Here is a 141,467-nt window from a genome sequence, read left to right as displayed (position 1 = left end):
CTTGCCTAGGAAAATCCTGTATAGCCAATACATTCCATACCTGTAGGTAATCAAGCTTGCGAAGAATCTCCACAACGATTTGGTCAAGTCCGATCGTCCCCCGGTGCTCGCCAGGAACGTAGATCCGCACCGTGTCCTCAAGTCCACGCGCCTTCTCGCTCATTTTTGCAGGTAAAACCCACGATCGCAGCTCAGCAACAATCCAGGGCCCCCCGTAAAGAGGGCCCCGATCACCACTCCTTTCAACCCAAACCACGCACAGAAATCCACACGTGATCTTAGCCAAAAGGCCGAGAAGCGATAACCGTGAAAGGGGCGGGCCCAACAAGGTCCCCTTCATGGGCACTATCACTGCTTGCTGTCAGGGAGGCTGCCAGACAATTTTCCATGCACACTCTGGGCTGGGGGGCAGTCAACCACCAGTACACACAGCAGAACCTAAACCCATACCATTATTGCTAAGCAGCAAGACAGGGGCCCATTGCACTCCCACGGGGCCTTTTTAAATGCAATCCATAACCCGGATTTGCCAGGAACCCTTCTTACTCCTCCTACTTGCATGTGACACTGGGCTTAGGATCTGCATAGGAAACACACACACAAGCACACACCTACCTTTGTTGCCTGCAGATGCCTCCTTGGCTGTCCCCAAACGGTATCAAACCAACACCCACGGGAAGCTGTAAGCATAGAGGACATGCCTGCACCCCATTGGACTTACCTGTGTGGGTTAAATCCGGGTTATTTGACAACCTATGGCGGTGATGGTTCTGCTCAGGCAGAGCAGTGCTGATGCTCCTCATAAAGCTGTCGCTGCTGTGAAGGTTCTAGGTGACATCACAATCCCTATGGTTACATACACAACAAAGCTGGGTTGTTGTTGTTTACACTCTGCAAGGCCTGTGGAAGTGAGTGACATCATAGCACTGTAGTTCTGAGGGTTCTAGATGGATGCAACAATCTCCTGTTGCTTCTATGAAGGCCATAATAGACGACATCACCAAACAGCTCCATAGTCACATACACAGCAAAGGAGAGATGTTGTTTACACCTAGTGATGTCAGTGGTATTGAGTGACATCACAGCACAGTGCTAAGGCTCCTGGGCCTGGACACAGCAGCGGCTGCAATATCTCAACGGAGAATACGTTTATATATATGTGTGTGTGTGCGCGTATATATATATATATATATATATATATATATATATATATATATATATATATATATATATATATATATATATATTTCTCCGCCGAAATCACTTTTAAACCCATTTCCACCTTTTTTTCCCTTCTCTTCCTCTTACTTTTTTTTCACGTTTTTTTACGTTTTTCTCCTTTTCGCCTCTTTTCTGGGCGTATTATTCTTCTTTTTCTTCTTTTTTTTCGTCTAATGCATACCCCATCAGTGCAGCAATGCTTATTCAATACCGCCAGCAGATGGAGACACTGGGGGATAATTTTCTAAGGATTTATACTGATTTTTCCTGTCTGAATTTGTCGCACAGAAAGTTGCAGGCCAAATATGTGTGACATTTCTGCGACTTTAGCTTCTAGAGCATTTTTACAACATTATACATAGGTGCTGAATACATAAAAAGCGACTGTTCAGCGACAGACAAGTCGCATCGGCTGAAAGTAGGCCAGAATGTCAGTCCATGTTGGAGCAGGTTTAGATACAGTCTAAAGCATAGATCTCAAAGTCTGTGCACAGAATTTAGCAAGGGCCTCGCACCTTCTGATGCATCAGGTAGGTGCACTATAGCATAGCCTAACCCTCTGTACTTTGGTCTATATTGATGCGGGACATAGACAGCCAGCTGATGACCAATCCATTAGTGCAATGGATGGCTGGAAGCATTTGTCTTTGCCTTTGCAATACCACAGAAGCAATGCATGGTCAATGTACAGCAATGACACACCTGTGTGAACAGCCAGGAGACCCCCCCCATGTTATGTTACATAGTTACATAGTTAGTACGGTCGAAAAAAGACATATGTCCATCAAGTTCAACCAGGGAATTAAGGGGTAGGGGTGTGGCGCGATATTGGGGAAGGGATGAGATTTTATATTTCTTCATAAGCATTAATCTTATTTTGTCAATTAGGAACATTCAGCACCCACCCGCTATCAAGGCAGCTGCCTATCATGTCATGCCCTACCTGCACAGGTGTGCTGGCTACTCAAATGATCCAATTAAGGAGGCCATTTAGTCAGCAGCAGCAGAAGTCCTGTGCCTGGACGCTCCAACAGCGGCCAGACACAAGCAGAAGCAGCAGAAGCAGCAGCAGCAGCACCACCTTTTGTTTTTTGGCTGCAGCAGCAGCAGCAGCAGCAGCAAGGCCCACAGGGCTGGCTAGCTGGCTAGCCAGCAAGCAGGTAGCAATGAAAGTAGGAATCTTTCTTTTTAACCCTGTAAGGGGGTGGTGCACTGTACCCGAAGATACTGCCATATCGGGTCAATGCATAGGGCGACGGAAGCAAGCTTCGAAATCGGCCCCCGTTCTCAAAAATCCATTTAATATATGGTCCCCAGATAGGGGACGTATCAGATATTAAACTGATAAGAACAGATACTACACTTGATCTTAGCCAAAAGGCCGAGAAGCGATAACCGTGAAAGGGGCGGGCCCAACAAGGTCCCCTTCATGGGCACTATCACTGCTTGCTGTCAGGGAGGCTGCCAGACAATTTTCCATGCACACTCTGGGCTGGGGGGCAGTCAACCACCAGTACACACAGCAGAACCTAAACCCATACCATTATTGCTAAGCAGCAAGACAGGGGCCCATTGCACTCCCACGGGGCCTTTTTAAATGCAATCCATAACCCGGATTTGCCAGGAACCCTTCTTACTCCTCCTACTTGCATGTGACACTGGGCTTAGGATCTGCATAGGAAACACACACACAAGCACACACCTACCTTTGTTGCCTGCAGATGCCTCCTTGGCTGTCCCCAAACGGTATCAAACCAACACCCACGGGAAGCTGTAAGCATAGAGGACATGCCTGCACCCCATTGGACTTACCTGTGTGGGTTAAATCCGGGTTATTTGACAACCTATGGCGGTGATGGTTCTGCTCAGGCAGAGCAGTGCTGATGCTCCTCATAAAGCTGTCGCTGCTGTGAAGGTTCTAGGTGACATCACAATCCCTATGGTTACATACACAACAAAGCTGGGTTGTTGTTGTTTACACTCTGCAAGGCCTGTGGAAGTGAGTGACATCATAGCACTGTAGTTCTGAGGGTTCTAGATGGATGCAACAATCTCCTGTTGCTTCTATGAAGGCCATAATAGACGACATCACCAAACAGCTCCATAGTCACATACACAGCAAAGGAGAGATGTTGTTTACACCTAGTGATGTCAGTGGTATTGAGTGACATCACAGCACAGTGCTAAGGCTCCTGGGCCTGGACACAGCAGCGGCTGCAATATCTCAACGGAGAATACGTTTATATATATGTGTGTGTGTGCGCGTATATATATATATATATATATATATATATATATATTTCTCCGCCGAAATCACTTTTAAACCCATTTCCACCTTTTTTTCCCTTCTCTTCCTCTTACTTTTTTTTCACGTTTTTTTACGTTTTTCTCCTTTTCGCCTCTTTTCTGGGCGTATTATTCTTCTTTTTCTTCTTTTTTTTCGTCTAATGCATACCCCATCAGTGCAGCAATGCTTATTCAATACCGCCAGCAGATGGAGACACTGGGGGATAATTTTCTAAGGATTTATACTGATTTTTCCTGTCTGAATTTGTCGCACAGAAAGTTGCAGGCCAAATATGTGTGACATTTCTGCGACTTTAGCTTCTAGAGCATTTTTACAACATTATACATAGGTGCTGAATACATAAAAAGCGACTGTTCAGCGACAGACAAGTCGCATCGGCTGAAAGTAGGCCAGAATGTCAGTCCATGTTGGAGCAGGTTTAGATACAGTCTAAAGCATAGATCTCAAAGTCTGTGCACAGAATTTAGCAAGGGCCTCGCACCTTCTGATGCATCAGGTAGGTGCACTATAGCATAGCCTAACCCTCTGTACTTTGGTCTATATTGATGCGGGACATAGACAGCCAGCTGATGACCAATCCATTAGTGCAATGGATGGCTGGAAGCATTTGTCTTTGCCTTTGCAATACCACAGAAGCAATGCATGGTCAATGTACAGCAATGACACACCTGTGTGAACAGCCAGGAGACCCCCCCATGTTATGTTACATAGTTACATAGTTAGTACGGTCGAAAAAAGACATATGTCCATCAAGTTCAACCAGGGAATTAAGGGGTAGGGGTGTGGCGCGATATTGGGGAAGGGATGAGATTTTATATTTCTTCATAAGCATTAATCTTATTTTGTCAATTAGGAACATTCAGCACCCACCCGCTATCAAGGCAGCTGCCTATCATGTCATGCCCTACCTGCACAGGTGTGCTGGCTACTCAAATGATCCAATTAAGGAGGCCATTTAGTCAGCAGCAGCAGAAGTCCTGTGCCTGGACGCTCCAACAGCGGCCAGACACAAGCAGAAGCAGCAGAAGCAGCAGCAGCAGCACCACCTTTTGTTTTTTGGCTGCAGCAGCAGCAGCAGCAGCAGCAAGGCCCACAGGGCTGGCTAGCTGGCTAGCCAGCAAGCAGGTAGCAATGAAAGTAAGAATCTTTCTTTTTAACCCTGTAAGGGGGTGGTGCACTGTACCCGAAGATACTGCCATATCGGGTCAATGCATAGGGCGACGGAAGCAAGCTTCGAAATCGGCCCCCGTTCTCAAAAATCCATTTAATATATGGTCCCCAGATAGGGGACGTATCAGATATTAAACTGATAAGAACAGATACTACACTTGATCTTAGCCAAAAGGCCGAGAAGCGATAACCGTGAAAGGGGCGGGCCCAACAAGGTCCCCTTCATGGGCACTATCACTGCTTGCTGTCAGGGAGGCTGCCAGACAATTTTCCATGCACACTCTGGGCTGGGGGGCAGTCAACCACCAGTACACACAGCAGAACCTAAACCCATACCATTATTGCTAAGCAGCAAGACAGGGGCCCATTGCACTCCCACGGGGCCTTTTTAAATGCAATCCATAACCCGGATTTGCCAGGAACCCTTCTTACTCCTCCTACTTGCATGTGACACTGGGCTTAGGATCTGCATAGGAAACACACACACAAGCACACACCTACCTTTGTTGCCTGCAGATGCCTCCTTGGCTGTCCCCAAACGGTATCAAACCAACACCCACGGGAAGCTGTAAGCATAGAGGACATGCCTGCACCCCATTGGACTTACCTGTGTGGGTTAAATCCGGGTTATTTGACAACCTATGGCGGTGATGGTTCTGCTCAGGCAGAGCAGTGCTGATGCTCCTCATAAAGCTGTCGCTGCTGTGAAGGTTCTAGGTGACATCACAATCCCTATGGTTACATACACAACAAAGCTGGGTTGTTGTTGTTTACACTCTGCAAGGCCTGTGGAAGTGAGTGACATCATAGCACTGTAGTTCTGAGGGTTCTAGATGGATGCAACAATCTCCTGTTGCTTCTATGAAGGCCATAATAGACGACATCACCAAACAGCTCCATAGTCACATACACAGCAAAGGAGAGATGTTGTTTACACCTAGTGATGTCAGTGGTATTGAGTGACATCACAGCACAGTGCTAAGGCTCCTGGGCCTGGACACAGCAGCGGCTGCAATATCTCAACGGAGAATACGTTTATATATATGTGTGTGTGTGCGCGTATATATATATATATATATATATATATATATATATATATATATATTTCTCCGCCGAAATCACTTTTAAACCCATTTCCACCTTTTTTTCCCTTCTCTTCCTCTTACTTTTTTTTCACGTTTTTTTACGTTTTTCTCCTTTTCGCCTCTTTTCTGGGCGTATTATTCTTCTTTTTCTTCTTTTTTTTCGTCTAATGCATACCCCATCAGTGCAGCAATGCTTATTCAATACCGCCAGCAGATGGAGACACTGGGGGATAATTTTCTAAGGATTTATACTGATTTTTCCTGTCTGAATTTGTCGCACAGAAAGTTGCAGGCCAAATATGTGTGACATTTCTGCGACTTTAGCTTCTAGAGCATTTTTACAACATTATACATAGGTGCTGAATACATAAAAAGCGACTGTTCAGCGACAGACAAGTCGCATCGGCTGAAAGTAGGCCAGAATGTCAGTCCATGTTGGAGCAGGTTTAGATACAGTCTAAAGCATAGATCTCAAAGTCTGTGCACAGAATTTAGCAAGGGCCTCGCACCTTCTGATGCATCAGGTAGGTGCACTATAGCATAGCCTAACCCTCTGTACTTTGGTCTATATTGATGCGGGACATAGACAGCCAGCTGATGACCAATCCATTAGTGCAATGGATGGCTGGAAGCATTTGTCTTTGCCTTTGCAATACCACAGAAGCAATGCATGGTCAATGTACAGCAATGACACACCTGTGTGAACAGCCAGGAGACCCCCCCATGTTATGTTACATAGTTACATAGTTAGTACGGTCGAAAAAAGACATATGTCCATCAAGTTCAACCAGGGAATTAAGGGGTAGGGGTGTGGCGCGATATTGGGGAAGGGATGAGATTTTATATTTCTTCATAAGCATTAATCTTATTTTGTCAATTAGGAACATTCAGCACCCACCCGCTATCAAGGCAGCTGCCTATCATGTCATGCCCTACCTGCACAGGTGTGCTGGCTACTCAAATGATCCAATTAAGGAGGCCATTTAGTCAGCAGCAGCAGAAGTCCTGTGCCTGGACGCTCCAACAGCGGCCAGACACAAGCAGAAGCAGCAGAAGCAGCACCACCTTTTGTTTTTTGGCTGCAGCAGCAGCAGCAGCAGCAGCAAGGCCCACAGGGCTGGCTAGCTGGCTAGCCAGCAAGCAGGTAGCAATGAAAGTAGGAATCTTTCTTTTTAACCCTGTAAGGGGGTGGTGCACTGTACCCGAAGATACTGCCATATCGGGTCAATGCATAGGGCGACGGAAGCAAGCTTCGAAATCGGCCCCCGTTCTCAAAAATCCATTTAATATATGGTCCCCAGATAGGGGACGTATCAGATATTAAACTGATAAGAACAGATACTACACTTGATGTTAGCCAAAAGGCCGAGAAGCGATAACCGTGAAAGGGGCGGGCCCAACAAGGTCCCCTTCATGGGCACTATCACTGCTTGCTGTCAGGGAGGCTGCCAGACAATTTTCCATGCACACTCTGGGCTGGGGGGCAGTCAACCACCAGTACACACAGCAGAACCTAAACCCATACCATTATTGCTAAGCAGCAAGACAGGGGCCCATTGCACTCCCACGGGGCCTTTTTAAATGCAATCCATAACCCGGATTTGCCAGGAACCCTTCTTACTCCTCCTACTTGCATGTGACACTGGGCTTAGGATCTGCATAGGAAACACACACACAAGCACACACCTACCTTTGTTGCCTGCAGATGCCTCCTTGGCTGTCCCCAAACGGTATCAAACCAACACCCACGGGAAGCTGTAAGCATAGAGGACATGCCTGCACCCCATTGGACTTACCTGTGTGGGTTAAATCCGGGTTATTTGACAACCTATGGCGGTGATGGTTCTGCTCAGGCAGAGCAGTGCTGATGCTCCTCATAAAGCTGTCGCTGCTGTGAAGGTTCTAGGTGACATCACAATCCCTATGGTTACATACACAACAAAGCTGGGTTGTTGTTGTTTACACTCTGCAAGGCCTGTGGAAGTGAGTGACATCATAGCACTGTAGTTCTGAGGGTTCTAGATGGATGCAACAATCTCCTGTTGCTTCTATGAAGGCCATAATAGACGACATCACCAAACAGCTCCATAGTCACATACACAGCAAAGGAGAGATGTTGTTTACACCTAGTGATGTCAGTGGTATTGAGTGACATCACAGCACAGTGCTAAGGCTCCTGGGCCTGGACACAGCAGCGGCTGCAATATCTCAACGGAGAATACGTTTATATATATGTGTGTGTGTGCGCGTATATATATATATATATATATATATATATATATATATATATATATATATATATATTTCTCCGCCGAAATCACTTTTAAACCCATTTCCACCTTTTTTTCCCTTCTCTTCCTCTTACTTTTTTTTCACGTTTTTTTACGTTTTTCTCCTTTTCGCCTCTTTTCTGGGCGTATTATTCTTCTTTTTCTTCTTTTTTTTCGTCTAATGCATACCCCATCAGTGCAGCAATGCTTATTCAATACTGCCAGCAGATGGAGACACTGGGGGATAATTTTCTAAGGATTTATACTGATTTTTCCTGTCTGAATTTGTCGCACAGAAAGTTGCAGGCCAAATATGTGTGACATTTCTGCGACTTTAGCTTCTAGAGCATTTTTACAACATTATACATAGGTGCTGAATACATAAAAAGCGACTGTTTAGCGACAGACAAGTCGCATCGGCTGAAAGTAGGCCAGAATGTCAGTCCATGTTGGAGCAGGTTTAGATACAGTCTAAAGCATAGATCTCAAAGTCTGTGCACAGAATTTAGCAAGGGCCTCGCACCTTCTGATGCATCAGGTAGGTGCACTATAGCATAGCCTAACCCTCTGTACTTTGGTCTATATTGATGCGGGACATAGACAGCCAGCTGATGACCAATCCATTAGTGCAATGGATGGCTGGAAGCATTTGTCTTTGCCTTTGCAATACCACAGAAGCAATGCATGGTCAATGTACAGCAATGACACACCTGTGTGAACAGCCAGGAGACCCCCCCATGTTATGTTACATAGTTACATAGTTAGTACGGTCGAAAAAAGACATATGTCCATCAAGTTCAACCAGGGAATTAAGGGGTAGGGGTGTGGCGCGATATTGGGGAAGGGATGAGATTTTATATTTCTTCATAAGCATTAATCTTATTTTGTCAATTAGGAACATTCAGCACCCACCCGCTATCAAGGCAGCTGCCTATCATGTCATGCCCTACCTGCACAGGTGTGCTGGCTACTCAAATGATCCAATTAAGGAGGCCATTTAGTCAGCAGCAGCAGAAGTCCTGTGCCTGGACGCTCCAACAGCGGCCAGACACAAGCAGAAGCAGCAGAAGCAGCAGCAGCAGCACCACCTTTTGTTTTTTGGCTGCAGCAGCAGCAGCAGCAGCAGCAAGGCCCACAGGGCTGGCTAGCTGGCTAGCCAGCAAGCAGGTAGCAATGAAAGTAGGAATCTTTCTTTTTAACCCTGTAAGGGGGTGGTGCACTGTACCCGAAGATACTGCCATATCGGGTCAATGCATAGGGCGACGGAAGCAAGCTTCGAAATCGGCCCCCGTTCTCAAAAATCCATTTAATATATGGTCCCCAGATAGGGGACGTATCAGATATTAAACTGATAAGAACAGATACTACACTTGATCTTAGCCAAAAGGCCGAGAAGCGATAACCGTGAAAGGGGCGGGCCCAACAAGGTCCCCTTCATGGGCACTATCACTGCTTGCTGTCAGGGACGCTGCCAGACAATTTTCCATGCACACTCTGGGCTGGGGGGCAGTCAACCACCAGTACACACAGCAGAACCTAAACCCATACCATTATTGCTAAGCAGCAAGACAGGGGCCCATTGCACTCCCACGGGGCCTTTTTAAATGCAATCCATAACCCGGATTTGCCAGGAACCCTTCTTACTCCTCCTACTTGCATGTGACACTGGGCTTAGGATCTGCATAGGAAACACACACACAAGCACACACCTACCTTTGTTGCCTGCAGATGCCTCCTTGGCTGTCCCCAAACGGTATCAAACCAACACCCACGGGAAGCTGTAAGCATAGAGGACATGCCTGCACCCCATTGGACTTACCTGTGTGGGTTAAATCCGGGTTATTTGACAACCTATGGCGGTGATGGTTCTGCTCAGGCAGAGCAGTGCTGATGCTCCTCATAAAGCTGTCGCTGCTGTGAAGGTTCTAGGTGACATCACAATCCCTATGGTTACATACACAACAAAGCTGGGTTGTTGTTGTTTACACTCTGCAAGGCCTGTGGAAGTGAGTGACATCATAGCACTGTAGTTCTGAGGGTTCTAGATGGATGCAACAATCTCCTGTTGCTTCTATGAAGGCCATAATAGACGACATCACCAAACAGCTCCATAGTCACATACACAGCAAAGGAGAGATGTTGTTTACACCTAGTGATGTCAGTGGTATTGAGTGACATCACAGCACAGTGCTAAGGCTCCTGGGCCTGGACACAGCAGCGGCTGCAATATCTCAACGGAGAATACGTTTATATATATGTGTGTGTGTGCGCGTATATATATATATATATATATATATATATATATATATATATATATATATATATTTCTCCGCCGAAATCACTTTTAAACCCATTTCCACCTTTTTTTCCCTTCTCTTCCTCTTACTTTTTTTTCACGTTTTTTTACGTTTTTCTCCTTTTCGCCTCTTTTCTGGGCGTATTATTCTTCTTTTTCTTCTTTTTTTTCGTCTAATGCATACCCCATCAGTGCAGCAATGCTTATTCAATACCGCCAGCAGATGGAGACACTGGGGGATAATTTTCTAAGGATTTATACTGATTTTTCCTGTCTGAATTTGTCGCACAGAAAGTTGCAGGCCAAATATGTGTGACATTTCTGCGACTTTAGCTTCTAGAGCATTTTTACAACATTATACATAGGTGCTGAATACATAAAAAGCGACTGTTCAGCGACAGACAAGTCGCATCGGCTGAAAGTAGGCCAGAATGTCAGTCCATGTTGGAGCAGGTTTAGATACAGTCTAAAGCATAGATCTCAAAGTCTGTGCACAGAATTTAGCAAGGGCCTCGCACCTTCTGATGCATCAGGTAGGTGCACTATAGCATAGCCTAACCCTCTGTACTTTGGTCTATATTGATGCGGGACATAGACAGCCAGCTGATGACCAATCCATTAGTGCAATGGATGGCTGGAAGCATTTGTCTTTGCCTTTGCAATACCACAGAAGCAATGCATGGTCAATGTACAGCAATGACACACCTGTGTGAACAGCCAGGAGACCCCCCCATGTTATGTTACATAGTTACATAGTTAGTACGGTTGAAAAAAGACATATGTCCATCAAGTTCAACCAGGGAATTAAGGGGTAGGGGTGTGGCGCGATATTGGGGAAGGGATGAGATTTTATATTTCTTCATAAGCATTAATCTTATTTTGTCAATTAGGAACATTCAGCACCCACCCGCTATCAAGGCAGCTGCCTATCATGTCATGCCCTACCTGCACAGGTGTGCTGGCTACTCAAATGATCCAATTAAGGAGGCCATTTAGTCAGCAGCAGCAGAAGTCCTGTGCCTGGACGCTCCAACAGCGGCCAGACACAAGCAGAAGCAGCAGAAGCAGCAGCAGCAGCACCACCTTTTGTTTTTTGGCTGCAGCAGCAGCAGCAGCAGCAGCAAGGCCCACAGGGCTGGCTAGCTGGCTAGCCAGCAAGCAGGTAGCAATGAAAGTAGGAATCTTTCTTTTTAACCCTGTAAGGGGGTGGTGCACTGTACCCGAAGATACTGCCATATCGGGTCAATGCATAGGGCGACGGAAGCAAGCTTCGAAATCGGCCCCCGTTCTCAAAAATCCATTTAATATATGGTCCCCAGATAGGGGACGTATCAGATATTAAACTGATAAGAACAGATACTACACTTGATCTTAGCCAAAAGGCCGAGAAGCGATAACCGTGAAAGGGGCGGGCCCAACAAGGTCCCCTTCATGGGCACTATCACTGCTTGCTGTCAGGGAGGCTGCCAGACAATTTTCCATGCACACTCTGGGCTGGGGGGCAGTCAACCACCAGTACACACAGCAGAACCTAAACCCATACCATTATTGCTAAGCAGCAAGACAGGGGCCCATTGCACTCCCACGGGGCCTTTTTAAATGCAATCCATAACCCGGATTTGCCAGGAACCCTTCTTACTCCTCCTACTTGCATGTGACACTGGGCTTAGGATCTGCATAGGAAACACACACACAAGCACACACCTACCTTTGTTGCCTGCAGATGCCTCCTTGGCTGTCCCCAAACGGTATCAAACCAACACCCACGGGAAGCTGTAAGCATAGAGGACATGCCTGCACCCCATTGGACTTACCTGTGTGGGTTAAATCCGGGTTATTTGACAACCTATGGCGGTGATGGTTCTGCTCAGGCAGAGCAGTGCTGATGCTCCTCATAAAGCTGTCGCTGCTGTGAAGGTTCTAGGTGACATCACAATCCCTATGGTTACATACACAACAAAGCTGGGTTGTTGTTGTTTACACTCTGCAAGGCCTGTGGAAGTGAGTGACATCATAGCACTGTAGTTCTGAGGGTTCTAGATGGATGCAACAATCTCCTGTTGCTTCTATGAAGGCCATAATAGACGACATCACCAAACAGCTCCATAGTCACATACACAGCAAAGGAGAGATGTTGTTTACACCTAGTGATGTCAGTGGTATTGAGTGACATCACAGCACAGTGCTAAGGCTCCTGGGCCTGGACACAGCAGCGGCTGCAATATCTCAACGGAGAATACGTTTATATATATGTGTGTGTGTGCGCGTATATATATATATATATATATATATATATATATATATATTTCTCCGCCGAAATCACTTTTAAACCCATTTCCACCTTTTTTTCCCTTCTCTTCCTCTTACTTTTTTTTCACGTTTTTTTACGTTTTTCTCCTTTTCGCCTCTTTTCTGGGCGTATTATTCTTCTTTTTCTTCTTTTTTTTCGTCTAATGCATACCCCATCAGTGCAGCAATGCTTATTCAATACCGCCAGCAGATGGAGACACTGGGGGATAATTTTCTAAGGATTTATACTGATTTTTCCTGTCTGAATTTGTCGCACAGAAAGTTGCAGGCCAAATATGTGTGACATTTCTGCGACTTTAGCTTCTAGAGCATTTTTACAACATTATACATAGGTGCTGAATACATAAAAAGCGACTGTTCAGCGACAGACAAGTCGCATCGGCTGAAAGTAGGCCAGAATGTCAGTCCATGTTGGAGCAGGTTTAGATACAGTCTAAAGCATAGATCTCAAAGTCTGTGCACAGAATTTAGCAAGGGCCTCGCACCTTCTGATGCATCAGGTAGGTGCACTATAGCATAGCCTAACCCTCTGTACTTTGGTCTATATTGATGCGGGACATAGACAGCCAGCTGATGACCAATCCATTAGTGCAATGGATGGCTGGAAGCATTTGTCTTTGCCTTTGCAATACCACAGAAGCAATGCATGGTCAATGTACAGCAATGACACACCTGTGTGAACAGCCAGGAGACCCCCCCATGTTATGTTACATAGTTACATAGTTAGTACGGTCGAAAAAAGACATATGTCCATCAAGTTCAACCAGGGAATTAAGGGGTAGGGGTGTGGCGCGATATTGGGGAAGGGATGAGATTTTATATTTCTTCATAAGCATTAATCTTATTTTGTCAATTAGGAACATTCAGCACCCACCCGCTATCAAGGCAGCTGCCTATCATGTCATGCCCTACCTGCACAGGTGTGCTGGCTACTCAAATGATCCAATTAAGGAGGCCATTTAGTCAGCAGCAGCAGAAGTCCTGTGCCTGGACGCTCCAACAGCGGCCAGACACAAGCAGAAGCAGCAGCAGCAGCACCACCTTTTGTTTTTTGGCTGCAGCAGCAGCAGCAGCAGCAGCAAGGCCCACAGGGCTGGCTAGCTGGCTAGCCAGCAAGCAGGTAGCAATGAAAGTAGGAATCTTTCTTTTTAACCCTGTAAGGGGGTGGTGCACTGTACCCGAAGATACTGCCATATCGGGTCAATGCATAGGGCGACGGAAGCAAGCTTCGAAATCGGCCCCCGTTCTCAAAAATCCATTTAATATATGGTCCCCAGATAGGGGACGTATCAGATATTAAACTGATAAGAACAGATTTTTTTTTTTTTTTTTTTTATCTAAAGCCGAGGAACGTGCTTTCGATTCACCCAAAGTGCAAGAAAAAGTGCAAACGTGTTACACTAAAAAAACGTGCACAAAGGATGCGGTCTATCGCAAGCCCTTCTCCGATAGGAGAGAGGCCCCCCAACAAACCTTACCCTTCGCCTCCGGACCAAAAGGTACCTGCGAGGTTCCAGGTTCGATGTCCCTTTTCGCCGAAGCTACTAGGGGACCACAAATGCTCCCGGCATCCCCCTTGGCGTTGGCCAAGGTATCTGCCCGCAGAGCCGATTACGGTAGGTACCCTGCCAAAGCAGGAGTACCCGGGGTGTTTGCAGGGAGGTGCGGAACCTAATGGCCACACACACCTCCCCTAGACCGCCAGGAGGGACACCCAGAAGGGCTACCGCATCCTGACAAATCCTGTGAACACACAACACGCAAAAGGTGACACAGTGAGACAAAAAGGAAATAAATAAGTGAATGTGTGCAGATATACTGCCCGGACATCCGGCCGGATCTATAAAAATTTCTCTGATCCTAGCCAGAAGGCCGGGAATCAAGAGGTGAGTGCCACAAGGTGAAGAGATTATGGTGCCCGTGCTTCAACTCAGTGAGCCTATTCTCCCAGTGAGTTTCGGCACCTCGGGGTCACCACTCCCCGAGGCACAAAAGTACCTCGGCTCTAGACCCTCTCAGCCTCATGGCGAGACCCGGAGGGAACAGGTCACATCGGGGCAGCCGTCGAGCTGATTCCTCAGAACCAGCCCCGGAAAGCCCTGGTACACCTGCATCCTCCATGCAGCACCCATCCCCACCAGCATGAAAACTGATAAGAACAGATACTACACTTGATCTTAGCCAAAAGGCCGAGAAGCGATAACCGTGAAAGGGGCGGGCCCAACAAGGTCCCCTTCATGGGCACTATCACTGCTTGCTGTCAGGGAGGCTGCCAGACAATTTTCCATGCACACTCTGGGCTGGGGGGCAGTCAACCACCAGTACACACAGCAGAACCTAAACCCATACCATTATTGCTAAGCAGCAAGACAGGGGCCCATTGCACTCCCACGGGGCCTTTTTAAATGCAATCCATAACCCGGATTTGCCAGGAACCCTTCTTACTCCTCCTACTTGCATGTGACACTGGGCTTAGGATCTGCATAGGAAACACACACACAAGCACACACCTACCTTTGTTGCCTGCAGATGCCTCCTTGGCTGTCCCCAAACGGTATCAAACCAACACCCACGGGAAGCTGTAAGCATAGAGGACATGCCTGCACCCCATTGGACTTACCTGTGTGGGTTAAATCCGGGTTATTTGACAACCTATGGCGGTGATGGTTCTGCTCAGGCAGAGCAGTGCTGATGCTCCTCATAAAGCTGTCGCTGCTGTGAAGGTTCTAGGTGACATCACAATCCCTATGGTTACATACACAACAAAGCTGGGTTGTTGTTGTTTACACTCTGCAAGGCCTGTGGAAGTGAGTGACATCATAGCACTGTAGTTCTGAGGGTTCTAGATGGATGCAACAATCTCCTGTTGCTTCTATGAAGGCCATAATAGACGACATCACCAAACAGCTCCATAGTCACATACACAGCAAAGGAGAGATGTTGTTTACACCTAGTGATGTCAGTGGTATTGAGTGACATCACAGCACAGTGCTAAGGCTCCTGGGCCTGGACACAGCAGCGGCTGCAATATCTCAACGGAGAATACGTTTATATATATGTGTGTGTGTGCGCGTATATATATATATATATATATATATATATATATATATATATATATATATTTCTCCGCCGAAATCACTTTTAAACCCATTTCCACCTTTTTTTCCCTTCTCTTCCTCTTACTTTTTTTTCACGTTTTTTTACGTTTTTCTCCTTTTCGCCTCTTTTCTGGGCGTATTATTCTTCTTTTTCTTCTTTTTTTTCGTCTAATGCATACCCCATCAGTGCAGCAATGCTTATTCAATACCGCCAGCAGATGGAGACACTGGGGGATAATTTTCTAAGGATTTATACTGATTTTTCCTGTCTGAATTTGTCGCACAGAAAGTTGCAGGCCAAATATGTGTGACATTTCTGCGACTTTAGCTTCTAGAGCATTTTTACAACATTATACATAGGTGCTGAATACATAAAAAGCGACTGTTCAGCGACAGACAAGTCGCATCGGCTGAAAGTAGGCCAGAATGTCAGTCCATGTTGGAGCAGGTTTAGATACAGTCTAAAGCATAGATCTCAAAGTCTGTGCACAGAATTTAGCAAGGGCCTCGCACCTTCTGATGCATCAGGCAGGTGCACTATAGCATAGCCTAACCCTCTGTACTTTGGTCTATATTGATGCGGGACATAGACAGCCAGCTGATGACCAATCCATTAGTGCAATGGATGGCTGGAAGCATTTGTCTTTGCCTTTGCAATACCACAGAAGCAATGCATGGTCAATGTACAGCAATGACACACCTGTGTGAACAGCCAGGAGACCCCCCCATGTTATGTTACATAGTTACATAGTTAGTACGGTCGAAAAAAGACATATGTCCATCAAGTTCAACCAGGGAATTAAGGGGTAGGGGTGTGGCGCGATATTGGGGAAGGGATGAGATTTTATATTTCTTCATAAGCATTAATCTTATTTTGTCAATTAGGAACATTCAGCACCCACCCGCTATCAAGGCAGCTGCCTATCATGTCATGCCCTACCTGCACAGGTGTGCTGGCTACTCAAATGATCCAATTAAGGAGGCCATTTAGTCAGCAGCAGCAGAAGTCCTGTGCCTGGACGCTCCAACAGCGGCCAGACACAAGCAGAAGCAGCAGAAGCAGCAGCAGCAGCACCACCTTTTGTTTTTTGGCTGCAGCAGCAGCAGCAGCAGCAAGGCCCACAGGGCTGGCTAGCTGGCTAGCCAGCAAGCAGGTAGCAATGAAAGTAGGAATCTTTCTTTTTAACCCTGTAAGGGGGTGGTGCACTGTACCCGAAGATACTGCCATATCGGGTCAATGCATAGGGCGACGGAAGCAAGCTTCGAAATCGGCCCCCGTTCTCAAAAATCCATTTAATATATGGTCCCCAGATAGGGGACGTATCAGATATTAAACTGATAAGAACAGATACTACACTTGATCTTAGCCAAAAGGCCGAGAAGCGATAACCGTGAAAGGGGCGGGCCCAACAAGGTCCCCTTCATGGGCACTATCACTGCTTGCTGTCAGGGAGGCTGCCAGACAATTTTCCATGCACACTCTGGGCTGGGGGGCAGTCAACCACCAGTACACACAGCAGAACCTAAACCCATACCATTATTGCTAAGCAGCAAGACAGGGGCCCATTGCACTCCCACGGGGCCTTTTTAAATGCAATCCATAACCCGGATTTGCCAGGAACCCTTCTTACTCCTCCTACTTGCATGTGACACTGGGCTTAGGATCTGCATAGGAAACACACACACAAGCACACACCTACCTTTGTTGCCTGCAGATGCCTCCTTGGCTGTCCCCAAACGGTATCAAACCAACACCCACGGGAAGCTGTAAGCATAGAGGACATGCCTGCACCCCATTGGACTTACCTGTGTGGGTTAAATCCGGGTTATTTGACAACCTATGGCGGTGATGGTTCTGCTCAGGCAGAGCAGTGCTGATGCTCCTCATAAAGCTGTCGCTGCTGTGAAGGTTCTAGGTGACATCACAATCCCTATGGTTACATACACAACAAAGCTGGGTTGTTGTTGTTTACACTCTGCAAGGCCTGTGGAAGTGAGTGACATCATAGCACTGTAGTTCTGAGGGTTCTAGATGGATGCAACAATCTCCTGTTGCTTCTATGAAGGCCATAATAGACGACATCACCAAACAGCTCCATAGTCACATACACAGCAAAGGAGAGATGTTGTTTACACCTAGTGATGTCAGTGGTATTGAGTGACATCACAGCACAGTGCTAAGGCTCCTGGGCCTGGACACAGCAGCGGCTGCAATATCTCAACGGAGAATACGTTTATATATATGTGTGTGTGTGCGCGTATATATATATATATATATATATATATATATATATATATATTTCTCCGCCGAAATCACTTTTAAACCCATTTCCACCTTTTTTTCCCTTCTCTTCCTCTTACTTTTTTTTCACGTTTTTTTACGTTTTTCTCCTTTTCGCCTCTTTTCTGGGCGTATTATTCTTCTTTTTCTTCTTTTTTTTCGTCTAATGCATACCCCATCAGTGCAGCAATGCTTATTCAATACCGCCAGCAGATGGAGACACTGGGGGATAATTTTCTAAGGATTTATACTGATTTTTCCTGTCTGAATTTGTCGCACAGAAAGTTGCAGGCCAAATATGTGTGACATTTCTGCGACTTTAGCTTCTAGAGCATTTTTACAACATTATACATAGGTGCTGAATACATAAAAAGCGACTGTTCAGCGACAGACAAGTCGCATCGGCTGAAAGTAGGCCAGAATGTCAGTCCATGTTGGAGCAGGTTTAGATACAGTCTAAAGCATAGATCTCAAAGTCTGTGCACAGAATTTAGCAAGGGCCTCGCACCTTCTGATGCATCAGGTAGGTGCACTATAGCATAGCCTAACCCTCTGTACTTTGGTCTATATTGATGCGGGACATAGACAGCCAGCTGATGACCAATCCATTAGTGCAATGGATGGCTGGAAGCATTTGTCTTTGCCTTTGCAATACCACAGAAGCAATGCATGGTCAATGTACAGCAATGACACACCTGTGTGAACAGCCAGGAGACCCCCCCATGTTATGTTACATAGTTACATAGTTAGTACGGTCGAAAAAAGACATATGTCCATCAAGTTCAACCAGGGAATTAAGGGGTAGGGGTGTGGCGCGATATTGGGGAAGGGATGAGATTTTATATTTCTTCATAAGCATTAATCTTATTTTGTCAATTAGGAACATTCAGCACCCACCCGCTATCAAGGCAGCTGCCTATCATGTCATGCCCTACCTGCACAGGTGTGCTGGCTACTCAAATGATCCAATTAAGGAGGCCATTTAGTCAGCAGCAGCAGAAGTCCTGTGCCTGGACGCTCCAACAGCGGCCAGACACAAGCAGAAGCAGCAGAAGCAGCAGCAGCAGCACCACCTTTTGTTTTTTGGCTGCAGCAGCAGCAGCAGCAGCAGCAAGGCCCACAGGGCTGGCTAGCTGGCTAGCCAGCAAGCAGGTAGCAATGAAAGTAGGAATCTTTCTTTTTAACCCTGTAAGGGGGTGGTGCACTGTACCCGAAGATACTGCCATATCGGGTCAATGCATAGGGCGACGGAAGCAAGCTTCGAAATCGGCCCCCGTTCTCAAAAATCCATTTAATATATGGTCCCCAGATAGGGGACGTATCAGATATTAAACTGATAAGAACAGATACTACACTTGATCTTAGCCAAAAGGCCGAGAAGCGATAACCGTGAAAGGGGCGGGCCCAACAAGGTCCCCTTCATGGGCACTATCACTGCTTGCTGTCAGGGAGGCTGCCAGACAATTTTCCATGCACACTCTGGGCTGGGGGGCAGTCAACCACCAGTACACACAGCAGAACCTAAACCCATACCATTATTGCTAAGCAGCAAGACAGGGGCCCATTGCACTCCCACGGGGCCTTTTTAAATGCAATCCATAACCCGGATTTGCCAGGAACCCTTCTTACTCCTCCTACTTGCATGTGACACTGGGCTTAGGATCTGCATAGGAAACACACACACAAGCACACACCTACCTTTGTTGCCTGCAGATGCCTCCTTGGCTGTCCCCAAACGGTATCAAACCAACACCCACGGGAAGCTGTAAGCATAGAGGACATGCCTGCACCCCATTGGACTTACCTGTGTGGGTTAAATCCGGGTTATTTGACAACCTATGGCGGTGATGGTTCTGCTCAGGCAGAGCAGTGCTGATGCTCCTCATAAAGCTGTCGCTGCTGTGAAGGTTCTAGGTGACATCACAATCCCTATGGTTACATACACAACAAAGCTGGGTTGTTGTTGTTTACACTCTGCAAGGCCTGTGGAAGTGAGTGACATCATAGCACTGTAGTTCTGAGGGTTCTAGATGGATGCAACAATCTCCTGTTGCTTCTATGAAGGCCATAATAGACGACATCACCAAACAGCTCCATAGTCACATACACAGCAAAGGAGAGATGTTGTTTACACCTAGTGATGTCAGTGGTATTGAGTGACATCACAGCACAGTGCTAAGGCTCCTGGGCCTGGACACAGCAGCGGCTGCAATATCTCAACGGAGAATACGTTTATATATATGTGTGTGTGCGCGTATATATATATATATATATATATATATATATTTCTCCGCCGAAATCACTTTTAAACCCATTTCCACCTTTTTTTCCCTTCTCTTCCTCTTACTTTTTTTTCACGTTTTTTTACGTTTTTCTCCTTTTCGCCTCTTTTCTGGGCGTATTATTCTTCTTTTTCTTCTTTTTTTTCGTCTAATGCATACCCCATCAGTGCAGCAATGCTTATTCAATACCGCCAGCAGATGGAGACACTGGGGGATAATTTTCTAAGGATTTATACTGATTTTTCCTGTCTGAATTTGTCGCACAGAAAGTTGCAGGCCAAATATGTGTGACATTTCTGCGACTTTAGCTTCTAGAGCATTTTTACAACATTATACATAGGTGCTGAATACATAAAAAGCGACTGTTCAGCGACAGACAAGTCGCATCGGCTGAAAGTAGGCCAGAATGTCAGTCCATGTTGGAGCAGGTTTAGATACAGTCTAAAGCATAGATCTCAAAGTCTGTGCACAGAATTTAGCAAGGGCCTCGCACCTTCTGATGCATCAGGTAGGTGCACTATAGCATAGCCTAACCCTCTGTACTTTGGTCTATATTGATGCGGGACATAGACAGCCAGCTGATGACCAATCCATTAGTGCAATGGATGGCTGGAAGCATTTGTCTTTGCCTTTGCAATACCACAGAAGCAATGCATGGTCAATGTACAGCAATGACACACCTGTGTGAACAGCCAGGAGACCCCCCCATGTTATGTTACATAGTTACATAGTTAGTACGGTCGAAAAAAGACATATGTCCATCAAGTTCAACCAGGGAATTAAGGGGTAGGGGTGTGGCGCGATATTGGGGAAGGGATGAGATTTTATATTTCTTCATAAGCATTAATCTTATTTTGTCAATTAGGAACATTCAGCACCCACCCGCTATCAAGGCAGCTGCCTATCATGTCATGCCCTACCTGCACAGGTGTGCTGGCTACTCAAATGATCCAATTAAGGAGGCCATTTAGTCAGCAGCAGCAGAAGTCCTGTGCCTGGACGCTCCAACAGCGGCCAGACACAAGCAGAAGCAGCAGAAGCAGCAGCAGCAGCACCACCTTTTGTTTTTTGGCTGCAGCAGCAGCAGCAGCAGCAGCAAGGCCCACAGGGCTGGCTAGCTGGCTAGCCAGCAAGCAGGTAGCAATGAAAGTAGGAATCTTTCTTTTTAACCCTGTAAGGGGGTGGTGCACTGTACCCGAAGATACTGCCATATCGGGTCAATGCATAGGGCGACGGAAGCAAGCTTCGAAATCGGCCCCCGTTCTCAAAAATCCATTTAATATATGGTCCCCAGATAGGGGACGTATCAGATATTAAACTGATAAGAACAGATTTTTTTTTTTTTTTTTTTTTTTTTTTTTAAACCCTCAGATAAGGGATGAAAGTACTCAAAACAATACTTTCAAAACTGGCATTACAAACTTTCTGTAACACACAACCCTCTCATCATCGGGAACTTTATTTATAATCAAAAACAGACAAAATTACAAGTACATGAAAAACATCAAGATAAATCAACAGAATGAATCCATTTTTTCGTTTTCCAAATACCCTCCGCATCAATCCCACCCCTCCTAGCATCCCACAAATAACACAAATAAAGCTTTCCTAACACCATCCTCACACTATTATTTACACTTATTTCCTTTCTCAAAAACAAATAAACATTCCGAACATCCCATAAGACTTCTTTAATACACGACAACAATAACCACAACACTCTTTCATTCTGACCACCACTCACACATAATCCAAACATCATCATTTCATAATACAAAAATTCCACACCTGTTAATTCCTTGCACAAAGGCCCAAGTTTTCTCACAACCTCACGAGCATACTTACAATTCCAAAAAAGATGAATAACACTTTCAAAACCATTACAATTCTCCCTAGGACACACATCACATCTCACCAAACCCCTTGCTTTCTGAAACTCTCTCACTGGCAACACCCCATGCAAACTTTGCCATACAATCTCCTTTTGCTTATTAGACATACCATCCATCCTCACTTTCTTCCAAACTTTTTCCACATCCGCTCCTCTCACAGAATTAATATTACATACAACCTCTTTACTCTCAATCATTTTCATCACCAAACGTTTATTCTTCAAAACACTCACCTCTTCTTCTATCAACTCAAATTTCTCCAAAAACCTCACAACCCACTCATACCATTTAGGAACCTCAAAAGCAATAGGCCTATTCAAATCCCTCTCACACCACTTCAACCTGACAAAAAATCTACCAGCCAGAAATCTTGTCATACAGGACACCTTTCTATCACTCCCAATAATAGCTAAAATAAAAACTAAAATATTCACTCCAAAGTACACCTCCAAATTTGGAAAACTCATACCACCCTTCTTCCAATTTTTCACCACTATTTCTCTCCTCAACCTCTCAACTTTAGAACCCCAAAAAAAGACAAACAGAACCCTGTTCAAGCTCCTCAAACCCATATAATGGGGAGGAAAAATCATAGCAACATACAGAAAAATTGGTAACACAACACTTTTAATAACTACAATCTTCCCAATGAAGGAAAGACTTCTCAAACTCCAATAATTTAGACGCAACTCCACCTTCTTTTTCGCCTCCTCCCAACTCTCTTTCCCATCCAAATCGTCACTAAACTTAATCCCCAACACTTTAATAGACCCCTCCACAACATTCACCCCAACATCTCTACTTAATCTACTCTCACCAAAACACTTACATTCACTCTTTAACCAATTAACCTTAAAAGCAGATGCACCACAAAAAATAGACACTAAAAGTTTCACCCTCCTCACAGCGGACTCAGAATCACACAGGACACATACATCATCCATATAAGCATTAACTTTAAACTCCCTTCCATCACTACCAGGAATGCGTACACCTCTCACTATCTTATCCCTCCTAATCATACATACCAGAGGCTCAATAGCACATATAAATGCCACTGGTGATAAAGGACACCCCTGCCTAACCCCTGAGAACACATTCACTCTTCTCCCCACACATCCATTAACAAGCATCCTACTATATATTTTATCATACAAACTCCTAACTCTCCACACAAAGTCACTCGGAAAACCCATACGCAACAACACCCTGAACAAGAAACTATGAGACAGCCTATCATACGCTTTTTCAAAATCTAATGACAACAAACACACATCTTGCTTCCTACTCTTACAATCCCACAAACAATCTCTCAACAAACACAAACTCTCCTGTATACGACGTCCAGGCACAGCACAAAACTGATCATCACCCACCACGCTTTCAACAACATCTCTCATCCGATTGGCAATAATTTTCGCATAGATCTTATAATCACAATTAAGTAATGTAATTGGACGCCAATTCTTTAAACTTTTTAAATCCCCTTTTTTCGGAATCAGCACAACCACACCCCCACGCATACTCTCCGCAACCTCCATATTCTCCCACATAAACTGACACACTTCAACTACATCCTTCCCCACCACATTCCATAACAACCGATAAAATTCCACAGGCAAACCATCCTCACCTGGAGTCTTATTTGCTGACATTTTCTGCACTACATCCCAAACTTCCTCACTTGATATACCACGCATAACAAAAGCCTGCTCAGCCTCTCCAAGTTTCCTTTCCAACACACTCAATACCTCATTCTCCAAATTCTCATCCCTCCACTTCTCTCCATACAATTCTTCATAAAAAACTGCAACTTCCTCACTCACACCATCACCAGACACAACACTACCATCCTCTTTCACAATCACATCAATAACCGGCTTTTTTGAAAAAACTTTTTTGAAAAAATAACGTGAACATTTTTCATCATGTTCCCTCTTATCTAATTTAGCTCTATACATAATACTCCTCCCTTTCTCCAACACAAACTCATTAATGTCCCTTTTAACACTCACAATTTCATTCTGAACATCCACACCACAGTCTCTCAATCTATACAAAAAGGATAGACGGGCATTTAACTTAACATATTGTTCCCTCTTAATAGCAGCAATTTTATAACCAAAAGACCTAAAAAAGGATTTTGTTTTCTTTTTAACCCATTCCCACCACAAAATAATGTTATCAAACTCACTTTTCCTTTCACGCCATTTTTTATATATGCATTCATACTGGTCTCTCACATCCACACTATCTAAATGTTTAATATTCATCTTCCACAAACCTCTCCCATACACAGCATTCTGACCCACATCAATCTCACACAGCAAAGACTCATGGTCCGAATAACAAACAGACCTCTGTCTGTAACTTAATGCATTAACATTCTCAGACAAAAAACAATAATCTAACTTAGAGTGAACATTCCCCCTATCTGCATGATAAGTGCATAAATTAGGACTAACTTTGCATAAATCCTGAATATCTTTAAACCTAAAATCTGAAACTAACTCAAATAATTTTCTTCCTGATATATCAAATGCTTTCTTACATAAGTCCACATTCATATCTCCAACTAAAATAATAGGTATTTTACCTTGAACATAAAATTTTAATTTCTCAAACAAATTTTTTCTTTCATTTTTGCATGCAGAAGCATACACATTTATAACACGAAACATAATACCTTTATAACATAAATTAACAGAAATACACCTACCAGGCTCAATAACTAAATAACTTTCAACAGAAATTTCAGGTGATTTAATTAAAACACCCACACCATCATTCTTATTCACTGAACTCCCAGACCACACACACCGACCATACACCCATTCATCCTGACTTACTGCGAACTCAATACCACATTCCTGCAAACAGAAAATTGAAGCATTCTCTTGTGCTAAAAAACTTAAAATAGCAGCTCTCCTAGCCTTATTTTTAAATACTCTCACATTTTGAGAACAAATAATAATGCTCATAACTATATACAAACACAAAGCAGGTATAACATAACCATTAGAAAATAGGTGATTCACTACCTGATATCATTTGCATATCAAGTCCCGGCAAACCTATTGAGAACACATAGTAAAACACAAAGCAGGTATAACAAAGTCATTAGAAAACAGGTGCTTCACCACCTGATAACATTTCATATCAAGTCCCGGCATATCTATTCACCACTTTCAGCAGTCTCCATAATGTCCGTTTCCAGCACTTCAAATGTGTTCCTGGTTTCTGGCGCCAAATTCGTACTCTCCTCACCACGTCTTTTTTTGGCGGACTTCCCACCATGCACCAGCTTGAAGCCATCATTATTTTCATCCTGGACATTATGTTTCCCACCACCCTCCCTGTTACACAAACTAGTCTCTCCAGAGGACTGAAACTCCTCTATGTTAGCAGGATCAGAGGGATGAACAGATTCAGCTGTGTGAACAGGGCTCTGCACTCCCTCAATCACCTCCTCCAGCTTCCTAAAGGCATCAGCCACAGCAACTTGTACATCCACAGGTTTCTGAGGAATAACTTTCAGTTTTTGAGGGGCCAACTTCCTCACAATTTCCGCCCCTCTTGCAGCACTTGCATAGCTTGGTCTTTTTGTACCAGGACAGTCTTTATAAACATGCCCTTCCTCACGGCACAGGTCACATTTTTTTGTGTTGGGGCAACTCCCCGCATGGTGACCAGTACCATTACAGTTCCGGCACACCTGTCCCTTAAGGCAGCTCTCTTTCACGTGGCCAAAAGAAAAACAATTGCGGCAATAATAAGGCTGTCCAGCATAGGATAAATATCCCCTATGTCCAGCAACTGAAAAACTAGCTGGGGGATGTTTAAAGCCACCAACACAACTGGGATCCACTTTCAGTTTCACAACAAATTTATATTTGCAATTAAAGATTCCCAGTACATTGGTCTGTTTTTCACCTCCACGCACAGAGTCACAATATTGGCGCAGAAAACTTTCAATTATAGCCACATCCGTGAAAGGGTTATAAACATGCACAAGGACAGTTTTTTCTTGAAACCCAAACAAAGGAGTAATCTTCACTCCCTCCATCATGGGGTCCTTGCTGAAATTTCTCAAACGTTCATAAACATCAAGGCACCTACCTTCCTGCTCAAAGGTGACCTCATAAGAACCCTTGCGAGGAGCCTCATTAACGCTGAATATTTCTGACTTGTCCACTCCAAGCTTCAGCATGATGATGTCCCGAACCAGGTAAACAACATTGTTCTTCACAGCACTTCCGGGATCCACCTCCAAACGAATGGTATTCTTCAGACCAGCCATCTCTCCAGGCAGAACTGTCGGCACGAAACCACAGAAAGAGAATCCCTTCCAGCAAACTGGGTAAACCCAGAGATCGCACCCTCAGGCGAGACCAAGGCAACTGCACTTGATCTTAGCCAAAAGGCAGAGAAGCGATAACCGTGAAAGGGGCGGGCCCAACAAGGTCCCCTTCATGGGCACTATCACTGCTTGCTGTCAGGGAGGCTGCCAGACAATTTTCCATGCACACTCTGGGCTGGGGGGCAGTCAACCACCAGTACACACAGCAGAACCTAAACCCATACCATTATTGCTAAGCAGCAAGACAGGGGCCCATTGCACTCCCACGGGGCCTTTTTAAATGCAATCCATAACCCGGATTTGCCAGGAACCCTTCTTACTCCTCCTACTTGCATGTGACACTGGGCTTAGGATCTGCATAGGAAACACACACACAAGCACACACCTACCTTTGTTGCCTGCAGATGCCTCCTTGGCTGTCCCCAAACGGTATCAAACCAACACCCACGGGAAGCTGTAAGCATAGAGGACATGCCTGCACCCCATTGGACTTACCTGTGTGGGTTAAATCCGGGTTATTTGACAACCTATGGCGGTGATGGTTCTGCTCAGGCAGAGCAGTGCTGATGCTCCTCATAAAGCTGTCGCTGCTGTGAAGGTTCTAGGTGACATCACAATCCCTATGGTTACATACACAACAAAGCTGGGTTGTTGTTGTTTACACTCTGCAAGGCCTGTGGAAGTGAGTGACATCATAGCACTGTAGTTCTGAGGGTTCTAGATGGATGCAACAATCTCCTGTTGCTTCTATGAAGGCCATAATAGACGACATCACCAAACAGCTCCATAGTCACATACACAGCAAAGGAGAGATGTTGTTTACACCTAGTGATGTCAGTGGTATTGAGTGACATCACAGCACAGTGCTAAGGCTCCTGGGCCTGGACACAGCAGCGGCTGCAATATCTCAACGGAGAATACGTTTATATATATGTGTGTGTGTGCGCGTATATATATATATATATATATATATATATATATATATATATTTCTCCGCCGAAATCACTTTTAAACCCATTTCCACCTTTTTTTCCCTTCTCTTCCTCTTACTTTTTTTTCACGTTTTTTTACGTTTTTCTCCTTTTCGCCTCTTTTCTGGGCGTATTATTCTTCTTTTTCTTCTTTTTTTTCGTCTAATGCATACCCCATCAGTGCAGCAATGCTTATTCAATACCGCCAGCAGATGGAGACACTGGGGGATAATTTTCTAAGGATTTATACTGATTTTTCCTGTCTGAATTTGTCGCACAGAAAGTTGCAGGCCAAATATGTGTGACATTTCTGCGACTTTAGCTTCTAGAGCATTTTTACAACATTATACATAGGTGCTGAATACATAAAAAGCGACTGTTCAGCGACAGACAAGTCGCATCGGCTGAAAGTAGGCCAGAATGTCAGTCCATGTTGGAGCAGGTTTAGATACAGTCTAAAGCATAGATCTCAAAGTCTGTGCACAGAATTTAGCAAGGGCCTCGCACCTTCTGATGCATCAGGTAGGTGCACTATAGCATAGCCTAACCCTCTGTACTTTGGTCTATATTGATGCGGGACATAGACAGCCAGCTGATGACCAATCCATTAGTGCAATGGATGGCTGGAAGCATTTGTCTTTGCCTTTGCAATACCACAGAAGCAATGCATGGTCAATGTACAGCAATGACACACCTGTGTGAACAGCCAGGAGACCCCCCCATGTTATGTTACATAGTTACATAGTTAGTACGGTCGAAAAAAGACATATGTCCATCAAGTTCAACCAGGGAATTAAGGGGTAGGGGTGTGGCGCGATATTGGGGAAGGGATGAGATTTTATATTTCTTCATAAGCATTAATCTTATTTTGTCAATTAGGAACATTCAGCACCCACCCGCTATCAAGGCAGCTGCCTATCATGTCATGCCCTACCTGCACAGGTGTGCTGGCTACTCAAATGATCCAATTAAGGAGGCCATTTAGTCAGCAGCAGCAGAAGTCCTGTGCCTGGACGCTCCAACAGCGGCCAGACACAAGCAGAAGCAGCAGAAGCAGCAGCAGCACCACCTTTTGTTTTTTGGCTGCAGCAGCAGCAGCAGCAGCAGCAAGGCCCACAGGGCTGGCTAGCTGGCTAGCCAGCAAGCAGGTAGCAATGAAAGTAGGAATCTTTCTTTTTAACCCTGTAAGGGGGTGGTGCACTGTACCCGAAGATACTGCCATATCGGGTCAATGCATAGGGCGACGGAAGCAAGCTTCGAAATCGGCCCCCGTTCTCAAAAATCCATTTAATATATGGTCCCCAGATAGGGGACGTATCAGATATTAAACTGATAAGAACAGATTTTTTTTTTTTTTTTTTTTTTTTTTCCTCAGTTACAGACTATTGTTCAAGCGATCATCAGGTCACCTACCAAAACTCATCACTTCTAAACAAAAGTCTGAAAAAACATCATGCGGAAAAATATCTCAATAAGAAAACTATAAGAGAAGCACAAATTCAAAACCTTGATCAGGATACTTACAACTTTCTCCATTCCTTGTATCTCCAAATCTTTTCAGCCTCTTCCTCTCCCATTCTCTTCTTGTCAAATAGAAAAATAATAAACAACCTTCCAAAAAAAAGTCTCTTCAACTCCCTTGGAGAAATACACACATTTTTAAAAACAAGCAGGTTTCTAGAATCCCATAAAACTTCTTTAAAAACAGAAAATACAATCCAGCTTTCACGTGTGTCCTCTCTCCTGCTAAAATCCTGACCAATAAAAATCTTCTCAAAATTAAAATCAACATATCCCGTGATTGCAGAAAAAAACCTCTGTAGAAGCATAAAAAATTCTCTTGCATAAAAACAGTTCCAAAATAAGTGCACTGTATCCTCCCTGCCTCCACAACCCTCTCTTGGACATTTCTCGCTCACTCTTATTCCTCGTCCATTCAGGAAAGCTCTGGTTGGGAGGCAGCCATGAAAAGTCATCCAGTTTACATCTCTCTGTCTATTCGATAATCCTCTAACATTAAAAAGATTCCAGATCTTCACAGACTGAGCAGTAGTGCAGAATGGTACTTCATATAATCTCTCATTTTTTCTTATTTCATTTTCAATTTTCTTTTTCTCAGGTTTTCCCAGGGAACTTAAACCAAATTGATCACTGAAAGACCTGAGAACCACATAGAAGGTAGGTATAACTTGCGCTATTGGTCTCCTCAGATCCTTCTCACACCAGCCCCATTTGGAAAACAACCATCCTGCCAAATACCTGCTCATGTCTGCCACCCAATTATTGCACTGAGACACTTTATAAATTAAAAGAAAGTAATGAGTCTTTAAAAACAGATTAATATCCGGGAAATTATATCCGCCTTTCTTCACGCTCTTCATCACTTCCTCCCTCTTCATCTTTTCCATCTTTGAACCCCAGAAAAAAATAAACAACTTCCTTGTCATCCTTCTGGTCCATAATTTGCCGGGTGGGAAAACCATTGCAGTATATAATAGTAGTGGCAAAATTACTGCCTTTAAAATCAGAACTTTACCTTTAAGGGACAAGTTTCTCAATTTCCAAAAAGATAATTTCTTCTCTATCTTCTCCTCCAACTTCTCATAACTTTTCCCTCCTTTTAGATTTTTTTCAAAAACAACCCCTAACACTTCAATATCTTCCTTCTCATTCACGCCATCCACCACCACTTTTCCTTGCTTTCCAAAATTACTCAATTGGCACTTCCCCCAATTGACTTTCATACCAGCAATACAACAAAAAATCTTTACATGCAAATTCACTCTATTAAGATCAGCTTGGGAAGTGCAAGTAAAAACCACATCATCCATGTAACTTAAAACCTTCAAATTCCTTCCATTACTTCCCGGGATAAAAACACCACTCACACATTTGTCCTTCTGTACATTTTTGAGCAAGGGCTCAATGACACAAATGAATAAAATTGGGGAGAGTGGGCATCCCTGTCGTACTCCTGATAAAATATTAAAACCCGGCCCCACATGTCCATTGACTAAAATCTGACTTGTTGCCCCATAATAAAAACTTTTAATCACAAACAGTAGCTTCTCAGGAATACCCATATGCTTTAAAACCATAAACATAAAATCATGAGCAACTCTGTCATAAGCTTTTTCAAAATCAATGGATTCCACAAAAAGTGCATTCTTATTAAAATTACTATAATAAATAGAGTCTCTTAAAACTAATAAATTATCAGTTATTCTCCTATTTGGCACTGCACAAACTTGGTATTCTCCAACAAGGTGCTCAACTATGTCACTCATCCTGTTCGCCACAATCTTTGCAATGATCTTATAATCTGTATTCAATAATGTGATCGGCCTCCAGTTTTTCAAATCTCTTTCATCACCTTTCTTATGTATCAAGGTAATAACTCCTTTCTTCATAGACTCCGCTAAAATACCTGAGTTAAAAACATATTGCACCACCCGTGTAAAATCTTGCTTTAAAATATGCCAAAAAACTGAATAAAACTCAAAGGGGAGGCCATCACAGCCCGGTGTCTTCCCTTTCGCTGTCTTGTCCAGAGCCTGCTTGATCTCCCCTTCACAAACTTCCTCAATTAAAAATGCACTTTTTCCTTCAGGGACATTATTCTCTAAAATATTACAATAATCATTCATCTCCGTCTCACTGGCTCTGCTCTTATTACTAAAAAGTGTTTCATAAAATCTGCCAATCTCCTTCACCATCTCATCACCAACAACTTCCCCTGTAGGAGTTAAAACAGACTTAAAAACACCCCTAGCATTAAAACATTTTTTAAAGAAATATCTTGTACATTGTTCATTTTCCTCCAAATGTTGAACTTTGGATTTAAAAACAATATTTCTACCTCTTTCCAACAACCTGTTCTTCATCTCAATTTTCACCTTCTCAATTTCCTCCTCCACCTCCACACCAACATGTTTAAACTTAAAGAGAGTTTCTAAACGTGAGATAAGCCTTTCATAACCCCTCCTCTTTTCTTGTGCCCTCCTTATGCAAATGAACTTAAAATACTTAGCAAACTCACTTTTTGCCCAATCTCACCAAGCTAAAACATTACTAAAAACAGATTGTTTAGAAGTACAAGATAAAAAAAAATCTTTAAAACCGGACATTACTTCTTCATCTTCTAATAGACTTACATTTAATTTCCAGAGCCCTCTACCAAAATGAAAGGACTCTGCAATACTTATTTCTGCCGACACCATCTTATGATCTGAGAAAGTTGACATCATTTGATTGCACCGGACCACCTTAATCCCCTCAGAGACAAGAATGTAATCAATCCGGGATTTACAGCGGCCACTATCTGATATATAGGTGTATCTTTCATCAGTGCTAACCATCAGTCCCACATCAGAATAATGTAAGTCTTGTATAATTTGGTTTAAAACATTTGAAGTAATATCAGTTCTAACCTTAGCAGAGCTCTCACGATCATTGACGGATCTAATGCAGTTAAAATCACCAACAATAATAGTACCATCACGACCAGGAATAAAAAGTTTAAGAGACTCTAAAAATAACACACGTGCCTGTTTTTCTGCTGGCGCATATACATTAAAAACTCTCATTCTCTGGCCTAAAAACTCAAAATTTAAAACCATACAACGACCTGGTACTAAAACTTGGCAATTTAAAACTTTAATGTCCCTGTTACACAATAAAATCCCCACACCTTCATTTTTATTCTCTGTGCATGTAGACCAAAAAGACTGCCCTCTCTTCCATTCATCTACATAAGGTGCAGACTTAATTGCACACTCCTGTAAACAAAATATATCTCCCTTCACATTCTCCAAAAAATCAAAAACTGCTGCTCTTCTGATGGTTGTTCCTATACTCCGAACATTAAGAGTAGCCACAACCAATGCCATTAAAAAGGAAAGAAGGCAATCCATTTTCTTAACATCCATTTTAACTAGAAGTTAGTATTCTGACCTTCAACCTTCCTTAGCAGCATCCCATAGCAATCAGGCGACCCCACTTGAGAGTCCCTGTCCATCATTTTCTCACCTCCATACACAGGATCCGTCTGATCCCCTGACCAACTCCCTTTCTTACACCTTTTACTTTTACCTTGAAAGCCTCCATTTGCATCTTCATCTTCATCTTCCCCCTCCTCCTCCTCCTTCTCCTCCTCTTCAGATGTTACATTCTCCTCCCCACTAATCACCCTCTGCCCAGGTGTTAGGGATCTCTCACTCTCATTCTCCTGAAACTCCATCCCCTCCTCCTCCCCCACCACTGGGTTTGGGCATTCAAAATCCTCAATTGTTTCTTCACATGGGGGAACCTCCCTACACACAGTCTCCACACTCTCCACCACTTTCTCTTTTTTCCCTTTACGTGCTTTCTTCTTACTGACCTCAGTAAACTCTTCACCAACACCAGTCTCCTCACAATGCACACCAGTGGAGTCACCCTCCTCCCCTTTTCCAGATTTTTCCTGAGTATTCATGTGCTGCACTGTCACACCTGCTGCACTCCCTTTTACAGAGTTCTCGTCAATCACCTGAGTCACCTCAGCATTCACACCAAAAACACGTGGAAATGGCCTTTCACCTCTTTCCTCTCTTCTATTTCCTGCTGCGTCAGCATAGCTCATTTTCTTTCTATACCATAAGCTGCATCCTCTAGCCAAATGCTCCTCACTACCACAGATATCACACGTTTTCTTCTCAGTACATTCACCCGAGTTGTGACCTGATTTCCCACAATTCCTGCAGCATACTCCTTGCTCAGGGCAAGACTCCTGTACATGTCCATAAGCGTGACAACGTCTACAGTACTGCAACTGTCCTTCATAAAAACAAAAACCTCTTTCTCCTCCAATAGAAAATACCTGTGGTATACTCTTCCTTCCCTCTTCCATTCCTTCGTCCTTTTTAAATTTTACAACAAATTTCCTTTTACAATTAAAGTACCCATGTCTGTTCTTGAGTCTTCCAAGAAATTTAACTTCATCACAATATCGGTACAAAAAATTGGTCACCATCTCATCCGAAACCTTCGGGTTGTACATATGGACTATAACAACCTTAGACATATTCATGAATAATGGCTCCACTTTCACCTTACTCATTATAGCTGGCTCATTCCTCCTCTTCATCACTTCTAAGTCCATGTAGACCCTCTGGCAAACCTCAGAATCATAAAAGGTTATATCGTAAATCCCTTGCCTAGGGAAGTCTTGCATAGCGATTACATGCCATACCTGAAGGTACTGGAGCTTGCGAAGAATCTCCAGCACAACTTGATCCAATCCAATCGTCCCCCGGTGTTCGCCAGGAACGTAAATCCGCACCGTATCCTCGAGTCCTCGATCCGCTCATTTTTGCAGGTTAAGATACCCACTATCGCAACCCAGTAACAATCCAGGGCCCCCCGCAAAAGAGGGCCCCGATCACCACCCCTTCCGACTCCTACCCTGCCCGGTAAACCGCACAGGATCGAAGCCAAAAGGCCGAGAAGCGATAACCGTGAAAGGGGCGGGCCCAACAAGGTCCCCTTCATGGGCACTATCACTGCTTGCTGTCAGGGAGGCTGCCAGACAATTTTCCATGCACACTCTGGGCTGGGGGGCAGTCAACCACCAGTACACACAGCAGAACCTAAACCCATACCATTATTGCTAAGCAGCAAGACAGGGGCCCATTGCACTCCCACGGGGCCTTTTTAAATGCAATCCATAACCCGGATTTGCCAGGAACCCTTCTTACTCCTCCTACTTGCATGTGACACTGGGCTTAGGATCTGCATAGGAAACACACACACAAGCACACACCTACCTTTGTTGCCTGCAGATGCCTCCTTGGCTGTCCCCAAACGGTATCAAACCAACACCCACGGGAAGCTGTAAGCATAGAGGACATGCCTGCACCCCATTGGACTTACCTGTGTGGGTTAAATCCGGGTTATTTGACAACCTATGGCGGTGATGGTTCTGCTCAGGCAGAGCAGTGCTGATGCTCCTCATAAAGCTGTCGCTGCTGTGAAGGTTCTAGGTGACATCACAATCCCTATGGTTACATACACAACAAAGCTGGGTTGTTGTTGTTTACACTCTGCAAGGCCTGTGGAAGTGAGTGACATCATAGCACTGTAGTTCTGAGGGTTCTAGATGGATGCAACAATCTCCTGTTGCTTCTATGAAGGCCATAATAGACGACATCACCAAACAGCTCCATAGTCACATACACAGCAAAGGAGAGATGTTGTTTACACCTAGTGATGTCAGTGGTATTGAGTGACATCACAGCACAGTGCTAAGGCTCCTGGGCCTGGACACAGCAGCGGCTGCAATATCTCAACGGAGAATACGTTTATATATATGTGTGTGTGTGCGCGTATATATATATATATATATATATATATATATATATATATATATATATTTCTCCGCCGAAATCACTTTTAAACCCATTTCCACCTTTTTTTCCCTTCTCTTCCTCTTACTTTTTTTTCACGTTTTTTTACGTTTTTCTCCTTTTCGCCTCTTTTCTGGGCGTATTATTCTTCTTTTTCTTCTTTTTTTTCGTCTAATGCATACCCCATCAGTGCAGCAATGCTTATTCAATACCGCCAGCAGATGGAGACACTGGGGGATAATTTTCTAAGGATTTATACTGATTTTTCCTGTCTGAATTTGTTGCACAGAAAGTTGCAGGCCAAATATGTGTGACATTTCTGCGACTTTAGCTTCTAGAGCATTTTTACAACATTATACATAGGTGCTGAATACATAAAAAGCGACTGTTCAGCGACAGACAAGTCGCATCGGCTGAAAGTAGGCCAGAATGTCAGTCCATGTTGGAGCAGGTTTAGATACAGTCTAAAGCATAGATCTCAAAGTCTGTGCACAGAATTTAGCAAGGGCCTCGCACCTTCTGATGCATCAGGTAGGTGCACTATAGCATAGCCTAACCCTCTGTACTTTGGTCTATATTGATGCGGGACATAGACAGCCAGCTGATGACCAATCCATTAGTGCAATGGATGGCTGGAAGCATTTGTCTTTGCCTTTGCAATACCACAGAAGCAATGCATGGTCAATGTACAGCAATGACACACCTGTGTGAACAGCCAGGAGACCCCCCCATGTTATGTTACATAGTTACATAGTTAGTACGGTCGAAAAAAGACATATGTCCATCAAGTTCAACCAGGGAATTAAGGGGTAGGGGTGTGGCGCGATATTGGGGAAGGGATGAGATTTTATATTTCTTCATAAGCATTAATCTTATTTTGTCAATTAGGAACATTCAGCACCCACCCGCTATCAAGGCAGCTGCCTATCATGTCATGCCCTACCTGCACAGGTGTGCTGGCTACTCAAATGATCCAATTAAGGAGGCCATTTAGTCAGCAGCAGCAGAAGTCCTGTGCCTGGACGCTCCAACAGCGGCCAGACACAAGCAGAAGCAGCAGAAGCAGCAGCAGCAGCACCACCTTTTGTTTTTTGGCTGCAGCAGCAGCAGCAGCAGCAGCAGCAGCAGCAAGGCCCACAGGGCTGGCTAGCTGGCTAGCCAGCAAGCAGGTAGCAATGAAAGTAGGAATCTTTCTTTTTAACCCTGTAAGGGGGTGGTGCACTGTACCCGAAGATACTGCCATATCGGGTCAATGCATAGGGCGACGGAAGCAAGCTTCGAAATCGGCCCCCGTTCTCAAAAATCCATTTAATATATGGTCCCCAGATAGGGGACGTATCAGATATTAAACTGATAAGAACAGATTTTTTTTTTTTTTTTTTTTTTCCTCAGTTACAGACTATTGTTTGAACGATCATCAGGTCTCCTACCAGGACTCGTCACTTAAAACAATGTCTGAAAAAACATCATGCGGAAAGACAAAAAAAAGGGAACCGAGGGTCAAGAACTTAAAACCAAAAGGTAAAAGCTGAAGGAAAACAAAAACATTTAAAAAACAAAACATAAACTGGTCAGACTTACAGTTTCCACCATTGGGTATATTTCCAGATCTTTTCAGCATTGTCTTCTCCCATTCTCTTCTTATCTAATAAATATGCAATAAAAAGTCTTCCGAGCAACAACCTCCTACATTCACTTGGAGAAATGGAAACATTTTTAAAAACAAGCAAATTCCTGGAGTCCCATAAAACTTCTTTAAAAACAGAAAAAATTATCCAAGTAACACGTGCATCATTCTTCATGTTAAAGTCCTGACCGATAAAAATTTTCTCAAAAGTAAAATCATTAAAACCCATAAGTGCAATAAAAAATCTTGTTAAAAGCCTAAAAACTTCCTTGGCATAAAAACAGTCCCACCACAAATGTACAATATCTTCTTTACCTCCACAACCCTCTCTTGGACACTGTTCACTCACTCTTATTCCTCTTCCTCTTAAAAACACTCGAGTTGGGAGGCAACCATGGTAAGACATCCATACCACATCTTTTTGTCTATTTGATAAACCAAAGGAATTAAAAAGGCTCCAAATATTAACTGACTGTGCAATATTACAGAATGGTACTTCATTAAATTTTTCACTCTTTCTCAACTCATATTCTATTTTCTTCTTTTCAGGTTTCCCCAAGGAGCTCAAATTAAACTGATCATTGAAAGACCGAAGAACCACATAAAAGGTAGGTATAATCAGCGCCATTGGTTTCCTCAGATCCCTCTCACACCAGCCCCACTTAGAAAACAACCATCCTGCTAAATATTTACACATATCAGCTGTTTTACTATTGCACTGGATCGTCTTGAAAATTAAAAGAAAATAGTGTAACTTTAAAAACAAATCAATATTTGGAAAGTCATATCCACCATTCTTTACAGTACTCATTACCTTCTCTCTTTTCATTTTTCCCATTTTGGATCCCCAAAAGAAAACAAAAAGTCTTCTTGTTGTCTTCCTCATCCAAAGCTTACCAGGTGGAAAAACCATCGCAGTATATAAAAGTAAAGGTAAAATCACAGTCTTAATAACAAGTACTTTCCCTTTAAGGGATAAACTCCTCAATTTCCAAAAATTCAATTTCTTTTCAATTTTACTGTCCAGCTTGTTGTAAGTCTCTCTCCCTTTAAGATTCTTTTCAAAAATGACCCCTAAAACTTCCACATTCTCCTTTATCTCTACTCCATCCACCAACACATCTTCGCATTTCCCAAAATTCACCAAATGACATTTGCCCCAGTTTACACACATTCCGGCCACACAGCAAAAAATTTGAATATGCAAATTCACTCTATTCAAATCTGCTTTTGAAGTACATGTAAACACAACATCATCCATGTAGCTTAAAACCTTAAGATCACTCCCACCACTGCCAGGTATAAAAACTCCTTTAACACATTTGTCTTTCTGAACATTCTTTAACAAGGCCTCTATTACACAGATGAAAAGGATTGGGGAGAGTGGGCAACCCTGCCGAACCCCTGATAAAATCTTAAAAGCAGGACCAACATGGCCATTCATTAAAACTTGTCCAGTAACACCATTATATAACCCTTTAATAACATGTAATAACTTCATTGGGATCCCCATATGTTTTAGGGCCGTAAACATAAATTTGTGTGCGACTTTATCATAGGCCTTCTCGAAATCCACTGACTCGACAAAAAGAGGCACCTTATTAAAATTACAATAATAAATAATATCCCTTAAAATCAATAAATTATCAGTAATTCTTCTCCCGGGTACAGCACATACTTGGTAATTATCTACCATATGGCCAATAATATTCCTAAGCCTGTTTGCAACAATTTTAGCAATAATTTTATAGTCACTGTTTAACAATGAAATTGGTCTCCAATTTTTTATATCACGTTCGTCACCTTTCTTATGTATTAGTGTGATAATTCCCTTCTTCATTGAATCAGCTAAAATCCCAAACTTAAAAACATATTGCACAACCCGAGTAAAAACATCTTTTAAAAGAGGCCAAAATACAACATAAAACTCAGCTGGAAGGCCGTCACTACCAGGGGTTTTACCTTTTGCCATTCCATTCAGCGCCATTCTAATTTCATTTTCACTAACATCTTCCACCAAAAAAACTTTCTCCTCATCTGGAATTTGATCCTCTAAAATGTTACAGTAGTCTTCCATTTCATTAATAGCAGCTTTACTTTCATTACTAAAAAGTGTTTCATAAAATTTACAAACCTCCTCCTCCATCTCCCTACCAACCACCTCACCACTTGAGGTTAAAACTGACTTAAAGACCCCCTTTGGCTTAAAACACTTTTTAAAAAAATATCGACTACATTGTTCATTCTCCTCCAAATGTTGCACCTTAGCCCTGTAAACAATATTCCTTCCTCTTTCCTTCAACCTTGTCTTCATCTCTTCCTTAATTTCACAAATTTCAGCATCCACCTCTAGACCAGCGTTCTTAAACTTAAAGAGAGTCTCCAACTGTGAAACTAAAGTCTCATCTCTCCGCCTCTTCTCCTGTGCTCTCTTAATGCAAACAGACTTAAAATAACCAGCAAAGTTCACTTTAGCCCAATCCCACCAGTCTAAAATATTTTTAAAACAGTCTTGTTTAGCAGCACAGGATAAAAATATATTTTTAAAACCTGCCATTACCTCCTCTTCTTCAAGTAAACTCACATTCAACTTCCAGAGTCCCCTACCAAAGGCAATGGACTCTGAGATGCTTATTTCAGCAGATAAAATTTTATGATCTGAGAAAATCGACATCATCTGATTACACCGGGCCACCTTCATCCCTTCAGACACAAAAATATAATCTATTCGGGATTTACAGTGACCACTATCCGATACATATGTATATCTATCATCAGTGTCAATCATCAGTCCAGCATCTATATAGTGTAAGTCTTGTACTAATTGATTTAAAGCATTAGAGGTAATGTCAGTTCGGACTTCAGCAGCACTCTCACGGTCATTAACAGTACGGATACAGTTAAAATCACCAGCCACTATAGTACTTTCCCGACCAGGGATAAAAAACTTCAAGGACTCTAAAAAAACCAACCGCTCTTTCTTCTCTGCTGGGGCATATACGTTAAAAACTCTAATCCTCTGGTCTAAAAACTCAAAGTTTAAAACCATGCAACGGCCTGGTATTAAAATCTGGCAATTTAAAACTTTGATATTGTTATTTTTGATTAAAAAACCAACTCCTTCATTTTTGTTATCCGTACTAGTTGACCAAAAAGATTGTCCCATCCTCCACTCATCAGCATAAGGTGCAGATTTAATTGCACACTCCTGTAAACATATTATATCAGCTCTCACATTCTCCAACACCTCAAAAATAGCAGCTCTTCTTACTTCTGATCCAATACTCCTGACATTAAGGGTTGTTAAGATAAGAGTCATAATAACTAAAATGAATAAAATCAAAACTTTAATATCCATCATAGTTAAAAATTACTGCTCTGACTCTCAACTTTCCTTAAAACATTTTCATAACAATCAGGCGACCCTGGATCAGAGTCCCTGTCCATTTCAACTCCTCTTCCAACCACTGGGTCCTCTTGATCCCCAGTCCAACTTCCTTTTTTACTTCTTTTACTTTCCACCCCCACCTCATCCTCCTCATCACTGCTGACAAATCTCTGAGCAGGTGTAAGGGACTTCTCAGATGACTGCACATTTTCTTGGAATTCCATTCCCTCCTCCTCCCCCACAACAGGGTCTGGACATTCCACATCACCACTCATGCTTCCACAAGGAAACACATCTCCATACACAGTTTCAATCTTCTTGACCTCCACCCCCTTTGCACATGTTACTTCACTTGTGGAGACCACTTTCTTATACTCCTGTTCAACCACCACACTTGTCTCCACAAAAGCCTCTTTAATCACATCCACCTGAGCAACAACATTTTTAACAATCGTACCACCTGCGCTCCTCCCGACTTCACATTCCCCCTCCACATTAGATTTTTCACCTCCATCCACACCTCCATCCACACCTCCATCCACACCTGTGGCTTCTGAAAAAGACCTCCTTCCCATTCCCTGTTCATTGCTCTGTCCACCTTTACTTCCAGCCGCATCAGCATAACTCCTTCTCTTGTACCATAAGTGACATCCTCTTGCCAAATGGGAATTACTCCCACAAATATCACAAGTCTTTTCCTCAACGCAAAAACTTGTTTCATGCCCAGTCTTGCCACAGTTCCTACAAACAACACCCTTCACAGGACATGCGTCCTGCACGTGGCCATATGCTTGACATTTGCGGCAAAACTGAAGCTGCCCCTCATAAAAACAAAAACCACGCTCTCCTCCAATGGAAAAAACTTGAGGAATACTCTTAATTCCCTCCTCCATAGACTCATCCTTCTTGAACTTCACAACATATTTCCTTTTACAGTTAAAAAAACCATGTCTGTTCTTTAGTTTTCCAAAAAACTTCACTTCTTCACAATAACGATAAAGAAAATTTGTTACCATTGAGTCTGTAACTTTGGGATTGTACATATGTACGATGACCACTTTCTCTGTACTCAGAAACAAAGGCTCTACTTTAACTTTCCTCATAATATCCGGCTCATTCTTTCTCTTCATTCCTTCCAGGTCCTTGTAGACCCTCTGACAAATCTCGGAATTAACAAATGTAACATCATAAATAACCTGTCTAGGGAAATCTTGCATTGCAAATACATCTGTTACCTTTAGGTACTGGAGCCTGCGTAGAATCTCCAGCACAATCTGGTCCAGGCCAACCGTTCCCCGATGTTCCGTTGGGACGAAAATCCTGACCGTGTCTTCCATTCCGCGAATCCTCTCTCCTCCACTCATTTTTGCAGGTGATGAAACCCACTATCGCAACTCCGAAATAACCCAGGGCCCCCCGCAAAGAGGGCCCCGATCACCACCCCCTTCAACTCCTAACCCGCCCGGTAAACCGCACGGGATCGAAGCCAAAAGGCCGAGAAGCGATAACCGTGAAAGGGGCGGGCCCAACAAGGTCCCCTTCATGGGCACTATCACTGCTTGCTGTCAGGGAGGCTGCCAGACAATTTTCCATGCACACTCTGGGCTGGGGGGCAGTCAACCACCAGTACACACAGCAGAACCTAAACCCATACCATTATTGCTAAGCAGCAAGACAGGGGCCCATTGCACTCCCACGGGGCCTTTTTAAATGCAATCCATAACCCGGATTTGCCAGGAACCCTTCTTACTCCTCCTACTTGCATGTGACACTGGGCTTAGGATCTGCATAGGAAACACACACACAAGCACACACCTACCTTTGTTGCCTGCAGATGCCTCCTTGGCTGTCCCCAAACGGTATCAAACCAACACCCACGGGAAGCTGTAAGCATAGAGGACATGCCTGCACCCCATTGGACTTACCTGTGTGGGTTAAATCCGGGTTATTTGACAACCTATGGCGGTGATGGTTCTGCTCAGGCAGAGCAGTGCTGATGCTCCTCATAAAGCTGTCGCTGCTGTGAAGGTTCTAGGTGACATCACAATCCCTATGGTTACATACACAACAAAGCTGGGTTGTTGTTGTTTACACTCTGCAAGGCCTGTGGAAGTGAGTGACATCATAGCACTGTAGTTCTGAGGGTTCTAGATGGATGCAACAATCTCCTGTTGCTTCTATGAAGGCCATAATAGACGACATCACCAAACAGCTCCATAGTCACATACACAGCAAAGGAGAGATGTTGTTTACACCTAGTGATGTCAGTGGTATTGAGTGACATCACAGCACAGTGCTAAGGCTCCTGGGCCTGGACACAGCAGCGGCTGCAATATCTCAACGGAGAATACGTTTATATATATGTGTGTGTGTGCGCGTATATATATATATATATATATATATATATATATATATATATATATTTCTCCGCCGAAATCACTTTTAAACCCATTTCCACCTTTTTTTCCCTTCTCTTCCTCTTACTTTTTTTTCACGTTTTTTTACGTTTTTCTCCTTTTCGCCTCTTTTCTGGGCGTATTATTCTTCTTTTTCTTCTTTTTTTTCGTCTAATGCATACCCCATCAGTGCAGCAATGCTTATTCAATACCGCCAGCAGATGGAGACACTGGGGGATAATTTTCTAAGGATTTATACTGATTTTTCCTGTCTGAATTTGTCGCACAGAAAGTTGCAGGCCAAATATGTGTGACATTTCTGCGACTTTAGCTTCTAGAGCATTTTTACAACATTATACATAGGTGCTGAATACATAAAAAGCGACTGTTCAGCGACAGACAAGTCGCATCGGCTGAAAGTAGGCCAGAATGTCAGTCCATGTTGGAGCAGGTTTAGATACAGTCTAAAGCATAGATCTCAAAGTCTGTGCACAGAATTTAGCAAGGGCCTCGCACCTTCTGATGCATCAGGTAGGTGCACTATAGCATAGCCTAACCCTCTGTACTTTGGTCTATATTGATGCGGGACATAGACAGCCAGCTGATGACCAATCCATTAGTGCAATGGATGGCTGGAAGCATTTGTCTTTGCCTTTGCAATACCACAGAAGCAATGCATGGTCAATGTACAGCAATGACACACCTGTGTGAACAGCCAGGAGACCCCCCCATGTTATGTTACATAGTTACATAGTTAGTACGGTCGAAAAAAGACATATGTCCATCAAGTTCAACCAGGGAATTAAGGGGTAGGGGTGTGGCGCGATATTGGGGAAGGGATGAGATTTTATATTTCTTCATAAGCATTAATCTTATTTTGTCAATTAGGAACATTCAGCACCCACCCGCTATCAAGGCAGCTGCCTATCATGTCATGCCCTACCTGCACAGGTGTGCTGGCTACTCAAATGATCCAATTAAGGAGGCCATTTAGTCAGCAGCAGCAGAAGTCCTGTGCCTGGACGCTCCAACAGCGGCCAGACACAAGCAGAAGCAGCAGAAGCAGCAGCAGCAGCACCACCTTTTGTTTTTTGGCTGCAGCAGCAGCAGCAGCAAGGCCCACAGGGCTGGCTAGCTGGCTAGCCAGCAAGCAGGTAGCAATGAAAGTAGGAATCTTTCTTTTTAACCCTGTAAGGGGGTGGTGCACTGTACCCGAAGATACTGCCATATCGGGTCAATGCATAGGGCGACGGAAGCAAGCTTCGAAATCGGCCCCCGTTCTCAAAAATCCATTTAATATATGGTCCCCAGATAGGGGACGTATCAGATATTAAACTGATAAGAACAGATACTACACTTGATCTTAGCCAAAAGGCCGAGAAGCGATAACCGTGAAAGGGGCGGGCCCAACAAGGTCCCCTTCATGGGCACTATCACTGCTTGCTGTCAGGGAGGCTGCCAGACAATTTTCCATGCACACTCTGGGCTGGGGGGCAGTCAACCACCAGTACACACAGCAGAACCTAAACCCATACCATTATTGCTAAGCAGCAAGACAGGGGCCCATTGCACTCCCACGGGGCCTTTTTAAATGCAATCCATAACCCGGATTTGCCAGGAACCCTTCTTACTCCTCCTACTTGCATGTGACACTGGGCTTAGGATCTGCATAGGAAACACACACACAAGCACACACCTACCTTTGTTGCCTGCAGATGCCTCCTTGGCTGTCCCCAAACGGTATCAAACCAACACCCACGGGAAGCTGTAAGCATAGAGGACATGCCTGCACCCCATTGGACTTACCTGTGTGGGTTAAATCCGGGTTATTTGACAACCTATGGCGGTGATGGTTCTGCTCAGGCAGAGCAGTGCTGATGCTCCTCATAAAGCTGTCGCTGCTGTGAAGGTTCTAGGTGACATCACAATCCCTATGGTTACATACACAACAAAGCTGGGTTGTTGTTGTTTACACTCTGCAAGGCCTGTGGAAGTGAGTGACATCATAGCACTGTAGTTCTGAGGGTTCTAGATGGATGCAACAATCTCCTGTTGCTTCTATGAAGGCCATAATAGACGACATCACCAAACAGCTCCATAGTCACATACACAGCAAAGGAGAGATGTTGTTTACACCTAGTGATGTCAGTGGTATTGAGTGACATCACAGCACAGTGCTAAGGCTCCTGGGCCTGGACACAGCAGCGGCTGCAATATCTCAACGGAGAATACGTTTATATATATGTGTGTGTGTGCGCGTATATATATATATATATATATATATATATATATATATATATATATATTTCTCCGCCGAAATCACTTTTAAACCCATTTCCACCTTTTTTTCCCTTCTCTTCCTCTTACTTTTTTTTCACGTTTTTTTACGTTTTTCTCCTTTTCGCCTCTTTTCTGGGCGTATTATTCTTCTTTTTCTTCTTTTTTTTCGTCTAATGCATACCCCATCAGTGCAGCAATGCTTATTCAATACCGCCAGCAGATGGAGACACTGGGGGATAATTTTCTAAGGATTTATACTGATTTTTCCTGTCTGAATTTGTCGCACAGAAAGTTGCAGGCCAAATATGTGTGACATTTCTGCGACTTTAGCTTCTAGAGCATTTTTACAACATTATACATAGGTGCTGAATACATAAAAAGCGACTGTTCAGCGACAGACAAGTCGCATCGGCTGAAAGTAGGCCAGAATGTCAGTCCATGTTGGAGCAGGTTTAGATACAGTCTAAAGCATAGATCTCAAAGTCTGTGCACAGAATTTAGCAAGGGCCTCGCACCTTCTGATGCATCAGGTAGGTGCACTATAGCATAGCCTAACCCTCTGTACTTTGGTCTATATTGATGCGGGACATAGACAGCCAGCTGATGACCAATCCATTAGTGCAATGGATGGCTGGAAGCATTTGTCTTTGCCTTTGCAATACCACAGAAGCAATGCATGGTCAATGTACAGCAATGACACACCTGTGTGAACAGCCAGGAGACCCCCCCATGTTATGTTACATAGTTACATAGTTAGTACGGTCGAAAAAAGACATATGTCCATCAAGTTCAACCAGGGAATTAAGGGGTAGGGGTGTGGCGCGATATTGGGGAAGGGATGAGATTTTATATTTCTTCATAAGCATTAATCTTATTTTGTCAATTAGGAACATTCAGCACCCACCCGCTATCAAGGCAGCTGCCTATCATGTCATGCCCTACCTGCACAGGTGTGCTGGCTACTCAAATGATCCAATTAAGGAGGCCATTTAGTCAGCAGCAGCAGAAGTCCTGTGCCTGGACGCTCCAACAGCGGCCAGACACAAGCAGAAGCAGCAGAAGCAGCAGCAGCAGCACCACCTTTTGTTTTTTGGCTGCAGCAGCAGCAGCAGCAGCAGCAAGGCCCACAGGGCTGGCTAGCTGGCTAGCCAGCAAGCAGGTAGCAATGAAAGTAGGAATCTTTCTTTTTAACCCTGTAAGGGGGTGGTGCACTGTACCCGAAGATACTGCCATATCGGGTCAATGCATAGGGCGACGGAAGCAAGCTTCGAAATCGGCCCCCGTTCTCAAAAATCCATTTAATATATGGTCCCCAGATAGGGGACGTATCAGATATTAAACTGATAAGAACAGATACTACACTTGATCTTAGCCAAAAGGCCGAGAAGCGATAACCGTGAAAGGGGCGGGCCCAACAAGGTCCCCTTCATGGGCACTATCACTGCTTGCTGTCAGGGAGGCTGCCAGACAATTTTCCATGCACACTCTGGGCTGGGGGGCAGTCAACCACCAGTACACACAGCAGAACCTAAACCCATACCATTATTGCTAAGCAGCAAGACAGGGGCCCATTGCACTCCCACGGGGCCTTTTTAAATGCAATCCATAACCCGGATTTGCCAGGAACCCTTCTTACTCCTCCTACTTGCATGTGACACTGGGCTTAGGATCTGCATAGGAAACACACACACAAGCACACACCTACCTTTGTTGCCTGCAGATGCCTCCTTGGCTGTCCCCAAACGGTATCAAACCAACACCCACGGGAAGCTGTAAGCATAGAGGACATGCCTGCACCCCATTGGACTTACCTGTGTGGGTTAAATCCGGGTTATTTGACAACCTATGGCGGTGATGGTTCTGCTCAGGCAGAGCAGTGCTGATGCTCCTCATAAAGCTGTCGCTGCTGTGAAGGTTCTAGGTGACATCACAATCCCTATGGTTACATACACAACAAAGCTGGGTTGTTGTTGTTTACACTCTGCAAGGCCTGTGGAAGTGAGTGACATCATAGCACTGCACTGTAGTTCTGAGGGTTCTAGATGGATGCAACAATCTCCTGTTGCTTCTATGAAGGCCATAATAGACGACATCACCAAACAGCTCCATAGTCACATACACAGCAAAGGAGAGATGTTGTTTACACCTAGTGATGTCAGTGGTATTGAGTGACATCACAGCACAGTGCTAAGGCTCCTGGGCCTGGACACAGCAGCGGCTGCAATATCTCAACGGAGAATACGTTTATATATATGTGTGTGTGTGCGCGTATATATATATATATATATATATATATATATATATATATATATATTTCTCCGCCGAAATCACTTTTAAACCCATTTCCACCTTTTTTTCCCTTCTCTTCCTCTTACTTTTTTTTCACGTTTTTTTACGTTTTTCTCCTTTTCGCCTCTTTTCTGGGCGTATTATTCTTCTTTTTCTTCTTTTTTTTCGTCTAATGCATACCCCATCAGTGCAGCAATGCTTATTCAATACCGCCAGCAGATGGAGACACTGGGGGATAATTTTCTAAGGATTTATACTGATTTTTCCTGTCTGAATTTGTCGCACAGAAAGTTGCAGGCCAAATATGTGTGACATTTCTGCGACTTTAGCTTCTAGAGCATTTTTACAACATTATACATAGGTGCTGAATACATAAAAAGCGACTGTTCAGCGACAGACAAGTCGCATCGGCTGAAAGTAGGCCAGAATGTCAGTCCATGTTGGAGCAGGTTTAGATACAGTCTAAAGCATAGATCTCAAAGTCTGTGCACAGAATTTAGCAAGGGCCTCGCACCTTCTGATGCATCAGGTAGGTGCACTATAGCATAGCCTAACCCTCTGTACTTTGGTCTATATTGATGCGGGACATAGACAGCCAGCTGATGACCAATCCATTAGTGCAATGGATGGCTGGAAGCATTTGTCTTTGCCTTTGCAATACCACAGAAGCAATGCATGGTCAATGTACAGCAATGACACACCTGTGTGAACAGCCAGGAGACCCCCCCATGTTATGTTACATAGTTACATAGTTAGTACGGTCGAAAAAAGACATATGTCCATCAAGTTCAACCAGGGAATTAAGGGGTAGGGGTGTGGCGCGATATTGGGGAAGGGATGAGATTTTATATTTCTTCATAAGCATTAATCTTATTTTGTCAATTAGGAACATTCAGCACCCACCCGCTATCAAGGCAGCTGCCTATCATGTCATGCCCTACCTGCACAGGTGTGCTGGCTACTCAAATGATCCAATTAAGGAGGCCATTTAGTCAGCAGCAGCAGAAGTCCTGTGCCTGGACGCTCCAACAGCGGCCAGACACAAGCAGAAGCAGCAGAAGCAGCAGCAGCACCACCTTTTGTTTTTTGGCTGCAGCAGCAGCAGCAGCAGCAGCAGCAAGGCCCACAGGGCTGGCTAGCTGGCTAGCCAGCAAGCAGGTAGCAATGAAAGTAGGAATCTTTCTTTTTAACCCTGTAAGGGGGTGGTGCACTGTACCCGAAGATACTGCCATATCGGGTCAATGCATAGGGCGACGGAAGCAAGCTTCGAAATCGGCCCCCGTTCTCAAAAATCCATTTAATATATGGTCCCCAGATAGGGGACGTATCAGATATTAAACTGATAAGAACAGATACTACACTTGATCTTAGCCAAAAGGCCGAGAAGCGATAACCGTGAAAGGGGCGGGCCCAACAAGGTCCCCTTCATGGGCACTATCACTGCTTGCTGTCAGGGAGGCTGCCAGACAATTTTCCATGCACACTCTGGGCTGGGGGGCAGTCAACCACCAGTACACACAGCAGAACCTAAACCCATACCATTATTGCTAAGCAGCAAGACAGGGGCCCATTGCACTCCCACGGGGCCTTTTTAAATGCAATCCATAACCCGGATTTGCCAGGAACCCTTCTTACTCCTCCTACTTGCATGTGACACTGGGCTTAGGATCTGCATAGGAAACACACACACAAGCACACACCTACCTTTGTTGCCTGCAGATGCCTCCTTGGCTGTCCCCAAACGGTATCAAACCAACACCCACGGGAAGCTGTAAGCATAGAGGACATGCCTGCACCCCATTGGACTTACCTGTGTGGGTTAAATCCGGGTTATTTGACAACCTATGGCGGTGATGGTTCTGCTCAGGCAGAGCAGTGCTGATGCTCCTCATAAAGCTGTCGCTGCTGTGAAGGTTCTAGGTGACATCACAATCCCTATGGTTACATACACAACAAAGCTGGGTTGTTGTTGTTTACACTCTGCAAGGCCTGTGGAAGTGAGTGACATCATAGCACTGTAGTTCTGAGGGTTCTAGATGGATGCAACAATCTCCTGTTGCTTCTATGAAGGCCATAATAGACGACATCACCAAACAGCTCCATAGTCACATACACAGCAAAGGAGAGATGTTGTTTACACCTAGTGATGTCAGTGGTATTGAGTGACATCACAGCACAGTGCTAAGGCTCCTGGGCCTGGACACAGCAGCGGCTGCAATATCTCAACGGAGAATACGTTTATATATATGTGTGTGTGTGCGCGTATATATATATATATATATATATATATATATATATATATATATTTCTCCGCCGAAATCACTTTTAAACCCATTTCCACCTTTTTTTCCCTTCTCTTCCTCTTACTTTTTTTTCACGTTTTTTTACGTTTTTCTCCTTTTCGCCTCTTTTCTGGGCGTATTATTCTTCTTTTTCTTCTTTTTTTTCGTCTAATGCATACCCCATCAGTGCAGCAATGCTTATTCAATACCGCCAGCAGATGGAGACACTGGGGGATAATTTTCTAAGGATTTATACTGATTTTTCCTGTCTGAATTTGTCGCACAGAAAGTTGCAGGCCAAATATGTGTGACATTTCTGCGACTTTAGCTTCTAGAGCATTTTTACAACATTATACATAGGTGCTGAATACATAAAAAGCGACTGTTCAGCGACAGACAAGTCGCATCGGCTGAAAGTAGGCCAGAATGTCAGTCCATGTTGGAGCAGGTTTAGATACAGTCTAAAGCATAGATCTCAAAGTCTGTGCACAGAATTTAGCAAGGGCCTCGCACCTTCTGATGCATCAGGTAGGTGCACTATAGCATAGCCTAACCCTCTGTACTTTGGTCTATATTGATGCGGGACATAGACAGCCAGCTGATGACCAATCCATTAGTGCAATGGATGGCTGGAAGCATTTGTCTTTGCCTTTGCAATACCACAGAAGCAATGCATGGTCAATGTACAGCAATGACACACCTGTGTGAACAGCCAGGAGACCCCCCCATGTTATGTTACATAGTTACATAGTTAGTACGGTCGAAAAAAGACATATGTCCATCAAGTTCAACCAGGGAATTAAGGGGTAGGGGTGTGGCGCGATATTGGGGAAGGGATGAGATTTTATATTTCTTCATAAGCATTAATCTTATTTTGTCAATTAGGAACATTCAGCACCCACCCGCTATCAAGGCAGCTGCCTATCATGTCATGCCCTACCTGCACAGGTGTGCTGGCTACTCAAATGATCCAATTAAGGAGGCCATTTAGTCAGCAGCAGCAGAAGTCCTGTGCCTGGACGCTCCAACAGCGGCCAGACACAAGCAGAAGCAGCAGAAGCAGCAGCAGCACCACCTTTTGTTTTTTGGCTGCAGCAGCAGCAGCAGCAGCAGCAAGGCCCACAGGGCTGGCTAGCTGGCTAGCCAGCAAGCAGGTAGCAATGAAAGTAGGAATCTTTCTTTTTAACCCTGTAAGGGGGTGGTGCACTGTACCCGAAGATACTGCCATATCGGGTCAATGCATAGGGCGACGGAAGCAAGCTTCGAAATCGGCCCCCGTTCTCAAAAATCCATTTAATATATGGTCCCCAGATAGGGGACGTATCAGATATTAAACTGATAAGAACAGATACTACACTTGATCTTAGCCAAAAGGCCGAGAAGCGATAACCGTGAAAGGGGCGGGCCCAACAAGGTCCCCTTCATGGGCACTATCACTGCTTGCTGTCAGGGAGGCTGCCAGACAATTTTCCATGCACACTCTGGGCTGGGGGGCAGTCAACCACCAGTACACACAGCAGAACCTAAACCCATACCATTATTGCTAAGCAGCAAGACAGGGGCCCATTGCACTCCCACGGGGCCTTTTTAAATGCAATCCATAACCCGGATTTGCCAGGAACCCTTCTTACTCCTCCTACTTGCATGTGACACTGGGCTTAGGATCTGCATAGGAAACACACACACAAGCACACACCTACCTTTGTTGCCTGCAGATGCCTCCTTGGCTGTCCCCAAACGGTATCAAACCAACACCCACGGGAAGCTGTAAGCATAGAGGACATGCCTGCACCCCATTGGACTTACCTGTGTGGGTTAAATCCGGGTTATTTGACAACCTATGGCGGTGATGGTTCTGCTCAGGCAGAGCAGTGCTGATGCTCCTCATAAAGCTGTCGCTGCTGTGAAGGTTCTAGGTGACATCACAATCCCTATGGTTACATACACACAACAAAGCTGGGTTGTTGTTGTTTACACTCTGCAAGGCCTGTGGAAGTGAGTGACATCATAGCACTGTAGTTCTGAGGGTTCTAGATGGATGCAACAATCTCCTGTTGCTTCTATGAAGGCCATAATAGACGACATCACCAAACAGCTCCATAGTCACATACACAGCAAAGGAGAGATGTTGTTTACACCTAGTGATGTCAGTGGTATTGAGTGACATCACAGCACAGTGCTAAGGCTCCTGGGCCTGGACACAGCAGCGGCTGCAATATCTCAACGGAGAATACGTTTATATATATGTGTGTGTGTGCGCGTATATATATATATATATATATATATATATATATATATATATATATATTTCTCCGCCGAAATCACTTTTAAACCCATTTCCACCTTTTTTTCCCTTCTCTTCCTCTTACTTTTTTTTCACGTTTTTTTACGTTTTTCTCCTTTTCGCCTCTTTTCTGGGCGTATTATTCTTCTTTTTCTTCTTTTTTTTCGTCTAATGCATACCCCATCAGTGCAGCAATGCTTATTCAATACCGCCAGCAGATGGAGACACTGGGGGATAATTTTCTAAGGATTTATACTGATTTTTCCTGTCTGAATTTGTCGCACAGAAAGTTGCAGGCCAAATATGTGTGACATTTCTGCGACTTTAGCTTCTAGAGCATTTTTACAACATTATACATAGGTGCTGAATACATAAAAAGCGACTGTTCAGCGACAGACAAGTCGCATCGGCTGAAAGTAGGCCAGAATGTCAGTCCATGTTGGAGCAGGTTTAGATACAGTCTAAAGCATAGATCTCAAAGTCTGTGCACAGAATTTAGCAAGGGCCTCGCACCTTCTGATGCATCAGGTAGGTGCACTATAGCATAGCCTAACCCTCTGTACTTTGGTCTATATTGATGCGGGACATAGACAGCCAGCTGATGACCAATCCATTAGTGCAATGGATGGCTGGAAGCATTTGTCTTTGCCTTTGCAATACCACAGAAGCAATGCATGGTCAATGTACAGCAATGACACACCTGTGTGAACAGCCAGGAGACCCCCCCATGTTATGTTACATAGTTACATAGTTAGTACGGTCGAAAAAAGACATATGTCCATCAAGTTCAACCAGGGAATTAAGGGGTAGGGGTGTGGCGCGATATTGGGGAAGGGATGAGATTTTATATTTCTTCATAAGCATTAATCTTATTTTGTCAATTAGGAACATTCAGCACCCACCCGCTATCAAGGCAGCTGCCTATCATGTCATGCCCTACCTGCACAGGTGTGCTGGCTACTCAAATGATCCAATTAAGGAGGCCATTTAGTCAGCAGCAGCAGAAGTCCTGTGCCTGGACGCTCCAACAGCGGCCAGACACAAGCAGAAGCAGCAGAAGCAGCAGCAGCACCACCTTTTGTTTTTTGGCTGCAGCAGCAGCAGCAGCAGCAGCAGCAAGGCCCACAGGGCTGGCTAGCTGGCTAGCCAGCAAGCAGGTAGCAATGAAAGTAAGAATCTTTCTTTTTAACCCTGTAAGGGGGTGGTGCACTGTACCCGAAGATACTGCCATATCGGGTCAATGCATAGGGCGACGGAAGCAAGCTTCGAAATCGGCCCCCGTTCTCAAAAATCCATTTAATATATGGTCCCCAGATAGGGGACGTATCAGATATTAAACTGATAAGAACAGATACTACACTTGATCTTAGCCAAAAGGCCGAGAAGCGATAACCGTGAAAGGGGCGGGCCCAACAAGGTCCCCTTCATGGGCACTATCACTGCTTGCTGTCAGGGAGGCTGCCAGACAATTTTCCATGCACACTCTGGGCTGGGGGGCAGTCAACCACCAGTACACACAGCAGAACCTAAACCCATACCATTATTGCTAAGCAGCAAGACAGGGGCCCATTGCACTCCCACGGGGCCTTTTTAAATGCAATCCATAACCCGGATTTGCCAGGAACCCTTCTTACTCCTCCTACTTGCATGTGACACTGGGCTTAGGATCTGCATAGGAAACACACACACAAGCACACACCTACCTTTGTTGCCTGCAGATGCCTCCTTGGCTGTCCCCAAACGGTATCAAACCAACACCCACGGGAAGCTGTAAGCATAGAGGACATGCCTGCACCCCATTGGACTTACCTGTGTGGGTTAAATCCGGGTTATTTGACAACCTATGGCGGTGATGGTTCTGCTCAGGCAGAGCAGTGCTGATGCTCCTCATAAAGCTGTCGCTGCTGTGAAGGTTCTAGGTGACATCACAATCCCTATGGTTACATACACAACAAAGCTGGGTTGTTGTTGTTTACACTCTGCAAGGCCTGTTGAAGTGATTGACATTATAGCACTGTAGTTCTGAGGGTTCTAGATGGATGCAACAATCTCCTGTTGCTTCTATGAAGGCCATAATAGACGACATCACCAAACAGCTCCATAGTCACATACACAGCAAAGGAGAGATGTTGTTTACACCTAGTGATGTCAGTGGTATTGAGTGACATCACAGCACAGTGCTAAGGCTCCTGGGCCTGGACACAGCAGCGGCTGCAATATCTCAACGGAGAATACGTTTATATATATGTGTGTGTGTGCGCGTATATATATATATATATATATATATATATATATATATATATATTTCTCCGCCGAAATCACTTTTAAACCCATTTCCACCTTTTTTTCCCTTCTCTTCCTCTTACTTTTTTTTCACGTTTTTTTACGTTTTTCTCCTTTTCGCCTCTTTTCTGGGCGTATTATTCTTCTTTTTCTTCTTTTTTTTCGTCTAATGCATACCCCATCAGTGCAGCAATGCTTATTCAATACCGCCAGCAGATGGAGACACTGGGGGATAATTTTCTAAGGATTTATACTGATTTTTCCTGTCTGAATTTGTCGCACAGAAAGTTGCAGGCCAAATATGTGTGACATTTCTGCGACTTTAGCTTCTAGAGCATTTTTACAACATTATACATAGGTGCTGAATACATAAAAAGCGACTGTTCAGCGACAGACAAGTCGCATCGGCTGAAAGTAGGCCAGAATGTCAGTCCATGTTGGAGCAGGTTTAGATACAGTCTAAAGCATAGATCTCAAAGTCTGTGCACAGAATTTAGCAAGGGCCTCGCACCTTCTGATGCATCAGGTAGGTGCACTATAGCATAGCCTAACCCTCTGTACTTTGGTCTATATTGATGCGGGACATAGACAGCCAGCTGATGACCAATCCATTAGTGCAATGGATGGCTGGAAGCATTTGTCTTTGCCTTTGCAATACCACAGAAGCAATGCATGGTCAATGTACAGCAATGACACACCTGTGTGAACAGCCAGGAGACCCCCCCATGTTATGTTACATAGTTACATAGTTAGTACGGTCGAAAAAAGACATATGTCCATCAAGTTCAACCAGGGAATTAAGGGGTAGGGGTGTGGCGCGATATTGGGGAAGGGATGAGATTTTATATTTCTTCATAAGCATTAATCTTATTTTGTCAATTAGGAACATTCAGCACCCACCCGCTATCAAGGCAGCTGCCTATCATGTCATGCCCTACCTGCACAGGTGTGCTGGCTACTCAAATGATCCAATTAAGGAGGCCATTTAGTCAGCAGCAGCAGAAGTCCTGTGCCTGGACGCTCCAACAGCGGCCAGACACAAGCAGAAGCAGCAGAAGCAGCAGCAGCACCACCTTTTGTTTTTTGGCTGCAGCAGCAGCAGCAGCAGCAGCAGCAAGGCCCACAGGGCTGGCTAGCTGGCTAGCCAGCAAGCAGGTAGCAATGAAAGTAGGAATCTTTCTTTTTAACCCTGTAAGGGGGTGGTGCACTGTACCCGAAGATACTGCCATATCGGGTCAATGCATAGGGCGACGGAAGCAAGCTTCGAAATCGGCCCCCGTTCTCAAAAATCCATTTAATATATGGTCCCCAGATAGGGGACGTATCAGATATTAAACTGATAAGAACAGATACTACACTTGATCTTAGCCAAAAGGCCGAGAAGCGATAACCGTGAAAGGGGCGGGCCCAACAAGGTCCCCTTCATGGGCACTATCACTGCTTGCTGTCAGGGAGGCTGCCAGACAATTTTCCATGCACACTCTGGGCTGGGGGGCAGTCAACCACCAGTACACACAGCAGAACCTAAACCCATACCATTATTGCTAAGCAGCAAGACAGGGGCCCATTGCACTCCCACGGGGCCTTTTTAAATGCAATCCATAACCCGGATTTGCCAGGAACCCTTCTTACTCCTCCTACTTGCATGTGACACTGGGCTTAGGATCTGCATAGGAAACACACACACAAGCACACACCTACCTTTGTTGCCTGCAGATGCCTCCTTGGCTGTCCCCAAACGGTATCAAACCAACACCCACGGGAAGCTGTAAGCATAGAGGACATGCCTGCACCCCATTGGACTTACCTGTGTGGGTTAAATCCGGGTTATTTGACAACCTATGGCGGTGATGGTTCTGCTCAGGCAGAGCAGTGCTGATGCTCCTCATAAAGCTGTCGCTGCTGTGAAGGTTCTAGGTGACATCACAATCCCTATGGTTACATACACAACAAAGCTGGGTTGTTGTTGTTTACACTCTGCAAGGCCTGTGGAAGTGAGTGACATCATAGCACTGTAGTTCTGAGGGTTCTAGATGGATGCAACAATCTCCTGTTGCTTCTATGAAGGCCATAATAGACGACATCACCAAACAGCTCCATAGTCACATACACAGCAAAGGAGAGATGTTGTTTACACCTAGTGATGTCAGTGGTATTGAGTGACATCACAGCACAGTGCTAAGGCTCCTGGGCCTGGACACAGCAGCGGCTGCAATATCTCAACGGAGAATACGTTTATATATATGTGTGTGTGTGCGCGTATATATATATATATATATATATATATATATATATATATATATTCTCCGCCGAAATCACTTTTAAACCCATTTCCACCTTTTTTTCCCTTCTCTTCCTCTTACTTTTTTTTCACGTTTTTTTACGTTTTTCTCCTTTTCGCCTCTTTTCTGGGCGTATTATTCTTCTTTTTCTTCTTTTTTTTCGTCTAATGCATACCCCATCAGTGCAGCAATGCTTATTCAATACCGCCAGCAGATGGAGACACTGGGGGATAATTTTCTAAGGATTTATACTGATTTTTCCTGTCTGAATTTGTCGCACAGAAAGTTGCAGGCCAAATATGTGTGACATTTCTGCGACTTTAGCTTCTAGAGCATTTTTACAACATTATACATAGGTGCTGAATACATAAAAAGCGACTGTTCAGCGACAGACAAGTCGCATCGGCTGAAAGTAGGCCAGAATGTCAGTCCATGTTGGAGCAGGTTTAGATACAGTCTAAAGCATAGATCTCAAAGTCTGTGCACAGAATTTAGCAAGGGCCTCGCACCTTCTGATGCATCAGGTAGGTGCACTATAGCATAGCCTAACCCTCTGTACTTTGGTCTATATTGATGCGGGACATAGACAGCCAGCTGATGACCAATCCATTAGTGCAATGGATGGCTGGAAGCATTTGTCTTTGCCTTTGCAATACCACAGAAGCAATGCATGGTCAATGTACAGCAATGACACACCTGTGTGTGAACAGCCAGGAGACCCCCCCATGTTATGTTACATAGTTACATAGTTAGTACGGTCGAAAAAAGACATATGTCCATCAAGTTCAACCAGGGAATTAAGGGGTAGGGGTGTGGCGCGATATTGGGGAAGGGATGAGATTTTATATTTCTTCATAAGCATTAATCTTATTTTGTCAATTAGGAACATTCAGCACCCACCCGCTATCAAGGCAGCTGCCTATCATGTCATGCCCTACCTGCACAGGTGTGCTGGCTACTCAAATGATCCAATTAAGGAGGCCATTTAGTCAGCAGCAGCAGAAGTCCTGTGCCTGGACGCTCCAACAGCGGCCAGACACAAGCAGAAGCAGCAGAAGCAGCAGCAGCACCACCTTTTGTTTTTTGGCTGCAGCAGCAGCAGCAGCAGCAGCAGCAGCAAGGCCCACAGGGCTGGCTAGCTGGCTAGCCAGCAAGCAGGTAGCAATGAAAGTAGGAATCTTTCTTTTTAACCCTGTAAGGGGGTGGTGCACTGTACCCGAAGATACTGCCATATCGGGTCAATGCATAGGGCGACGGAAGCAAGCTTCGAAATCGGCCCCCGTTCTCAAAAATCCATTTAATATATGGTCCCCAGATAGGGGACGTATCAGATATTAAACTGATAAGAACAGATACTACACTTGATCTTAGCCAAAAGGCCGAGAAGCGATAACCGTGAAAGGGGCGGGCCCAACAAGGTCCCCTTCATGGGCACTATCACTGCTTGCTGTCAGGGAGGCTGCCAGACAATTTTCCATGCACACTCTGGGCTGGGGGGCAGTCAACCACCAGTACACACAGCAGAACCTAAACCCATACCATTATTGCTAAGCAGCAAGACAGGGGCCCATTGCACTCCCACGGGGCCTTTTTAAATGCAATCCATAACCCGGATTTGCCAGGAACCCTTCTTACTCCTCCTACTTGCATGTGACACTGGGCTTAGGATCTGCATAGGAAACACACACACAAGCACACACCTACCTTTGTTGCCTGCAGATGCCTCCTTGGCTGTCCCCAAACGGTATCAAACCAACACCCACGGGAAGCTGTAAGCATAGAGGACATGCCTGCACCCCATTGGACTTACCTGTGTGGGTTAAATCCGGGTTATTTGACAACCTATGGCGGTGATGGTTCTGCTCAGGCAGAGCAGTGCTGATGCTCCTCATAAAGCTGTCGCTGCTGTGAAGGTTCTAGGTGACATCACAATCCCTATGGTTACATACACAACAAAGCTGGGTTGTTGTTGTTTACACTCTGCAAGGCCTGTGGAAGTGAGTGACATCATAGCACTGTAGTTCTGAGGGTTCTAGATGGATGCAACAATCTCCTGTTGCTTCTATGAAGGCCATAATAGACGACATCACCAAACAGCTCCATAGTCACATACACAGCAAAGGAGAGATGTTGTTTACACCTAGTGATGTCAGTGGTATTGAGTGACATCACAGCACAGTGCTAAGGCTCCTGGGCCTGGACACAGCAGCGGCTGCAATATCTCAACGGAGAATACGTTTATATATATGTGTGTGTGTGCGCGTATATATATATATATATATATATATATATATATATATATATATATTTCTCCGCCGAAATCACTTTTAAACCCATTTCCACCTTTTTTTCCCTTCTCTTCCTCTTACTTTTTTTTCACGTTTTTTTACGTTTTTCTCCTTTTCGCCTCTTTTCTGGGCGTATTATTCTTCTTTTTCTTCTTTTTTTTCGTCTAATGCATACCCCATCAGTGCAGCAATGCTTATTCAATACCGCCAGCAGATGGAGACACTGGGGGATAATTTTCTAAGGATTTATACTGATTTTTCCTGTCTGAATTTGTCGCACAGAAAGTTGCAGGCCAAATATGTGTGACATTTCTGCGACTTTAGCTTCTAGAGCATTTTTACAACATTATACATAGGTGCTGAATACATAAAAAGCGACTGTTCAGCGACAGACAAGTCGCATCGGCTGAAAGTAGGCCAGAATGTCAGTCCATGTTGGAGCAGGTTTAGATACAGTCTAAAGCATAGATCTCAAAGTCTGTGCACAGAATTTAGCAAGGGCCTCGCACCTTCTGATGCATCAGGTAGGTGCACTATAGCATAGCCTAACCCTCTGTACTTTGGTCTATATTGATGCGGGACATAGACAGCCAGCTGATGACCAATCCATTAGTGCAATGGATGGCTGGAAGCATTTGTCTTTGCCTTTGCAATACCACAGAAGCAATGCATGGTCAATGTACAGCAATGACACACCTGTGTGAACAGCCAGGAGACCCCCCCATGTTATGTTACATAGTTACATAGTTAGTACGGTCGAAAAAAGACATATGTCCATCAAGTTCAACCAGGGAATTAAGGGGTAGGGGTGTGGCGCGATATTGGGGAAGGGATGAGATTTTATATTTCTTCATAAGCATTAATCTTATTTTGTCAATTAGGAACATTCAGCACCCACCCGCTATCAAGGCAGCTGCCTATCATGTCATGCCCTACCTGCACAGGTGTGCTGGCTACTCAAATGATCCAATTAAGGAGGCCATTTAGTCAGCAGCAGCAGAAGTCCTGTGCCTGGACGCTCCAACAGCGGCCAGACACAAGCAGAAGCAGCAGAAGCAGCAGCAGCACCACCTTTTGTTTTTTGGCTGCAGCAGCAGCAGCAGCAGCAAGGCCCACAGGGCTGGCTAGCTGGCTAGCCAGCAAGCAGGTAGCAATGAAAGTAGGAATCTTTCTTTTTAACCCTGTAAGGGGGTGGTGCACTGTACCCGAAGATACTGCCATATCGGGTCAATGCATAGGGCGACGGAAGCAAGCTTCGAAATCGGCCCCCGTTCTCAAAAATCCATTTAATATATGGTCCCCAGATAGGGGACGTATCAGATATTAAACTGATAAGAACAGATACTACACTTGATCTTAGCCAAAAGGCCGAGAAGCGATAACCGTGAAAGGGGCGGGCCCAACAAGGTCCCCTTCATGGGCACTATCACTGCTTGCTGTCAGGGAGGCTGCCAGACAATTTTCCATGCACACTCTGGGCTGGGGGGCAGTCAACCACCAGTACACACAGCAGAACCTAAACCCATACCATTATTGCTAAGCAGCAAGACAGGGGCCCATTGCACTCCCACGGGGCCTTTTTAAATGCAATCCATAACCCGGATTTGCCAGGAACCCTTCTTACTCCTCCTACTTGCATGTGACACTGGGCTTAGGATCTGCATAGGAAACACACACACAAGCACACACCTACCTTTGTTGCCTGCAGATGCCTCCTTGGCTGTCCCCAAACGGTATCAAACCAACACCCACGGGAAGCTGTAAGCATAGAGGACATGCCTGCACCCCATTGGACTTACCTGTGTGGGTTAAATCCGGGTTATTTGACAACCTATGGCGGTGATGGTTCTGCTCAGGCAGAGCAGTGCTGATGCTCCTCATAAAGCTGTCGCTGCTGTGAAAAGGTTCTAGGTGACATCACAATCCCTATGGTTACATACACAACAAAGCTGGGTTGTTGTTGTTTACACTCTGCAAGGCCTGTGGAAGTGAGTGACATCATAGCACTGTAGTTCTGAGGGTTCTAGATGGATGCAACAATCTCCTGTTGCTTCTATGAAGGCCATAATAGACGACATCACCAAACAGCTCCATAGTCACATACACAGCAAAGGAGAGATGTTGTTTACACCTAGTGATGTCAGTGGTATTGAGTGACATCACAGCACAGTGCTAAGGCTCCTGGGCCTGGACACAGCAGCGGCTGCAATATCTCAACGGAGAATACGTTTATATATATGTGTGTGTGTGCGCGTATATATATATATATATATATATATATATATATATATATATATTTCTCCGCCGAAATCACTTTTAAACCCATTTCCACCTTTTTTTCCCTTCTCTTCCTCTTACTTTTTTTTCACGTTTTTTTACGTTTTTCTCCTTTTCGCCTCTTTTCTGGGCGTATTATTCTTCTTTTTCTTCTTTTTTTTCGTCTAATGCATACCCCATCAGTGCAGCAATGCTTATTCAATACCGCCAGCAGATGGAGACACTGGGGGATAATTTTCTAAGGATTTATACTGATTTTTCCTGTCTGAATTTGTCGCACAGAAAGTTGCAGGCCAAATATGTGTGACATTTCTGCGACTTTAGCTTCTAGAGCATTTTTACAACATTATACATAGGTGCTGAATACATAAAAAGCGACTGTTCAGCGACAGACAAGTCGCATCGGCTGAAAGTAGGCCAGAATGTCAGTCCATGTTGGAGCAGGTTTAGATACAGTCTAAAGCATAGATCTCAAAGTCTGTGCACAGAATTTAGCAAGGGCCTCGCACCTTCTGATGCATCAGGTAGGTGCACTATAGCATAGCCTAACCCTCTGTACTTTGGTCTATATTGATGCGGGACATAGACAGCCAGCTGATGACCAATCCATTAGTGCAATGGATGGCTGGAAGCATTTGTCTTTGCCTTTGCAATACCACAGAAGCAATGCATGGTCAATGTACAGCAATGACACACCTGTGTGAACAGCCAGGAGACCCCCCCATGTTATGTTACATAGTTACATAGTTAGTACGGTCGAAAAAAGACATATGTCCATCAAGTTCAACCAGGGAATTAAGGGGTAGGGGTGTGGCGCGATATTGGGGAAGGGATGAGATTTTATATTTCTTCATAAGCATTAATCTTATTTTGTCAATTAGGAACATTCAGCACCCACCCGCTATCAAGGCAGCTGCCTATCATGTCATGCCCTACCTGCACAGGTGTGCTGGCTACTCAAATGATCCAATTAAGGAGGCCATTTAGTCAGCAGCAGCAGAAGTCCTGTGCCTGGACGCTCCAACAGCGGCCAGACACAAGCAGAAGCAGCAGAAGCAGCAGCAGCACCACCTTTTGTTTTTTGGCTGCAGCAGCAGCAGCAGCAGCAGCAGCAAGGCCCACAGGGCTGGCTAGCTGGCTAGCCAGCAAGCAGGTAGCAATGAAAGTAGGAATCTTTCTTTTTAACCCTGTAAGGGGGTGGTGCACTGTACCCGAAGATACTGCCATATCGGGTCAATGCATAGGGCGACGGAAGCAAGCTTCGAAATCGGCCCCCGTTCTCAAAAATCCATTTAATATATGGTCCCCAGATAGGGGACGTATCAGATATTAAACTGATAAGAACAGATACTACACTTGATCTTAGCCAAAAGGCCGAGAAGCGATAACCGTGAAAGGGGCGGGCCCAACAAGGTCCCCTTCATGGGCACTATCACTGCTTGCTGTCAGGGAGGCTGCCAGACAATTTTCCATGCACACTCTGGGCTGGGGGGCAGTCAACCACCAGTACACACAGCAGAACCTAAACCCATACCATTATTGCTAAGCAGCAAGACAGGGGCCCATTGCACTCCCACGGGGCCTTTTTAAATGCAATCCATAACCCGGATTTGCCAGGAACCCTTCTTACTCCTCCTACTTGCATGTGACACTGGGCTTAGGATCTGCATAGGAAACACACACACAAGCACACACCTACCTTTGTTGCCTGCAGATGCCTCCTTGGCTGTCCCCAAACGGTATCAAACCAACACCCACGGGAAGCTGTAAGCATAGAGGACATGCCTGCACCCCATTGGACTTACCTGTGTGGGTTAAATCCGGGTTATTTGACAACCTATGGCGGTGATGGTTCTGCTCAGGCAGAGCAGTGCTGATGCTCCTCATAAAGCTGTCGCTGCTGTGAAGGTTCTAGGTGACATCACAATCCCTATGGTTACATACACAACAAAGCTGGGTTGTTGTTGTTTACACTCTGCAAGGCCTGTGGAAGTGAGTGACATCATAGCACTGTAGTTCTGAGGGTTCTAGATGGATGCAACAATCTCCTGTTGCTTCTATGAAGGCCATAATAGACGACATCACCAAACAGCTCCATAGTCACATACACAGCAAAGGAGAGATGTTGTTTACACCTAGTGATGTCAGTGGTATTGAGTGACATCACAGCACAGTGCTAAGGCTCCTGGGCCTGGACACAGCAGCGGCTGCAATATCTCAACGGAGAATACGTTTATATATATGTGTGTGTGTGCGCGTATATATATATATATATATATATATATATATATATATATATATTTCTCCGCCGAAATCACTTTTAAACCCATTTCCACCTTTTTTTCCCTTCTCTTCCTCTTACTTTTTTTTCACGTTTTTTTACGTTTTTCTCCTTTTCGCCTCTTTTCTGGGGCGTATTATTCTTCTTTTTCTTCTTTTTTTTCGTCTAATGCATACCCCATCAGTGCAGCAATGCTTATTCAATACCGCCAGCAGATGGAGACACTGGGGGATAATTTTCTAAGGATTTATACTGATTTTTCCTGTCTGAATTTGTCGCACAGAAAGTTGCAGGCCAAATATGTGTGACATTTCTGCGACTTTAGCTTCTAGAGCATTTTTACAACATTATACATAGGTGCTGAATACATAAAAAGCGACTGTTCAGCGACAGACAAGTCGCATCGGCTGAAAGTAGGCCAGAATGTCAGTCCATGTTGGAGCAGGTTTAGATACAGTCTAAAGCATAGATCTCAAAGTCTGTGCACAGAATTTAGCAAGGGCCTCGCACCTTCTGATGCATCAGGTAGGTGCACTATAGCATAGCCTAACCCTCTGTACTTTGGTCTATATTGATGCGGGACATAGACAGCCAGCTGATGACCAATCCATTAGTGCAATGGATGGCTGGAAGCATTTGTCTTTGCCTTTGCAATACCACAGAAGCAATGCATGGTCAATGTACAGCAATGACACACCTGTGTGAACAGCCAGGAGACCCCCCCATGTTATGTTACATAGTTACATAGTTAGTACGGTCGAAAAAAGACATATGTCCATCAAGTTCAACCAGGGAATTAAGGGGTAGGGGTGTGGCGCGATATTGGGGAAGGGATGAGATTTTATATTTCTTCATAAGCATTAATCTTATTTTGTCAATTAGGAACATTCAGCACCCACCCGCTATCAAGGCAGCTGCCTATCATGTCATGCCCTACCTGCACAGGTGTGCTGGCTACTCAAATGATCCAATTAAGGAGGCCATTTAGTCAGCAGCAGCAGAAGTCCTGTGCCTGGACGCTCCAACAGCGGCCAGACACAAGCAGAAGCAGCAGAAGCAGCAGCAGCACCACCTTTTGTTTTTTGGCTGCAGCAGCAGCAGCAGCAGCAGCAGCAAGGCCCACAGGGCTGGCTAGCTGGCTAGCCAGCAAGCAGGTAGCAATGAAAGTAGGAATCTTTCTTTTTAACCCTGTAAGGGGGTGGTGCACTGTACCCGAAGATACTGCCATATCGGGTCAATGCATAGGGCGACGGAAGCAAGCTTCGAAATCGGCCCCCGTTCTCAAAAATCCATTTAATATATGGTCCCCAGATAGGGGACGTATCAGATATTAAACTGATAAGAACAGATACTACACTTGATCTTAGCCAAAAGGCCGAGAAGCGATAACCGTGAAAGGGGCGGGCCCAACAAGGTCCCCTTCATGGGCACTATCACTGCTTGCTGTCAGGGAGGCTGCCAGACAATTTCCATGCACACTCTGGGCTGGGGGGCAGTCAACCACCAGTACACACAGCAGAACCTAAACCCATACCATTATTGCTAAGCAGCAAGACAGGGGCCCATTGCACTCCCACGGGGCCTTTTTAAATGCAATCCATAACCCGGATTTGCCAGGAACCCTTCTTACTCCTCCTACTTGCATGTGACACTGGGCTTAGGATCTGCATAGGAAACACACACACAAGCACACACCTACCTTTGTTGCCTGCAGATGCCTCCTTGGCTGTCCCCAAACGGTATCAAACCAACACCCACGGGAAGCTGTAAGCATAGAGGACATGCCTGCACCCCATTGGACTTACCTGTGTGGGTTAAATCCGGGTTATTTGACAACCTATGGCGGTGATGGTTCTGCTCAGGCAGAGCAGTGCTGATGCTCCTCATAAAGCTGTCGCTGCTGTGAAGGTTCTAGGTGACATCACAATCCCTATGGTTACATACACAACAAAGCTGGGTTGTTGTTGTTTACACTCTGCAAGGCCTGTGGAAGTGAGTGACATCATAGCACTGTAGTTCTGAGGGTTCTAGATGGATGCAACAATCTCCTGTTGCTTCTATGAAGGCCATAATAGACGACATCACCAAACAGCTCCATAGTCACATACACAGCAAAGGAGAGATGTTGTTTACACCTAGTGATGTCAGTGGTATTGAGTGACATCACAGCACAGTGCTAAGGCTCCTGGGCCTGGACACAGCAGCGGCTGCAATATCTCAACGGAGAATACGTTTATATATATGTGTGTGTGTGCGCGTATATATATATATATATATATATATATATATATATATATATATATTTCTCCGCCGAAATCACTTTTAAACCCATTTCCACCTTTTTTTCCCTTCTCTTCCTCTTACTTTTTTTTCACGTTTTTTTACGTTTTTCTCCTTTTCGCCTCTTTTCTGGGCGTATTATTCTTCTTTTTCTTCTTTTTTTTCGTCTAATGCATACCCCATCAGTGCAGCAATGCTTATTCAATACCGCCAGCAGATGGAGACACTGGGGGATAATTTTCTAAGGATTTATACTGATTTTTCCTGTCTGAATTTGTCGCACAGAAAGTTGCAGGCCAAATATGTGTGACATTTCTGCGACTTTAGCTTCTAGAGCATTTTTACAACATTATACATAGGTGCTGAATACATAAAAAGCGACTGTTCAGCGACAGACAAGTCGCATCGGCTGAAAGTAGGCCAGAATGTCAGTCCATGTTGGAGCAGGTTTAGATACAGTCTAAAGCATAGATCTCAAAGTCTGTGCACAGAATTTAGCAAGGGCCTCGCACCTTCTGATGCATCAGGTAGGTGCACTATAGCATAGCCTAACCCTCTGTACTTTGGTCTATATTGATGCGGGACATAGACAGCCAGCTGATGACCAATCCATTAGTGCAATGGATGGCTGGAAGCATTTGTCTTTGCCTTTGCAATACCACAGAAGCAATGCATGGTCAATGTACAGCAATGACACACCTGTGTGAACAGCCAGGAGACCCCCCCATGTTATGTTACATAGTTACATAGTTAGTACGGTCGAAAAAAAAAACATTTGTCCATCAAGTTCAACCAGGGAATTAAGGGGTAGGGGTGTGGCGCGATATTGGGGAAGGGATGAGATTTTATATTTCTTCATAAGCATTAATCTTATTTTGTCAATTAGGAACATTCAGCACCCACCCGCTATCAAGGCAGCTGCCTATCATGTCATGCCCTACCTGCACAGGTGTGCTGGCTACTCAAATGATCCAATTAAGGAGGCCATTTAGTCAGCAGCAGCAGAAGTCCTGTGCCTGGACGCTCCAACAGCGGCCAGACACAAGCAGAAGCAGCAGAAGCAGCAGCAGCACCACCTTTTGTTTTTTGGCTGCAGCAGCAGCAGCAGCAGCAGCAGCAAGGCCCACAGGGCTGGCTAGCTGGCTAGCCAGCAAGCAGGTAGCAATGAAAGTAGGAATCTTTCTTTTTAACCCTGTAAGGGGGTGGTGCACTGTACCCGAAGATACTGCCATATCGGGTCAATGCATAGGGCGACGGAAGCAAGCTTCGAAATCGGCCCCCGTTCTCAAAAATCCATTTAATATATGGTCCCCAGATAGGGGACGTATCAGATATTAAACTGATAAGAACAGATACTACACTTGATCTTAGCCAAAAGGCCGAGAAGCGATAACCGTGAAAGGGGCGGGCCCAACAAGGTCCCCTTCATGGGCACTATCACTGCTTGCTGTCAGGGAGGCTGCCAGACAATTTTCCATGCACACTCTGGGCTGGGGGGCAGTCAACCACCAGTACACACAGCAGAACCTAAACCCATACCATTATTGCTAAGCAGCAAGACAGGGGCCCATTGCACTCCCACGGGGCCTTTTTAAATGCAATCCATAACCCGGATTTGCCAGGAACCCTTCTTACTCCTCCTACTTGCATGTGACACTGGGCTTAGGATCTGCATAGGAAACACACACACAAGCACACACCTACCTTTGTTGCCTGCAGATGCCTCCTTGGCTGTCCCCAAACGGTATCAAACCAACACCCACGGGAAGCTGTAAGCATAGAGGACATGCCTGCACCCCATTGGACTTACCTGTGTGGGTTAAATCCGGGTTATTTGACAACCTATGGCGGTGATGGTTCTGCTCAGGCAGAGCAGTGCTGATGCTCCTCATAAAGCTGTCGCTGCTGTGAAGGTTCTAGGTGACATCACAATCCCTATGGTTACATACACAACAAAGCTGGGTTGTTGTTGTTTACACTCTGCAAGGCCTGTGGAAGTGAGTGACATCATAGCACTGTAGTTCTGAGGGTTCTAGATGGATGCAACAATCTCCTGTTGCTTCTATGAAGGCCATAATAGACGACATCACCAAACAGCTCCATAGTCACATACACAGCAAAGGAGAGATGTTGTTTACACCTAGTGATGTCAGTGGTATTGAGTGACATCACAGCACAGTGCTAAGGCTCCTGGGCCTGGACACAGCAGCGGCTGCAATATCTCAACGGAGAATACGTTTATATATATGTGTGTGTGTGCGCGTATATATATATATATATATATATATATATATATATATATATATATATTCTCCGCCGAAATCACTTTTAAACCCATTTCCACCTTTTTTTCCCTTCTCTTCCTCTTACTTTTTTTTCACGTTTTTTTACGTTTTTCTCCTTTTCGCCTCTTTTCTGGGCGTATTATTCTTCTTTTTCTTCTTTTTTTTCGTCTAATGCATACCCCATCAGTGCAGCAATGCTTATTCAATACCGCCAGCAGATGGAGACACTGGGGGATAATTTTCTAAGGATTTATACTGATTTTTCCTGTCTGAATTTGTCGCACAGAAAGTTGCAGGCCAAATATGTGTGACATTTCTGCGACTTTAGCTTCTAGAGCATTTTTACAACATTATACATAGGTGCTGAATACATAAAAAGCGACTGTTCAGCGACAGACAAGTCGCATCGGCTGAAAGTAGGCCAGAATGTCAGTCCATGTTGGAGCAGGTTTAGATACAGTCTAAAGCATAGATCTCAAAGTCTGTGCACAGAATTTAGCAAGGGCCTCGCACCTTCTGATGCATCAGGTAGGTGCACTATAGCATAGCCTAACCCTCTGTACTTTGGTCTATATTGATGCGGGACATAGACAGCCAGCTGATGACCAATCCATTAGTGCAATGGATGGCTGGAAGCATTTGTCTTTGCCTTTGCAATACCACAGAAGCAATGCATGGTCAATGTACAGCAATGACACACCTGTGTGAACAGCCAGGAGACCCCCCCATGTTATGTTACATAGTTACATAGTTAGTACGGTCGAAAAAAGACATATGTCCATCAAGTTCAACCAGGGAATTAAGGGGTAGGGGTGTGGCGCGATATTGGGGAAGGGATGAGATTTTATATTTCTTCATAAGCATTAATCTTATTTTGTCAATTAGGAACATTCAGCACCCACCCGCTATCAAGGCAGCTGCCTATCATGTCATGCCCTACCTGCACAGGTGTGCTGGCTACTCAAATGATCCAATTAAGGAGGCCATTTAGTCAGCAGCAGCAGAAGTCCTGTGCCTGGACGCTCCAACAGCGGCCAGACACAAGCAGAAGCAGCAGAAGCAGCAGCAGCACCACCTTTTGTTTTTTGGCTGCAGCAGCAGCAGCAGCAGCAAGGCCCACAGGGCTGGCTAGCTGGCTAGCCAGCAAGCAGGTAGCAATGAAAGTAGGAATCTTTCTTTTTAACCCTGTAAGGGGGTGGTGCACTGTACCCGAAGATACTGCCATATCGGGTCAATGCATAGGGCGACGGAAGCAAGCTTCGAAATCGGCCCCCGTTCTCAAAAATCCATTTAATATATGGTCCCCAGATAGGGGACGTATCAGATATTAAACTGATAAGAACAGATACTACACTTGATCTTAGCCAAAAGGCCGAGAAGCGATAACCGTGAAAGGGGCGGGCCCAACAAGGTCCCCTTCATGGGCACTATCACTGCTTGCTGTCAGGGAGGCTGCCAGACAATTTTCCATGCACACTCTGGGCTGGGGGGCAGTCAACCACCAGTACACACAGCAGAACCTAAACCCATACCATTATTGCTAAGCAGCAAGACAGGGGCCCATTGCACTCCCACGGGGCCTTTTTAAATGCAATCCATAACCCGGATTTGCCAGGAACCCTTCTTACTCCTCCTACTTGCATGTGACACTGGGCTTAGGATCTGCATAGGAAACACACACACAAGCACACACCTACCTTTGTTGCCTGCAGATGCCTCCTTGGCTGTCCCCAAACGGTATCAAACCAACACCCACGGGAAGCTGTAAGCATAGAGGACATGCCTGCACCCCATTGGACTTACCTGTGTGGGTTAAATCCGGGTTATTTGACAACCTATGGCGGTGATGGTTCTGCTCAGGCAGAGCAGTGCTGATGCTCCTCATAAAGCTGTCGCTGCTGTGAAGGTTCTAGGTGACATCACAATCCCTATGGTTACATACACAACAAAGCTGGGTTGTTGTTGTTTACACTCTGCAAGGCCTGTGGAAGTGAGTGACATCATAGCACTGTAGTTCTGAGGGTTCTAGATGGATGCAACAATCTCCTGTTGCTTCTATGAAGGCCATAATAGACGACATCACCAAACAGCTCCATAGTCACATACACAGCAAAGGAGAGATGTTGTTTACACCTAGTGATGTCAGTGGTATTGAGTGACATCACAGCACAGTGCTAAGGCTCCTGGGCCTGGACACAGCAGCGGCTGCAATATCTCAACGGAGAATACGTTTATATATATGTGTGTGTGTGCGCGTATATATATATATATATATATATATATATATATATATATATATATTTCTCCGCCGAAATCACTTTTAAACCCATTTCCACCTTTTTTTCCCTTCTCTTCCTCTTACTTTTTTTTCACGTTTTTTTACGTTTTTCTCCTTTTCGCCTCTTTTCTGGGCGTATTATTCTTCTTTTTCTTCTTTTTTTTCGTCTAATGCATACCCCATCAGTGCAGCAATGCTTATTCAATACCGCCAGCAGATGGAGACACTGGGGGATAATTTTCTAAGGATTTATACTGATTTTTCCTGTCTGAATTTGTCGCACAGAAAGTTGCAGGCCAAATATGTGTGACATTTCTGCGACTTTAGCTTCTAGAGCATTTTTACAACATTATACATAGGTGCTGAATACATAAAAAGCGACTGTTCAGCGACAGACAAGTCGCATCGGCTGAAAGTAGGCCAGAATGTCAGTCCATGTTGGAGCAGGTTTAGATACAGTCTAAAGCATAGATCTCAAAGTCTGTGCACAGAATTTAGCAAGGGCCTCGCACCTTCTGATGCATCAGGTAGGTGCACTATAGCATAGCCTAACCCTCTGTACTTTGGTCTATATTGATGCGGGACATAGACAGCCAGCTGATGACCAATCCATTAGTGCAATGGATGGCTGGAAGCATTTGTCTTTGCCTTTGCAATACCACAGAAGCAATGCATGGTCAATGTACAGCAATGACACACCTGTGTGAACAGCCAGGAGACCCCCCCATGTTATGTTACATAGTTACATAGTTAGTACGGTCGAAAAAAGACATATGTCCATCAAGTTCAACCAGGGAATTAAGGGGTAGGGGTGTGGCGCGATATTGGGGAAGGGATGAGATTTTATATTTCTTCATAAGCATTAATCTTATTTTGTCAATTAGGAACATTCAGCACCCACCCGCTATCAAGGCAGCTGCCTATCATGTCATGCCCTACCTGCACAGGTGTGCTGGCTACTCAAATGATCCAATTAAGGAGGCCATTTAGTCAGCAGCAGCAGAAGTCCTGTGCCTGGACGCTCCAACAGCGGCCAGACACAAGCAGAAGCAGCAGAAGCAGCAGCAGCACCACCTTTTGTTTTTTGGCTGCAGCAGCAGCAGCAGCAGCAGCAGCAAGGCCCACAGGGCTGGCTAGCTGGCTAGCCAGCAAGCAGGTAGCAATGAAAGTAGGAATCTTTCTTTTTAACCCTGTAAGGGGGTGGTGCACTGTACCCGAAGATACTGCCATATCGGGTCAATGCATAGGGCGACGGAAGCAAGCTTCGAAATCGGCCCCCGTTCTCAAAAATCCATTTAATATATGGTCCCCAGATAGGGGACGTATCAGATATTAAACTGATAAGAACAGATACTACACTTGATCTTAGCCAAAAGGCCGAGAAGCGATAACCGTGAAAGGGGCGGGCCCAACAAGGTCCCCTTCATGGGCACTATCACTGCTTGCTGTCAGGGAGGCTGCCAGACAATTTTCCATGCACACTCTGGGCTGGGGGGCAGTCAACCACCAGTACACACAGCAGAACCTAAACCCATACCATTATTGCTAAGCAGCAAGACAGGGGCCCATTGCACTCCCACGGGGCCTTTTTAAATGCAATCCATAACCCGGATTTGCCAGGAACCCTTCTTACTCCTCCTACTTGCATGTGACACTGGGCTTAGGATCTGCATAGGAAACACACACACAAGCACACACCTACCTTTGTTGCCTGCAGATGCCTCCTTGGCTGTCCCCAAACGGTATCAAACCAACACCCACGGGAAGCTGTAAGCATAGAGGACATGCCTGCACCCCATTGGACTTACCTGTGTGGGTTAAATCCGGGTTATTTGACAACCTATGGCGGTGATGGTTCTGCTCAGGCAGAGCAGTGCTGATGCTCCTCATAAAGCTGTCGCTGCTGTGAAGGTTCTAGGTGACATCACAATCCCTATGGTTACATACACAACAAAGCTGGGTTGTTGTTGTTTACACTCTGCAAGGCCTGTGGAAGTGAGTGACATCATAGCACTGTAGTTCTGAGGGTTCTAGATGGATGCAACAATCTCCTGTTGCTTCTATGAAGGCCATAATAGACGACATCACCAAACAGCTCCATAGTCACATACACAGCAAAGGAGAGATGTTGTTTACACCTAGTGATGTCAGTGGTATTGAGTGACATCACAGCACAGTGCTAAGGCTCCTGGGCCTGGACACAGCAGCGGCTGCAATATCTCAACGGAGAATACGTTTATATATATGTGTGTGTGTGCGCGTATATATATATATATATATATATATATATATATATATATATATTCTCCGCCGAAATCACTTTTAAACCCATTTCCACCTTTTTTTCCCTTCTCTTCCTCTTACTTTTTTTTCACGTTTTTTTACGTTTTTCTCCTTTTCGCCTCTTTTCTGGGCGTATTATTCTTCTTTTTCTTCTTTTTTTTCGTCTAATGCATACCCCATCAGTGCAGCAATGCTTATTCAATACCGCCAGCAGATGGAGACACTGGGGGATAATTTTCTAAGGATTTATACTGATTTTTCCTGTCTGAATTTGTCGCACAGAAAGTTGCAGGCCAAATATGTGTGACATTTCTGCGACTTTAGCTTCTAGAGCATTTTTACAACATTATACATAGGTGCTGAATACATAAAAAGCGACTGTTCAGCGACAGACAAGTCGCATCGGCTGAAAGTAGGCCAGAATGTCAGTCCATGTTGGAGCAGGTTTAGATACAGTCTAAAGCATAGATCTCAAAGTCTGTGCACAGAATTTAGCAAGGGCCTCGCACCTTCTGATGCATCAGGTAGGTGCACTATAGCATAGCCTAACCCTCTGTACTTTGGTCTATATTGATGCGGGACATAGACAGCCAGCTGATGACCAATCCATTAGTGCAATGGATGGCTGGAAGCATTTGTCTTTGCCTTTGCAATACCACAGAAGCAATGCATGGTCAATGTACAGCAATGACACACCTGTGTGAACAGCCAGGAGACCCCCCCATGTTATGTTACATAGTTACATAGTTAGTACGGTCGAAAAAAGACATATGTCCATCAAGTTCAACCAGGGAATTAAGGGGTAGGGGTGTGGCGCGATATTGGGGAAGGGATGAGATTTTATATTTCTTCATAAGCATTAATCTTATTTTGTCAATTAGGAACATTCAGCACCCACCCGCTATCAAGGCAGCTGCCTATCATGTCATGCCCTACCTGCACAGGTGTGCTGGCTACTCAAATGATCCAATTAAGGAGGCCATTTAGTCAGCAGCAGCAGAAGTCCTGTGCCTGGACGCTCCAACAGCGGCCAGACACAAGCAGAAGCAGCAGAAGCAGCAGCAGCACCACCTTTTGTTTTTTGGCTGCAGCAGCAGCAGCAGCAGCAGCAGCAAGGCCCACAGGGCTGGCTAGCTGGCTAGCCAGCAAGCAGGTAGCAATGAAAGTAGGAATCTTTCTTTTTAACCCTGTAAGGGGGTGGTGCACTGTACCCGAAGATACTGCCATATCGGGTCAATGCATAGGGCGACGGAAGCAAGCTTCGAAATCGGCCCCCGTTCTCAAAAATCCATTTAATATATGGTCCCCAGATAGGGGACGTATCAGATATTAAACTGATAAGAACAGATACTACACTTGATCTTAGCCAAAAGGCCGAGAAGCGATAACCGTGAAAGGGGCGGGCCCAACAAGGTCCCCTTCATGGGCACTATCACTGCTTGCTGTCAGGGAGGCTGCCAGACAATTTTCCATGCACACTCTGGGCTGGGGGGCAGTCAACCACCAGTACACACAGCAGAACCTAAACCCATACCATTATTGCTAAGCAGCAAGACAGGGGCCCATTGCACTCCCACGGGGCCTTTTTAAATGCAATCCATAACCCGGATTTGCCAGGAACCCTTCTTACTCCTCCTACTTGCATGTGACACTGGGCTTAGGATCTGCATAGGAAACACACACACAAGCACACACCTACCTTTGTTGCCTGCAGATGCCTCCTTGGCTGTCCCCAAACGGTATCAAACCAACACCCACGGGAAGCTGTAAGCATAGAGGACATGCCTGCACCCCATTGGACTTACCTGTGTGGGTTAAATCCGGGTTATTTGACAACCTATGGCGGTGATGGTTCTGCTCAGGCAGAGCAGTGCTGATGCTCCTCATAAAGCTGTCGCTGCTGTGAAGGTTCTAGGTGACATCACAATCCCTATGGTTACATACACAACAAAGCTGGGTTGTTGTTGTTTACACTCTGCAAGGCCTGTGGAAGTGAGTGACATCATAGCACTGTAGTTCTGAGGGTTCTAGATGGATGCAACAATCTCCTGTTGCTTCTATGAAGGCCATAATAGACGACATCACCAAACAGCTCCATAGTCACATACACAGCAAAGGAGAGATGTTGTTTACACCTAGTGATGTCAGTGGTATTGAGTGACATCACAGCACAGTGCTAAGGCTCCTGGGCCTGGACACAGCAGCGGCTGCAATATCTCAACGGAGAATACGTTTATATATATGTGTGTGTGTGCGCGTATATATATATATATATATATATATATATATATATATATATATATTTCTCCGCCGAAATCACTTTTAAACCCATTTCCACCTTTTTTTCCCTTCTCTTCCTCTTACTTTTTTTTCACGTTTTTTTACGTTTTTCTCCTTTTCGCCTCTTTTCTGGGCGTATTATTCTTCTTTTTCTTCTTTTTTTTCGTCTAATGCATACCCCATCAGTGCAGCAATGCTTATTCAATACCGCCAGCAGATGGAGACACTGGGGGATAATTTTCTAAGGATTTATACTGATTTTTCCTGTCTGAATTTGTCGCACAGAAAGTTGCAGGCCAAATATGTGTGACATTTCTGCGACTTTAGCTTCTAGAGCATTTTTACAACATTATACATAGGTGCTGAATACATAAAAAGCGACTGTTCAGCGACAGACAAGTCGCATCGGCTGAAAGTAGGCCAGAATGTCAGTCCATGTTGGAGCAGGTTTAGATACAGTCTAAAGCATAGATCTCAAAGTCTGTGCACAGAATTTAGCAAGGGCCTCGCACCTTCTGATGCATCAGGTAGGTGCACTATAGCATAGCCTAACCCTCTGTACTTTGGTCTATATTGATGCGGGACATAGACAGCCAGCTGATGACCAATCCATTAGTGCAATGGATGGCTGGAAGCATTTGTCTTTGCCTTTGCAATACCACAGAAGCAATGCATGGTCAATGTACAGCAATGACACACCTGTGTGAACAGCCAGGAGACCCCCCCATGTTATGTTACATAGTTACATAGTTAGTACGGTCGAAAAAAAAAACATTTGTCCATCAAGTTCAACCAGGGAATTAAGGGGTAGGGGTGTGGCGCGATATTGGGGAAGGGATGAGATTTTATATTTCTTCATAAGCATTAATCTTATTTTGTCAATTAGGAACATTCAGCACCCACCCGCTATCAAGGCAGCTGCCTATCATGTCATGCCCTACCTGCACAGGTGTGCTGGCTACTCAAATGATCCAATTAAGGAGGCCATTTAGTCAGCAGCAGCAGAAGTCCTGTGCCTGGACGCTCCAACAGCGGCCAGACACAAGCAGAAGCAGCAGAAGCAGCAGCAGCACCACCTTTTGTTTTTTGGCTGCAGCAGCAGCAGCAGCAGCAGCAGCAAGGCCCACAGGGCTGGCTAGCTGGCTAGCCAGCAAGCAGGTAGCAATGAAAGTAGGAATCTTTCTTTTTAACCCTGTAAGGGGGTGGTGCACTGTACCCGAAGATACTGCCATATCGGGTCAATGCATAGGGCGACGGAAGCAAGCTTCGAAATCGGCCCCCGTTCTCAAAAATCCATTTAATATATGGTCCCCAGATAGGGGACGTATCAGATATTAAACTGATAAGAACAGATACTACACTTGATCTTAGCCAAAAGGCCGAGAAGCGATAACCGTGAAAGGGGCGGGCCCAACAAGGTCCCCTTCATGGGCACTATCACTGCTTGCTGTCAGGGAGGCTGCCAGACAATTTTCCATGCACACTCTGGGCTGGGGGGCAGTCAACCACCAGTACACACAGCAGAACCTAAACCCATACCATTATTGCTAAGCAGCAAGACAGGGGCCCATTGCACTCCCACGGGGCCTTTTTAAATGCAATCCATAACCCGGATTTGCCAGGAACCCTTCTTACTCCTCCTACTTGCATGTGACACTGGGCTTAGGATCTGCATAGGAAACACACACACAAGCACACACCTACCTTTGTTGCCTGCAGATGCCTCCTTGGCTGTCCCCAAACGGTATCAAACCAACACCCACGGGAAGCTGTAAGCATAGAGGACATGCCTGCACCCCATTGGACTTACCTGTGTGGGTTAAATCCGGGTTATTTGACAACCTATGGCGGTGATGGTTCTGCTCAGGCAGAGCAGTGCTGATGCTCCTCATAAAGCTGTCGCTGCTGTGAAGGTTCTAGGTGACATCACAATCCCTATGGTTACATACACAACAAAGCTGGGTTGTTGTTGTTTACACTCTGCAAGGCCTGTGGAAGTGAGTGACATCATAGCACTGTAGTTCTGAGGGTTCTAGATGGATGCAACAATCTCCTGTTGCTTCTATGAAGGCCATAATAGACGACATCACCAAACAGCTCCATAGTCACATACACAGCAAAGGAGAGATGTTGTTTACACCTAGTGATGTCAGTGGTATTGAGTGACATCACAGCACAGTGCTAAGGCTCCTGGGCCTGGACACAGCAGCGGCTGCAATATCTCAACGGAGAATACGTTTATATATATGTGTGTGTGTGCGCGTATATATATATATATATATATATATATATATATATATATATATATATTTCTCCGCCGAAATCACTTTTAAACCCATTTCCACCTTTTTTTCCCTTCTCTTCCTCTTACTTTTTTTTCACGTTTTTTTACGTTTTTCTCCTTTTCGCCTCTTTTCTGGGCGTATTATTCTTCTTTTTCTTCTTTTTTTTCGTCTAATGCATACCCCATCAGTGCAGCAATGCTTATTCAATACCGCCAGCAGATGGAGACACTGGGGGATAATTTTCTAAGGATTTATACTGATTTTTCCTGTCTGAATTTGTCGCACAGAAAGTTGCAGGCCAAATATGTGTGACATTTCTGCGACTTTAGCTTCTAGAGCATTTTTACAACATTATACATAGGTGCTGAATACATAAAAAGCGACTGTTCAGCGACAGACAAGTCGCATCGGCTGAAAGTAGGCCAGAATGTCAGTCCATGTTGGAGCAGGTTTAGATACAGTCTAAAGCATAGATCTCAAAGTCTGTGCACAGAATTTAGCAAGGGCCTCGCACCTTCTGATGCATCAGGTAGGTGCACTATAGCATAGCCTAACCCTCTGTACTTTGGTCTATATTGATGCGGGACATAGACAGCCAGCTGATGACCAATCCATTAGTGCAATGGATGGCTGGAAGCATTTGTCTTTGCCTTTGCAATACCACAGAAGCAATGCATGGTCAATGTACAGCAATGACACACCTGTGTGAACAGCCAGGAGACCCCCCCATGTTATGTTACATAGTTACATAGTTAGTACGGTCGAAAAAAGACATATGTCCATCAAGTTCAACCAGGGAATTAAGGGGTAGGGGTGTGGCGCGATATTGGGGAAGGGATGAGATTTTATATTTCTTCATAAGCATTAATCTTATTTTGTCAATTAGGAACATTCAGCACCCACCCGCTATCAAGGCAGCTGCCTATCATGTCATGCCCTACCTGCACAGGTGTGCTGGCTACTCAAATGATCCAATTAAGGAGGCCATTTAGTCAGCAGCAGCAGAAGTCCTGTGCCTGGACGCTCCAACAGCGGCCAGACACAAGCAGAAGCAGCAGAAGCAGCAGCAGCACCACCTTTTGTTTTTTGGCTGCAGCAGCAGCAGCAGCAGCAAGGCCCACAGGGCTGGCTAGCTGGCTAGCCAGCAAGCAGGTAGCAATGAAAGTAGGAATCTTTCTTTTTAACCCTGTAAGGGGGTGGTGCACTGTACCCGAAGATACTGCCATATCGGGTCAATGCATAGGGCGACGGAAGCAAGCTTCGAAATCGGCCCCCGTTCTCAAAAATCCATTTAATATATGGTCCCCAGATAGGGGACGTATCAGATATTAAACTGATAAGAACAGATACTACACTTGATCTTAGCCAAAAGGCCGAGAAGCGATAACCGTGAAAGGGGCGGGCCCAACAAGGTCCCCTTCATGGGCACTATCACTGCTTGCTGTCAGGGAGGCTGCCAGACAATTTTCCATGCACACTCTGGGCTGGGGGGCAGTCAACCACCAGTACACACAGCAGAACCTAAACCCATACCATTATTGCTAAGCAGCAAGACAGGGGCCCATTGCACTCCCACGGGGCCTTTTTAAATGCAATCCATAACCCGGATTTGCCAGGAACCCTTCTTACTCCTCCTACTTGCATGTGACACTGGGCTTAGGATCTGCATAGGAAACACACACACAAGCACACACCTACCTTTGTTGCCTGCAGATGCCTCCTTGGCTGTCCCCAAACGGTATCAAACCAACACCCACGGGAAGCTGTAAGCATAGAGGACATGCCTGCACCCCATTGGACTTACCTGTGTGGGTTAAATCCGGGTTATTTGACAACCTATGGCGGTGATGGTTCTGCTCAGGCAGAGCAGTGCTGATGCTCCTCATAAAGCTGTCGCTGCTGTGAAGGTTCTAGGTGACATCACAATCCCTATGGTTACATACACAACAAAGCTGGGTTGTTGTTGTTTACACTCTGCAAGGCCTGTGGAAGTGAGTGACATCATAGCACTGTAGTTCTGAGGGTTCTAGATGGATGCAACAATCTCCTGTTGCTTCTATGAAGGCCATAATAGACGACATCACCAAACAGCTCCATAGTCACATACACAGCAAAGGAGAGATGTTGTTTACACCTAGTGATGTCAGTGGTATTGAGTGACATCACAGCACAGTGCTAAGGCTCCTGGGCCTGGACACAGCAGCGGCTGCAATATCTCAACGGAGAATACGTTTATATATATGTGTGTGTGTGCGCGTATATATATATATATATATATATATATATATATATATATATATATTCTCCGCCGAAATCACTTTTAAACCCATTTCCACCTTTTTTTCCCTTCTCTTCCTCTTACTTTTTTTTCACGTTTTTTTACGTTTTTCTCCTTTTCGCCTCTTTTCTGGGCGTATTATTCTTCTTTTTCTTCTTTTTTTTCGTCTAATGCATACCCCATCAGTGCAGCAATGCTTATTCAATACCGCCAGCAGATGGAGACACTGGGGGATAATTTTCTAAGGATTTATACTGATTTTTCCTGTCTGAATTTGTCGCACAGAAAGTTGCAGGCCAAATATGTGTGACATTTCTGCGACTTTAGCTTCTAGAGCATTTTTACAACATTATACATAGGTGCTGAATACATAAAAAGCGACTGTTCAGCGACAGACAAGTCGCATCGGCTGAAAGTAGGCCAGAATGTCAGTCCATGTTGGAGCAGGTTTAGATACAGTCTAAAGCATAGATCTCAAAGTCTGTGCACAGAATTTAGCAAGGGCCTCGCACCTTCTGATGCATCAGGTAGGTGCACTATAGCATAGCCTAACCCTCTGTACTTTGGTCTATATTGATGCGGGACATAGACAGCCAGCTGATGACCAATCCATTAGTGCAATGGATGGCTGGAAGCATTTGTCTTTGCCTTTGCAATACCACAGAAGCAATGCATGGTCAATGTACAGCAATGACACACCTGTGTGAACAGCCAGGAGACCCCCCCATGTTATGTTACATAGTTACATAGTTAGTACGGTCGAAAAAAGACATATGTCCATCAAGTTCAACCAGGGAATTAAGGGGTAGGGGTGTGGCGCGATATTGGGGAAGGGATGAGATTTTATATTTCTTCATAAGCATTAATCTTATTTTGTCAATTAGGAACATTCAGCACCCACCCGCTATCAAGGCAGCTGCCTATCATGTCATGCCCTACCTGCACAGGTGTGCTGGCTACTCAAATGATCCAATTAAGGAGGCCATTTAGTCAGCAGCAGCAGAAGTCCTGTGCCTGGACGCTCCAACAGCGGCCAGACACAAGCAGAAGCAGCAGAAGCAGCAGCAGCACCACCTTTTGTTTTTTGGCTGCAGCAGCAGCAGCAGCAGCAGCAGCAAGGCCCACAGGGCTGGCTAGCTGGCTAGCCAGCAAGCAGGTAGCAATGAAAGTAGGAATCTTTCTTTTTAACCCTGTAAGGGGGTGGTGCACTGTACCCGAAGATACTGCCATATCGGGTCAATGCATAGGGCGACGGAAGCAAGCTTCGAAATCGGCCCCCGTTCTCAAAAATCCATTTAATATATGGTCCCCAGATAGGGGACGTATCAGATATTAAACTGATAAGAACAGATACTACACTTGATCTTAGCCAAAAGGCCGAGAAGCGATAACCGTGAAAGGGGCGGGCCCAACAAGGTCCCCTTCATGGGCACTATCACTGCTTGCTGTCAGGGAGGCTGCCAGACAATTTTCCATGCACACTCTGGGCTGGGGGGCAGTCAACCACCAGTACACACAGCAGAACCTAAACCCATACCATTATTGCTAAGCAGCAAGACAGGGGCCCATTGCACTCCCACGGGGCCTTTTTAAATGCAATCCATAACCCGGATTTGCCAGGAACCCTTCTTACTCCTCCTACTTGCATGTGACACTGGGCTTAGGATCTGCATAGGAAACACACACACAAGCACACACCTACCTTTGTTGCCTGCAGATGCCTCCTTGGCTGTCCCCAAACGGTATCAAACCAACACCCACGGGAAGCTGTAAGCATAGAGGACATGCCTGCACCCCATTGGACTTACCTGTGTGGGTTAAATCCGGGTTATTTGACAACCTATGGCGGTGATGGTTCTGCTCAGGCAGAGCAGTGCTGATGCTCCTCATAAAGCTGTCGCTGCTGTGAAGGTTCTAGGTGACATCACAATCCCTATGGTTACATACACAACAAAGCTGGGTTGTTGTTGTTTACACTCTGCAAGGCCTGTGGAAGTGAGTGACATCATAGCACTGTAGTTCTGAGGGTTCTAGATGGATGCAACAATCTCCTGTTGCTTCTATGAAGGCCATAATAGACGACATCACCAAACAGCTCCATAGTCACATACACAGCAAAGGAGAGATGTTGTTTACACCTAGTGATGTCAGTGGTATTGAGTGACATCACAGCACAGTGCTAAGGCTCCTGGGCCTGGACACAGCAGCGGCTGCAATATCTCAACGGAGAATACGTTTATATATATGTGTGTGTGTGCGCGTATATATATATATATATATATATATATATATATATATATATATATTTCTCCGCCGAAATCACTTTTAAACCCATTTCCACCTTTTTTTCCCTTCTCTTCCTCTTACTTTTTTTTCACGTTTTTTTACGTTTTTCTCCTTTTCGCCTCTTTTCTGGGCGTATTATTCTTCTTTTTCTTCTTTTTTTTCGTCTAATGCATACCCCATCAGTGCAGCAATGCTTATTCAATACCGCCAGCAGATGGAGACACTGGGGGATAATTTTCTAAGGATTTATACTGATTTTTCCTGTCTGAATTTGTCGCACAGAAAGTTGCAGGCCAAATATGTGTGACATTTCTGCGACTTTAGCTTCTAGAGCATTTTTACAACATTATACATAGGTGCTGAATACATAAAAAGCGACTGTTCAGCGACAGACAAGTCGCATCGGCTGAAAGTAGGCCAGAATGTCAGTCCATGTTGGAGCAGGTTTAGATACAGTCTAAAGCATAGATCTCAAAGTCTGTGCACAGAATTTAGCAAGGGCCTCGCACCTTCTGATGCATCAGGTAGGTGCACTATAGCATAGCCTAACCCTCTGTACTTTGGTCTATATTGATGCGGGACATAGACAGCCAGCTGATGACCAATCCATTAGTGCAATGGATGGCTGGAAGCATTTGTCTTTGCCTTTGCAATACCACAGAAGCAATGCATGGTCAATGTACAGCAATGACACACCTGTGTGAACAGCCAGGAGACCCCCCCATGTTATGTTACATAGTTACATAGTTAGTACGGTCGAAAAAAGACATATGTCCATCAAGTTCAACCAGGGAATTAAGGGGTAGGGGTGTGGCGCGATATTGGGGAAGGGATGAGATTTTATATTTCTTCATAAGCATTAATCTTATTTTGTCAATTAGGAACATTCAGCACCCACCCGCTATCAAGGCAGCTGCCTATCATGTCATGCCCTACCTGCACAGGTGTGCTGGCTACTCAAATGATCCAATTAAGGAGGCCATTTAGTCAGCAGCAGCAGAAGTCCTGTGCCTGGACGCTCCAACAGCGGCCAGACACAAGCAGAAGCAGCAGAAGCAGCAGCAGCACCACCTTTTGTTTTTTGGCTGCAGCAGCAGCAGCAGCAGCAGCAGCAAGGCCCACAGGGCTGGCTAGCTGGCTAGCCAGCAAGCAGGTAGCAATGAAAGTAGGAATCTTTCTTTTTAACCCTGTAAGGGGGTGGTGCACTGTACCCGAAGATACTGCCATATCGGGTCAATGCATAGGGCGACGGAAGCAAGCTTCGAAATCGGCCCCCGTTCTCAAAAATCCATTTAATATATGGTCCCCAGATAGGGGACGTATCAGATATTAAACTGATAAGAACAGATACTACACTTGATCTTAGCCAAAAGGCCGAGAAGCGATAACCGTGAAAGGGGCGGGCCCAACAAGGTCCCCTTCATGGGCACTATCACTGCTTGCTGTCAGGGAGGCTGCCAGACAATTTTCCATGCACACTCTGGGCTGGGGGGCAGTCAACCACCAGTACACACAGCAGAACCTAAACCCATACCATTATTGCTAAGCAGCAAGACAGGGGCCCATTGCACTCCCACGGGGCCTTTTTAAATGCAATCCATAACCCGGATTTGCCAGGAACCCTTCTTACTCCTCCTACTTGCATGTGACACTGGGCTTAGGATCTGCATAGGAAACACACACACAAGCACACACCTACCTTTGTTGCCTGCAGATGCCTCCTTGGCTGTCCCCAAACGGTATCAAACCAACACCCACGGGAAGCTGTAAGCATAGAGGACATGCCTGCACCCCATTGGACTTACCTGTGTGGGTTAAATCCGGGTTATTTGACAACCTATGGCGGTGATGGTTCTGCTCAGGCAGAGCAGTGCTGATGCTCCTCATAAAGCTGTCGCTGCTGTGAAGGTTCTAGGTGACATCACAATCCCTATGGTTACATACACAACAAAGCTGGGTTGTTGTTGTTTACACTCTGCAAGGCCTGTGGAAGTGAGTGACATCATAGCACTGTAGTTCTGAGGGTTCTAGATGGATGCAACAATCTCCTGTTGCTTCTATGAAGGCCATAATAGACGACATCACCAAACAGCTCCATAGTCACATACACAGCAAAGGAGAGATGTTGTTTACACCTAGTGATGTCAGTGGTATTGGACATCACAGCACAGTGCTAAGGCTCCTGGGCCTGGACACAGCAGCGGCTGCAATATCTCAACGGAGAATACGTTTATATATATGTGTGTGTGTGCGCGTATATATATATATATATATATATATATATATATATATATATATATATATATTCTCCGCCGAAATCACTTTTAAACCCATTTCCACCTTTTTTTCCCTTCTCTTCCTCTTACTTTTTTTTCACGTTTTTTTACGTTTTTCTCCTTTTCGCCTCTTTTCTGGGCGTATTATTCTTCTTTTTCTTCTTTTTTTTCGTCTAATGCATACCCCATCAGTGCAGCAATGCTTATTCAATACCGCCAGCAGATGGAGACACTGGGGGATAATTTTCTAAGGATTTATACTGATTTTTCCTGTCTGAATTTGTCGCACAGAAAGTTGCAGGCCAAATATGTGTGACATTTCTGCGACTTTAGCTTCTAGAGCATTTTTACAACATTATACATAGGTGCTGAATACATAAAAAGCGACTGTTCAGCGACAGACAAGTCGCATCGGCTGAAAGTAGGCCAGAATGTCAGTCCATGTTGGAGCAGGTTTAGATACAGTCTAAAGCATAGATCTCAAAGTCTGTGCACAGAATTTAGCAAGGGCCTCGCACCTTCTGATGCATCAGGTAGGTGCACTATAGCATAGCCTAACCCTCTGTACTTTGGTCTATATTGATGCGGGACATAGACAGCCAGCTGATGACCAATCCATTAGTGCAATGGATGGCTGGAAGCATTTGTCTTTGCCTTTGCAATACCACAGAAGCAATGCATGGTCAATGTACAGCAATGACACACCTGTGTGAACAGCCAGGAGACCCCCCCATGTTATGTTACATAGTTACATAGTTAGTACGGTCGAAAAAAGACATATGTCCATCAAGTTCAACCAGGGAATTAAGGGGTAGGGGTGTGGCGCGATATTGGGGAAGGGATGAGATTTTATATTTCTTCATAAGCATTAATCTTATTTTGTCAATTAGGAACATTCAGCACCCACCCGCTATCAAGGCAGCTGCCTATCATGTCATGCCCTACCTGCACAGGTGTGCTGGCTACTCAAATGATCCAATTAAGGAGGCCATTTAGTCAGCAGCAGCAGAAGTCCTGTGCCTGGACGCTCCAACAGCGGCCAGACACAAGCAGAAGCAGCAGAAGCAGCAGCAGCACCACCTTTTGTTTTTTGGCTGCAGCAGCAGCAGCAGCAGCAGCAAGGCCCACAGGGCTGGCTAGCTGGCTAGCCAGCAAGCAGGTAGCAATGAAAGTAGGAATCTTTCTTTTTAACCCTGTAAGGGGGTGGTGCACTGTACCCGAAGATACTGCCATATCGGGTCAATGCATAGGGCGACGGAAGCAAGCTTCGAAATCGGCCCCCGTTCTCAAAAATCCATTTAATATATGGTCCCCAGATAGGGGACGTATCAGATATTAAACTGATAAGAACAGATACTACACTTGATCTTAGCCAAAAGGCCGAGAAGCGATAACCGTGAAAGGGGCGGGCCCAACAAGGTCCCCTTCATGGGCACTATCACTGCTTGCTGTCAGGGAGGCTGCCAGACAATTTTCCATGCACACTCTGGGCTGGGGGGCAGTCAACCACCAGTACACACAGCAGAACCTAAACCCATACCATTATTGCTAAGCAGCAAGACAGGGGCCCATTGCACTCCCACGGGGCCTTTTTAAATGCAATCCATAACCCGGATTTGCCAGGAACCCTTCTTACTCCTCCTACTTGCATGTGACACTGGGCTTAGGATCTGCATAGGAAACACACACACAAGCACACACCTACCTTTGTTGCCTGCAGATGCCTCCTTGGCTGTCCCCAAACGGTATCAAACCAACACCCACGGGAAGCTGTAAGCATAGAGGACATGCCTGCACCCCATTGGACTTACCTGTGTGGGTTAAATCCGGGTTATTTGACAACCTATGGCGGTGATGGTTCTGCTCAGGCAGAGCAGTGCTGATGCTCCTCATAAAGCTGTCGCTGCTGTGAAGGTTCTAGGTGACATCACAATCCCTATGGTTACATACACAACAAAGCTGGGTTGTTGTTGTTTACACTCTGCAAGGCCTGTGGAAGTGAGTGACATCATAGCACTGTAGTTCTGAGGGTTCTAGATGGATGCAACAATCTCCTGTTGCTTCTATGAAGGCCATAATAGACGACATCACCAAACAGCTCCATAGTCACATACACAGCAAAGGAGAGATGTTGTTTACACCTAGTGATGTCAGTGGTATTGAGTGACATCACAGCACAGTGCTAAGGCTCCTGGGCCTGGACACAGCAGCGGCTGCAATATCTCAACGGAGAATACGTTTATATATATGTGTGTGTGTGCGCGTATATATATATATATATATATATATATATATATATATATATATATATATTTCTCCGCCGAAATCACTTTTAAACCCATTTCCACCTTTTTTTCCCTTCTCTTCCTCTTACTTTTTTTTCACGTTTTTTTACGTTTTTCTCCTTTTCGCCTCTTTTCTGGGCGTATTATTCTTCTTTTTCTTCTTTTTTTTCGTCTAATGCATACCCCATCAGTGCAGCAATGCTTATTCAATACCGCCAGCAGATGGAGACACTGGGGGATAATTTTCTAAGGATTTATACTGATTTTTCCTGTCTGAATTTGTCGCACAGAAAGTTGCAGGCCAAATATGTGTGACATTTCTGCGACTTTAGCTTCTAGAGCATTTTTACAACATTATACATAGGTGCTGAATACATAAAAAGCGACTGTTCAGCGACAGACAAGTCGCATCGGCTGAAAGTAGGCCAGAATGTCAGTCCATGTTGGAGCAGGTTTAGATACAGTCTAAAGCATAGATCTCAAAGTCTGTGCACAGAATTTAGCAAGGGCCTCGCACCTTCTGATGCATCAGGTAGGTGCACTATAGCATAGCCTAACCCTCTGTACTTTGGTCTATATTGATGCGGGACATAGACAGCCAGCTGATGACCAATCCATTAGTGCAATGGATGGCTGGAAGCATTTGTCTTTGCCTTTGCAATACCACAGAAGCAATGCATGGTCAATGTACAGCAATGACACACCTGTGTGAACAGCCAGGAGACCCCCCCATGTTATGTTACATAGTTACATAGTTAGTACGGTCGAAAAAAGACATATGTCCATCAAGTTCAACCAGGGAATTAAGGGGTAGGGGTGTGGCGCGATATTGGGGAAGGGATGAGATTTTATATTTCTTCATAAGCATTAATCTTATTTTGTCAATTAGGAACATTCAGCACCCACCCGCTATCAAGGCAGCTGCCTATCATGTCATGCCCTACCTGCACAGGTGTGCTGGCTACTCAAATGATCCAATTAAGGAGGCCATTTAGTCAGCAGCAGCAGAAGTCCTGTGCCTGGACGCTCCAACAGCGGCCAGACACAAGCAGAAGCAGCAGAAGCAGCAGCAGCACCACCTTTTGTTTTTTGGCTGCAGCAGCAGCAGCAGCAGCAGCAGCAAGGCCCACAGGGCTGGCTAGCTGGCTAGCCAGCAAGCAGGTAGCAATGAAAGTAGGAATCTTTCTTTTTAACCCTGTAAGGGGGTGGTGCACTGTACCCGAAGATACTGCCATATCGGGTCAATGCATAGGGCGACGGAAGCAAGCTTCGAAATCGGCCCCCGTTCTCAAAAATCCATTTAATATATGGTCCCCAGATAGGGGACGTATCAGATATTAAACTGATAAGAACAGATACTACACTTGATCTTAGCCAAAAGGCCGAGAAGCGATAACCGTGAAAGGGGCGGGCCCAACAAGGTCCCCTTCATGGGCACTATCACTGCTTGCTGTCAGGGAGGCTGCCAGACAATTTTCCATGCACACTCTGGGCTGGGGGGCAGTCAACCACCAGTACACACAGCAGAACCTAAACCCATACCATTATTGCTAAGCAGCAAGACAGGGGCCCATTGCACTCCCACGGGGCCTTTTTAAATGCAATCCATAACCCGGATTTGCCAGGAACCCTTCTTACTCCTCCTACTTGCATGTGACACTGGGCTTAGGATCTGCATAGGAAACACACACACAAGCACACACCTACCTTTGTTGCCTGCAGATGCCTCCTTGGCTGTCCCCAAACGGTATCAAACCAACACCCACGGGAAGCTGTAAGCATAGAGGACATGCCTGCACCCCATTGGACTTACCTGTGTGGGTTAAATCCGGGTTATTTGACAACCTATGGCGGTGATGGTTCTGCTCAGGCAGAGCAGTGCTGATGCTCCTCATAAAGCTGTCGCTGCTGTGAAGGTTCTAGGTGACATCACAATCCCTATGGTTACATACACAACAAAGCTGGGTTGTTGTTGTTTACACTCTGCAAGGCCTGTGGAAGTGAGTGACATCATAGCACTGTAGTTCTGAGGGTTCTAGATGGATGCAACAATCTCCTGTTGCTTCTATGAAGGCCATAATAGACGACATCACCAAACAGCTCCATAGTCACATACACAGCAAAGGAGAGATGTTGTTTACACCTAGTGATGTCAGTGGTATTGAGTGACATCACAGCACAGTGCTAAGGCTCCTGGGCCTGGACACAGCAGCGGCTGCAATATCTCAACGGAGAATACGTTTATATATATGTGTGTGTGTGCGCGTATATATATATATATATATATATATATATATATATATATATATATTTCTCCGCCGAAATCACTTTTAAACCCATTTCCACCTTTTTTTCCCTTCTCTTCCTCTTACTTTTTTTTCACGTTTTTTTACGTTTTTCTCCTTTTCGCCTCTTTTCTGGGCGTATTATTCTTCTTTTTCTTCTTTTTTTTCGTCTAATGCATACCCCATCAGTGCAGCAATGCTTATTCAATACCGCCAGCAGATGGAGACACTGGGGGATAATTTTCTAAGGATTTATACTGATTTTTCCTGTCTGAATTTGTCGCACAGAAAGTTGCAGGCCAAATATGTGTGACATTTCTGCGACTTTAGCTTCTAGAGCATTTTTACAACATTATACATAGGTGCTGAATACATAAAAAGCGACTGTTCAGCGACAGACAAGTCGCATCGGCTGAAAGTAGGCCAGAATGTCAGTCCATGTTGGAGCAGGTTTAGATACAGTCTAAAGCATAGATCTCAAAGTCTGTGCACAGAATTTAGCAAGGGCCTCGCACCTTCTGATGCATCAGGTAGGTGCACTATAGCATAGCCTAACCCTCTGTACTTTGGTCTATATTGATGCGGGACATAGACAGCCAGCTGATGACCAATCCATTAGTGCAATGGATGGCTGGAAGCATTTGTCTTTGCCTTTGCAATACCACAGAAGCAATGCATGGTCAATGTACAGCAATGACACACCTGTGTGAACAGCCAGGAGACCCCCCCATGTTATGTTACATAGTTACATAGTTAGTACGGTCGAAAAAAGACATATGTCCATCAAGTTCAACCAGGGAATTAAGGGGTAGGGGTGTGGCGCGATATTGGGGAAGGGATGAGATTTTATATTTCTTCATAAGCATTAATCTTATTTTGTCAATTAGGAACATTCAGCACCCACCCGCTATCAAGGCAGCTGCCTATCATGTCATGCCCTACCTGCACAGGTGTGCTGGCTACTCAAATGATCCAATTAAGGAGGCCATTTAGTCAGCAGCAGCAGAAGTCCTGTGCCTGGACGCTCCAACAGCGGCCAGACACAAGCAGAAGCAGCAGAAGCAGCAGCAGCACCACCTTTTGTTTTTTGGCTGCAGCAGCAGCAGCAGCAAGGCCCACAGGGCTGGCTAGCTGGCTAGCCAGCAAGCAGGTAGCAATGAAAGTAGGAATCTTTCTTTTTAACCCTGTAAGGGGGTGGTGCACTGTACCCGAAGATACTGCCATATCGGGTCAATGCATAGGGCGACGGAAGCAAGCTTCGAAATCGGCCCCCGTTCTCAAAAATCCATTTAATATATGGTCCCCAGATAGGGGACGTATCAGATATTAAACTGATAAGAACAGATACTACACTTGATCTTAGCCAAAAGGCCGAGAAGCGATAACCGTGAAAGGGGCGGGCCCAACAAGGTCCCCTTCATGGGCACTATCACTGCTTGCTGTCAGGGAGGCTGCCAGACAATTTTCCATGCACACTCTGGGCTGGGGGGCAGTCAACCACCAGTACACACAGCAGAACCTAAACCCATACCATTATTGCTAAGCAGCAAGACAGGGGCCCATTGCACTCCCACGGGGCCTTTTTAAATGCAATCCATAACCCGGATTTGCCAGGAACCCTTCTTACTCCTCCTACTTGCATGTGACACTGGGCTTAGGATCTGCATAGGAAACACACACACAAGCACACACCTACCTTTGTTGCCTGCAGATGCCTCCTTGGCTGTCCCCAAACGGTATCAAACCAACACCCACGGGAAGCTGTAAGCATAGAGGACATGCCTGCACCCCATTGGACTTACCTGTGTGGGTTAAATCCGGGTTATTTGACAACCTATGGCGGTGATGGTTCTGCTCAGGCAGAGCAGTGCTGATGCTCCTCATAAAGCTGTCGCTGCTGTGAAGGTTCTAGGTGACATCACAATCCCTATGGTTACATACACAACAAAGCTGGGTTGTTGTTGTTTACACTCTGCAAGGCCTGTGGAAGTGAGTGACATCATAGCACTGTAGTTCTGAGGGTTCTAGATGGATGCAACAATCTCCTGTTGCTTCTATGAAGGCCATAATAGACGACATCACCAAACAGCTCCATAGTCACATACACAGCAAAGGAGAGATGTTGTTTACACCTAGTGATGTCAGTGGTATTGAGTGACATCACAGCACAGTGCTAAGGCTCCTGGGCCTGGACACAGCAGCGGCTGCAATATCTCAACGGAGAATACGTTTATATATATGTGTGTGTGTGCGCGTATATATATATATATATATATATATATATATATATATATATATATTTCTCCGCCGAAATCACTTTTAAACCCATTTCCACCTTTTTTTCCCTTCTCTTCCTCTTACTTTTTTTTCACGTTTTTTTACGTTTTTCTCCTTTTCGCCTCTTTTCTGGGCGTATTATTCTTCTTTTTCTTCTTTTTTTTTCGTCTAATGCATACCCCATCAGTGCAGCAATGCTTATTCAATACCGCCAGCAGATGGAGACACTGGGGGATAATTTTCTAAGGATTTATACTGATTTTTCCTGTCTGAATTTGTCGCACAGAAAGTTGCAGGCCAAATATGTGTGACATTTCTGCGACTTTAGCTTCTAGAGCATTTTTACAACATTATACATAGGTGCTGAATACATAAAAAGCGACTGTTCAGCGACAGACAAGTCGCATCGGCTGAAAGTAGGCCAGAATGTCAGTCCATGTTGGAGCAGGTTTAGATACAGTCTAAAGCATAGATCTCAAAGTCTGTGCACAGAATTTAGCAAGGGCCTCGCACCTTCTGATGCATCAGGTAGGTGCACTATAGCATAGCCTAACCCTCTGTACTTTGGTCTATATTGATGCGGGACATAGACAGCCAGCTGATGACCAATCCATTAGTGCAATGGATGGCTGGAAGCATTTGTCTTTGCCTTTGCAATACCACAGAAGCAATGCATGGTCAATGTACAGCAATGACACACCTGTGTGAACAGCCAGGAGACCCCCCCATGTTATGTTACATAGTTACATAGTTAGTACGGTCGAAAAAAGACATATGTCCATCAAGTTCAACCAGGGAATTAAGGGGTAGGGGTGTGGCGCGATATTGGGGAAGGGATGAGATTTTATATTTCTTCATAAGCATTAATCTTATTTTGTCAATTAGGAACATTCAGCACCCACCCGCTATCAAGGCAGCTGCCTATCATGTCATGCCCTACCTGCACAGGTGTGCTGGCTACTCAAATGATCCAATTAAGGAGGCCATTTAGTCAGCAGCAGCAGAAGTCCTGTGCCTGGACGCTCCAACAGCGGCCAGACACAAGCAGAAGCAGCAGAAGCAGCAGCAGCACCACCTTTTGTTTTTTGGCTGCAGCAGCAGCAGCAGCAGCAGCAGCAAGGCCCACAGGGCTGGCTAGCTGGCTAGCCAGCAAGCAGGTAGCAATGAAAGTAGGAATCTTTCTTTTTAACCCTGTAAGGGGGTGGTGCACTGTACCCGAAGATACTGCCATATCGGGTCAATGCATAGGGCGACGGAAGCAAGCTTCGAAATCGGCCCCCGTTCTCAAAAATCCATTTAATATATGGTCCCCAGATAGGGGACGTATCAGATATTAAACTGATAAGAACAGATACTACACTTGATCTTAGCCAAAAGGCCGAGAAGCGATAACCGTGAAAGGGGCGGGCCCAACAAGGTCCCCTTCATGGGCACTATCACTGCTTGCTGTCAGGGAGGCTGCCAGACAATTTTCCATGCACACTCTGGGCTGGGGGGCAGTCAACCACCAGTACACACAGCAGAACCTAAACCCATACCATTATTGCTAAGCAGCAAGACAGGGGCCCATTGCACTCCCACGGGGCCTTTTTAAATGCAATCCATAACCCGGATTTGCCAGGAACCCTTCTTACTCCTCCTACTTGCATGTGACACTGGGCTTAGGATCTGCATAGGAAACACACACACAAGCACACACCTACCTTTGTTGCCTGCAGATGCCTCCTTGGCTGTCCCCAAACGGTATCAAACCAACACCCACGGGAAGCTGTAAGCATAGAGGACATGCCTGCACCCCATTGGACTTACCTGTGTGGGTTAAATCCGGGTTATTTGACAACCTATGGCGGTGATGGTTCTGCTCAGGCAGAGCAGTGCTGATGCTCCTCATAAAGCTGTCGCTGCTGTGAAGGTTCTAGGTGACATCACAATCCCTATGGTTACATACACAACAAAGCTGGGTTGTTGTTGTTTACACTCTGCAAGGCCTGTGGAAGTGAGTGACATCATAGCACTGTAGTTCTGAGGGTTCTAGATGGATGCAACAATCTCCTGTTGCTTCTATGAAGGCCATAATAGACGACATCACCAAACAGCTCCATAGTCACATACACAGCAAAGGAGAGATGTTGTTTACACCTAGTGATGTCAGTGGTATTGAGTGACATCACAGCACAGTGCTAAGGCTCCTGGGCCTGGACACAGCAGCGGCTGCAATATCTCAACGGAGAATACGTTTATATATATGTGTGTGTGTGCGCGTATATATATATATATATATATATATATATATATATATATATATATATTCTCCGCCGAAATCACTTTTAAACCCATTTCCACCTTTTTTTCCCTTCTCTTCCTCTTACTTTTTTTTCACGTTTTTTTACGTTTTTCTCCTTTTCGCCTCTTTTCTGGGCGTATTATTCTTCTTTTTCTTCTTTTTTTTCGTCTAATGCATACCCCATCAGTGCAGCAATGCTTATTCAATACCGCCAGCAGATGGAGACACTGGGGGATAATTTTCTAAGGATTTATACTGATTTTTCCTGTCTGAATTTGTCGCACAGAAAGTTGCAGGCCAAATATGTGTGACATTTCTGCGACTTTAGCTTCTAGAGCATTTTTACAACATTATACATAGGTGCTGAATACATAAAAAGCGACTGTTCAGCGACAGACAAGTCGCATCGGCTGAAAGTAGGCCAGAATGTCAGTCCATGTTGGAGCAGGTTTAGATACAGTCTAAAGCATAGATCTCAAAGTCTGTGCACAGAATTTAGCAAGGGCCTCGCACCTTCTGATGCATCAGGTAGGTGCACTATAGCATAGCCTAACCCTCTGTACTTTGGTCTATATTGATGCGGGACATAGACAGCCAGCTGATGACCAATCCATTAGTGCAATGGATGGCTGGAAGCATTTGTCTTTGCCTTTGCAATACCACAGAAGCAATGCATGGTCAATGTACAGCAATGACACACCTGTGTGAACAGCCAGGAGACCCCCCCATGTTATGTTACATAGTTACATAGTTAGTACGGTCGAAAAAAGACATATGTCCATCAAGTTCAACCAGGGAATTAAGGGGTAGGGGTGTGGCGCGATATTGGGGAAGGGATGAGATTTTATATTTCTTCATAAGCATTAATCTTATTTTGTCAATTAGGAACATTCAGCACCCACCCGCTATCAAGGCAGCTGCCTATCATGTCATGCCCTACCTGCACAGGTGTGCTGGCTACTCAAATGATCCAATTAAGGAGGCCATTTAGTCAGCAGCAGCAGAAGTCCTGTGCCTGGACGCTCCAACAGCGGCCAGACACAAGCAGAAGCAGCAGAAGCAGCAGCAGCACCACCTTTTGTTTTTTGGCTGCAGCAGCAGCAGCAGCAGCAGCAAGGCCCACAGGGCTGGCTAGCTGGCTAGCCAGCAAGCAGGTAGCAATGAAAGTAGGAATCTTTCTTTTTAACCCTGTAAGGGGGTGGTGCACTGTACCCGAAGATACTGCCATATCGGGTCAATGCATAGGGCGACGGAAGCAAGCTTCGAAATCGGCCCCCGTTCTCAAAAATCCATTTAATATATGGTCCCCAGATAGGGGACGTATCAGATATTAAACTGATAAGAACAGATACTACACTTGATCTTAGCCAAAAGGCCGAGAAGCGATAACCGTGAAAGGGGCGGGCCCAACAAGGTCCCCTTCATGGGCACTATCACTGCTTGCTGTCAGGGAGGCTGCCAGACAATTTTCCATGCACACTCTGGGCTGGGGGGCAGTCAACCACCAGTACACACAGCAGAACCTAAACCCATACCATTATTGCTAAGCAGCAAGACAGGGGCCCATTGCACTCCCACGGGGCCTTTTTAAATGCAATCCATAACCCGGATTTGCCAGGAACCCTTCTTACTCCTCCTACTTGCATGTGACACTGGGCTTAGGATCTGCATAGGAAACACACACACAAGCACACACCTACCTTTGTTGCCTGCAGATGCCTCCTTGGCTGTCCCCAAACGGTATCAAACCAACACCCACGGGAAGCTGTAAGCATAGAGGACATGCCTGCACCCCATTGGACTTACCTGTGTGGGTTAAATCCGGGTTATTTGACAACCTATGGCGGTGATGGTTCTGCTCAGGCAGAGCAGTGCTGATGCTCCTCATAAAGCTGTCGCTGCTGTGAAGGTTCTAGGTGACATCACAATCCCTATGGTTACATACACAACAAAGCTGGGTTGTTGTTGTTTACACTCTGCAAGGCCTGTGGAAGTGAGTGACATCATAGCACTGTAGTTCTGAGGGTTCTAGATGGATGCAACAATCTCCTGTTGCTTCTATGAAGGCCATAATAGACGACATCACCAAACAGCTCCATAGTCACATACACAGCAAAGGAGAGATGTTGTTTACACCTAGTGATGTCAGTGGTATTGAGTGACATCACAGCACAGTGCTAAGGCTCCTGGGCCTGGACACAGCAGCGGCTGCAATATCTCAACGGAGAATACGTTTATATATATGTGTGTGTGTGCGCGTGTATATATATATATATATATATATATATATATATATATATTTCTCCGCCGAAATCACTTTTAAACCCATTTCCACCTTTTTTTCCCTTCTCTTCCTCTTACTTTTTTTTCACGTTTTTTTACGTTTTTCTCCTTTTCGCCTCTTTTCTGGGCGTATTATTCTTCTTTTTCTTCTTTTTTTTCGTCTAATGCATACCCCATCAGTGCAGCAATGCTTATTCAATACCGCCAGCAGATGGAGACACTGGGGGATAATTTTCTAAGGATTTATACTGATTTTTCCTGTCTGAATTTGTCGCACAGAAAGTTGCAGGCCAAATATGTGTGACATTTCTGCGACTTTAGCTTCTAGAGCATTTTTACAACATTATACATAGGTGCTGAATACATAAAAAGCGACTGTTCAGCGACAGACAAGTCGCATCGGCTGAAAGTAGGCCAGAATGTCAGTCCATGTTGGAGCAGGTTTAGATACAGTCTAAAGCATAGATCTCAAAGTCTGTGCACAGAATTTAGCAAGGGCCTCGCACCTTCTGATGCATCAGGTAGGTGCACTATAGCATAGCCTAACCCTCTGTACTTTGGTCTATATTGATGCGGGACATAGACAGCCAGCTGATGACCAATCCATTAGTGCAATGGATGGCTGGAAGCATTTGTCTTTGCCTTTGCAATACCACAGAAGCAATGCATGGTCAATGTACAGCAATGACACACCTGTGTGAACAGCCAGGAGACCCCCCCATGTTATGTTACATAGTTACATAGTTAGTACGGTCGAAAAAAGACATATGTCCATCAAGTTCAACCAGGGAATTAAGGGGTAGGGGTGTGGCGCGATATTGGGGAAGGGATGAGATTTTATATTTCTTCATAAGCATTAATCTTATTTTGTCAATTAGGAACATTCAGCACCCACCCGCTATCAAGGCAGCTGCCTATCATGTCATGCCCTACCTGCACAGGTGTGCTGGCTACTCAAATGATCCAATTAAGGAGGCCATTTAGTCAGCAGCAGCAGAAGTCCTGTGCCTGGACGCTCCAACAGCGGCCAGACACAAGCAGAAGCAGCAGCAGCAGCACCACCTTTTGTTTTTTGGCTGCAGCAGCAGCAGCAGCAGCAGCAGCAAGGCCCACAGGGCTGGCTAGCTGGCTAGCCAGCAAGCAGGTAGCAATGAAAGTAGGAATCTTTCTTTTTAACCCTGTAAGGGGGTGGTGCACTGTACCCGAAGATACTGCCATATCGGGTCAATGCATAGGGCGACGGAAGCAAGCTTTGAAATCGGCCCCCGTTCTCAAAAATCCATTTAATATATGGTCCCCAGATAGGGGACGTATCAGATATTAAACTGATAAGAACAGATACTACACTTGATCTTAGCCAAAAGGCCGAGAAGCGATAACCGTGAAAGGGGCGGGCCCAACAAGGTCCCCTTCATGGGCACTATCACTGCTTGCTGTCAGGGAGGCTGCCAGACAATTTTCCATGCACACTCTGGGCTGGGGGGCAGTCAACCACCAGTACACACAGCAGAACCTAAACCCATACCATTATTGCTAAGCAGCAAGACAGGGGCCCATTGCACTCCCACGGGGCCTTTTTAAATGCAATCCATAACCCGGATTTGCCAGGAACCCTTCTTACTCCTCCTACTTGCATGTGACACTGGGCTTAGGATCTGCATAGGAAACACACACACAAGCACACACCTACCTTTGTTGCCTGCAGATGCCTCCTTGGCTGTCCCCAAACGGTATCAAACCAACACCCACGGGAAGCTGTAAGCATAGAGGACATGCCTGCACCCCATTGGACTTACCTGTGTGGGTTAAATCCGGGTTATTTGACAACCTATGGCGGTGATGGTTCTGCTCAGGCAGAGCAGTGCTGATGCTCCTCATAAAGCTGTCGCTGCTGTGAAGGTTCTAGGTGACATCACAATCCCTATGGTTACATACACAACAAAGCTGGGTTGTTGTTGTTTACACTCTGCAAGGCCTGTGGAAGTGAGTGACATCATAGCACTGTAGTTCTGAGGGTTCTAGATGGATGCAACAATCTCCTGTTGCTTCTATGAAGGCCATAATAGACGACATCACCAAACAGCTCCATAGTCACATACACAGCAAAGGAGAGATGTTGTTTACACCTAGTGATGTCAGTGGTATTGAGTGACATCACAGCACAGTGCTAAGGCTCCTGGGCCTGGACACAGCAGCGGCTGCAATATCTCAACGGAGAATACGTTTATATATATGTGTGTGTGTGCGCGTATATATATATATATATATATATATATATATATATATATATATATTTCTCCGCCGAAATCACTTTTAAACCCATTTCCACCTTTTTTTCCCTTCTCTTCCTCTTACTTTTTTTTCACGTTTTTTTACGTTTTTCTCCTTTTCGCCTCTTTTCTGGGCGTATTATTCTTCTTTTTCTTCTTTTTTTTCGTCTAATGCATACCCCATCAGTGCAGCAATGCTTATTCAATACCGCCAGCAGATGGAGACACTGGGGGATAATTTTCTAAGGATTTATACTGATTTTTCCTGTCTGAATTTGTCGCACAGAAAGTTGCAGGCCAAATATGTGTGACATTTCTGCGACTTTAGCTTCTAGAGCATTTTTACAACATTATACATAGGTGCTGAATACATAAAAAGCGACTGTTCAGCGACAGACAAGTCGCATCGGCTGAAAGTAGGCCAGAATGTCAGTCCATGTTGGAGCAGGTTTAGATACAGTCTAAAGCATAGATCTCAAAGTCTGTGCACAGAATTTAGCAAGGGCCTCGCACCTTCTGATGCATCAGGTAGGTGCACTATAGCATAGCCTAACCCTCTGTACTTTGGTCTATATTGATGCGGGACATAGACAGCCAGCTGATGACCAATCCATTAGTGCAATGGATGGCTGGAAGCATTTGTCTTTGCCTTTGCAATACCACAGAAGCAATGCATGGTCAATGTACAGCAATGACACACCTGTGTGAACAGCCAGGAGACCCCCCCATGTTATGTTACATAGTTACATAGTTAGTACGGTCGAAAAAAGACATATGTCCATCAAGTTCAACCAGGGAATTAAGGGGTAGGGGTGTGGCGCGATATTGGGGAAGGGATGAGATTTTATATTTCTTCATAAGCATTAATCTTATTTTGTCAATTAGGAACATTCAGCACCCACCCGCTATCAAGGCAGCTGCCTATCATGTCATGCCCTACCTGCACAGGTGTGCTGGCTACTCAAATGATCCAATTAAGGAGGCCATTTAGTCAGCAGCAGCAGAAGTCCTGTGCCTGGACGCTCCAACAGCGGCCAGACACAAGCAGAAGCAGCAGAAGCAGCAGCAGCACCACCTTTTGTTTTTTGGCTGCAGCAGCAGCAGCAGCAGCAGCAGCAAGGCCCACAGGGCTGGCTAGCTGGCTAGCCAGCAAGCAGGTAGCAATGAAAGTAGGAATCTTTCTTTTTAACCCTGTAAGGGGGTGGTGCACTGTACCCGAAGATACTGCCATATCGGGTCAATGCATAGGGCGACGGAAGCAAGCTTCGAAATCGGCCCCCGTTCTCAAAAATCCATTTAATATATGGTCCCCAGATAGGGGACGTATCAGATATTAAACTGATAAGAACAGATACTACACTTGATCTTAGCCAAAAGGCCGAGAAGCGATAACCGTGAAAGGGGCGGGCCCAACAAGGTCCCCTTCATGGGCACTATCACTGCTTGCTGTCAGGGAGGCTGCCAGACAATTTTCCATGCACACTCTGGGCTGGGGGGCAGTCAACCACCAGTACACACAGCAGAACCTAAACCCATACCATTATTGCTAAGCAGCAAGACAGGGGCCCATTGCACTCCCACGGGGCCTTTTTAAATGCAATCCATAACCCGGATTTGCCAGGAACCCTTCTTACTCCTCCTACTTGCATGTGACACTGGGCTTAGGATCTGCATAGGAAACACACACACAAGCACACACCTACCTTTGTTGCCTGCAGATGCCTCCTTGGCTGTCCCCAAACGGTATCAAACCAACACCCACGGGAAGCTGTAAGCATAGAGGACATGCCTGCACCCCATTGGACTTACCTGTGTGGGTTAAATCCGGGTTATTTGACAACCTATGGCGGTGATGGTTCTGCTCAGGCAGAGCAGTGCTGATGCTCCTCATAAAGCTGTCGCTGCTGTGAAGGTTCTAGGTGACATCACAATCCCTATGGTTACATACACAACAAAGCTGGGTTGTTGTTGTTTACACTCTGCAAGGCCTGTGGAAGTGAGTGACATCATAGCACTGTAGTTCTGAGGGTTCTAGATGGATGCAACAATCTCCTGTTGCTTCTATGAAGGCCATAATAGACGACATCACCAAACAGCTCCATAGTCACATACACAGCAAAGGAGAGATGTTGTTTACACCTAGTGATGTCAGTGGTATTGAGTGACATCACAGCACAGTGCTAAGGCTCCTGGGCCTGGACACAGCAGCGGCTGCAATATCTCAACGGAGAATACGTTTATATATATGTGTGTGTGTGCGCGTATATATATATATATATATATATATATATATATATATATATATATATATATTTCTCAGCCGAAATCACTTTTAAACCCATTTCCACCTTTTTTTCCCTTCTCTTCCTCTTACTTTTTTTTCACGTTTTTTTACGTTTTTCTCCTTTTCGCCTCTTTTCTGGGCGTATTATTCTTCTTTTTCTTCTTTTTTTTCGTCTAATGCATACCCCATCAGTGCAGCAATGCTTATTCAATACCGCCAGCAGATGGAGACACTGGGGGATAATTTTCTAAGGATTTATACTGATTTTTCCTGTCTGAATTTGTCGCACAGAAAGTTGCAGGCCAAATATGTGTGACATTTCTGCGACTTTAGCTTCTAGAGCATTTTTACAACATTATACATAGGTGCTGAATACATAAAAAGCGACTGTTCAGCGACAGACAAGTCGCATCGGCTGAAAGTAGGCCAGAATGTCAGTCCATGTTGGAGCAGGTTTAGATACAGTCTAAAGCATAGATCTCAAAGTCTGTGCACAGAATTTAGCAAGGGCCTCGCACCTTCTGATGCATCAGGTAGGTGCACTATAGCATAGCCTAACCCTCTGTACTTTGGTCTATATTGATGCGGGACATAGACAGCCAGCTGATGACCAATCCATTAGTGCAATGGATGGCTGGAAGCATTTGTCTTTGCCTTTGCAATACCACAGAAGCAATGCATGGTCAATGTACAGCAATGACACACCTGTGTGAACAGCCAGGAGACCCCCCCATGTTATGTTACATAGTTACATAGTTAGTACGGTCGAAAAAAGACATATGTCCATCAAGTTCAACCAGGGAATTAAGGGGTAGGGGTGTGGCGCGATATTGGGGAAGGGATGAGATTTTATATTTCTTCATAAGCATTAATCTTATTTTGTCAATTAGGAACATTCAGCACCCACCCGCTATCAAGGCAGCTGCCTATCATGTCATGCCCTACCTGCACAGGTGTGCTGGCTACTCAAATGATCCAATTAAGGAGGCCATTTAGTCAGCAGCAGCAGAAGTCCTGTGCCTGGACGCTCCAACAGCGGCCAGACACAAGCAGAAGCAGCAGAAGCAGCAGCAGCACCACCTTTTGTTTTTTGGCTGCAGCAGCAGCAGCAGCAGCAGCAGCAGCAAGGCCCACAGGGCTGGCTAGCTGGCTAGCCAGCAAGCAGGTAGCAATGAAAGTAGGAATCTTTCTTTTTAACCCTGTAAGGGGGTGGTGCACTGTACCCGAAGATACTGCCATATCGGGTCAATGCATAGGGCGACGGAAGCAAGCTTCGAAATCGGCCCCCGTTCTCAAAAATCCATTTAATATATGGTCCCCAGATAGGGGACGTATCAGATATTAAACTGATAAGAACAGATACTACACTTGATCTTAGCCAAAAGGCCGAGAAGCGATAACCGTGAAAGGGGCGGGCCCAACAAGGTCCCCTTCATGGGCACTATCACTGCTTGCTGTCAGGGAGGCTGCCAGACAATTTTCCATGCACACTCTGGGCTGGGGGGCAGTCAACCACCAGTACACACAGCAGAACCTAAACCCATACCATTATTGCTAAGCAGCAAGACAGGGGCCCATTGCACTCCCACGGGGCCTTTTTAAATGCAATCCATAACCCGGATTTGCCAGAGACCCTTCTTACTCCTCCTACTTGCATGTGACACTGGGCTTAGGATCTGCATAGGAAACACACACACAAGCACACACCTACCTTTGTTGCCTGCAGATGCCTCCTTGGCTGTCCCCAAACGGTATCAAACCAACACCCACGGGAAGCTGTAAGCATAGAGGACATGCCTGCACCCCATTGGACTTACCTGTGTGGGTTAAATCCGGGTTATTTGACAACCTATGGCGGTGATGGTTCTGCTCAGGCAGAGCAGTGCTGATGCTCCTCATAAAGCTGTCGCTGCTGTGAAGGTTCTAGGTGACATCACAATCCCTATGGTTACATACACAACAAAGCTGGGTTGTTGTTGTTTACACTCTGCAAGGCCTGTGGAAGTGAGTGACATCATAGCACTGTAGTTCTGAGGGTTCTAGATGGATGCAACAATCTCCTGTTGCTTCTATGAAGGCCATAATAGACGACATCACCAAACAGCTCCATAGTCACATACACAGCAAAGGAGAGATGTTGTTTACACCTAGTGATGTCAGTGGTATTGAGTGACATCACAGCACAGTGCTAAGGCTCCTGGGCCTGGACACAGCAGCGGCTGCAATATCTCAACGGAGAATACGTTTATATATATGTGTGTGTGTGCGCGTATATATATATATATATATATATATATATATATATATATATATTTCTCCGCCGAAATCACTTTTAAACCCATTTCCACCTTTTTTTCCCTTCTCTTCTTCTTACTTTTTTTTCACGTTTTTTTACGTTTTTCTCCTTTTCGCCTCTTTTCTGGGCGTATTATTCTTCTTTTTCTTCTTTTTTTTCGTCTAATGCATACCCCATCAGTGCAGCAATGCTTATTCAATACCGCCAGCAGATGGAGACACTGGGGGATAATTTTCTAAGGATTTATACTGATTTTTCCTGTCTGAATTTGTCGCACAGAAAGTTGCAGGCCAAATATGTGTGACATTTCTGCGACTTTAGCTTCTAGAGCATTTTTACAACATTATACATAGGTGCTGAATACATAAAAAGCGACTGTTCAGCGACAGACAAGTCGCATCGGCTGAAAGTAGGCCAGAATGTCAGTCCATGTTGGAGCAGGTTTAGATACAGTCTAAAGCATAGATCTCAAAGTCTGTGCACAGAATTTAGCAAGGGCTCGCACCTTCTGATGCATCAGGTAGGTGCACTATAGCATAGCCTAACCCTCTGTACTTTGGTCTATATTGATGCGGGACATAGACAGCCAGCTGATGACCAATCCATTAGTGCAATGGATGGCTGGAAGCATTTGTCTTTGCCTTTGCAATACCACAGAAGCAATGCATGGTCAATGTACAGCAATGACACACCTGTGTGAACAGCCAGGAGACCCCCCCATGTTATGTTACATAGTTACATAGTTAGTACGGTCGAAAAAAGACATATGTCCATCAAGTTCAACCAGGGAATTAAGGGGTAGGGGTGTGGCGCGATATTGGGGAAGGGATGAGATTTTATATTTCTTCATAAGCATTAATCTTATTTTGTCAATTAGGAACATTCAGCACCCACCCGCTATCAAGGCAGCTGCCTATCATGTCATGCCCTACCTGCACAGGTGTGCTGGCTACTCAAATGATCCAATTAAGGAGGCCATTTAGTCAGCAGCAGCAGAAGTCCTGTGCCTGGACGCTCCAACAGCGGCCAGACACAAGCAGAAGCAGCAGAAGCAGCAGCAGCACCACCTTTTGTTTTTTGGCTGCAGCAGCAGCAGCAGCAGCAGCAAGGCCCACAGGGCTGGCTAGCTGGCTAGCCAGCAAGCAGGTAGCAATGAAAGTAGGAATCTTTCTTTTTAACCCTGTAAGGGGGTGGTGCACTGTACCCGAAGATACTGCCATATCGGGTCAATGCATAGGGCGACGGAAGCAAGCTTCGAAATCGGCCCCCGTTCTCAAAAATCCATTTAATATATGGTCCCCAGATAGGGGACGTATCAGATATTAAACTGATAAGAACAGATACTACACTTGATCTTAGCCAAAAGGCCGAGAAGCGATAACCGTGAAAGGGGCGGGCCCAACAAGGTCCCCTTCATGGGCACTATCACTGCTTGCTGTCAGGGAGGCTGCCAGACAATTTTCCATGCACACTCTGGGCTGGGGGGCAGTCAACCACCAGTACACACAGCAGAACCTAAACCCATACCATTATTGCTAAGCAGCAAGACAGGGGCCCATTGCACTCCCACGGGGCCTTTTTAAATGCAATCCATAACCCGGATTTGCCAGGAACCCTTCTTACTCCTCCTACTTGCATGTGACACTGGGCTTAGGATCTGCATAGGAAACACACACACAAGCACACACCTACCTTTGTTGCCTGCAGATGCCTCCTTGGCTGTCCCCAAACGGTATCAAACCAACACCCACGGGAAGCTGTAAGCATAGAGGACATGCCTGCACCCCATTGGACTTACCTGTGTGGGTTAAATCCGGGTTATTTGACAACCTATGGCGGTGATGGTTCTGCTCAGGCAGAGCAGTGCTGATGCTCCTCATAAAGCTGTCGCTGCTGTGAAGGTTCTAGGTGACATCACAATCCCTATGGTTACATACACAACAAAGCTGGGTTGTTGTTGTTTACACTCTGCAAGGCCTGTGGAAGTGAGTGACATCATAGCACTGTAGTTCTGAGGGTTCTAGATGGATGCAACAATCTCCTGTTGCTTCTATGAAGGCCATAATAGACGACATCACCAAACAGCTCCATAGTCACATACACAGCAAAGGAGAGATGTTGTTTACACCTAGTGATGTCAGTGGTATTGAGTGACATCACAGCACAGTGCTAAGGCTCCTGGGCCTGGACACAGCAGCGGCTGCAATATCTCAACGGAGAATACGTTTATATATATGTGTGTGTGTGCGCGTATATATATATATATATATATATATATATATATATATATATATATATATATATATATTTCTCCGCCGAAATCACTTTTAAACCCATTTCCACCTTTTTTTCCCTTCTCTTCCTCTTACTTTTTTTTCACGTTTTTTTAAGTTTTTCTCCTTTTCGCCTCTTTTCTGGGCGTATTATTCTTCTTTTTCTTCTTTTTTTTCGTCTAATGCATACCCCATCAGTGCAGCAATGCTTATTCAATACCGCCAGCAGATGGAGACACTGGGGGATAATTTTCTAAGGATTTATACTGATTTTTCCTGTCTGAATTTGTCGCACAGAAAGTTGCAGGCCAAATATGTGTGACATTTCTGCGACTTTAGCTTCTAGAGCATTTTTACAACATTATACATAGGTGCTGAATACATAAAAAGCGACTGTTCAGCGACAGACAAGTCGCATCGGCTGAAAGTAGGCCAGAATGTCAGTCCATGTTGGAGCAGGTTTAGATACAGTCTAAAGCATAGATCTCAAAGTCTGTGCACAGAATTTAGCAAGGGCCTCGCACCTTCTGATGCATCAGGTAGGTGCACTATAGCATAGCCTAACCCTCTGTACTTTGGTCTATATTGATGCGGGACATAGACAGCCAGCTGATGACCAATCCATTAGTGCAATGGATGGCTGGAAGCATTTGTCTTTGCCTTTGCAATACCACAGAAGCAATGCATGGTCAATGTACAGCAATGACACACCTGTGTGAACAGCCAGGAGACCCCCCCATGTTATGTTACATAGTTACATAGTTAGTACGGTCGAAAAAAGACATATGTCCATCAAGTTCAACCAGGGAATTAAGGGGTAGGGGTGTGGCGCGATATTGGGGAAGGGATGAGATTTTATATTTCTTCATAAGCATTAATCTTATTTTGTCAATTAGGAACATTCAGCACCCACCCGCTATCAAGGCAGCTGCCTATCATGTCATGCCCTACCTGCACAGGTGTGCTGGCTACTCAAATGATCCAATTAAGGAGGCCATTTAGTCAGCAGCAGCAGAAGTCCTGTGCCTGGACGCTCCAACAGCGGCCAGACACAAGCAGAAGCAGCAGAAGCAGCAGCAGCACCACCTTTTGTTTTTTGGCTGCAGCAGCAGCAGCAGCAGCAGCAAGGCCCACAGGGCTGGCTAGCTGGCTAGCCAGCAAGCAGGTAGCAATGAAAGTAGGAATCTTTCTTTTTAACCCTGTAAGGGGGTGGTGCACTGTACCCGAAGATACTGCCATATCGGGTCAATGCATAGGGCGACGGAAGCAAGCTTCGAAATCGGCCCCCGTTCTCAAAAATCCATTTAATATATGGTCCCCAGATAGGGGACGTATCAGATATTAAACTGATAAGAACAGATTTTTTTTTTTTTTTTTTTATCTAAAGCCGAGGAACGTGCTTTCGATTCACCCAAAGTGCAAGAAAAAGTGCAAACGTGTTACACTAAAAAAACGTGCACAAAGGATGCGGTCTATCGCAAGCCCTTCTCCGATAGGAGAGAGGCCCCCCAACAAACCTTACCCTTCGCCTCCGGACCAAAAGGTACCTGCGAGGTTCCAGGTTCGATGTCCCTTTTCGCCGAAGCTACTAGGGGACCACAAATGCTCCCGGCATCCCCCTTGGCGCTAGCCAAGGTATCTGCCCGCAGAGCCGATTACGGTAGGTACCCTGCCAAAGCAGGAGTACCCGGGGTTTTTGCAGGGAGGTGCGGAACCTAATGGCCACACACACCTCCCCTAGACCGCCAGGAGGGACACCCAGAAGGGCTACCGCATCCTGACAAATCCTGTGAACACACAACACGCAAAAAGTGACACAGTGAGACAAAAAAGAAATAAATAAGTGAATGTGTGCAGATATACTGCCCGGACATCCGGCCGGATCTATAAAAATTTCTCTGATCCTAGCCAGAAGGCCGGGAATCAAGAGGTGAGTGCCACAAGGTGAAGAGATTATGGTGCCCGTGCTTCAACCCAGTGAGTCTATTCTCCCAGTGAGTTTCGGCACCTCGGGGTCACCACTCCCCGAGGCACAAAAGTACCTCGGCTCTAGACCCTCTCAGCCTCATGGCGAGACCCGGAGGGAACAGGTCACATCGGGGCAGCCGTCGAGCTGATTCCTCAGAACCAGCCCCGGAAAGCCCTGGTACACCTGCATCCTCCATGCAGCACCCATCCCCACCAGCATGAAAACTGATAAGAACAGATACTACACTTGATCTTAGCCAAAAGGCCGAGAAGCGATAACCGTGAAAGGGGCGGGCCCAACAAGGTCCCCTTCATGGGCACTATCACTGCTTGCTGTCAGGGAGGCTGCCAGACAATTTTCCATGCACACTCTGGGCTGGGGGGCAGTCAACCACCAGTACACACAGCAGAACCTAAACCCATACCATTATTGCTAAGCAGCAAGACAGGGGCCCATTGCACTCCCACGGGGCCTTTTTAAATGCAATCCATAACCCGGATTTGCCAGGAACCCTTCTTACTCCTCCTACTTGCATGTGACACTGGGCTTAGGATCTGCATAGGAAACACACACACAAGCACACACCTACCTTTGTTGCCTGCAGATGCCTCCTTGGCTGTCCCCAAACGGTATCAAACCAACACCCACGGGAAGCTGTAAGCATAGAGGACATGCCTGCACCCCATTGGACTTACCTGTGTGGGTTAAATCCGGGTTATTTGACAACCTATGGCGGTGATGGTTCTGCTCAGGCAGAGCAGTGCTGATGCTCCTCATAAAGCTGTCGCTGCTGTGAAGGTTCTAGGTGACATCACAATCCCTATGGTTACATACACAACAAAGCTGGGTTGTTGTTGTTTACACTCTGCAAGGCCTGTGGAAGTGAGTGACATCATAGCACTGTAGTTCTGAGGGTTCTAGATGGATGCAACAATCTCCTGTTGCTTCTATGAAGGCCATAATAGACGACATCACCAAACAGCTCCATAGTCACATACACAGCAAAGGAGAGATGTTGTTTACACCTAGTGATGTCAGTGGTATTGAGTGACATCACAGCACAGTGCTAAGGCTCCTGGGCCTGGACACAGCAGCGGCTGCAATATCTCAACGGAGAATACGTTTATATATATGTGTGTGTGTGCGCGTATATATATATATATATATATATATATATATATATATATATATATATATTCTCCGCCGAAATCACTTTTAAACCCATTTCCACCTTTTTTTCCCTTCTCTTCCTCTTACTTTTTTTTCACGTTTTTTTACGTTTTTCTCCTTTTCGCCTCTTTTCTGGGCGTATTATTCTTCTTTTTCTTCTTTTTTTTCGTCTAATGCATACCCCATCAGTGCAGCAATGCTTATTCAATACCGCCAGCAGATGGAGACACTGGGGGATAATTTTCTAAGGATTTATACTGATTTTTCCTGTCTGAATTTGTCGCACAGAAAGTTGCAGGCCAAATATGTGTGACATTTCTGCGACTTTAGCTTCTAGAGCATTTTTACAACATTATACATAGGTGCTGAATACATAAAAAGCGACTGTTCAGCGACAGACAAGTCGCATCGGCTGAAAGTAGGCCAGAATGTCAGTCCATGTTGGAGCAGGTTTAGATACAGTCTAAAGCATAGATCTCAAAGTCTGTGCACAGAATTTAGCAAGGGCCTCGCACCTTCTGATGCATCAGGTAGGTGCACTATAGCATAGCCTAACCCTCTGTACTTTGGTCTATATTGATGCGGGACATAGACAGCCAGCTGATGACCAATCCATTAGTGCAATGGATGGCTGGAAGCATTTGTCTTTGCCTTTGCAATACCACAGAAGCAATGCATGGTCAATGTACAGCAATGACACACCTGTGTGAACAGCCAGGAGACCCCCCCATGTTATGTTACATAGTTACATAGTTAGTACGGTCGAAAAAAGACATATGTCCATCAAGTTCAACCAGGGAATTAAGGGGTAGGGGTGTGGCGCGATATTGGGGAAGGGATGAGATTTTATATTTCTTCATAAGCATTAATCTTATTTTGTCAATTAGGAACATTCAGCACCCACCCGCTATCAAGGCAGCTGCCTATCATGTCATGCCCTACCTGCACAGGTGTGCTGGCTACTCAAATGATCCAATTAAGGAGGCCATTTAGTCAGCAGCAGCAGAAGTCCTGTGCCTGGACGCTCCAACAGCGGCCAGACACAAGCAGAAGCAGCAGAAGCAGCAGCAGCACCACCTTTTGTTTTTTGGCTGCAGCAGCAGCAGCAGCAGCAGCAAGGCCCACAGGGCTGGCTAGCTGGCTAGCCAGCAAGCAGGTAGCAATGAAAGTAGGAATCTTTCTTTTTAACCCTGTAAGGGGGTGGTGCACTGTACCCGAAGATACTGCCATATCGGGTCAATGCATAGGGCGACGGAAGCAAGCTTCGAAATCGGCCCCCGTTCTCAAAAATCCATTTAATATATGGTCCCCAGATAGGGGACGTATCAGATATTAAACTGATAAGAACAGATACTACACTTGATCTTAGCCAAAAGGCCGAGAAGCGATAACCGTGAAAGGGGCGGGCCCAACAAGGTCCCCTTCATGGGCACTATCACTGCTTGCTGTCAGGGAGGCTGCCAGACAATTTTCCATGCACACTCTGGGCTGGGGGGCAGTCAACCACCAGTACACACAGCAGAACCTAAACCCATACCATTATTGCTAAGCAGCAAGACAGGGGCCCATTGCACTCCCACGGGGCCTTTTTAAATGCAATCCATAACCCGGATTTGCCAGGAACCCTTCTTACTCCTCCTACTTGCATGTGACACTGGGCTTAGTCTGCATAGGAAACACACACACAAGCACACACCTACCTTTGTTGCCTGCAGATGCCTCCTTGGCTGTCCCCAAACGGTATCAAACCAACACCCACGGGAAGCTGTAAGCATAGAGGACATGCCTGCACCCCATTGGACTTACCTGTGTGGGTTAAATCCGGGTTATTTGACAACCTATGGCGGTGATGGTTCTGCTCAGGCAGAGCAGTGCTGATGCTCCTCATAAAGCTGTCGCTGCTGTGAAGGTTCTAGGTGACATCACAATCCCTATGGTTACATACACAACAAAGCTGGGTTGTTGTTGTTTACACTCTGCAAGGCCTGTGGAAGTGAGTGACATCATAGCACTGTAGTTCTGAGGGTTCTAGATGGATGCAACAATCTCCTGTTGCTTCTATGAAGGCCATAATAGACGACATCACCAAACAGCTCCATAGTCACATACACAGCAAAGGAGAGATGTTGTTTACACCTAGTGATGTCAGTGGTATTGAGTGACATCACAGCACAGTGCTAAGGCTCCTGGGCCTGGACACAGCAGCGGCTGCAATATCTCAACGGAGAATACGTTTATATATATGTGTGTGTGTGCGCGTATATATATATATATATATATATATATATATATATATATATATATATTTCTCCGCCGAAATCACTTTTAAACCCATTTCCACCTTTTTTTCCCTTCTCTTCCTCTTACTTTTTTTTCACGTTTTTTTACGTTTTTCTCCTTTTCGCCTCTTTTCTGGGCGTATTATTCTTCTTTTTCTTCTTTTTTTTCGTCTAATGCATACCCCATCAGTGCAGCAATGCTTATTCAATACCGCCAGCAGATGGAGACACTGGGGGATAATTTTCTAAGGATTTATACTGATTTTTCCTGTCTGAATTTGTCGCACAGAAAGTTGCAGGCCAAATATGTGTGACATTTCTGCGACTTTAGCTTCTAGAGCATTTTTACAACATTATACATAGGTGCTGAATACATAAAAAGCGACTGTTCAGCGACAGACAAGTCGCATCGGCTGAAAGTAGGCCAGAATGTCAGTCCATGTTGGAGCAGGTTTAGATACAGTCTAAAGCATAGATCTCAAAGTCTGTGCACAGAATTTAGCAAGGGCCTCGCACCTTCTGATGCATCAGGTAGGTGCACTATAGCATAGCCTAACCCTCTGTACTTTGGTCTATATTGATGCGGGACATAGACAGCCAGCTGATGACCAATCCATTAGTGCAATGGATGGCTGGAAGCATTTGTCTTTGCCTTTGCAATACCACAGAAGCAATGCATGGTCAATGTACAGCAATGACACACCTGTGTGAACAGCCAGGAGACCCCCCCATGTTATGTTACATAGTTACATAGTTAGTACGGTCGAAAAAAGACATATGTCCATCAAGTTCAACCAGGGAATTAAGGGGTAGGGGTGTGGCGCGATATTGGGGAAGGGATGAGATTTTATATTTCTTCATAAGCATTAATCTTATTTTGTCAATTAGGAACATTCAGCACCCACCCGCTATCAAGGCAGCTGCCTATCATGTCATGCCCTACCTGCACAGGTGTGCTGGCTACTCAAATGATCCAATTAAGGAGGCCATTTAGTCAGCAGCAGCAGAAGTCCTGTGCCTGGACGCTCCAACAGCGGCCAGACACAAGCAGAAGCAGCAGAAGCAGCAGCAGCACCACCTTTTGTTTTTTGGCTGCAGCAGCAGCAGCAGCAGCACCAAGGCCCACAGGGCTGGCTAGCTGGCTAGCCAGCAAGCAGGTAGCAATGAAAGTAGGAATCTTTCTTTTTAACCCTGTAAGGGGGTGGTGCACTGTACCCGAAGATACTGCCATATCGGGTCAATGCATAGGGCGACGGAAGCAAGCTTCGAAATCGGCCCCCGTTCTCAAAAATCCATTTAATATATGGTCCCCAGATAGGGGACGTATCAGATATTAAACTGATAAGAACAGATACTACACTTGATCTTAGCCAAAAGGCCGAGAAGCGATAACCGTGAAAGGGGCGGGCCCAACAAGGTCCCCTTCATGGGCACTATCACTGCTTGCTGTCAGGGAGGCTGCCAGACAATTTTCCATGCACACTCTGGGCTGGGGGGCAGTCAACCACCAGTACACACAGCAGAACCTAAACCCATACCATTATTGCTAAGCAGCAAGACAGGGGCCCATTGCACTCCCACGGGGCCTTTTTAAATGCAATCCATAACCCGGATTTGCCAGGAACCCTTCTTACTCCTCCTACTTGCATGTGACACTGGGCTTAGGATCTGCATAGGAAACACACACACAAGCACACACCTACCTTTGTTGCCTGCAGATGCCTCCTTGGCTGTCCCCAAACGGTATCAAACCAACACCCACGGGAAGCTGTAAGCATAGAGGACATGCCTGCACCCCATTGGACTTACCTGTGTGGGTTAAATCCGGGTTATTTGACAACCTATGGCGGTGATGGTTCTGCTCAGGCAGAGCAGTGCTGATGCTCCTCATAAAGCTGTCGCTGCTGTGAAGGTTCTAGGTGACATCACAATCCCTATGGTTACATACACAACAAAGCTGGGTTGTTGTTGTTTACACTCTGCAAGGCCTGTGGAAGTGAGTGACATCATAGCACTGTAGTTCTGAGGGTTCTAGATGGATGCAACAATCTCCTGTTGCTTCTATGAAGGCCATAATAGACGACATCACCAAACAGCTCCATAGTCACATACACAGCAAAGGAGAGATGTTGTTTACACCTAGTGATGTCAGTGGTATTGAGTGACATCACAGCACAGTGCTAAGGCTCCTGGGCCTGGACACAGCAGCGGCTGCAATATCTCAACGGAGAATACGTTTATATATATGTGTGTGTGTGCGCGTATATATATATATATATATATATATATATATATATATATATATATATTTCTCCGCCGAAATCACTTTTAAACCCATTTCCACCTTTTTTTCCCTTCTCTTCCTCTTACTTTTTTTTCACGTTTTTTTACGTTTTTCTCCTTTTCGCCTCTTTTCTGGGCGTATTATTCTTCTTTTTCTTCTTTTTTTTCGTCTAATGCATACCCCATCAGTGCAGCAATGCTTATTCAATACCGCCAGCAGATGGAGACACTGGGGGATAATTTTCTAAGGATTTATACTGATTTTTCCTGTCTGAATTTGTCGCACAGAAAGTTGCAGGCCAAATATGTGTGACATTTCTGCGACTTTAGCTTCTAGAGCATTTTTACAACATTATACATAGGTGCTGAATACATAAAAAGCGACTGTTCAGCGACAGACAAGTCGCATCGGCTGAAAGTAGGCCAGAATGTCAGTCCATGTTGGAGCAGGTTTAGATACAGTCTAAAGCATAGATCTCAAAGTCTGTGCACAGAATTTAGCAAGGGCCTCGCACCTTCTGATGCATCAGGTAGGTGCACTATAGCATAGCCTAACCCTCTGTACTTTGGTCTATATTGATGCGGGACATAGACAGCCAGCTGATGACCAATCCATTAGTGCAATGGATGGCTGGAAGCATTTGTCTTTGCCTTTGCAATACCACAGAAGCAATGCATGGTCAATGTACAGCAATGACACACCTGTGTGAACAGCCAGGAGACCCCCCCATGTTATGTTACATAGTTACATAGTTAGTACGGTCGAAAAAAGACATATGTCCATCAAGTTCAACCAGGGAATTAAGGGGTAGGGGTGTGGCGCGATATTGGGGAAGGGATGAGATTTTATATTTCTTCATAAGCATTAATCTTATTTTGTCAATTAGGAACATTCAGCACCCACCCGCTATCAAGGCAGCTGCCTATCATGTCATGCCCTACCTGCACAGGTGTGCTGGCTACTCAAATGATCCAATTAAGGAGGCCATTTAGTCAGCAGCAGCAGAAGTCCTGTGCCTGGACGCTCCAACAGCGGCCAGACACAAGCAGAAGCAGCAGAAGCAGCAGCAGCACCACCTTTTGTTTTTTGGCTGCAGCAGCAGCAGCAGCAGCAGCAAGGCCCACAGGGCTGGCTAGCTGGCTAGCCAGCAAGCAGGTAGCAATGAAAGTAGGAATCTTTCTTTTTAACCCTGTAAGGGGGTGGTGCACTGTACCCGAAGATACTGCCATATCGGGTCAATGCATAGGGCGACGGAAGCAAGCTTCGAAATCGGCCCCCGTTCTCAAAAATCCATTTAATATATGGTCCCCAGATAGGGGACGTATCAGATATTAAACTGATAAGAACAGATACTACACTTGATCTTAGCCAAAAGGCCGAGAAGCGATAACCGTGAAAGGGGCGGGCCCAACAAGGTCCCCTTCATGGGCACTATCACTGCTTGCTGTCAGGGAGGCTGCCAGACAATTTTCCATGCACACTCTGGGCTGGGGGGCAGTCAACCACCAGTACACACAGCAGAACCTAAACCCATACCATTATTGCTAAGCAGCAAGACAGGGGCCCATTGCACTCCCACGGGGCCTTTTTAAATGCAATCCATAACCCGGATTTGCCAGGAACCCTTCTTACTCCTCCTACTTGCATGTGACACTGGGCTTAGGATCTGCATAGGAAACACACACACAAGCACACACCTACCTTTGTTGCCTGCAGATGCCTCCTTGGCTGTCCCCAAACGGTATCAAACCAACACCCACGGGAAGCTGTAAGCATAGAGGACATGCCTGCACCCCATTGGACTTACCTGTGTGGGTTAAATCCGGGTTATTTGACAACCTATGGCGGTGATGGTTCTGCTCAGGCAGAGCAGTGCTGATGCTCCTCATAAAGCTGTCGCTGCTGTGAAGGTTCTAGGTGACATCACAATCCCTATGGTTACATACACAACAAAGCTGGGTTGTTGTTGTTTACACTCTGCAAGGCCTGTGGAAGTGAGTGACATCATAGCACTGTAGTTCTGAGGGTTCTAGATGGATGCAACAATCTCCTGTTGCTTCTATGAAGGCCATAATAGACGACATCACCAAACAGCTCCATAGTCACATACACAGCAAAGGAGAGATGTTGTTTACACCTAGTGATGTCAGTGGTATTGAGTGACATCACAGCACAGTGCTAAGGCTCCTGGGCCTGGACACAGCAGCGGCTGCAATATCTCAACGGAGAATACGTTTATATATATGTGTGTGTGTGCGCGTATATATATATATATATATATATATATATATATATATATATATATATATATATATCTCCGCCGAAATCACTTTTAAACCCATTTCCACCTTTTTTTCCCTTCTCTTCCTCTTACTTTTTTTTCACGTTTTTTTACGTTTTTCTCCTTTTCGCCTCTTTTCTGGGCGTATTATTCTTCTTTTTCTTCTTTTTTTTCGTCTAATGCATACCCCATCAGTGCAGCAATGCTTATTCAATACCGCCAGCAGATGGAGACACTGGGGGATAATTTTCTAAGGATTTATACTGATTTTTCCTGTCTGAATTTGTCGCACAGAAAGTTGCAGGCCAAATATGTGTGACATTTCTGCGACTTTAGCTTCTAGAGCATTTTTACAACATTATACATAGGTGCTGAATACATAAAAAGCGACTGTTCAGCGACAGACAAGTCGCATCGGCTGAAAGTAGGCCAGAATGTCAGTCCATGTTGGAGCAGGTTTAGATACAGTCTAAAGCATAGATCTCAAAGTCTGTGCACAGAATTTAGCAAGGGCCTCGCACCTTCTGATGCATCAGGTAGGTGCACTATAGCATAGCCTAACCCTCTGTACTTTGGTCTATATTGATGCGGGACATAGACAGCCAGCTGATGACCAATCCATTAGTGCAATGGATGGCTGGAAGCATTTGTCTTTGCCTTTGCAATACCACAGAAGCAATGCATGGTCAATGTACAGCAATGACACACCTGTGTGAACAGCCAGGAGACCCCCCCATGTTATGTTACATAGTTACATAGTTAGTACGGTCGAAAAAAGACATATGTCCATCAAGTTCAACCAGGGAATTAAGGGGTAGGGGTGTGGCGCGATATTGGGGAAGGGATGAGATTTTATATTTCTTCATAAGCATTAATCTTATTTTGTCAATTAGGAACATTCAGCACCCACCCGCTATCAAGGCAGCTGCCTATCATGTCATGCCCTACCTGCACAGGTGTGCTGGCTACTCAAATGATCCAATTAAGGAGGCCATTTAGTCAGCAGCAGCAGAAGTCCTGTGCCTGGACGCTCCAACAGCGGCCAGACACAAGCAGAAGCAGCAGAAGCAGCAGCAGCACCACCTTTTGTTTTTTGGCTGCAGCAGCAGCAGCAGCAGCAGCAGCAAGGCCCACAGGGCTGGCTAGCTGGCTAGCCAGCAAGCAGGTAGCAATGAAAGTAGGAATCTTTCTTTTTAACCCTGTAAGGGGGTGGTGCACTGTACCCGAAGATACTGCCATATCGGGTCAATGCATAGGGCGACGGAAGCAAGCTTCGAAATCGGCCCCCGTTCTCAAAAATCCATTTAATATATGGTCCCCAGATAGGGGACGTATCAGATATTAAACTGATAAGAACAGATACTACACTTGATCTTAGCCAAAAGGCCGAGAAGCGATAACCGTGAAAGGGGCGGGCCCAACAAGGTCCCCTTCATGGGCACTATCACTGCTTGCTGTCAGGGAGGCTGCCAGACAATTTTCCATGCACACTCTGGGCTGGGGGGCAGTCAACCACCAGTACACACAGCAGAACCTAAACCCATACCATTATTGCTAAGCAGCAAGACAGGGGCCCATTGCACTCCCACGGGGCCTTTTTAAATGCAATCCATAACCCGGATTTGCCAGGAACCCTTCTTACTCCTCCTACTTGCATGTGACACTGGGCTTAGGATCTGCATAGGAAACACACACACAAGCACACACCTACCTTTGTTGCCTGCAGATGCCTCCTTGGCTGTCCCCAAACGGTATCAAACCAACACCCACGGGAAGCTGTAAGCATAGAGGACATGCCTGCACCCCATTGGACTTACCTGTGTGGGTTAAATCCGGGTTATTTGACAACCTATGGCGGTGATGGTTCTGCTCAGGCAGAGCAGTGCTGATGCTCCTCATAAAGCTGTCGCTGCTGTGAAGGTTCTAGGTGACATCACAATCCCTATGGTTACATACACAACAAAGCTGGGTTGTTGTTGTTTACACTCTGCAAGGCCTGTGGAAGTGAGTGACATCATAGCACTGTAGTTCTGAGGGTTCTAGATGGATGCAACAATCTCCTGTTGCTTCTATGAAGGCCATAATAGACGACATCACCAAACAGCTCCATAGTCACATACACAGCAAAGGAGAGATGTTGTTTACACCTAGTGATGTCAGTGGTATTGAGTGACATCACAGCACAGTGCTAAGGCTCCTGGGCCTGGACACAGCAGCGGCTGCAATATCTCAACGGAGAATACGTTTATATATATGTGTGTGTGTGCGCGTATATATATATATATATATATATATATATATATATATATATATATATTTCTCCGCCGAAATCACTTTTAAACCCATTTCCACCTTTTTTTCCCTTCTCTTCCTCTTACTTTTTTTTCACGTTTTTTTACGTTTTTCTCCTTTTCGCCTCTTTTCTGGGCGTATTATTCTTCTTTTTCTTCTTTTTTTTCGTCTAATGCATACCCCATCAGTGCAGCAATGCTTATTCAATACCGCCAGCAGATGGAGACACTGGGGGATAATTTTCTAAGGATTTATACTGATTTTTCCTGTCTGAATTTGTCGCACAGAAAGTTGCAGGCCAAATATGTGTGACATTTCTGCGACTTTAGCTTCTAGAGCATTTTTACAACATTATACATAGGTGCTGAATACATAAAAAGCGACTGTTCAGCGACAGACAAGTCGCATCGGCTGAAAGTAGGCCAGAATGTCAGTCCATGTTGGAGCAGGTTTAGATACAGTCTAAAGCATAGATCTCAAAGTCTGTGCACAGAATTTAGCAAGGGCCTCGCACCTTCTGATGCATCAGGTAGGTGCACTATAGCATAGCCTAACCCTCTGTACTTTGGTCTATATTGATGCGGGACATAGACAGCCAGCTGATGACCAATCCATTAGTGCAATGGATGGCTGGAAGCATTTGTCTTTGCCTTTGCAATACCACAGAAGCAATGCATGGTCAATGTACAGCAATGACACACCTGTGTGAACAGCCAGGAGACCCCCCCATGTTATGTTACATAGTTACATAGTTAGTACGGTCGAAAAAAGACATATGTCCATCAAGTTCAACCAGGGAATTAAGGGGTAGGGGTGTGGCGCGATATTGGGGAAGGGATGAGATTTTATATTTCTTCATAAGCATTAATCTTATTTTGTCAATTAGGAACATTCAGCACCCACCCGCTATCAAGGCAGCTGCCTATCATGTCATGCCCTACCTGCACAGGTGTGCTGGCTACTCAAATGATCCAATTAAGGAGGCCATTTAGTCAGCAGCAGCAGAAGTCCTGTGCCTGGACGCTCCAACAGCGGCCAGACACAAGCAGAAGCAGCAGAAGCAGCAGCAGCACCACCTTTTGTTTTTTGGCTGCAGCAGCAGCAGCAGCAGCAGCAAGGCCCACAGGGCTGGCTAGCTGGCTAGCCAGCAAGCAGGTAGCAATGAAAGTAGGAATCTTTCTTTTTAACCCTGTAAGGGGGTGGTGCACTGTACCCGAAGATACTGCCATATCGGGTCAATGCATAGGGCGACGGAAGCAAGCTTCAAAATCGGCCCCCGTTCTCAAAAATCCATTTAATATATGGTCCCCAGATAGGGGACGTATCAGATATTAAACTGATAAGAACAGATTTTTTTTTTTTTTTTTATCTAAAGCCGAGGAACGTGCTTTCGATTCACCCAAAGTGCAAGAAAAAGTGCAAACGTGTTACACTAAAAAAAAACGTGCACAAAGGATGCGGTCTATCGCAAGCCCTTCTCCGATAGGAGAGAGGCCCCCCAACAAACCTTACCCTTCGCCTCCGGACCAAAAGGTACCTGCGAGGTTCCAGGTTCGATGTCCCTTTTCGCCGAAGCTACTAGGGGACCACAAATGCTCCCGGCATCCCCCTTGGCGTTAGCCAAGGTATCTGCCCGCAGAGCCGATTACGGTAGGTACCCTGCCAAAGCAGGAGTACCCGGGGTGTTTGCAGGGAGGTGCGGAACCTAATGGCCACACACACCTCCCCTAGACCGCCAGGAGGGACACCCAGAAGGGCTACCGCATCCTGACAAATCCTGTGAACACACAACACGCAAAAAGTGACACAGTGAGACAAAAAAGAAATAAATAAGTGAATGTGTGCAGATATACTGCCCGGACATCCGGCCGGATCTATAAAAATTTCTCTGATCCTAGCCAGAAGGCCGGGAATCAAGAGGTGAGTGCCACAAGGTGAAGAGATTATGGTGCCAGTGCTTCAACCCAGTGAGTCTATTCTCCCAGTGAGTTTCGGCACCTCGGGGTCACCACTCCCCGAGGCACAAAAGTACCTCGGCTCTAGACCCTCTCAGCCTCATGGCGAGACCCGGAGGGAACAGGTCACATCGGGGCAGCCATCGAGCTGATTCCTCAGAACCAGCCCCGGAAAGCCCTGGTACACCTGCATCCTCCATGCAGCACCCATCCCCACCAGCATGAAAACTGATAAGAACAGATACTACACTTGATCTTAGCCAAAAGGCCGAGAAGCGATAACCGTGAAAGGGGCGGGCCCAACAAGGTCCCCTTCATGGGCACTATCACTGCTTGCTGTCAGGGAGGCTGCCAGACAATTTTCCATGCACACTCTGGGCTGGGGGGCAGTCAACCACCAGTACACACAGCAGAACCTAAACCCATACCATTATTGCTAAGCAGCAAGACAGGGGCCCATTGCACTCCCACGGGGCCTTTTTAAATGCAATCCATAACCCGGATTTGCCAGGAACCCTTCTTACTCCTCCTACTTGCATGTGACACTGGGCTTAGGATCTGCATAGGAAACACACACACAAGCACACACCTACCTTTGTTGCCTGCAGATGCCTCCTTGGCTGTCCCCAAACGGTATCAAACCAACACCCACGGGAAGCTGTAAGCATAGAGGACATGCCTGCACCCCATTGGACTTACCTGTGTGGGTTAAATCCGGGTTATTTGACAACCTATGGCGGTGATGGTTCTGCTCAGGCAGAGCAGTGCTGATGCTCCTCATAAAGCTGTCGCTGCTGTGAAGGTTCTAGGTGACATCACAATCCCTATGGTTACATACACAACAAAGCTGGGTTGTTGTTGTTTACACTCTGCAAGGCCTGTGGAAGTGAGTGACATCATAGCACTGTAGTTCTGAGGGTTCTAGATGGATGCAACAATCTCCTGTTGCTTCTATGAAGGCCATAATAGACGACATCACCAAACAGCTCCATAGTCACATACACAGCAAAGGAGAGATGTTGTTTACACCTAGTGATGTCAGTGGTATTGAGTGACATCACAGCACAGTGCTAAGGCTCCTGGGCCTGGACACAGCAGCGGCTGCAATATCTCAACGGAGAATACGTTTATATATATGTGTGTGTGTGCGCGTATATATATATATATATATATATATATATATATATATATATATATTTCTCCGCCGAAATCACTTTTAAACCCATTTCCACCTTTTTTTCCCTTCTCTTCCTCTTACTTTTTTTTCACGTTTTTTTACGTTTTTCTCCTTTTCGCCTCTTTTCTGGGCGTATTATTCTTCTTTTTCTTCTTTTTTTTCGTCTAATGCATACCCCATCAGTGCAGCAATGCTTATTCAATACCGCCAGCAGATGGAGACACTGGGGGATAATTTTCTAAGGATTTATACTGATTTTTCCTGTCTGAATTTGTCGCACAGAAAGTTGCAGGCCAAATATGTGTGACATTTCTGCGACTTTAGCTTCTAGAGCATTTTTACAACATTATACATAGGTGCTGAATACATAAAAAGCGACTGTTCAGCGACAGACAAGTCGCATCGGCTGAAAGTAGGCCAGAATGTCAGTCCATGTTGGAGCAGGTTTAGATACAGTCTAAAGCATAGATCTCAAAGTCTGTGCACAGAATTTAGCAAGGGCCTCGCACCTTCTGATGCATCAGGTAGGTGCACTATAGCATAGCCTAACCCTCTGTACTTTGGTCTATATTGATGCGGGACATAGACAGCCAGCTGATGACCAATCCATTAGTGCAATGGATGGCTGGAAGCATTTGTCTTTGCCTTTGCAATACCACAGAAGCAATGCATGGTCAATGTACAGCAATGACACACCTGTGTGAACAGCCAGGAGACCCCCCCATGTTATGTTACATAGTTACATAGTTAGTACGGTCGAAAAAAGACATATGTCCATCAAGTTCAACCAGGGAATTAAGGGGTAGGGGTGTGGCGCGATATTGGGGAAGGGATGAGATTTTATATTTCTTCATAAGCATTAATCTTATTTTGTCAATTAGGAACATTCAGCACCCACCCGCTATCAAGGCAGCTGCCTATCATGTCATGCCCTACCTGCACAGGTGTGCTGGCTACTCAAATGATCCAATTAAGGAGGCCATTTAGTCAGCAGCAGCAGAAGTCCTGTGCCTGGACGCTCCAACAGCGGCCAGACACAAGCAGAAGCAGCAGAAGCAGCAGCAGCACCACCTTTTGTTTTTTGGCTGCAGCAGCAGCAGCAGCAGCAGCAAGGCCCACAGGGCTGGCTAGCTGGCTAGCCAGCAAGCAGGTAGCAATGAAAGTAGGAATCTTTCTTTTTAACCCTGTAAGGGGGTGGTGCACTGTACCCGAAGATACTGCCATATCGGGTCAATGCATAGGGCGACGGAAGCAAGCTTCGAAATCGGCCCCCGTTCTCAAAAATCCATTTAATATATGGTCCCCAGATAGGGGACGTATCAGATATTAAACTGATAAGAACAGATACTACACTTGATCTTAGCCAAAAGGCCGAGAAGCGATAACCGTGAAAGGGGCGGGCCCAACAAGGTCCCCTTCATGGGCACTATCACTGCTTGCTGTCAGGGAGGCTGCCAGACAATTTTCCATGCACACTCTGGGCTGGGGGGCAGTCAACCACCAGTACACACAGCAGAACCTAAACCCATACCATTATTGCTAAGCAGCAAGACAGGGGCCCATTGCACTCCCACGGGGCCTTTTTAAATGCAATCCATAACCCGGATTTGCCAGGAACCCTTCTTACTCCTCCTACTTGCATGTGACACTGGGCTTAGGATCTGCATAGGAAACACACACACAAGCACACACCTACCTTTGTTGCCTGCAGATGCCTCCTTGGCTGTCCCCAAACGGTATCAAACCAACACCCACGGGAAGCTGTAAGCATAGAGGACATGCCTGCACCCCATTGGACTTACCTGTGTGGGTTAAATCCGGGTTATTTGACAACCTATGGCGGTGATGGTTCTGCTCAGGCAGAGCAGTGCTGATGCTCCTCATAAAGCTGTCGCTGCTGTGAAGGTTCTAGGTGACATCACAATCCCTATGGTTACATACACAACAAAGCTGGGTTGTTGTTGTTTACACTCTGCAAGGCCTGTGGAAGTGAGTGACATCATAGCACTGTAGTTCTGAGGGTTCTAGATGGATGCAACAATCTCCTGTTGCTTCTATGAAGGCCGTAATAGACGACATCACCAAACAGCTCCATAGTCACATACACAGCAAAGGAGAGATGTTGTTTACACCTAGTGATGTCAGTGGTATTGAGTGACATCACAGCACAGTGCTAAGGCTCCTGGGCCTGGACACAGCAGCGGCTGCAATATCTCAACGGAGAATACGTTTATATATATGTGTGTGTGTGCGCGTATATATATATATATATATATATATATATATATATATATATATATATATATTTCTCCGCCGAAATCACTTTTAAACCCATTTCCACCTTTTTTTCCCTTCTCTTCCTCTTACTTTTTTTTCACGTTTTTTTACGTTTTTCTCCTTTTCGCCTCTTTTCTGGGCGTATTATTCTTCTTTTTCTTCTTTTTTTTCGTCTAATGCATACCCCATCAGTGCAGCAATGCTTATTCAATACCGCCAGCAGATGGAGACACTGGGGGATAATTTTCTAAGGATTTATACTGATTTTTCCTGTCTGAATTTGTCGCACAGAAAGTTGCAGGCCAAATATGTGTGACATTTCTGCGACTTTAGCTTCTAGAGCATTTTTACAACATTATACATAGGTGCTGAATACATAAAAAGCGACTGTTCAGCGACAGACAAGTCGCATCGGCTGAAAGTAGGCCAGAATGTCAGTCCATGTTGGAGCAGGTTTAGATACAGTCTAAAGCATAGATCTCAAAGTCTGTGCACAGAATTTAGCAAGGGCCTCGCACCTTCTGATGCATCAGGTAGGTGCACTATAGCATAGCCTAACCCTCTGTACTTTGGTCTATATTGATGCGGGACATAGACAGCCAGCTGATGACCAATCCATTAGTGCAATGGATGGCTGGAAGCATTTGTCTTTGCCTTTGCAATACCACAGAAGCAATGCATGGTCAATGTACAGCAATGACACACCTGTGTGAACAGCCAGGAGACCCCCCCATGTTATGTTACATAGTTACATAGTTAGTACGGTCGAAAAAAGACATATGTCCATCAAGTTCAACCAGGGAATTAAGGGGTAGGGGTGTGGCGCGATATTGGGGAAGGGATGAGATTTTATATTTCTTCATAAGCATTAATCTTATTTTGTCAATTAGGAACATTCAGCACCCACCCGCTATCAAGGCAGCTGCCTATCATGTCATGCCCTACCTGCACAGGTGTGCTGGCTACTCAAATGATCCAATTAAGGAGGCCATTTAGTCAGCAGCAGCAGAAGTCCTGTGCCTGGACGCTCCAACAGCGGCCAGACACAAGCAGAAGCAGCAGAAGCAGCAGCAGCACCACCTTTTGTTTTTTGGCTGCAGCAGCAGCAGCAGCAGCAGCAGCAAGGCCCACAGGGCTGGCTAGCTGGCTAGCCAGCAAGCAGGTAGCAATGAAAGTAGGAATCTTTCTTTTTAACCCTGTAAGGGGGTGGTGCACTGTACCCGAAGATACTGCCATATCGGGTCAATGCATAGGGCGACGGAAGCAAGCTTCGAAATCGGCCCCCGTTCTCAAAAATCCATTTAATATATGGTCCCCAGATAGGGGACGTATCAGATATTAAACTGATAAGAACAGATACTACACTTGATCTTAGCCAAAAGGCCGAGAAGCGATAACCGTGAAAGGGGCGGGCCCAACAAGGTCCCCTTCATGGGCACTATCACTGCTTGCTGTCAGGGAGGCTGCCAGACAATTTTCCATGCACACTCTGGGCTGGGGGGCAGTCAACCACCAGTACACACAGCAGAACCTAAACCCATACCATTATTGCTAAGCAGCAAGACAGGGGCCCATTGCACTCCCACGGGGCCTTTTTAAATGCAATCCATAACCCGGATTTGCCAGGAACCCTTCTTACTCCTCCTACTTGCATGTGACACTGGGCTTAGGATCTGCATAGGAAACACACACACAAGCACACACCTACCTTTGTTGCCTGCAGATGCCTCCTTGGCTGTCCCCAAACGGTATCAAACCAACACCCACGGGAAGCTGTAAGCATAGAGGACATGCCTGCACCCCATTGGACTTACCTGTGTGGGTTAAATCCGGGTTATTTGACAACCTATGGCGGTGATGGTTCTGCTCAGGCAGAGCAGTGCTGATGCTCCTCATAAAGCTGTCGCTGCTGTGAAGGTTCTAGGTGACATCACAATCCCTATGGTTACATACACAACAAAGCTGGGTTGTTGTTGTTTACACTCTGCAAGGCCTGTGGAAGTGAGTGACATCATAGCACTGTAGTTCTGAGGGTTCTAGATGGATGCAACAATCTCCTGTTGCTTCTATGAAGGCCATAATAGACGACATCACCAAACAGCTCCATAGTCACATACACAGCAAAGGAGAGATGTTGTTTACACCTAGTGATGTCAGTGGTATTGAGTGACATCACAGCACAGTGCTAAGGCTCCTGGGCCTGGACACAGCAGCGGCTGCAATATCTCAACGGAGAATACGTTTATATATATGTGTGTGTGTGCGCGTATATATATATATATATATATATATATATATATATATATATATATATTTCTCCACCGAAATCACTTTTAAACCCATTTCCACCTTTTTTTCCCTTCTCTTCCTCTTACTTTTTTTTCACGTTTTTTTACGTTTTTCTCCTTTTCGCCTCTTTTCTGGGCGTATTATTCTTCTTTTTCTTCTTTTTTTTCGTCTAATGCATACCCCATCAGTGCAGCAATGCTTATTCAATACCGCCAGCAGATGGAGACACTGGGGGATAATTTTCTAAGGATTTATACTGATTTTTCCTGTCTGAATTTGTCGCACAGAAAGTTGCAGGCCAAATATGTGTGACATTTCTGCGACTTTAGCTTCTAGAGCATTTTTACAACATTATACATAGGTGCTGAATACATAAAAAGCAACTGTTCAGCGACAGACAAGTCGCATCGGCTGAAAGTAGGCCAGAATGTCAGTCCATGTTGGAGCAGGTTTAGATACAGTCTAAAGCATAGATCTCAAAGTCTGTGCACAGAATTTAGCAAGGGCCTCGCACCTTCTGATGCATCAGGTAGGTGCACTATAGCATAGCCTAACCCTCTGTACTTTGGTCTATATTGATGCGGGACATAGACAGCCAGCTGATGACCAATCCATTAGTGCAATGGATGGCTGGAAGCATTTGTCTTTGCCTTTGCAATACCACAGAAGCAATGCATGGTCAATGTACAGCAATGACACACCTGTGTGAACAGCCAGGAGACCCCCCCATGTTATGTTACATAGTTACATAGTTAGTACGGTCGAAAAAAGACATATGTCCATCAAGTTCAACCAGGGAATTAAGGGGTAGGGGTGTGGCGCGATATTGGGGAAGGGATGAGATTTTATATTTCTTCATAAGCATTAATCTTATTTTGTCAATTAGGAACATTCAGCACCCACCCGCTATCAAGGCAGCTGCCTATCATGTCATGCCCTACCTGCACAGGTGTGCTGGCTACTCAAATGATCCAATTAAGGAGGCCATTTAGTCAGCAGCAGCAGAAGTCCTGTGCCTGGACGCTCCAACAGCGGCCAGACACAAGCAGAAGCAGCAGAAGCAGCAGCAGCACCACCTTTTGTTTTTTGGCTGCAGCAGCAGCAGCAGCAGCAGCAAGGCCCACAGGGCTGGCTAGCTGGCTAGCCAGCAAGCAGGTAGCAATGAAAGTAGGAATCTTTCTTTTTAACCCTGTAAGGGGGTGGTGCACTGTACCCGAAGATACTGCCATATCGGGTCAATGCATAGGGCGACGGAAGCAAGCTTCGAAATCGGCCCCCGTTCTCAAAAATCCATTTAATATATGGTCCCCAGATAGGGGACGTATCAGATATTAAACTGATAAGAACAGATACTACACTTGATCTTAGCCAAAAGGCCGAGAAGCGATAACCGTGAAAGGGGCGGGCCCAACAAGGTCCCCTTCATGGGCACTATCACTGCTTGCTGTCAGGGAGGCTGCCAGACAATTTTCCATGCACACTCTGGGCTGGGGGGCAGTCAACCACCAGTACACACAGCAGAACCTAAACCCATACCATTATTGCTAAGCAGCAAGACAGGGGCCCATTGCACTCCCACAGGGCCTTTTTAAATGCAATCCATAACCCGGATTTGCCAGGAACCCTTCTTACTCCTCCTACTTGCATGTGACACTGGGCTTAGGATCTGCATAGGAAACACACACACAAGCACACACCTACCTTTGTTGCCTGCAGATGCCTCCTTGGCTGTCCCCAAACGGTATCAAACCAACACCCACGGGAAGCTGTAAGCATAGAGGACATGCCTGCACCCCATTGGACTTACCTGTGTGGGTTAAATCCGGGTTATTTGACAACCTATGGCGGTGATGGTTCTGCTCAGGCAGAGCAGTGCTGATGCTCCTCATAAAGCTGTCGCTGCTGTGAAGGTTCTAGGTGACATCACAATCCCTATGGTTACATACACAACAAAGCTGGGTTGTTGTTGTTTACACTCTGCAAGGCCTGTGGAAGTGAGTGACATCATAGCACTGTAGTTCTGAGGGTTCTAGATGGATGCAACAATCTCCTGTTGCTTCTATGAAGGCCATAATAGACGACATCACCAAACAGCTCCATAGTCACATACACAGCAAAGGAGAGATGTTGTTTACACCTAGTGATGTCAGTGGTATTGAGTGACATCACAGCACAGTGCTAAGGCTCCTGGGCCTGGACACAGCAGCGGCTGCAATATCTCAACGGAGAATACGTTTATATATATGTGTGTGTGTGCGCGTATATATATATATATATATATATATATATATATATATATATATTTCTCCGCCGAAATCACTTTTAAACCCATTTCCACCTTTTTTTCCCTTCTCTTCCTCTTACTTTTTTTTCACGTTTTTTTACGTTTTTCTCCTTTTCGCCTCTTTTCTGGGCGTATTATTCTTCTTTTTCTTCTTTTTTTTCGTCTAATGCATACCCCATCAGTGCAGCAATGCTTATTCAATACCGCCAGCAGATGGAGACACTGGGGGATAATTTTCTAAGGATTTATACTGATTTTTCCTGTCTGAATTTGTCGCACAGAAAGTTGCAGGCCAAATATGTGTGACATTTCTGCGACTTTAGCTTCTAGAGCATTTTTACAACATTATACATAGGTGCTGAATACATAAAAAGCGACTGTTCAGCGACAGACAAGTCGCATCGGCTGAAAGTAGGCCAGAATGTCAGTCCATGTTGGAGCAGGTTTAGATACAGTCTAAAGCATAGATCTCAAAGTCTGTGCACAGAATTTAGCAAGGGCCTCGCACCTTCTGATGCATCAGGTAGGTGCACTATAGCATAGCCTAACCCTCTGTACTTTGGTCTATATTGATGCGGGACATAGACAGCCAGCTGATGACCAATCCATTAGTGCAATGGATGGCTGGAAGCATTTGTCTTTGCCTTTGCAATACCACAGAAGCAATGCATGGTCAATGTACAGCAATGATACACCTGTGTGAACAGCCAGGAGACCCCCCCATGTTATGTTACATAGTTACATAGTTAGTACGGTCGAAAAAAGACATATGTCCATCAAGTTCAACCAGGGAATTAAGGGGTAGGGGTGTGGCGCGATATTGGGGAAGGGATGAGATTTTATATTTCTTCATAAGCATTAATCTTATTTTGTCAATTAGGAACATTCAGCACCCACCCGCTATCAAGGCAGCTGCCTATCATGTCATGCCCTACCTGCACAGGTGTGCTGGCTACTCAAATGATCCAATTAAGGAGGCCATTTAGTCAGCAGCAGCAGAAGTCCTGTGCCTGGACGCTCCAACAGCGGCCAGACACAAGCAGAAGCAGCAGAAGCAGCAGCAGCACCACCTTTTGTTTTTTGGCTGCAGCAGCAGCAGCAGCAGCAGCAAGGCCCACAGGGCTGGCTAGCTGGCTAGCCAGCAAGCAGGTAGCAATGAAAGTAGGAATCTTTCTTTTTAACCCTGTAAGGGGGTGGTGCACTGTACCCGAAGATACTGCCATATCGGGTCAATGCATAGGGCGACGGAAGCAAGCTTCGAAATCGGCCCCCGTTCTCAAAAATCCATTTAATATATGGTCCCCAGATAGGGGACGTATCAGATATTAAACTGATAAGAACAGATACTACACTTGATCTTAGCCAAAAGGCCGAGAAGCGATAACCGTGAAAGGGGCGGGCCCAACAAGGTCCCCTTCATGGGCACTATCACTGCTTGCTGTCAGGGAGGCTGCCAGACAATTTTCCATGCACACTCTGGGCTGGGGGGCAGTCAACCACCAGTACACACAGCAGAACCTAAACCCATACCATTATTGCTAAGCAGCAAGACAGGGGCCCATTGCACTCCCACGGGGCCTTTTTAAATGCAATCCATAACCCGGATTTGCCAGGAACCCTTCTTACTCCTCCTACTTGCATGTGACACTGGGCTTAGGATCTGCATAGGAAACACACACACAAGCACACACCTACCTTTGTTGCCTGCAGATGCCTCCTTGGCTGTCCCCAAACGGTATCAAACCAACACCCACGGGAAGCTGTAAGCATAGAGGACATGCCTGCACCCCATTGGACTTACCTGTGTGGGTTAAATCCGGGTTATTTGACAACCTATGGCGGTGATGGTTCTGCTCAGGCAGAGCAGTGCTGATGCTCCTCATAAAGCTGTCGCTGCTGTGAAGGTTCTAGGTGACATCACAATCCCTATGGTTACATACACGACAAAGCTGGGTTGTTGTTGTTTACACTCTGCAAGGCCTGTGGAAGTGAGTGACATCATAGCACTGTAGTTCTGAGGGTTCTAGATGGATGCAACAATCTCCTGTTGCTTCTATGAAGGCCATAATAGACGACATCACCAAACAGCTCCATAGTCACATACACAGCAAAGGAGAGATGTTGTTTACACCTAGTGATGTCAGTGGTATTGAGTGACATCACAGCACAGTGCTAAGGCTCCTGGGCCTGGACATAGCAGCGGCTGCAATATCTCAACGGAGAATACGTTTATATATATGTGTGTGTGTGCGCGTATATATATATATATATATATATATATATATATATATATATATATTTCTCCACCGAAATCACTTTTAAACCCATTTCCACCTTTTTTTCCCTTCTCTTCCTCTTACTTTTTTTTCACGTTTTTTTACGTTTTTCTCCTTTTCGCCTCTTTTCTGGGCGTATTATTCTTCTTTTTCTTCTTTTTTTTCGTCTAATGCATACCCCATCAGTGCAGCAATGCTTATTCAATACCGCCAGCAGATGGAGACACTGGGGGATAATTTTCTAAGGATTTATACTGATTTTTCCTGTCTGAATTTGTCGCACAGAAAGTTGCAGGCCAAATATGTGTGACATTTCTGCGACTTTAGCTTCTAGAGCATTTTTACAACATTATACATAGGTGCTGAATACATAAAAAGCGACTGTTCAGCGACAGACAAGTCGCATCGGCTGAAAGTAGGCCAGAATGTCAGTCCATGTTGGAGCAGGTTTAGATACAGTCTAAAGCATAGATCTCAAAGTCTGTGCACAGAATTTAGCAAGGGCCTCGCACCTTCTGATGCATCAGGTAGGTGCACTATAGCATAGCCTAACCCTCTGTACTTTGGTCTATATTGATGCGGGACATAGACAGCCAGCTGATGACCAATCCATTAGTGCAATGGATGGCTGGAAGCATTTGTCTTTGCCTTTGCAATACCACAGAAGCAATGCATGGTCAATGTACAGCAATGACACACCTGTGTGAACAGCCAGGAGACCCCCCCATGTTATGTTACATAGTTACATAGTTAGTACGGTCGAAAAAAGACATATGTCCATCAAGTTCAACCAGGGAATTAAGGGGTAGGGGTGTGGCGCGATATTGGGGAAGGGATGAGATTTTATATTTCTTCATAAGCATTAATCTTATTTTGTCAATTAGGAACATTCAGCACCCACCCGCTATCAAGGCAGCTGCCTATCATGTCATGCCCTACCTGCACAGGTGTGCTGGCTACTCAAATGATCCAATTAAGGAGGCCATTTAGTCAGCAGCAGCAGAAGTCCTGTGCCTGGACGCTCCAACAGCGGCCAGACACAAGCAGAAGCAGCAGAAGCAGCAGCAGCACCACCTTTTGTTTTTTGGCTGCAGCAGCAGCAGCAGCAGCAGCAAGGCCCACAGGGCTGGCTAGCTGGCTAGCCAGCAAGCAGGTAGCAATGAAAGTAGGAATCTTTCTTTTTAACCCTGTAAGGGGGTGGTGCACTGTACCCGAAGATACTGCCATATCGGGTCAATGCATAGGGCGACGGAAGCAAGCTTCGAAATCGGCCCCCGTTCTCAAAAATCCATTTAATATATGGTCCCCAGATAGGGGACGTATCAGATATTAAACTGATAAGAACAGATACTACACTTGATCTTAGCCAAAAGGCCGAGAAGCGATAACCGTGAAAGGGGCGGGCCCAACAAGGTCCCCTTCATGGGCACTATCACTGCTTGCTGTCAGGGAGGCTGCCAGACAATTTTCCATGCACACTCTGGGCTGGGGGGCAGTCAACCACCAGTACACACAGCAGAACCTAAACCCATACCATTATTGCTAAGCAGCAAGACAGGGGCCCATTGCACTCCCACGGGGCCTTTTTAAATGCAATCCATAACCCGGATTTGCCAGGAACCCTTCTTACTCCTCCTACTTGCATGTGACACTGGGCTTAGGATCTGCATAGGAAACACACACACAAGCACACACCTACCTTTGTTGCCTGCAGATGCCTCCTTGGCTGTCCCCAAACGGTATCAAACCAACACCCACGGGAAGCTGTAAGCATAGAGGACATGCCTGCACCCCATTGGACTTACCTGTGTGGGTTAAATCCGGGTTATTTGACAACCTATGGCGGTGATGGTTCTGCTCAGGCAGAGCAGTGCTGATGCTCCTCATAAAGCTGTCGCTGCTGTGAAGGTTCTAGGTGACATCACAATCCCTATGGTTACATACACAACAAAGCTGGGTTGTTGTTGTTTACACTCTGCAAGGCCTGTGGAAGTGAGTGACATCATAGCACTGTAGTTCTGAGGGTTCTAGATGGATGCAACAATCTCCTGTTGCTTCTATGAAGGCCATAATAGACGACATCACCAAACAGCTCCATAGTCACATACACAGCAAAGGAGAGATGTTGTTTACACCTAGTGATGTCAGTGGTATTGAGTGACATCACAGCACAGTGCTAAGGCTCCTGGGCCTGGACACAGCAGCGGCTGCAATATCTCAACGGAGAATACGTTTATATATATGTGTGTGTGTGCGCGTATATATATATATATATATATATATATATATATATATATATATATATTTCTCCGCCGAAATCACTTTTAAACCCATTTCCACCTTTTTTTCCCTTCTCTTCCTCTTACTTTTTTTTCACGTTTTTTTACGTTTTTCTCCTTTTCGCCTCTTTTCTGGGCGTATTATTCTTCTTTTTCTTCTTTTTTTTCGTCTAATGCATACCCCATCAGTGCAGCAATGCTTATTCAATACCGCCAGCAGATGGAGACACTGGGGGATAATTTTCTAAGGATTTATACTGATTTTTCCTGTCTGAATTTGTCGCACAGAAAGTTGCAGGCCAAATATGTGTGACATTTCTGCGACTTTAGCTTCTAGAGCATTTTTACAACATTATACATAGGTGCTGAATACATAAAAAGCGACTGTTCAGCGACAGACAAGTCGCATCGGCTGAAAGTAGGCCAGAATGTCAGTCCATGTTGGAGCAGGTTTAGATACAGTCTAAAGCATAGATCTCAAAGTCTGTGCACAGAATTTAGCAAGGGCCTCGCACCTTCTGATGCATCAGGTAGGTGCACTATAGCATAGCCTAACCCTCTGTACTTTGGTCTATATTGATGCGGGACATAGACAGCCAGCTGATGACCAATCCATTAGTGCAATGGATGGCTGGAAGCATTTGTCTTTGCCTTTGCAATACCACAGAAGCAATGCATGGTCAATGTACAGCAATGACACACCTGTGTGAACAGCCAGGAGACCCCCCCATGTTATGTTACATAGTTACATAGTTAGTACGGTCGAAAAAAGACATATGTCCATCAAGTTCAACCAGGGAATTAAGGGGTAGGGGTGTGGCGCGATATTGGGGAAGGGATGAGATTTTATATTTCTTCATAAGCATTAATCTTATTTTGTCAATTAGGAACATTCAGCACCCACCCGCTATCAAGGCAGCTGCCTATCATGTCATGCCCTACCTGCACAGGTGTGCTGGCTACTCAAATGATCCAATTAAGGAGGCCATTTAGTCAGCAGCAGCAGAAGTCCTGTGCCTGGACGCTCCAACAGCGGCCAGACACAAGCAGAAGCAGCAGAAGCAGCAGCAGCACCACCTTTTGTTTTTTGGCTGCAGCAGCAGCAGCAGCAGCAGCAAGGCCCACAGGGCTGGCTAGCTGGCTAGCCAGCAAGCAGGTAGCAATGAAAGTAGGAATCTTTCTTTTTAACCCTGTAAGGGGGTGGTGCACTGTACCCGAAGATACTGCCATATCGGGTCAATGCATAGGGCGACGGAAGCAAGCTTCGAAATCGGCCCCCGTTCTCAAAAATCCATTTAATATATGGTCCCCAGATAGGGGACGTATCAGATATTAAACTGATAAGAACAGATACTACACTTGATCTTAGCCAAAAGGCCGAGAAGCGATAACCGTGAAAGGGGCGGGCCCAACAAGGTCCCCTTCATGGGCACTATCACTGCTTGCTGTCAGGGAGGCTGCCAGACAATTTTCCATGCACACTCTGGGCTGGGGGGCAGTCAACCACCAGTACACACAGCAGAACCTAAACCCATACCATTATTGCTAAGCAGCAAGACAGGGGCCCATTGCACTCCCACGGGGCCTTTTTAAATGCAATCCATAACCCGGATTTGCCAGGAACCCTTCTTACTCCTCCTACTTGCATGTGACACTGGGCTTAGGATCTGCATAGGAAACACACACACAAGCACACACCTACCTTTGTTGCCTGCAGATGCCTCCTTGGCTGTCCCCAAACGGTATCAAACCAACACCCACGGGAAGCTGTAAGCATAGAGGACATGCCTGCACCCCATTGGACTTACCTGTGTGGGTTAAATCCGGGTTATTTGACAACCTATGGCGGTGATGGTTCTGCTCAGGCAGAGCAGTGCTGATGCTCCTCATAAAGCTGTCGCTGCTGTGAAGGTTCTAGGTGACATCACAATCCCTATGGTTACATACACAACAAAGCTGGGTTGTTGTTGTTTACACTCTGCAAGGCCTGTGGAAGTGAGTGACATCATAGCACTGTAGTTCTGAGGGTTCTAGATGGATGCAACAATCTCCTGTTGCTTCTATGAAGGCCATAATAGACGACATCACCAAACAGCTCCATAGTCACATACACAGCAAAGGAGAGATGTTGTTTACACCTAGTGATGTCAGTGGTATTGAGTGACATCACAGCACAGTGCTAAGGCTCCTGGGCCTGGACACAGCAGCGGCTGCAATATCTCAACGGAGAATACGTTTATATATATGTGTGTGTGTGCGCGTATATATATATATATATATATATATATATATATATATATATATTTCTCCGCCGAAATCACTTTTAAACCCATTTCCACCTTTTTTTCCCTTCTCTTCCTCTTACTTTTTTTTCACGTTTTTTTACGTTTTTCTCCTTTTCGCCTCTTTTCTGGGCGTATTATTCTTCTTTTTCTTCTTTTTTTTCGTCTAATGCATACCCCATCAGTGCAGCAATGCTTATTCAATACCGCCAGCAGATGGAGACACTGGGGGATAATTTTCTAAGGATTTATACTGATTTTTCCTGTCTGAATTTGTCGCACAGAAAGTTGCAGGCCAAATATGTGTGACATTTCTGCGACTTTAGCTTCTAGAGCATTTTTACAACATTATACATAGGTGCTGAATACATAAAAAGCGACTGTTCAGCGACAGACAAGTCGCATCGGCTGAAAGTAGGCCAGAATGTCAGTCCATGTTGGAGCAGGTTTAGATACAGTCTAAAGCATAGATCTCAAAGTCTGTGCACAGAATTTAGCAAGGGCCTCGCACCTTCTGATGCATCAGGTAGGTGCACTATAGCATAGCCTAACCCTCTGTACTTTGGTCTATATTGATGCGGGACATAGACAGCCAGCTGATGACCAATCCATTAGTGCAATGGATGGCTGGAAGCATTTGTCTTTGCCTTTGCAATACCACAGAAGCAATGCATGGTCAATGTACAGCAATGACACACCTGTGTGAACAGCCAGGAGACCCCCCCATGTTATGTTACATAGTTACATAGTTAGTACGGTCGAAAAAAGACATATGTCCATCAAGTTCAACCAGGGAATTAAGGGGTAGGGGTGTGGCGCGATATTGGGGAAGGGATGAGATTTTATATTTCTTCATAAGCATTAATCTTATTTTGTCAATTAGGAACATTCAGCACCCACCCGCTATCAAGGCAGCTGCCTATCATGTCATGCCCTACCTGCACAGGTGTGCTGGCTACTCAAATGATCCAATTAAGGAGGCCATTTAGTCAGCAGCAGCAGAAGTCCTGTGCCTGGACGCTCCAACAGCGGCCAGACACAAGCAGAAGCAGCAGAAGCAGCAGCAGCACCACCTTTTGTTTTTTGGCTGCAGCAGCAGCAGCAGCAGCAAGGCCCACAGGGCTGGCTAGCTGGCTAGCCAGCAAGCAGGTAGCAATGAAAGTAGGAATCTTTCTTTTTAACCCTGTAAGGGGGTGGTGCACTGTACCCGAAGATACTGCCATATCGGGTCAATGCATAGGGCGACGGAAGCAAGCTTCGAAATCGGCCCCCGTTCTCAAAAATCCATTTAATATATGGTCCCCAGATAGGGGACGTATCAGATATTAAACTGATAAGAACAGATACTACACTTGATCTTAGCCAAAAGGCCGAGAAGCGATAACCGTGAAAGGGGCGGGCCCAACAAGGTCCCCTTCATGGGCACTATCACTGCTTGCTGTCAGGGAGGCTGCCAGACAATTTTCCATGCACACTCTGGGCTGGGGGGCAGTCAACCACCAGTACACACAGCAGAACCTAAACCCATACCATTATTGCTAAGCAGCAAGACAGGGGCCCATTGCACTCCCACGGGGCCTTTTTAAATGCAATCCATAACCCGGATTTGCCAGGAACCCTTCTTACTCCTCCTACTTGCATGTGACACTGGGCTTAGGATCTGCATAGGAAACACACACACAAGCACACACCTACCTTTGTTGCCTGCAGATGCCTCCTTGGCTGTCCCCAAACGGTATCAAACCAACACCCACGGGAAGCTGTAAGCATAGAGGACATGCCTGCACCCCATTGGACTTACCTGTGTGGGTTAAATCCGGGTTATTTGACAACCTATGGCGGTGATGGTTCTGCTCAGGCAGAGCAGTGCTGATGCTCCTCATAAAGCTGTCGCTGCTGTGAAGGTTCTAGGTGACATCACAATCCCTATGGTTACATACACAACAAAGCTGGGTTGTTGTTGTTTACACTCTGCAAGGCCTGTGGAAGTGAGTGACATCATAGCACTGTAGTTCTGAGGGTTCTAGATGGATGCAACAATCTCCTGTTGCTTCTATGAAGGCCATAATAGACGACATCACCAAACAGCTCCATAGTCACATACACAGCAAAGGAGAGATGTTGTTTACACCTAGTGATGTCAGTGGTATTGAGTGACATCACAGCACAGTGCTAAGGCTCCTGGGCCTGGACACAGCAGCGGCTGCAATATCTCAACGGAGAATACGTTTATATATATGTGTGTGTGTGCGCGTATATATATATATATATATATATATATATATATATATATATATATATATATATCTCCGCCGAAATCACTTTTAAACCCATTTCCACCTTTTTTTCCCTTCTCTTCCTCTTACTTTTTTTTCACGTTTTTTTACGTTTTTCTCCTTTTCGCCTCTTTTCTGGGCGTATTATTCTTCTTTTTCTTCTTTTTTTTCGTCTAATGCATACCCCATCAGTGCAGCAATGCTTATTCAATACCGCCAGCAGATGGAGACACTGGGGGATAATTTTCTAAGGAATTATACTGATTTTTCCTGTCTGAATTTGTCGCACAGAAAGTTGCAGGCCAAATATGTGTGACATTTCTGCGACTTTAGCTTCTAGAGCATTTTTACAACATTATACATAGGTGCTGAATACATAAAAAGCGACTGTTCAGCGACAGACAAGTCGCATCGGCTGAAAGTAGGCCAGAATGTCAGTCCATGTTGGAGCAGGTTTAGATACAGTCTAAAGCATAGATCTCAAAGTCTGTGCACAGAATTTAGCAAGGGCCTCGCACCTTCTGATGCATCAGGTAGGTGCACTATAGCATAGCCTAACCCTCTGTACTTTGGTCTATATTGATGCGGGACATAGACAGCCAGCTGATGACCAATCCATTAGTGCAATGGATGGCTGGAAGCATTTGTCTTTGCCTTTGCAATACCACAGAAGCAATGCATGGTCAATGTACAGCAATGACACACCTGTGTGAACAGCCAGGAGACCCCCCCATGTTATGTTACATAGTTACATAGTTAGTACGGTCGAAAAAAGACATATGTCCATCAAGTTCAACCAGGGAATTAAGGGGTAGGGGTGTGGCGCGATATTGGGGAAGGGATGAGATTTTATATTTCTTCATAAGCATTAATCTTATTTTGTCAATTAGGAACATTCAGCACCCACCCGCTATCAAGGCAGCTGCCTATCATGTCATGCCCTACCTGCACAGGTGTGCTGGCTACTCAAATGATCCAATTAAGGAGGCCATTTAGTCAGCAGCAGCAGAAGTCCTGTGCCTGGACGCTCCAACAGCGGCCAGACACAAGCAGAAGCAGCAGAAGCAGCAGCAGCACCACCTTTTGTTTTTTGGCTGCAGCAGCAGCAGCAGCAGCAAGGCCCACAGGGCTGGCTAGCTGGCTAGCCAGCAAGCAGGTAGCAATGAAAGTAGGAATCTTTCTTTTTAACCCTGTAAGGGGGTGGTGCACTGTACCCGAAGATACTGCCATATCGGGTCAATGCATAGGGCGACGGAAGCAAGCTTCGAAATCGGCCCCCGTTCTCAAAAATCCATTTAATATATGGTCCCCAGATAGGGGACGTATCAGATATTAAACTGATAAGAACAGATACTACACTTGATCTTAGCCAAAAGGCCGAGAAGCGATAACCGTGAAAGGGGCGGGCCCAACAAGGTCCCCTTCATGGGCACTATCACTGCTTGCTGTCAGGGAGGCTGCCAGACAATTTTCCATGCACACTCTGGGCTGGGGGGCAGTCAACCACCAGTACACACAGCAGAACCTAAACCCATACCATTATTGCTAAGCAGCAAGACAGGGGCCCATTGCACTCCCACGGGGCCTTTTTAAATGCAATCCATAACCCGGATTTGCCAGGAACCCTTCTTACTCCTCCTACTTGCATGTGACACTGGGCTTAGGATCTGCATAGGAAACACACACACAAGCACACACCTACCTTTGTTGCCTGCAGATGCCTCCTTGGCTGTCCCCAAACGGTATCAAACCAACACCCACGGGAAGCTGTAAGCATAGAGGACATGCCTGCACCCCATTGGACTTACCTGTGTGGGTTAAATCCGGGTTATTTGACAACCTATGGCGGTGATGGTTCTGCTCAGGCAGAGCAGTGCTGATGCTCCTCATAAAGCTGTCGCTGCTGTGAAGGTTCTAGGTGACATCACAAATCCCTTTGGTTACATACACAACAAAGCTGGGTTGTTGTTGTTTACACTCTGCAAGGCCTGTGGAAGTGAGTGACATCATAGCACTGTAGTTCTGAGGGTTCTAGATGGATGCAACAATCTCCTGTTGCTTCTATGAAGGCCATAATAGACGACATCACCAAACAGCTCCATAGTCACATACACAGCAAAGGAGAGATGTTGTTTACACCTAGTGATGTCAGTGGTATTGAGTGACATCACAGCACAGTGCTAAGGCTCCTGGGCCTGGACACAGCAGCGGCTGCAATATCTCAACGGAGAATACGTTTATATATATGTGTGTGTGTGCGCGTATATATATATATATATATATATATATATATATATATATATATATATATATATATTTCTCCGCCGAAATCACTTTTAAACCCATTTCCACCTTTTTTTCCCTTCTCTTCCTCTTACTTTTTTTTCACGTTTTTTTACGTTTTTCTCCTTTTCGCCTCTTTTCTGGGCGTATTATTCTTCTTTTTCTTCTTTTTTTTCGTCTAATGCATACCCCATCAGTGCAGCAATGCTTATTCAATACCGCCAGCAGATGGAGACACTGGGGGATAATTTTCTAAGGATTTATACTGATTTTTCCTGTCTGAATTTGTCGCACAGAAAGTTGCAGGCCAAATATGTGTGACATTTCTGCGACTTTAGCTTCTAGAGCATTTTTACAACATTATACATAGGTGCTGAATACATAAAAAGCGACTGTTCAGCGACAGACAAGTCGCATCGGCTGAAAGTAGGCCAGAATGTCAGTCCATGTTGGAGCAGGTTTAGATACAGTCTAAAGCATAGATCTCAAAGTCTGTGCACAGAATTTAGCAAGGGCCTCGCACCTTCTGATGCATCAGGTAGGTGCACTATAGCATAGCCTAACCCTCTGTACTTTGGTCTATATTGATGCGGGACATAGACAGCCAGCTGATGACCAATCCATTAGTGCAATGGATGGCTGGAAGCATTTGTCTTTGCCTTTGCAATACCACAGAAGCAATGCATGGTCAATGTACAGCAATGACACACCTGTGTGAACAGCCAGGAGACCCCCCCATGTTATGTTACATAGTTACATAGTTAGTACGGTCGAAAAAAGACATATGTCCATCAAGTTCAACCAGGGAATTAAGGGGTAGGGGTGTGGCGCGATATTGGGGAAGGGATGAGATTTTATATTTCTTCATAAGCATTAATCTTATTTTGTCAATTAGGAACATTCAGCACCCACCCGCTATCAAGGCAGCTGCCTATCATGTCATGCCCTACCTGCACAGGTGTGCTGGCTACTCAAATGATCCAATTAAGGAGGCCATTTAGTCAGCAGCAGCAGAAGTCCTGTGCCTGGACGCTCCAACAGCGGCCAGACACAAGCAGAAGCAGCAGAAGCAGCAGCAGCACCACCTTTTGTTTTTTGGCTGCAGCAGCAGCAGCAGCAGCAAGGCCCACAGGGCTGGCTAGCTGGCTAGCCAGCAAGCAGGTAGCAATGAAAGTAGGAATCTTTCTTTTTAACCCTGTAAGGGGGTGGTGCACTGTACCCGAAGATACTGCCATATCGGGTCAATGCATAGGGCGACGGAAGCAAGCTTCGAAATCGGCCCCCGTTCTCAAAAATCCATTTAATATATGGTCCCCAGATAGGGGACGTATCAGATATTAAACTGATAAGAACAGATACTACACTTGATCTTAGCCAAAAGGCCGAGAAGCGATAACCGTGAAAGGGGCGGGCCCAACAAGGTCCCCTTCATGGGCACTATCACTGCTTGCTGTCAGGGAGGCTGCCAGACAATTTTCCATGCACACTCTGGGCTGGGGGGCAGTCAACCACCAGTACACACAGCAGAACCTAAACCCATACCATTATTGCTAAGCAGCAAGACAGGGGCCCATTGCACTCCCACGGGGCCTTTTTAAATGCAATCCATAACCCGGATTTGCCAGGAACCCTTCTTACTCCTCCTACTTGCATGTGACACTGGGCTTAGGATCTGCATAGGAAACACACACACAAGCACACACCTACCTTTGTTGCCTGCAGATGCCTCCTTGGCTGTCCCCAAACGGTATCAAACCAACACCCACGGGAAGCTGTAAGCATAGAGGACATGCCTGCACCCCATTGGACTTACCTGTGTGGGTTAAATCCGGGTTATTTGACAACCTATGGCGGTGATGGTTCTGCTCAGGCAGAGCAGTGCTGATGCTCCTCATAAAGCTGTCGCTGCTGTGAAGGTTCTAGGTGACATCACAATCCCTATGGTTACATACACAACAAAGCTGGGTTGTTGTTGTTTACACTCTGCAAGGCCTGTGGAAGTGAGTGACATCATAGCACTGTAGTTCTGAGGGTTCTAGATGGATGCAACAATCTCCTGTTGCTTCTATGAAGGCCATAATAGACGACATCACCAAACAGCTCCATAGTCACATACACAGCAAAGGAGAGATGTTGTTTACACCTAGTGATGTCAGTGGTATTGAGTGACATCACAGCACAGTGCTAAGGCTCCTGGGCCTGGACACAGCAGCGGCTGCAATATCTCAACGGAGAATACGTTTATATATATGTGTGTGTGTGCGCGTATATATATATATATATATATATATATATATATATATATATATATATTTCTCCGCCGAAATCACTTTTAAACCCATTTCCACCTTTTTTTCCCTTCTCTTCCTCTTACTTTTTTTTCACGTTTTTTTACGTTTTTCTCCTTTTCGCCTCTTTTCTGGGCGTATTATTCTTCTTTTTCTTCTTTTTTTTCGTCTAATGCATACCCCATCAGTGCAGCAATGCTTATTCAATACCGCCAGCAGATGGAGACACTGGGGGATAATTTTCTAAGGATTTATACTGATTTTTCCTGTCTGAATTTGTCGCACAGAAAGTTGCAGGCCAAATATGTGTGACATTTCTGCGACTTTAGCTTCTAGAGCATTTTTACAACATTATACATAGGTGCTGAATACATAAAAAGCGACTGTTCAGCGACAGACAAGTCGCATCGGCTGAAAGTAGGCCAGAATGTCAGTCCATGTTGGAGCAGGTTTAGATACAGTCTAAAGCATAGATCTCAAAGTCTGTGCACAGAATTTAGCAAGGGCCTCGCACCTTCTGATGCATCAGGTAGGTGCACTATAGCATAGCCTAACCCTCTGTACTTTGGTCTATATTGATGCGGGACATAGACAGCCAGCTGATGACCAATCCATTAGTGCAATGGATGGCTGGAAGCATTTGTCTTTGCCTTTGCAATACCACAGAAGCAATGCATGGTCAATGTACAGCAATGACACACCTGTGTGAACAGCCAGGAGACCCCCCCATGTTATGTTACATAGTTACATAGTTAGTACGGTCGAAAAAAGACATATGTCCATGAAGTTCAACCAGGGAATTAAGGGGTAGGGGTGTGGCGCGATATTGGGGAAGGGATGAGATTTTATATTTCTTCATAAGCATTAATCTTATTTTGTCAATTAGGAACATTCAGCACCCACCCGCTATCAAGGCAGCTGCCTATCATGTCATGCCCTACCTGCACAGGTGTGCTGGCTACTCAAATGATCCAATTAAGGAGGCCATTTAGTCAGCAGCAGCAGAAGTCCTGTGCCTGGACGCTCCAACAGCGGCCAGACACAAGCAGAAGCAGCAGAAGCAGCAGCAGCACCACCTTTTGTTTTTTGGCTGCAGCAGCAGCAGCAGCAGCAGCAGCAAGGCCCACAGGGCTGGCTAGCTGGCTAGCCAGCAAGCAGGTAGCAATGAAAGTAGGAATCTTTCTTTTTAACCCTGTAAGGGGGTGGTGCACTGTACCCGAAGATACTGCCATATCGGGTCAATGCATAGGGCGACGGAAGCAAGCTTCGAAATCGGCCCCCGTTCTCAAAAATCCATTTAATATATGGTCCCCAGATAGGGGACGTATCAGATATTAAACTGATAAGAACAGATACTACACTTGATCTTAGCCAAAAGGCCGAGAAGCGATAACCGTGAAAGGGGCGGGCCCAACAAGGTCCCCTTCATGGGCACTATCACTGCTTGCTGTCAGGGAGGCTGCCAGACAATTTTCCATGCACACTCTGGGCTGGGGGGCAGTCAACCACCAGTACACACAGCAGAACCTAAACCCATACCATTATTGCTAAGCAGCAAGACAGGGGCCCATTGCA

At 45.4% G+C, this 141,467-nt stretch overlaps 52 non-coding genes and 5 pseudogenes across 52 annotated transcripts; all 57 read right to left on the bottom strand.

The window, feature by feature from the left end:
• Nucleotides 1–2,423: 2,423 nt before the first annotated feature.
• On the bottom strand, nt 2,424–2,614 carry LOC130332033 (U2 spliceosomal RNA). Its single transcript, XR_008874797.1, has one exon. It is a non-coding gene; the product is annotated as a U2 spliceosomal RNA (small nuclear RNA).
• A 2,082-nt stretch (nt 2,615–4,696) lies between these two features.
• Nucleotides 4,697–4,887, bottom strand: LOC130332032 (U2 spliceosomal RNA). The gene has a single exon (XR_008874796.1). It is a non-coding gene; the product is annotated as a U2 spliceosomal RNA (small nuclear RNA).
• A 2,083-nt stretch (nt 4,888–6,970) lies between these two features.
• On the bottom strand, nt 6,971–7,161 carry LOC130331958 (U2 spliceosomal RNA). The gene has a single exon (XR_008874739.1). It is a non-coding gene; the product is annotated as a U2 spliceosomal RNA (small nuclear RNA).
• A 2,102-nt stretch (nt 7,162–9,263) lies between these two features.
• LOC130332031 (U2 spliceosomal RNA) lies at nt 9,264–9,454 on the bottom strand. The gene has a single exon (XR_008874795.1). It is a non-coding gene; the product is annotated as a U2 spliceosomal RNA (small nuclear RNA).
• Nucleotides 9,455–11,554: 2,100 nt separating this feature from the next.
• LOC130332029 (U2 spliceosomal RNA) lies at nt 11,555–11,745 on the bottom strand. Its single transcript, XR_008874793.1, has one exon. It is a non-coding gene; the product is annotated as a U2 spliceosomal RNA (small nuclear RNA).
• A 2,077-nt stretch (nt 11,746–13,822) lies between these two features.
• On the bottom strand, nt 13,823–14,008 carry LOC130331971 (U2 spliceosomal RNA). The gene has a single exon (XR_008874749.1). It is a non-coding gene; the product is annotated as a U2 spliceosomal RNA (small nuclear RNA).
• Nucleotides 14,009–14,701: 693 nt separating this feature from the next.
• On the bottom strand, nt 14,702–14,861 carry LOC130331984 (U2 spliceosomal RNA; annotated as a pseudogene).
• Nucleotides 14,862–16,954: 2,093 nt separating this feature from the next.
• Nucleotides 16,955–17,145, bottom strand: LOC130332028 (U2 spliceosomal RNA). Its single transcript, XR_008874792.1, has one exon. It is a non-coding gene; the product is annotated as a U2 spliceosomal RNA (small nuclear RNA).
• Nucleotides 17,146–19,233: 2,088 nt separating this feature from the next.
• Nucleotides 19,234–19,424, bottom strand: LOC130332027 (U2 spliceosomal RNA). The gene has a single exon (XR_008874791.1). It is a non-coding gene; the product is annotated as a U2 spliceosomal RNA (small nuclear RNA).
• A 2,076-nt stretch (nt 19,425–21,500) lies between these two features.
• LOC130331962 (U2 spliceosomal RNA) lies at nt 21,501–21,701 on the bottom strand (annotated as a pseudogene).
• A 7,033-nt stretch (nt 21,702–28,734) lies between these two features.
• LOC130331964 (U2 spliceosomal RNA) lies at nt 28,735–28,942 on the bottom strand (annotated as a pseudogene).
• A 7,195-nt stretch (nt 28,943–36,137) lies between these two features.
• Nucleotides 36,138–36,329, bottom strand: LOC130331974 (U2 spliceosomal RNA). Its single transcript, XR_008874751.1, has one exon. It is a non-coding gene; the product is annotated as a U2 spliceosomal RNA (small nuclear RNA).
• A 7,204-nt stretch (nt 36,330–43,533) lies between these two features.
• LOC130332026 (U2 spliceosomal RNA) lies at nt 43,534–43,724 on the bottom strand. Its single transcript, XR_008874790.1, has one exon. It is a non-coding gene; the product is annotated as a U2 spliceosomal RNA (small nuclear RNA).
• Nucleotides 43,725–45,818: 2,094 nt separating this feature from the next.
• On the bottom strand, nt 45,819–46,009 carry LOC130332025 (U2 spliceosomal RNA). Its single transcript, XR_008874789.1, has one exon. It is a non-coding gene; the product is annotated as a U2 spliceosomal RNA (small nuclear RNA).
• Nucleotides 46,010–48,106: 2,097 nt separating this feature from the next.
• On the bottom strand, nt 48,107–48,297 carry LOC130332024 (U2 spliceosomal RNA). The gene has a single exon (XR_008874788.1). It is a non-coding gene; the product is annotated as a U2 spliceosomal RNA (small nuclear RNA).
• A 2,087-nt stretch (nt 48,298–50,384) lies between these two features.
• On the bottom strand, nt 50,385–50,575 carry LOC130332022 (U2 spliceosomal RNA). The gene has a single exon (XR_008874787.1). It is a non-coding gene; the product is annotated as a U2 spliceosomal RNA (small nuclear RNA).
• Nucleotides 50,576–52,671: 2,096 nt separating this feature from the next.
• Nucleotides 52,672–52,862, bottom strand: LOC130332021 (U2 spliceosomal RNA). Its single transcript, XR_008874786.1, has one exon. It is a non-coding gene; the product is annotated as a U2 spliceosomal RNA (small nuclear RNA).
• A 2,090-nt stretch (nt 52,863–54,952) lies between these two features.
• Nucleotides 54,953–55,143, bottom strand: LOC130332020 (U2 spliceosomal RNA). Its single transcript, XR_008874785.1, has one exon. It is a non-coding gene; the product is annotated as a U2 spliceosomal RNA (small nuclear RNA).
• Nucleotides 55,144–57,237: 2,094 nt separating this feature from the next.
• Nucleotides 57,238–57,428, bottom strand: LOC130332019 (U2 spliceosomal RNA). The gene has a single exon (XR_008874784.1). It is a non-coding gene; the product is annotated as a U2 spliceosomal RNA (small nuclear RNA).
• A 2,086-nt stretch (nt 57,429–59,514) lies between these two features.
• On the bottom strand, nt 59,515–59,705 carry LOC130332016 (U2 spliceosomal RNA). The gene has a single exon (XR_008874782.1). It is a non-coding gene; the product is annotated as a U2 spliceosomal RNA (small nuclear RNA).
• A 2,092-nt stretch (nt 59,706–61,797) lies between these two features.
• On the bottom strand, nt 61,798–61,988 carry LOC130332015 (U2 spliceosomal RNA). The gene has a single exon (XR_008874781.1). It is a non-coding gene; the product is annotated as a U2 spliceosomal RNA (small nuclear RNA).
• A 2,091-nt stretch (nt 61,989–64,079) lies between these two features.
• Nucleotides 64,080–64,270, bottom strand: LOC130332014 (U2 spliceosomal RNA). The gene has a single exon (XR_008874780.1). It is a non-coding gene; the product is annotated as a U2 spliceosomal RNA (small nuclear RNA).
• A 2,093-nt stretch (nt 64,271–66,363) lies between these two features.
• Nucleotides 66,364–66,554, bottom strand: LOC130332013 (U2 spliceosomal RNA). Its single transcript, XR_008874779.1, has one exon. It is a non-coding gene; the product is annotated as a U2 spliceosomal RNA (small nuclear RNA).
• Nucleotides 66,555–68,641: 2,087 nt separating this feature from the next.
• Nucleotides 68,642–68,832, bottom strand: LOC130332012 (U2 spliceosomal RNA). Its single transcript, XR_008874778.1, has one exon. It is a non-coding gene; the product is annotated as a U2 spliceosomal RNA (small nuclear RNA).
• A 2,092-nt stretch (nt 68,833–70,924) lies between these two features.
• Nucleotides 70,925–71,115, bottom strand: LOC130332010 (U2 spliceosomal RNA). Its single transcript, XR_008874777.1, has one exon. It is a non-coding gene; the product is annotated as a U2 spliceosomal RNA (small nuclear RNA).
• A 2,089-nt stretch (nt 71,116–73,204) lies between these two features.
• LOC130332009 (U2 spliceosomal RNA) lies at nt 73,205–73,395 on the bottom strand. The gene has a single exon (XR_008874776.1). It is a non-coding gene; the product is annotated as a U2 spliceosomal RNA (small nuclear RNA).
• A 2,094-nt stretch (nt 73,396–75,489) lies between these two features.
• LOC130332008 (U2 spliceosomal RNA) lies at nt 75,490–75,680 on the bottom strand. The gene has a single exon (XR_008874775.1). It is a non-coding gene; the product is annotated as a U2 spliceosomal RNA (small nuclear RNA).
• A 2,088-nt stretch (nt 75,681–77,768) lies between these two features.
• On the bottom strand, nt 77,769–77,959 carry LOC130332007 (U2 spliceosomal RNA). The gene has a single exon (XR_008874774.1). It is a non-coding gene; the product is annotated as a U2 spliceosomal RNA (small nuclear RNA).
• Nucleotides 77,960–80,050: 2,091 nt separating this feature from the next.
• LOC130332006 (U2 spliceosomal RNA) lies at nt 80,051–80,241 on the bottom strand. The gene has a single exon (XR_008874773.1). It is a non-coding gene; the product is annotated as a U2 spliceosomal RNA (small nuclear RNA).
• Nucleotides 80,242–82,333: 2,092 nt separating this feature from the next.
• On the bottom strand, nt 82,334–82,524 carry LOC130332004 (U2 spliceosomal RNA). Its single transcript, XR_008874771.1, has one exon. It is a non-coding gene; the product is annotated as a U2 spliceosomal RNA (small nuclear RNA).
• A 2,091-nt stretch (nt 82,525–84,615) lies between these two features.
• LOC130332003 (U2 spliceosomal RNA) lies at nt 84,616–84,806 on the bottom strand. The gene has a single exon (XR_008874770.1). It is a non-coding gene; the product is annotated as a U2 spliceosomal RNA (small nuclear RNA).
• Nucleotides 84,807–86,902: 2,096 nt separating this feature from the next.
• Nucleotides 86,903–87,093, bottom strand: LOC130332002 (U2 spliceosomal RNA). Its single transcript, XR_008874769.1, has one exon. It is a non-coding gene; the product is annotated as a U2 spliceosomal RNA (small nuclear RNA).
• Nucleotides 87,094–89,176: 2,083 nt separating this feature from the next.
• LOC130332001 (U2 spliceosomal RNA) lies at nt 89,177–89,367 on the bottom strand. The gene has a single exon (XR_008874768.1). It is a non-coding gene; the product is annotated as a U2 spliceosomal RNA (small nuclear RNA).
• A 2,093-nt stretch (nt 89,368–91,460) lies between these two features.
• On the bottom strand, nt 91,461–91,651 carry LOC130331999 (U2 spliceosomal RNA). The gene has a single exon (XR_008874767.1). It is a non-coding gene; the product is annotated as a U2 spliceosomal RNA (small nuclear RNA).
• Nucleotides 91,652–93,741: 2,090 nt separating this feature from the next.
• On the bottom strand, nt 93,742–93,932 carry LOC130331998 (U2 spliceosomal RNA). Its single transcript, XR_008874766.1, has one exon. It is a non-coding gene; the product is annotated as a U2 spliceosomal RNA (small nuclear RNA).
• Nucleotides 93,933–96,014: 2,082 nt separating this feature from the next.
• On the bottom strand, nt 96,015–96,205 carry LOC130331954 (U2 spliceosomal RNA). Its single transcript, XR_008874736.1, has one exon. It is a non-coding gene; the product is annotated as a U2 spliceosomal RNA (small nuclear RNA).
• Nucleotides 96,206–98,297: 2,092 nt separating this feature from the next.
• On the bottom strand, nt 98,298–98,488 carry LOC130331997 (U2 spliceosomal RNA). The gene has a single exon (XR_008874765.1). It is a non-coding gene; the product is annotated as a U2 spliceosomal RNA (small nuclear RNA).
• Nucleotides 98,489–100,589: 2,101 nt separating this feature from the next.
• On the bottom strand, nt 100,590–100,780 carry LOC130331996 (U2 spliceosomal RNA). The gene has a single exon (XR_008874764.1). It is a non-coding gene; the product is annotated as a U2 spliceosomal RNA (small nuclear RNA).
• Nucleotides 100,781–102,866: 2,086 nt separating this feature from the next.
• Nucleotides 102,867–103,057, bottom strand: LOC130331995 (U2 spliceosomal RNA). The gene has a single exon (XR_008874763.1). It is a non-coding gene; the product is annotated as a U2 spliceosomal RNA (small nuclear RNA).
• Nucleotides 103,058–105,158: 2,101 nt separating this feature from the next.
• Nucleotides 105,159–105,343, bottom strand: LOC130331970 (U2 spliceosomal RNA). The gene has a single exon (XR_008874748.1). It is a non-coding gene; the product is annotated as a U2 spliceosomal RNA (small nuclear RNA).
• Nucleotides 105,344–106,036: 693 nt separating this feature from the next.
• On the bottom strand, nt 106,037–106,196 carry LOC130331983 (U2 spliceosomal RNA; annotated as a pseudogene).
• Nucleotides 106,197–108,288: 2,092 nt separating this feature from the next.
• On the bottom strand, nt 108,289–108,479 carry LOC130331994 (U2 spliceosomal RNA). Its single transcript, XR_008874762.1, has one exon. It is a non-coding gene; the product is annotated as a U2 spliceosomal RNA (small nuclear RNA).
• A 2,089-nt stretch (nt 108,480–110,568) lies between these two features.
• On the bottom strand, nt 110,569–110,759 carry LOC130331992 (U2 spliceosomal RNA). Its single transcript, XR_008874760.1, has one exon. It is a non-coding gene; the product is annotated as a U2 spliceosomal RNA (small nuclear RNA).
• A 2,091-nt stretch (nt 110,760–112,850) lies between these two features.
• LOC130331991 (U2 spliceosomal RNA) lies at nt 112,851–113,041 on the bottom strand. Its single transcript, XR_008874759.1, has one exon. It is a non-coding gene; the product is annotated as a U2 spliceosomal RNA (small nuclear RNA).
• A 2,100-nt stretch (nt 113,042–115,141) lies between these two features.
• On the bottom strand, nt 115,142–115,332 carry LOC130331990 (U2 spliceosomal RNA). The gene has a single exon (XR_008874758.1). It is a non-coding gene; the product is annotated as a U2 spliceosomal RNA (small nuclear RNA).
• A 2,091-nt stretch (nt 115,333–117,423) lies between these two features.
• LOC130331963 (U2 spliceosomal RNA) lies at nt 117,424–117,606 on the bottom strand. The gene has a single exon (XR_008874744.1). It is a non-coding gene; the product is annotated as a U2 spliceosomal RNA (small nuclear RNA).
• Nucleotides 117,607–118,301: 695 nt separating this feature from the next.
• On the bottom strand, nt 118,302–118,461 carry LOC130331982 (U2 spliceosomal RNA; annotated as a pseudogene).
• Nucleotides 118,462–120,550: 2,089 nt separating this feature from the next.
• Nucleotides 120,551–120,741, bottom strand: LOC130331988 (U2 spliceosomal RNA). The gene has a single exon (XR_008874757.1). It is a non-coding gene; the product is annotated as a U2 spliceosomal RNA (small nuclear RNA).
• Nucleotides 120,742–122,839: 2,098 nt separating this feature from the next.
• On the bottom strand, nt 122,840–123,030 carry LOC130331981 (U2 spliceosomal RNA). Its single transcript, XR_008874755.1, has one exon. It is a non-coding gene; the product is annotated as a U2 spliceosomal RNA (small nuclear RNA).
• A 2,091-nt stretch (nt 123,031–125,121) lies between these two features.
• On the bottom strand, nt 125,122–125,312 carry LOC130331969 (U2 spliceosomal RNA). Its single transcript, XR_008874747.1, has one exon. It is a non-coding gene; the product is annotated as a U2 spliceosomal RNA (small nuclear RNA).
• Nucleotides 125,313–127,399: 2,087 nt separating this feature from the next.
• Nucleotides 127,400–127,590, bottom strand: LOC130331957 (U2 spliceosomal RNA). Its single transcript, XR_008874738.1, has one exon. It is a non-coding gene; the product is annotated as a U2 spliceosomal RNA (small nuclear RNA).
• Nucleotides 127,591–129,679: 2,089 nt separating this feature from the next.
• Nucleotides 129,680–129,870, bottom strand: LOC130331944 (U2 spliceosomal RNA). The gene has a single exon (XR_008874727.1). It is a non-coding gene; the product is annotated as a U2 spliceosomal RNA (small nuclear RNA).
• A 2,091-nt stretch (nt 129,871–131,961) lies between these two features.
• LOC130331932 (U2 spliceosomal RNA) lies at nt 131,962–132,152 on the bottom strand. The gene has a single exon (XR_008874716.1). It is a non-coding gene; the product is annotated as a U2 spliceosomal RNA (small nuclear RNA).
• Nucleotides 132,153–134,236: 2,084 nt separating this feature from the next.
• Nucleotides 134,237–134,427, bottom strand: LOC130331920 (U2 spliceosomal RNA). The gene has a single exon (XR_008874705.1). It is a non-coding gene; the product is annotated as a U2 spliceosomal RNA (small nuclear RNA).
• Nucleotides 134,428–136,519: 2,092 nt separating this feature from the next.
• On the bottom strand, nt 136,520–136,710 carry LOC130332030 (U2 spliceosomal RNA). The gene has a single exon (XR_008874794.1). It is a non-coding gene; the product is annotated as a U2 spliceosomal RNA (small nuclear RNA).
• A 2,097-nt stretch (nt 136,711–138,807) lies between these two features.
• Nucleotides 138,808–138,998, bottom strand: LOC130332018 (U2 spliceosomal RNA). The gene has a single exon (XR_008874783.1). It is a non-coding gene; the product is annotated as a U2 spliceosomal RNA (small nuclear RNA).
• Nucleotides 138,999–141,092: 2,094 nt separating this feature from the next.
• Nucleotides 141,093–141,283, bottom strand: LOC130332005 (U2 spliceosomal RNA). The gene has a single exon (XR_008874772.1). It is a non-coding gene; the product is annotated as a U2 spliceosomal RNA (small nuclear RNA).
• Nucleotides 141,284–141,467: the final 184 nt, after the last annotated feature.

This window comes from Hyla sarda, unplaced genomic scaffold (assembly GCF_029499605.1).
Source record: "Hyla sarda isolate aHylSar1 unplaced genomic scaffold, aHylSar1.hap1 scaffold_360, whole genome shotgun sequence".
Taxonomy (NCBI): Eukaryota; Metazoa; Chordata; class Amphibia; order Anura; family Hylidae; genus Hyla; species Hyla sarda.
This window is presented reverse-complemented; position numbering and strand designations above follow the sequence as displayed.